Source organism: Leptodactylus fuscus, chromosome 1, assembly GCF_031893055.1.
Source record: "Leptodactylus fuscus isolate aLepFus1 chromosome 1, aLepFus1.hap2, whole genome shotgun sequence".
Classification (NCBI taxonomy): Eukaryota; Metazoa; Chordata; class Amphibia; order Anura; family Leptodactylidae; genus Leptodactylus; species Leptodactylus fuscus.
The window spans coordinates 171732163-171876341 of NC_134265.1; the positions used below are offsets into that span (position 1 = coordinate 171732163).

Here is a 144179-nt window from a genome sequence, read left to right on the forward strand (position 1 = left end):
ACATCAGAGCTGAAGTCCTTCAAGCCTATTGGCAGTCAGGGAATGGTTTGGCCACTGGAGGAGATGAGTGTTTTCAAGACAGTCCTGTGTTTGCACCTCTCCACATGCCACTGATACCAATGCAGACATGTTACAGAAGTGTGCCAAAACAATTATGTAGACTGCAATATAATGCAATGTCAGACCCCTGATGATAAGTACAATATAAGAAACATGTAGGGTCTTCCTAATCTTTTATGGTCCATAGATGGGGGTGTCATTTTCATCTACATAGTGTAGGACTGGCAGTTAGTCTGACAGATTGCCTGATCTGACATACTGTATGTGCACCTTTGAACTTCTTATCCTTTAACAGTAATGTCCCTACTGTAAATTCCGTGTCAGTGATTCCATTTTTTAGTTTCAAAGATATTTAACGAAATACAATATAACAACAGATAGATAAAATATCAAGACAAGTAAGAAAGGCAATAAGATAACAAAGTAGGCAGCAAATACCATAAAAATATCAAACATCAAATGGTAGCATACAAGTATAACAATGTGAAAGGCACATAAGGTGATAACAAAAACTTAAAAATTCAACCAGAACAAAGGAGGAAAAAGGAGAAAAGAAGTGCTACAATGGGCTTAAACAGCTAGAGAGCCAATTAAGAATCCGCCAGTGGGGGATGGGGGGAGTTAGGGCTCAATCCAGCCATAGGACTAGAGTTGGAAACAGTACAGGAGACCCGGGACGCGAGACCTGTCAAGCCATACCACTCAAACCTTATCAAATATCAGGCTGATATCTAAAATATTGGAGTTAATCTTCTAATGAAGCATAATAAGGGTAACCTGTTGTACAACCTTGGATCAATTCTATCGGTAGGAATTATTCATATCAACAATTGCAGAGAAATGCAGACTTTGAGAGTGGGCACATTACTGGACTGAGTGAAACAGGATGGTGACTTCTTAGAATTGCCTGCCATCTAGGTTATTCTGACCGAGCGGTTAGGAAGTGTTGGGAGTACATGAGAGCAGACACACTTGGTGAACAAGCTTCAGATGACAGTTCAGACAGACCACCATTAGAGGGGATTCTTTTATCCACTGGCAAGCATGAGCAATTGCTACATTTTCCTTGTCCATCATCCAGATAGAGGTGGCACCTTCATTACACACCTCTGTCTCTTTACAGAGACAGCAGACCAATTCCAGTTTCTTAGGAGAAAGAAATGTGGTGACATAGCGCTTATTACTAGGGATGAGCGAGTAGTATTCGATCGAGTAGGTATTCAATTGAATACTACGGTATTCGAAATATTCGTACTCAATCGAATACTACTAGCTATTCGCAGTAAATATTCGATTCAGAACCAGCGTTGATTGGCCGAATGCTATACAGTGCATTATAGCACTTGGCATATATAGCATTCGGCAAATCAACGCTGGTTCTGCAGCAGGCTCGTCCTTGCTAGTTGGGAGAGCTGGCAGCTTGCTGTTACGATGGAGCTGACTTTTTTTTTTCATAGGAATGCATTGACGAGCGTTGATTGGCCAGTGTACAGCATTCGGCCAATCAACGCTGGTTCTGCCGGAGGCTCGTCTGTGAGGAGGCAGAGTCTCAGATCGGACCACAGCAGTCTCCATTGTGGTCCGATATTAGACTCCGCCTCCTCACAGACATGCTTCCAGCAGAACCTGTGTTGATTGGCCGAATGCTGTACACTGGCCAATCAACGCTAGTCAATGCATTCCTATGAGGAAAAAGTCAGCTCCCTCGTAACAGCAAGCTGCCAGCTCTCCCAACTAGCAAGGACGAGCCTGCTGCAGAACCAGCGCTAATTTGCCGCAGGCTCTTCTTTGCTAGTCGGGAGAGCTGGCAGCTTGCGGTTACGAGGGAGCTGACTTTTTATCAGCGCAACTGCAGGCACTGTGCAGTTAAAGCGCACAGACCCCATAGACTATAATGGGGTCCGTGCGCTTTAACTGCACAGCACTCCTCCTAAACACTCTCCTCCTGCTACTCGTGGACTTGGTGACTCTCCATTAGTCGAATAGTGGTTTCTCCTAAAACAAGCATTTTTTCCGATAGACTATAATGGGATTCAATATTCGATCGAGTAGTTGAATATTGAGGCTCTGCTGGAAACGAATATCGAATCTCGAATATTTCACTGTTCGTTCCTCTCTAGTCATTACGTGTCCTTCCATTGACAACCAGTTACCATCACCTTCACTTGCAGTGGGGTAATGGACAAGAAACCTGGACTGCTATGGATTGGAACTCAATCAGCTTTAGTGAGAAATGCAGGAACTGAATGCCTTCTGGCAATGTTTGGATTCGAGTTTGGGGGCCTCATAGTGAGATTTTCAATCAGTGCCCCAACTGCTTGTACAATGATCTCGAGAGCGACGCATACAACAATTGGTCACCTATAGCAGTAATACAAAGGGCACAGTGATACAGTTAGTGATACAAGGGACACAGTTAAGCAACATGTACAGGACATCTTGCAGTCAAATGTGTTGCCTCTTTTCCAACCGGCTTTTTTCAGCAGGATAATACTTTTCCTACACACCCCAAAGGTTTAGCAAGGTCTCCACCAGATTGCAATACTTCTTTTGGCCTGCTGGTTTCCAGATTTATTTTCAATCAAGCATTTATGGAACAAGCTAGGACACGTAGCTTTGAAAACATATGAGTGCAGGATTTATAGACCCAGCTGCTGTCAGGAATCTCATCTCTGCCACTATTACCTTAAGGATCAGTTCACATGGAGTTTTTTGGCGAGAATTTTGACGCTGAATCTGCCTGATTTTGAAGCGGATTCAGCGTCAAAATCCTCACCAAAAAAAAAACTCAGTGTGAACTGACCCTAAGGTTACTGTGCTGACCAGAGAAACTTCAGCAATGCCAGAGTACTCTGGGCTTATCCAAATAGCATCTGAGGAGGCATATTTAAACTCGCTTCCTCCTCAGCCAGATGCCTCCAATTATTTTATCTTGTCTGGCTTTCATACCTGATTCTTTGTACTACACAGCGTCATTGGCTTGAAACCGGATAATGAGAGGAGCTGTGTAGATGGTGCATTTTGAATCCACAGCTACATTCACAATGGTGGTTAAAACACCCCCATTCTTGGAGTTGGTGGGGGACTCAGCGGTCAAACCACAATGAACAGCAATTTATCCCCTATCTTAAATACAGTACCTTAATGGCCTGGTTGCAGGAGACAAAACTATGCTGCTCACCAAAATTGTCTGCCCTGGAATATCTTTTATTACTCACCCACCCATTTCTCATTCTTTCCTTCTGTCCCAGGTACCACACTAGGACCTATATAGAGTCTTCATGTACTTAGGCCTCCCCCCTTTCTCTTCTAGTTCAGTTTTCTGTATTTTTCATGTTGGACATTATAGTTGATATACAGTACTCTACGACACCCTGCTTAGTCAGGACTTTATCCCATATCTCCTGCTCTTTGTTAGCATTTACTATCTTGGGGGTTCTCCCCTCTTTTCTATGTTTATACTTTAACCGCGGCCTACACTAACTGCAGAGTGTGACCTCTAGCCTGACATAGGTGCAATGACGTAAGTAATCAGTTCCTGTAGTCAGAAGGACAATGCCAGCTGCTCCTCATGGGTAAGTATAATACTATGTATTTGTGTTTCGGGGGGGGGGGGGGGGGGTAGGTGCATTCTGAAGAGCATAGAATACTGTGGGGGGGAGCACATAATACTGTGTGGGTGTACTGAGGAGCATTTAATACAGTGTGTGGGGGCGTACTGAGGAGCATTTAACACAGTGTGGGGAGGGACGTACTGAGGAGCACATAATACTGTGTGTGTGGGGTGTACTGAGGTGCATATAATGCAGTATGGGGGGGTACTGAGGGGCATATAACACTGTAGGGGGGGCTACTGTGGAGCGTATAATCAAAATTTTTTGAACATATAATTTTTGCCCTCCAATGTCTGAGAGACAGTGGACTGGCCCCCTGTTTAAAAAGTTTGAGGACCCCTGATTTAAGGTGTGTGACATGTAAAACCCAATTATAATTGATATTTTGGATTGCGGTGAGACTCCCTTTAAGACCAGGGATACATACAGATTTTCTGTAATACTGCCGATTAATTTTAACTACTGAATGAGAGCTGCAACCCATAAAATTACAAGCAACTCAATGTATTCATTTGGACTACAAGAAAATCATAAACCAGATAATCTGATTTAAATGTTCTAATTTTGCAAGATGATCTGAACCTTTACAGAGCAGAAACAATTGCTTGTTGCATGCGATAGCTGTTGTGAAATAATAATACATTTTATTTATATAGCGCCAACGTATTCCGCAGCCCTGTACAATTTGTAGGGTTCAAATCCAGACAAATGATACATTACAAAGAAAGTCATTTCACACAATAGGACTGAGGGCCCTGCTCACAAGAGCTTACAATCTATGAGGTAGAAGGGTGACACAAGAGGTAGCAGGGGCGGCATTGCTTATACAGTGGTCAGAGACTTTTGTAATAGAGGTTACTGTCATTACACAAACATAAAACTTTGAGCTGTCACCAGTCATGTCCTTTAACATGTGGATGGAGCTTGGACATATGAAGTTAGCCTGAAATGGCATCATATCATGAGGGCTAATGTGGGGGCTGGAACAAAGGAGGGTTAAATTTTGGGGATTCTAATGACGGTACGGAAGGTTTTACATTAGGAATTGTGATAGGCCTGTCTGAAAAGATGTGTCTTTAGTTTGTGTTTGAAACTGTAGAAATTGGGAGTTAATCTAATTGTCCGGGGTAGAGCATTCCAGAGAAGTGGTGCAACTCGGGAGAAGTCTTGTATACGAGCGTGGGAGGTTCTGATAATAGAGGACGTAAGTGTTATGTCATTGAGTGATTGGAGAGTACGGGTTGGGCGGTAGACAGAGATGAGGGAGGAAATGTATGGAGGTGCGGCATTATGGAGAGCCTTGTGGATGAGGGTGATAACTTTATATTTTATTCTATAACTAGTAGGAGTACCTGCGGCTTCGCTCGCGTAAAATATGTTAAATTATTGGTTATGCTAAAGTAAAATTTTCAGTGTCACAGGGAAATTGACATTTTCAGAGCGCTACAGTAAATCTTTTTTTTCCCACTTAAAATTTTTATTATTTTGGCATTTTCCTAATTTGTCGTAACATTGATGTGAACAACTTTTTCTTTAATTTCAACATTTTTATTGATTTTACATATTCAATATATATTGTGTAGTATAAACTCTTACAACAATTTTTTTAACTATTTTATCAAAAATTAAAATTTCTGCCCCTTACACAAACATATAAAACAATTACACTCAATTAACAACATAGTGCAACCCTTCCCCCCTCCTTCCAGTGTAATCTATAAGTAGTTCACAGACCAAAGAGTAAAATTAGTTTCCAGTTACACAACTATTTATTGTAGTTGCTTTTTGGTAAACAATGTTTCTTGTTTTACCTTCAGGTGCATACCGTATATGAAAACATTTTTGAGGTTACCCACTCAAGAGCAAGCAACGTACAACTGTCCATGTGAAAAATGCGGGCTCTCCAAATTAATGCCGGCTACTTTGAGTGATAGACCTTGTGCTTTATTTAGGATAAGTTCACACAGGGTTTTTTTGGACCAAAACCTGAGGTGGTCCAAATACGGGTAGCTGCACTGCACGAGCATCCAGTCACGCACTCTGCTCCGGATTAGGCCCAAATGAATGAGCCTAGTTGGGAGGGAGTGTCTTCAGGTGGATGCCGCGAGGTGAAATGGCCTGAAGATTGAACATCTCGCTTCTTTTTCCAGAAGCTGGAACAAAATGGGAGCCGTCATTTTTGAAAAACCCCATGTGAACTTACCCTTAGGCCAGGGCCTCACGGAACGGAAATGTCGCAAATTGCCCGTGTTTTACAGTACTTGCAAAGTGGATGAGATTCATGCGAATCCCATCCCCACTTTGCAGAAAAAAATCGTATCGTGGATACGCTGCAATTTCCAAAACTGTTGCGGTTTTGAAAATCGCAGCATGTCAATTATATCTACGGAAACGCCGGTGGCTTCCCCGTAGACATAATTGTAACAGAAAGTCTGCGGAGGAAAACCCTGTGAACTTTCTGTTCTAAGCATTGCGGGAAAAACCGTGATGCATTCACGCCGCAGTTGTTCCCGCAGTGCTTTAGTGCTGCGTTTCCAGCCCGTGCTTTAAAGTGATAGCGAATGCAAGACAGATTGGGAACTGCAAACGCTTAAAATTGAAGGGCATGTCGCTTGGAAGCAACACCTGACACTGATAAGAGATATAATAGGAGGAATAGTAAATACAGAGCAGCCCTCTCAAAGTATTAGGGTCCGTTTACACGGAAGAAAATGACGCTGTATTTGGAGCTGAATTTTCAAAGCTGAAAAAAGCCTCCCATTGATTTCAATGGGTTTGGCTAGCTTTTTTTTTCCACTTGTGTAATTTTCCGCTAGCTGAAAATTCAGCGCCATTTTCCTTTTTTGCCCCTGATTTTGACGCTGAATCCGCATCAGAATCCACGTGGAAAAAACGCCTCCCCATAGAGTTCTATGGGTTCCACTCGCTTTATTTTGTGAGGTGGAGGTGACATGAGCGTGCAAGTGATTCGATATGGGGAGTGAAGGAAAGGTCTGCGTCAAACATGACCCCGAGGCAGCGGGCATGCTGCCTAGGAGTTATAGTAAGGCCTGAGACTGCAATGGATAGATCAGGGACAGATCTATTAGATGGTGGAAACAGCAACATATCACATTGAAACCAATAGGAAAAAATGCAGCTCTTTCATTTCAATGGGGAGCGCTCATATGCCGGCTCCCATTGAAATGAATGGAATCTGCTTTGTACGCGCTGATTCTGAACGTGTTTTACGTTCAGAATCAGCTCAGCGTATACTTAGTGTGAATGCACCCTTAGAGAGATTTAGTTTCAGATAGAGCGAAGACATGATATTTGAGACAGCACAAAGACAGTCACTGGTGTTCTGTATTAGTGCAGGGGTGACGTCACGGGAAGATGTGTATAATTGGGTGTCATCACCATAAAGATGGTACTGGAAGCCAAAACTGGTGATGGTTTGTCCAATGGGGGCTGTGTAGAAAGAACAGAGAAGGGTGCCTAGAAACTGGACTGACGTATTGACAACGCGGAATTAGATAGAATAAAAGGACTGAATATATTTTATGGCAAATGCCAGTCAACTTTCCTCCATTGTTGATAAATTTAATTTGTTACTTAACAGATATTATCAGAACCTCCCACGCTCGTATACAAGACTTCTCCCGAGCTGCACCACTTCTCTGGAATGCTCTACCCCGGACAATCAGATTAAGGGTGCATTCACACTGAGTAAACGCTAGCTTATTCTGAACGTAAAACACGTTCAGAATAAGCGGCGTCTAAAGCAGCTCCATTCATTTCTATGGGAGCGGGGATACGAGCGCTCCCCATAGAAATGAATGGGCTGCTTCTTTCACTCCGTGCAGTCCCATTGAAGTGAATGGGGAGTGCCGGCGTGTACGCTCCGGCATGAGCAGAGCTTGCCGTATACGCCGGCACTCCCCATTCACTTCAATGGGACTGCACGGAGTGAAAGAAGCAGCCCATTCATTTCTATGGGGAGCGCTCGTATCCCCGCTCCCATAGAAATGAATGGAGCTGCTTTAGACGCCGCTTATTCTGAACGTGTTTTACGTTCAGAATAAGCTAGCGTTTACTCAGTGTGAATGTACCCTAACTCCCAATTTCTACAGTTTCAAACGCAAACTAAAGACACATCTTTTCAGACAGGCATATCACAATTTCTAACATAAACCCTTCAGTACTATAATTAGAACCCCCAAAATTTAACCATCCTCTGTTCCCGCTCCCACATTTCCCCACGATATGAGGTCATCTCATGCTGACTTTATAGGTCCAAGCTCCATCCACATGTTAAAGGACACGACTGGTGACGGCTCATACAGGTTTATGTTTGTGTAATGACAGTAACCTCTATTACAAAAGTGTCTGACCACTGTATAAGCAATGCCACCCCTGCTACCTCTTGTGTCACCCCCCCTCTACCTCATAGATTGTAAGCTCTTGAGAGCAGGGCCCTCAGTCCCATTGTGTGAAATGACTTTCTTTGTAATGTATCTTTCTGTCTCTATTTGAACCCCACAAATTGTACAGCGCTGCGGAATATGTTGGCGCTATATAAATAAAAAATAATATTATTATTATTATTATTAACAGATTCCTTTAAGCCCGGATCACAAGGGAACAGACTGCAAAATTTCCTGCCAAAATAACACTGTTTAAGCCTAGCCTTCTAAGCCTTTGTATAAACTAGTGCTCAAAAAGGTGGTCATGTGTATGTCAACCACAGGCAACAGAGGCCCTCAAGTGAAAATGTGGTAAAGTACCAAACTCCTGGTAAACCGGTACCCAATGTACCAAACAATGGTTCAAAACGGAGACAATCTGACAACGTCCATATGTGGTATCAAATTTACTGCTTTTTTTTTTTGTAATCATACCAATCTAAAGATAAAACAGTAACACATTATTAACAATCAAATAATTTTGAAAAGAAAAAAAAAACATTCAGAAATCTATTTTTAATTTAGGCAATATTAACCTTTTAATAACGCAGTGAGAACTTTGGAAATATCACAGTATGAAAATTCAGTAGCGCAACCTACAAACTGCTAACAACAGTAAAAAACTAAATTCAGATTATTCTGAAATGTGTCATATAAAAGTGTTTAAGGAACATCAAAGATATATTTATAAAATGTATCTATTTTAGAAGTTAATTTTGAATTTTTCTCTATACTTTCTGAATATTTAAGTTATACAGAAAAGTTATTGCTTGTGAAGGTGACCAAATACTAGAACAAAAAAATAATATTATATAATATAATATTTGGCATGTCTGTTTAGAACAGAAGTAAGGGTACAGTATATTCAAATATAGCAGATCTATTACAGAAATTTCTAAGACTGTCCCATTCATCTCATTGTGGCTGCAATTTCCAAAGGTGTAAAAAAGTGAATTTAAAAGTGTACCACTTGTGTAACTTTTTAGCTGTCAGAAGTTTTGATCATTAATGGGTCCATGTGACAAGACCTCCATTGGTCACTAAACGGATAGTCAGAATCCCTGAGCATCTTTGCCGCTGATCAGCTTGGCTCTCCTCAGCGTGCTGACTGCACAGACTTACAGGAAGTCTATGGGGCAGATATCTTTGCAGCTCTCAGAACCAATCACAACCAATCACAGCAAAATTTGGATTTCTCAAGAGCAGAATATAAAATTAAATCTGCCCTGTGATTGCTTGTTATGTGGCCTAAAGCAGAGTTAGGGTGAGTTCACACTGAGTATACGCCAGCTTAGTCTGAACGTAAAACACGTTCAGAATCAGCGGCGTATAAAGCAGTTCCCATTCATTTCTATGGGAGCCGGCATACGAGCGCTCCCCATAGAAATGAATGGGCTGCTTTTTTCACTACGAGCACTCCCATTGAAGTGAATGGGAAGTACTCGCGTGTACGGCTAGCCCTGCTCATGCTCATGGGGAGCGCTCGTATACCGGCTCCCATAGAAATGAATGGGAACTGCTTTATACGCCGCTGATTCTGAACGTGTTTTACGTTCAGAATAAGCTGGCGTATACTCCGTGTGAACTCACCCTTATTCAGGAATCCTCCCACAATGAACTGAAATACTTGTAACTTGTCTTCCCAGCTACAGAAACCGGTCCGAGGCTGATCCCTATTACCCCTTAGGTAATGTTCAGCTGTCCACCACTTCTGCACCTTTCTTTTTAGCAATTTGGGGGGGGGATTGCACTTGTGGCCCCCAATGATAAAAACTCCTGACATGCCAACATCATATGTCAAAGTTGCAGACTATTCAAGTAACATCAGAAAAATACAGTAAAATTGCACTGTGCATAAGACTTTTAACCTTATATTAACATTTATCACACTATTTCAAGGATCGGTCATAGTTTATGTACGGAAATAACTATGGCAGCAAATACATGCTAAACTGTTTAGATCATAGGTTCAGTCACTCTTTTTAGTATTTCTCTTCCTAGTAGATTCACCGGGTGCTGAACTGCTTTCACCATCTTCTTCTTTAGAAGGATTTTCTTTCATCTTGGGTTCTTCTTTTTCATTTGCTGTAACTTTTTCCTTAGTTACTTTTGGGGCTTGTTGCAATCCAAAGAGCAAGTGACCAATGAACTCTTCAGCTGGTTGGAATGGAGAGGCAGAGGACCGTGTCAGCATCATTCTTACCTAGAAGAACAACACATGGTGAGTGAGCAAGACCATCCAGCACATCTGGAGTTTAGACAATTTACAGAAGTTTTTTTTTTTTTTTTTTAAACTAAGTATCTTCTTGAGGTGGGCCCCATGTTGCGAAAATGCAGCGTTTTACATTACCTGCAAAGTGGATGGGATTCCTGGTAATCCCATCCACACATTGCAGAAAAAAAACACATTTTGAGCCATTCTTTCACAAATGTTTGCTTTCTACCGAGTTAAAGCACAATACCCACTTTGCATTTACTGTAAAACGCCGCAACTTTTCCCACAGAGTTTCTGCCGCAAGCAAATCGTGGCGTTTCCGTCCCGTGGGGCCCCGGCATAAAGCACACGGCCACTGGTCCCTGGAGCAGTGGTAACATGTTCTTTGGAATGACAAAAATCACAATTTCCTATTTGGCAGTCTGATGGACTATCTGGGTGTGGGTGAATGCCAGGAGAATGTTATCTGCCTGACTGCATTACGGCAACTGTAAAGTACAGTGTAGGAGGCATAATGCTGTGGATTTAATTTTTCAGGGATTGGACCAGGTCCTTAGCGCTATGAGAAGGGAAATCTTAATGCTTCAGCATACCAAGACACTTTGGATAACTTCCAATTTTTATGAAACAGTTTGGAGATAGCCCTTTCCTTTTCCAGAATGACTTTGTCCCAGTGCACATAGCAAGGCCCATAAAAGCATATTTGGAAGTTTGTTGAGTAAGGGAGCCTTCATACAGAGTTTACGCTCCACTCATTCTGAACGTAAACGCGTAAAAAACAAATCCCATTGACTTCAATGGGTGCCGGCATAAGTGCGCTCCCCGTTGAAATCAATGGGAGGCTTTTTTACCTATTGCTTTCAATTTGATACGTGCGTATGCCGGCACCCATTCAAGTCAATGGGATCTGTTTTTTATGCCGCTCACTCTGAACGAGTTTTACGTTCAGAATGAGCGAGCGTAAACTCCGTGTGAAGGCTCCCTAATGCTGTAGTCAGAGTTCTGACCTCAACCTCATCACATGCAATTGACAAAGAAAAATTACATAGAAAAAAAGTCAACAACGTTAACCACGGACCCAGAACAGTTTCGGCATTTGTGTTCCAACTTTCTTCCCCCCCCCCCTTTCCCTTCATATTTTCCTTTTCCACCTCCCAAAATACTAAACTTTTTATCATTTCCGGTTTATATAGCTATGTGAGGACTTATTGTTTACGTGACGAGTTGTACTTTTATTTGCCACCACTTTGGGGTAACTTTTTTTTTATTATTAGCTTTTAGAAACAGTTGTGAGGTTATCAGTGTGGAAAAACCTACAATTGTATTATTTTGGTCTTTTGTTTTTATGGCATTCACTCTGCATTAATCATTTTGTACCTACTGGATTTGGGATCTCAAGTTTTGTTGTTATTCAACACACTCCTCTGGTTCCAACAAAAGGGAACAAAAAAGTTTATTCACAATTGGTGATGGTAACACTATACATATTTCTTGTGCTAGATGACCTTTACTTTACTGCTTTGCACACTATAGATTTCCTCTTCAACTTTGCAATTCATGTTCAAAGCAGCTTGAGGAAAAGTCATCCCACAAGAATGGTATTTTATTGATTCATATCTGCTAATTTATTCATGGATATAGAGAACTGCAAGAAAATGGCATTTCCAAGCTAACAGTAGCAGAACCTTACCTTTGTAATAATAAGAAACATGGTAAAGATGAGCATGAGGTGGGGTCTTTCAATAGGCAGTACCTCAATTTGTTGCAGGGTGAACAAAATTGATCCTACTAAACTAATTTTCACAGGGCTGTGGGAAAAAAAAAATTATAATATTATATATATATATATATATATATATATATATATATATATATATATATATATATATACATACATACATACACACATACACACACACACAAAACTTAGGGAGCGTTCACACTACCGTCGGTGTCCGACAGCTAGTGTCTGCTGCTAATGTCCGTTCAAAATCTTGTGCGGACTTTAGCATCGGACACTAGCTGTGTCCGTGACATCTTGCATTGATTTAAATGGACACCGGGTGCGTTCTTTTACTGTCCATGGGTGTCCTTAACTGTCCGTTCCCAAAGATGTCCGACTTTTCAAGCGGACAGCAAAACTCGACAGTTTTTGCCGCATAGAGCATAAAACGCTCACCGGCGCTCATGGACGGACATTTTTCAAATGCATTCAAATGAATGGGTTTGAAACATGACTGCAGGTTTCCGTCTCCTGCCCAGTTTTGTGCAGGAAACGGAAACCTGCAGATCGGAGACCCGGGGCGCAGATGTGAACGAGCCCTTACTTATTTTTTTTCAGCGAACATGCAGCAAAATTTGAATTCTGCATGACTCGGACTCGGCATGACAGGTTTCCATCTTCTGCATGCAAATTGAAATTGAAAGCGGAGACCCGAACGGTGGTGTGAACCTAGCGTAAATTAAATAAAATAAAGCCTTCTTTGTTAATAGCTTTTTCTGCATGTGGAATAACACAGGAAAGTCAGTCAATACAGAGTCCTGCCCCTGACTCTCAGCGAGAAGCAGCTTTTCCATCCACTACTGGTGAGTGAAGAAAGCAGGGTTATCCGGGACTTTCTTTAAGAGTACTGGCAGCATGTAAACAGTTTAGCATCTTCCATATTAATTCAAGGTGCTCTCAGAATACCATAGTAGACCTGACATAGCCAGTATAATATATCCTACCAATTAATGAGACAATATTGAAAAGAATTTGCTATGCTTGTGAATTAACTAGTGGTATTGCTATCTCAGCCATACATGCGGTTTTAGATTTACAAGATGGTGAAAACAATCACGTACTAGGACATCTTTAGAAGCTCGTTGCTTTCAGGTTTCCATACACCCCTTACAAGTTGTTCAAAATTAGAGATCAGGCCACCACCAGCAGCTGAAAAACACAATAGATTAGTTAGCCAACTCCAAATTGAAGTCATATAACAAAAATTATTTTATGAATATTTAGTAGGATTTAAAAAAACAAAACAAAAACATAAGTGTCCAATTTCATACTGCTAGATAGCTCTATAAAGGTAGTCTGAGTACGTCAATGATTCGCTTATGCAACTCATTGTTTAGAGAGTTGCAACCCTGTCTGGGAAAGTCGACAAAAATGGGTTCTCATACGCTCTCTGTAAAGCCTGCTGGAGAGCGCAAACAGACAGCCACAGCTTGAATATTATTATATATTAATATTCAACCTATGTTTTGGTTTTTTTTAAAAAAGAAATCTAGTCTGGTTCTGAATTAAAACATATGCAAAACGCACTTTGCTAAATTATTACCTTTTGCCCAGCCATTGGCAACCATGACTAGCAAAGCATCTTTAAAGCGGCTTTGTGCTTGTGTGACTCCAGCCAAAATCTTCCAAGTTCTGGTCACTTCCTTCATTGCTGCAGCAATTACACGTAGGGGTAGGAAACTAAAGCATCTGTACAACATATCTAAAGGAGAGTAGTAGACCATGTACCTAAATAGCATAGAAAAGAAAAAATCTATAAAATTATAAAAATACAAATAAATGTAAAATATAGAAAATTAGTAATCACGGGAACGAAATCCAGCCCAAACTTATGTATTGCTCTGCATCAAATTATTTAATGTCAGATGCAATAATTTTACATCTGTACCAAATAGACCTCATTTAGTTATAATGGGGTCTGTTCAGAATAAGTGGAATACACAAGCTTGGCTTCTGGTTTTGGCAGGCACTTGGTTGACAGTCTAGGCGGGCCTCCCTTCAGTTATGGTAAGAGGCCCAATAAGTTTTGCAATTCATAAAGAACATCATATCTGCTCTAAGAGGACAATGTGCTCTGTTGAGTTTTCTCATTTCAGGCTTTTATATTGGACATTTGTTACACAGCAGTAAAGTATGCAAAATCACTGACTGCTGTGTAACAAGGGTGAGGTACTACAAGTCCCAGGGAAGAAGAGATGTGCAGTAAACTGATTAAATATGGCAAATTATCAGGATTAAAACTTTCACTGCTTAGCTATCAAATAATGTAATGTTTTCACTTACATACTAGCTGTTACAGAAGCACTATATACCACTTGAAGACAGCAGCCATAGAGGAGTCAGAGGTCAATGAGGGGAAACTTTAGGACACAGGGGTTTGCAGACAGACAAAAGAAAGTTTAGCAAGGGTCTTGTTGATAAAACTGATGTTTTTTTCATTTCTCAGAAGAGCAGTGGCCCCCTTGAGGTCAATGTGCCTCAGCAACTGCTGTGTGCTGATGCCTGCCCTAAATACACTATATGGAAAAAAGTATTGGGACACAGCCCTTAATCATTGAATGTAGTTATTTCATTCAGTCACATAGTTACAGGTATATAAAATCCAGCCCCTAGCCATGCAATCTACCTTTATGAACATTTGTGAAAAATGGGTTATTCTAAAGCGATCACTGAATTCTACTGTGTTACTGTAATAAGGTGCTGCTGCTGTAACAAGTCATCTCATAAAATTTCTTCACTCGTAGATATTCAGTCAATTGTGAGTGGCATTAAAAAAAGTAGTGGTGTTTAGAATCCACAACAACTCAGACAAAATAAAGACACAGAGCACAGCCGCCAAGTGCTGAGGCACATAGGGGCATATTTATCAATAGAAAGCAGACCTGGACTAGATCACTAGAGCAGGTGATCTTTTTGGTTGGTTCAATGTTAGGCTCATTTCAATACATGACACAACTTAGCTGGACTAAGTTGTTGAAAAATATTAGGAATTTGCAGTTTCAATACTTAGCTGAAGTTTTGCTCAAACCCAGATCACACTGCACACTACTAATCCCACCAGTTATTTTATGTTGCCTGTTATACCACCTATATGCCACTAGATGGCGAAGAATGTAAAAGAATGTGTATCAGGTCCCTTGTAACAAATGTGACTGTGGTGTCTTCTGTCTTTATCATACACAAGTCTGAGATATTAAAGTTCCCACAAAAATGCATTCTCTGTTTGGTCATGAGACAGCTGTGGATTAGAAAGTACACTAATAAATCAAATACACCCACCATTAAGATTAACTTTACTTCAATTTACAGCATGTGAGGTGATTAGATGTAAATGTTGCTTATGCAAGAAGAAGACTTCACATTGGGAATCCCTATGAGAAGAATGCTCTGAACTACTAGAAAAACTTGGTTGCTCACATTCTTATGGTTGTTATTTTGACACATACAGTAACACTGTCGCAGACCAACTACACCAATTTATGGCAACAGTGTTCTGTAATATAGCAGTGGACCTTTTCAATAATGTATGCTGCCCAACTGCAAAATTGTTCCGACCGCTGGTGGCATGAGGGGGAACTTATACAATACACACACTAATTATATATATATATATATATATATATATATATATATATATATACACATATATACAGAAAAGTATTATATACATATATATATACATACATACATACATATATATATATATATATATATATATATATATATATATTTTACACATACCTTTTTAATCTCACTTATTAGCAGTGTCACCACTTACCAAACAATAGTTGCATAAATAATGTTAGTGCTGTTAGAAAGGATTGCTGCAGGAGGCTCAGCTAGCAATAATGAAGACAATATGCCACCTCCAAAGCAGCACAGCATGGCGCTGAACCAGCAAGCCACAGGACTCCGAGACGCCACATCAATAGCACCTAAAACAACAAGAAAATTGTAGCATACATAAGTTAATATTTCAAGTGGTAAAAATTAAAAGGGCTGTACAGTTTCAGAAATAATTTGAATAATAAAAAGTTGTACAATTTTCCAATATACTTTATGCACCAATTCCTTAAAGGGGCTCTATCAGCAAAATTATGTTGTATGAGTTCCATATATGCCTGAATAGCCTTTAGAAAGGCTGTTCAGGAACCGCTAATCTTATTTTCACACACCCCCACCCCACCCCCGTTTTAAAATAATACCCTAAAGATAAATATGCAAATTATACTGATCGTGCACGGTGGGCGGTCGTGCACTTTCCGACATCATCTGCTGTCACGCCTTCCTCTTCTTATTTCTTCCAGCGATGCCCTCCTGTACTGGCTCTTCCCCGCCTTGATCTTCTGTTCTTCCAGCGGGTTTGGTTCAAATCCCTTCGGAGTGCTACTTTGCATGCTCCGGGGCCATTTTTTGTAGTAGTTCTAAGTTCCCCTTAGAACTACGCATGCGCAGTACGCTTGCAAACCTCTTCATTCGGGAAGAACAGAAGATCAAGGCGTGGAAGAGCGAGGACAGCAGGACGTCGCTGGAAGAAGAAAGAAGAGGAAGGCGTAACAGCAAGATGACGTTGGACAGTGCACGACTGCCCACCATGCAAGGTAATATTTGCATATTCGTTTTTAGGGTATTATTTTAAAACGGGGGGGGGAATAAGATTAGCGGTGCCTGAATAGCCTTTTTAAAGGCTATTCAGGCATATGTGGGTTTCATACAGCATAATTTTGCTGATAGAGCCCCTTTAAGATTTTCTAGATTTCTGCTTGCTGTTATTTATTGGATAAAAATAATTATATGGCCATGTGATGGACACAGAGGTGCACTGCTTGTTACAGTCACAGTTCATTATCAGGCAGATGTCTGTGTGTCCATCACATGAACATGGACTGAATTATAGTCACTGGAAGTGAAGTAAACAATTAATCCCAATATACTAATAATGTAAGGCATGTCATCACATGACCACTGCTGCTATTCAATGCACTTGGTGCGGATTAGGCCTGGCTCACATCTGCGTTCGGGAAGGACCGGGAGGGGGTCACCAAGCGGACTCCCTGAACAGAATACCGAACGCAGATGTGAACCAGGCCTTACTCCAGGTATGCAGTGTATGCAGGTTGAAGCCCCACATTGCAGAAACACAGCTTTTTTTTGTTGCAGATTTTGTTACGGTTTTTTGAGCCAAAACCAAGAATGGCTACAAAAGTAATGGGAAATATAACGGGAGTTCTTATACCTGTCCCTTCTGCTCAATCCACTCCTGGCTTTGGAACACAACAAAATCTGCAACAAAAAAAGAGATGCATTTCCGCAACGTGGGGCCTTAGCCTAACTGTTGAGGCTAGTAAGCAGACTATCAGGTACTGAACACATACAGGTTTTTTTTCTTTTTTCATTTTAATACATTCCCTGCTCTTGTACATTTTCACTGCACATGAATTACGTGGGAGAAATCTAAACATCTCAAGCAATTTTGCATATGCAAATCTATGAGTGATGCCGTCAATCCCATCATTACATCTGCAGTTGAGAGAGTACATTTAATTCATGTAAATTCCAGCATACAGAGATCTAGCGTGAGATTCACACTAGAGTTTCAGTCTCCTCTGCTTGAAATTGGCAGAGAGAAAAGTCCTGCAATTAAAAAAAAATAATGCTAAGATATAGCAGAGATATGGTAGATAATAATAATAAATTTGGATGGTATGATTGTCTGAAAAACAGAATATTTCACATTTTGAAAATTGCAAATTTTTCCACATTTCATAAAGAGATACATTTCAGTTTTCAAAAGGACCTGGTCTCTAAGGAGTTTTTAGGCCAAGTCCTTGAAGTGTTACTATTGTCTCTATTAAAACTAATTTCAGAGCTGGGTAGTCTGAAAAGAAACTTTCCATTAATCCAGACCCAATTGGCAAGAAAACGGATTTATTTTACTACATATACTCGAGTATAAGCTGACCCGAATATAAGCCGAGGCCCCTAATTTTACCACAAAAAACTGGGAAAACTTATTGACTCGAGTATAAGCCGAGGGGGGAAATGCAGCAGCTACTGGAAAATTTCAAAAATTAAAATGGTCGGAGTTTTTGGGTGCAGTAGATGCTGGGGAAGGGGAGGGGGTGTTTAGGTTGTATGTCTGCCCCTTCCCCCACTTGGAATTCAGTCTGGCTGAATGTAGGGTATCTGCAGTGCTCCTATTAACCCCTTCCCGATGGAACAGGAGCACTGCAGATACCCTATATTCAGTAGACTGGGCACTTTCAGACACAGGGATACCTAATGTGAATGTGTTTCACAGTCATTTTCTACTTTTATATGTATTCTATGGAAAGGAGGGATTTAGAACTTTTATTTTTTTAAAGCTTTTTTTTTGCACTAAAAAGCAAAGTAGAAGTCTGTGTGCGTAACTTCAATGTAACCCCTATTTTCATGATACATATACAGTACATAGGTGCACTTTTACACACTCACCCTGCGTAAATACCATTATACTACTGGAGGTGGCGCTGCTGCACATAAGTACCGGTATATGATTAAACTACATGTTTGCCATTTATTTTTACTTTAGCAGTTCATTTGGTTGACAAGTCACATGACTTAGGAAGCAGAAATAAGTAACTACATGCTAAAGGCTGTACTCTAGATTTATTTAGCCCCCCAAGTATCTTCTCTTTATTTAACTCACTATACTTTTTTTTTTGTTTGTTTCATAGTTACTTGCGATTACATATTGATAGGTTATTGCCAGCATCTGTTAACCATGTACAGTAAAGCTGTCAAGGAAAAAATATTTTCATAGGAAGGGAGTAAGGCTGCTCCTTATTATTCTAAATATAAGTCTGTGATGGGATGAACAGGTGCTTACATTCATATCACCCACATTCCTTTCACATTAGTGTGTATTCCAGTTAACTGAAATCCTTGGAGAGATTACTAGACATGCACTCCTTGTTCTAAACTGGAAATGAAAGTGGTCACAAGATACATGTTTAAGATTTACTGAATCTCTTTATGGTCAAGTGGTTGCGGACAAGTAAATTATTTTATTTAGCTCATATCAGTTGCATCAGTATCTGGTTTTTGTCCCTCAAATCATTACAACTTATACAAAAATCATAGCCAGTTATCAGTTTTACTAACACCCACCAACAACACACAATCAGTTTTCACTAAAAGGGCACAGAAAAATGTAATAGTAACTCCCCCTCCTCTAAAATCAGGCTGTCACCAGGACTGGCCCAAGTAAAAACAGTACAAGGGAGGATAGGGAGAGTTGTTAGTGTTGGCCCTGTGTGCCAAAGATGCAGCACATGTTGATGCATAAGAAGCCGCTCTAACATACAGCTAATGTGGAGACCGTTCCAGAGACAGAGACCCTGTGCTAGCAAGTGTTACTTGAACATTGATGACAGACACCAAGAAGTGAAGAACAAAATGGCTGCTGATGAAATCTAATTCAAATGAGTCAAACATTATCGGTTTCCAATGCAATGTAGTATAGGCCTCAACAGGTACTGTTAGGGTAAGTTCACACGGAGGAATTTGGCGTGTAATTTGGCGCGTCATTTTACGCGCATCAAATGACGTCCCCATTGACTTTCATGTAATTGACGTTGCGTAGGCTTAGACGCGCGTATCGAGCGCGCGTGAATAAATACACGTGTGTTTTCTACGCGTGTACTATTCTGCGCGCGTATTATAACGCGTGTATTTTTCACGACGCGTAAAAATACGGCGAAGTTCTATGAGGTTTAACGTGCCGTTAACGGACGCGTTTGGAGCCGCGTATACGGGTGTGTAAACGTAGCGTGTATATTAAAATACGCGCGTAATTATACGGAACGCGTAAAACCGCCCATATTCATGGTCACAGCCCACAAGGGCTGGGCCGTGGGTGGACCCCAAACCCAGCAGCCATTTTAAATAACTACTGCATCATCAGCATCCACACTCCATTTCACTCTGTGCATGGAGCAGGGAGCCAGGAGACATTCTCCATGTAAGTATTGCCTACATATCTTTTTAAACCCTCTGAAAACTTCATTTTAATCACTATTTCTTACTTGTTAGCCAAATCCCCTTAATATTTTTTTTCAAACTTCATTTTTAGCCAGCCAAAAACACAGCCAGATTGGTGAAATACCAACATACAGCCAGACGGCCTACAACCTGCCAGACACATATCACTCTGATCTAATCTGCACCACCTACAAAACAAATGTAAGTATATTTTTTTTCCTTCATTTCATGTCTGTTTTTTTCTGTGTTTCGGATTAAAGATAAAGTTGTGCTTTAATGGAAATGTGTATGTATAACGTATGTCTCTTTTGGGGACACACATGCTGTGTTTTATTGACCCTTAATACACTCTTTATATACAGATAGCATAGCAGCTCACCCCAACATTGTCCGCCATTTTAAAACATCTTTCATTTTGTCTTGTCCTTTACACACAGCAGAATATCTTACACATTTCTACATAATAGCAGATACTGTGCCAGCCACTAAGCTGCCAAGCTGCCAGCAACCCAGTGGGTAACTTGAGGAGGACCCAAAAAAAAATACGAAATGTAAGTATGAAGTAAGCTGAGTTTAACCTTTTTCTGGGGGGTTTCTGTAGAATTTCTATTCAAATACAAGGTTTCTAGGATTGCCTTAAAAGCTAGCAGCCTGGATCCGGATCACTAGCATATGTGTTTTTATGGAGCACAGATACCATACTGTGTTTTTGGTGTAACACATGCTTTTATACATACATAGCATAGCATAGCATCTCATACTAATCTAATCGTGGCAACCATGATTATTTTGTACTTCTTTAATTTTGATCTTACAGATGTAATAATTTTTATTTTTTTTTTCCATTTAGCCAAATCATGTCCGGACGTGGCAAAACCCCCACACCCAAAAAAAGTGATCCCAAATATCACCGGATGGACATTAATGTTCCCCGCCTCATAGAATTAGTAAGTGCATGCTACAGATGCTGCCCAAAATATCATAATAATAGTATTTTTAAAAGCTGCATGTTTTTATGTCAGATAATGTTTTTATGTGAAAAATTCAAAGTTCGTGGATAAAGTAGTTTAAACTTAGGCCGCACCATCCATTTTTTTTGTTTCCTGTAGCAAATTCTCACATGTGGGCCATATTTATTGTAGTTAACATTGACTGTTTTTTGGACAAGGAGCCCCACAAACAACACTACAAAAAACTTTCAATTCTGCTGTCTACTTTTGGGATATTGATATCTCTGTAATCTTTCCCTTCTAAACCATGCAGGTTCATTTGAAGCCCAATCTGTGGGCAAAAGGCGATGCCCTATATGCAGATCGTCATGCACGTGAGGCCAGTTGGATCTCCATATGTCAGGAATTATTGCACCCTCACTGGGCAACCTTTGGGCGCAGCCAAAAAATTCAAAGTGGTGAGTGTTTTGTATTTCCTTACTTCCAAATTATTTTGGAATGGGTTTTTGCTTTTGATGGCTTTTGGATACAACTAGTTGTGGGCACATTTGTAATTTTTAGTGTATTTTTGCCTACAGAAAATGATGTTCGCACACAGTGGAAGAGTGTGCGGGACCGCTTCATACGGGACATCCGGCAGGCGGAACGGAGTGGGGCGTCACCTTCCAAGCGCAAGAAAATTGCCTACCACAATGAGCTGCAGTTCCTGATCACCGGCATGGGAGAAAAGTCGTAAGTAGCCATTTTATGTCACCCCAAAACAAAACAAAAAAAACATTTGATTGTCATTTCTTTGCCACTTTTTTTTTTTTTAAAACATTCACAGATCTTCTGGCAGTTTCACCGACAGAGTGGAACTCTCCCCTGCACCAGTACCACAGGAGCTGCAGCCCAGAGAGGACCCCCACCCCGAAAGTCCGCCTGCCGGTTGCTCGCATGAACCGGTGAGGGGCCAGAGCGACTACGAGTCCTCCTTCCAGGTGTGTTCTGCACCATCCTCACCAGCTTCTTCCCGGCCTGAACTATCTTCAGAGGATGAACAGCAAGCTGAGGAGACGGTGCCACTCACCCGGAGGAGGCAACTTGGACGTCGGGCCCCTCAACGCTGCACACCTTCCACCCAGGAGCAGACTGGAAGGACCCCCCGGATAGAGGACAGACAGCTGGATGTGGAGCGGGAAGCAGTGTCCTTTATTCGGAGGGTGAACAGCCAGGACCACGCCAACTATTTTGGTAATGATGTGGCAGCTATCTGCCGCCAGTTGCCACATGACAGACAGCAGGATTTTAAGGCGTATGTCCATGCTGTGGCGGCAGACTTTCAGTCTGCTCCTGAGCTGCCAGAAGTGGGATATCTCATATCCCAGTTCCGGCAGCTGTGTCGCCGTGGCTCTGCCACTTTTCCTCCTGCACAATTCTCCCCACACTCAGGATCCTCCGCAACACACCCCATAGTTCCAAGCCCCAATCCCACATTCCATGTTTTGGCAGCTCCAGATGTTGAGGACACTCACGTCCCCGGACCATTCCTCACTTCCCTTTTAAACCCAGATGATTACCCCTCTTCGTCCTAAATGCTGCCACCCCCTTCTCCTGTTATGAATAAATAAACTTGTTTTGCTTTAATTTATCTTTCACTTGCAAGTACCAAGTGTTTTTTTTTTGGGGGGGGGGGTGAGTTTCGGATTCTTGATTTGTTATTTTGGGGTGGGGGGAATGTTTATTATTATTATTTGTATGAATAAAAATGTTTTTTTACCACTATTTCACTTAGTGTTGTGTATTCTTTCCACAAATACATTACTTGAGTAGTAAAATTTTTGTTTAAAAAAAAAAAACATTTCGGGATGAGGTTTCAGGGCTTTGGTTAAAGGAACTTCGATATACTTAAGAAAAGCAGAGAGTGTGCAAAATTGCACACTCTCTCTACTTGACCTAAGTATATGGAAGTACCTGTGTGCCAATCCCTGACACATCATCTTTCTATATAGTTCTGAAAAACAGACAGTGTGCACAATTGCACACACTCTCCACTTTCAGAATGTAAAGGGCCGGGTGACCATCTATTTATGGGCAGTTGCATAGGTACGCCCAGCCAGCCTGTGAGGAACATAATTCTTCCCCGCAGCACCTATAGAACTGGACAGTATTAAGTCAGGGGGCAAGAACGCCTACCTCCCTGTTGTCAAAGTCCATACACCTGACCAAGGACAACAACGAGGGTGCGTTCCTACACCCTGCTAACTCTGTCCAGTGCTATACATGTGGCAGAGAATCCAAAGCACAGTCATTAAAACACTTTGAAGAATGACATTCAGGAAAAATAAGAACTGCTAAACCAGGTTTAACAATAGGTGTTCTTCCAGGGCGATTCAGTGTCACATATTCTGCACCATGGTCTTTTTTTTGCCAGTTGGAACACACTCCCAGTATCAAAATGGATAATGCTGGAATATGGAAAGGTAACATTCAGACCTTGGCACACACACAAAAAACACGGACACAAAATATTTTTGAGATAATTTTTTTTGGTTTTTTTGGGGTTGTGGTTTTTGAAAACACCAAAATAAGGTACAGTAAAGGCTTCATTTTTGCTTTTAACAAAATATCTAGGCATCTGCCAAAGTTGACACACAAATGGCAACACTAAATACAAATCAAAGACACCACGATGAGGAAGGTCTTCAGTCCGGGTCAGGCTGGTCATCACTGAGGCGATTAAACTGCCAAGGCACGGCACCTTCGGGACTCATGAAGTAGTCCGTGAAGGTATGTCGCACCTGTACAGCTGCGTTGGCTGGCCGACCTGAGAGCCTAGATGGGACTAGTGGGTAACCCAAAGCTGCCTGTGGCTCCACTACAATGTTGGGGCTGTCACACTCCAATACAAAGTTGTGAAGCACACAGGCAGCTTTGATCACCAGCTCCACAGTATCGGGAGCCAACTGCAGTGCACAGGTGAACACCCTCCACTTACTAGTCATGATCCCGAAGGCGCATCTCAGAGGTCGGACTGGGCATCACTATGGGTTGCAAGTGCTGCCATATCAGATGGCATGTGCTCCTCACAATTCCGGATATGGTGGATTTACCAACCCGGAATTGGAGGTGCAGGGATGCAAAACTCTCCCCTGTTGCAAGAAACCTAGAAAAAAAAAAAAAAAATTAGTTCACACTATATGAACAGCAAGGTCATTGACATTACCAAAAGTTTGTTAACTATACATAACATTTGTATACACTAGTGTGAACTATATAAGGGCACATTTGTTTAAAGGGTATGGGAAATACACAGACACATTCCGAAAACTCGTTTGTAAGTATATAGGGCTACTATTTTAAGACAAGGTAGTGAAATGGGTAATGACATTTTCTAATCTAACATTGAGTGAATTGTTTGGCAGATAATGTTTTGTGGACAGAATTTGTGTGTGAAAATAAAAATGTTCGAATCTTCAAAATTCTACATGTGTATTTCATACATACCGCAACGTGATGACCAGCCTTTCCGTGGGACTGATGGCCTTCCTCATGGTGGTGTCTTGACGGTGGAGATGGTCTGCTAACATCCCAAGGAGCCGGTCAAAGGCCTCTGGAGTCATCCTCAGGAATTTAGCAAATTTGTCAGGAAATCTATTTCGAGATTTTGCAGGAAAAAAACAATTAAAAAATAACCTGAGCCACTTGCAACTACACACAGTGAAAGTGCCATATTTAATGGACCCCTGCACACAATGTTAAGTAACAGTGTCCCCGATATAACTATTACACTACACTATAATGCATTGCCAAAACTTTGTGCCCAACTTTGTAAATAGTTTAGACAAATCCGAAACCTCCCCAAAAAATACACTTACAGCCTCAACTCCTGGTACAGCATGGCAAAGCTTCCACTGGATGGCCGCTTTATATTTAAGGGGTGTACCCAATATTTGCGCCTTAGCTTGGCCATAGGGGGCTCATGATGTTGCTGGTCACCCTCTTCCTCCTATGAAAACAAAAAGTTTCATTAAAAACCGAAAGTCTTAGAACATCATTTACACAATCCAAAACATAACAATATATGACATAAATTACCTGCTGGGGAAGGTGACGTCTGCGAACCATATTGACAGCCACTGCCAGCAGCACTGGCATGTCTTCACTGCGTACTGGTATCAGTGACTCTTGCATGTTTTGCTGCCTGTTTTGAGTCATTTTTCTGCCTTCAGTTAACTGAACTAATGCCGTTTACAGAGCACAAACAAACTCTCCTGTCCATCTTGACAGGTGTATGGTGATTAAATAATGGGTTGTCCTTATTGGCCATGCCCAGTGGGCTGCCTTTAGTTTTTAATGAGTTCAAGGTGATTTTACGCCTGACGATACGCCTCCGTAAACGCGGGTTGAAGACGCGCCAGAAAACGTAACGTAAACGCCAAACGTCAAAAACACACACCAAATCACGCGCGTCATTTTTTCCACGCGCGTAAAATGACGCGCCAAATTACACGCCAAATTCCTCCGTGTGAACTTACCCTTAGAAGATGGAAGTGGCAGCACCTCGCCAGTTCAATACATTAAACCAATACAGGGAACGTTTTTGTCTGATACAACAACTGAAACCGTTGTCAGTAGTAGGTGCCATGACTAGTTAGTGGTGTTATCTATAGTTTAGTTATCTTCTTGCACATAATTATTAGGTAGAAATTTGCACTTTTCATCTTTTTCCAATGTCCTTGAGTTTTTTTTCCCAAAAACAGATTGTGAGCTTAGTGGGAGAAAATCTGACTTCCCATGACCTATCAAGTGCAATAGGTTAAAGAAAAATGACACTTTGCACTTAATATGACAGTTTTGGCCTAAATTAACTGCATCAAGCATGGCAGGTACAAACAAACTCAGCACTACTGAACTGCAGCAATAAAAAGTCATGTCAAACATCTATACAAAACGATTTTGAGATTTGGACCCTATGAGGTTATTACTCTCATGACAAATTCAATATAATTTCGCCAGAAACTGGCATAGATTAGTGCAAATCTACACTAGTTCCTAGCCTGCACACAGTCACTGAAGACCAGGGTGTAGTAAGGGTTAATAAATATATAATAACTTCAATTTGGATTGCAAGTTGATTCAAGTAGAGGCAAAGTGGATATTTCCTTAGAAATGCCCATGAGGCATTAAAGGGGTTCTATCAGCAAAGTCATGCTGATAGAGCCCCACATATGCGTGAATAGCCTTTAAAAAGGCTATTCAGGCACCGTAAAAGTTATATTAAACTATCCCCCCCCCCCGTTTTAAAATAAAACCCTAAAAAAGAATGTGATCTACTTACGCATCGTGCACCCTGGGCGCTTACATTGATCTAAAAAAATGGCCTGGGCGCATGCACAGTAGCCGTAGTAGAAGTCGCATGCTACTGCGCAGGCGCCCAGGCCATTTTTTATATCAATGTCAGCTCGCGAGCGCCGGAGGAGGACGGGACCCGAGGACATCGCAGGAAGAGGAGGCGTGGATGAAGAAGACGGTGCACCCTGAATGCCCGCCCAGCTTGCACGATGCATGATTTTGCCGATAGAGCCCCTTTAACAAGAGTTTCTCTTATATGGCTTTTGTGATATAGACCTGGCAATGATGGCAGATTGTCATTCATTCAGTTTAGTACTGTATTAAGCTTTTATATGGTTGGTAGGGGGTTATTCTCTACTATACATCTATACATACAAACATAGATGTCCAAGGCACCATGCACACGACCATCTTGTCAGGTTGTGATTAAAGTGCCCATGGATGATATTTGTGTGCCACCCATGCTTCCACGGCCCCATTCTTCTAGGTTAGTGAGCATGGGCTGCAAAACAGACAGAAATAGGACCTGTCCTGAGTTTTGCTCACGGCCGCAATCACAGGACCATGAACATACATGGGTTGAGGTATTTAACCATGGTTCTCTATGTTACAATTTATCATGGTACGACTATCACTATGTACTTATGGCGATTTATAGGTATTACCTTTGGTGTACATTCCTCTCCCTGTTTGCAACCACTACTGTGTACACTTGTATGTTCCATCTGGCCTTGTATCATGTGGTACCTCCATTTACTATATCATTGTGTCTTTATATGCGTTATCCTATGTATTTATCAATAAAATGTCATGGTTTTATTTAGTATTCATGTTTTTATTGTTTAGGTATATGCCCCCGTGCCTGGTGAATTAGTGCTGATAATCTCGGTACTAATATCATTGCACTGTCAGAGGGACTGGACTTGCAGCTCAGCATACTGTTGACAGTACAAGTCTATAGAAGTCTAATGACCCATTGTCAATTAAGGGAACTGCAAAAAGCACAAAGGGGAATTTACTAAAACTAGCCTCTCAACAGGCTTGACCTGGCAACTGCTCAAAAATCCCAAGTTTTAAATGTCACAATTGTGGCACTTGTCCTGACAAAGTAGCCTTAGCCTATAAGAATGATTATGAAGAACATAGGTATTTACTAAAAGATATCAAGAGCGGTGACAGGTCCCATTAAAACCCAACTGTTCATAAAGTTATCTCTATGGAATGTGTGTGCATTACGTACATAGAGCGCAAAGTCCACTAGAGACAAGGGTGAGCTTGTGTGTAGTTAAAGCAACATTCAACATTTCACAGTTGAATGATGTGAATAGAACAACTAGCTGCACTTTTTTTGCCATTTATTGATATTGTTTTTTCAGTTTACTATTATTTTGGTATTTTGTACATAATGCTAAAATAGGAGCTTTTGCGAGATAAGAAACCAATTTAAAGATAAGGTCTAGCTGTTACTTTTACAACACAGAACACAAGTCAACACCTGTGTAAGTAAAAGAAACATAGCAACTGAATGTTAGAAGCAATGACATGTACCTGTTTGTGTTCCATGTGAATGTCCCCTAATGCAGTTAGGGTGCGATCACATATGTATAGCCCGATTATCAGTTTCAGAGGAAAAATGGTGCTAGAACAGATCCTATAGTTTTCTATGGGATAGGTTCTGGCAGCATATGACGTCACATCTGGGCCTTAAAAAAAAAAAAAAAAAACTGATACAACTAATATATTTCAATGCACACAAATAAAATTCAAGAGGAAAAAAATAAGATAAAAAAAAAAAATGTTTTCACCACAGAACGTGACGAAAATCTACAGATGAGGAATAGGTACCCGTAGCACCCACAGAAAATCTGATATTCATGTTTTATAGCATAAATGGTCTGCTGACAAGGTTTATCCCAGAATGACTCACCAGTACAAGGGATTGATCACATACATTAGTAATATATGGTTTACGCTATGTTCATATTTGTGTTCTGACATCCATTCTCCTGACTATATTTTTAGGGTTATATACGCACACATATTATATATATATATATATTATACACACAATTTGCATCTCCATCGTGTACCTCTCTAATATGTTTAGAGATGGGGGTTGGTTCTTCACGTGTGATGTCACTGATATGTTCACGGATTCTCCTGCGGAACTCCCTCGTTGTTTTACCAACGTATTGGAGTCCGCAGGAGCATGATGCTAGATATACCACCCCCGTAGTTTTACAGTTAATAAAACTCTGTATGTGGTATATGGTTCGTGTTTTAGTAGATCTAACATTTTTTCCTTTTTGAATAAATTGGCACGCCTTACAAGTACTACTTTGACTATATCGGTTGATGGACATACTTTACTTTATTTTATTTTTAATATCTATGGTGAGCAGTTTGTTCTCCACGTTGAGTTATCTATTTGGCCTATGTATTTCTGGTGGGTGTATAGATTTCCCCTCAGTTAACTCTGTACATTACATCATGCGGTATATGCACACTTTAGGGTGGTGTTTCATCCATCATTGTATAAAGTCTTGTGGTATATGTTTTTTCCTTTTATTAAAAGTTTTGTCTGGCGTATCTGAATTGTTGGGATTTGCTTCCTGAGTGGGTTTTATTTACCTGTGTCTTCCCATTTGTTCATGTAGCTCCGTCAATATTCACCACGATGTGGGGTCTGGATGTTACATTATACGCGTCTTGCGTTGCTTAGCTGCGGTCCGGCCGGCGTATCATAGGGGCGGGGCGTGGTTCACGTCGGAGGTGTGGTACCAGTGACGTACTCAGCTCCACCTCCATTGACGTCGATTGTCTGGGAGGAGACTTGGGTTTATAAGCCCAGCTCCGGGAAGCGCTCGCTGCGGTCAGAAACTATGACCGACCGAGCAGTTAAAACAAAAAAGCTCGTAATAGCGCTGTATCTACAGCACGTTCTAAAAACTGTATGTTTGTGAGCCTCTGATGATGCTGGCACTGTGATTTAGTCAGCTGAAACGCGTCAGGAACTACATATATCTCGCTCTTATTTTAACAAGTTTGTGTGTGTGTCTAAGTATGTGAGTTCCAGCTTGTGTCTATTAGCCTACATCCCAATGCCCGAGAATAGCCCAAATGGAGATTAGCAATATCACTCCCCTCCCTAGCTATTAGCTGCATGCAATTGTGAATACATGGTGGTGTGTTTGTCAGAGAACTGTTACTCTATGTGCTAGGTTGTTACTTAGTGGCAATTTATACACAATTAATACGCAGCTATAGTGGAATATTGGGTGGCAGTGACTATGAATGGGTGGGATGCGAATAGAACACCAAACTATTGAGAGTGTTTTGCCCTTGTATCTATATAGGGGGAACCCTCTTTTGGTGTCTAAAATAGCACAACGGCCACATGACCACATACTACATGAGGAACGTTTAATTGTGTTATTTTGTTACATTGAGACTTTTAACTATTACCAATAAAAGTTATATTTTAGTGTGCATAAAAATTCCCCATAAAACTTTTTCCTGTTGAAAAAAAAAATGATGGTCCAACTAAACACAAACTGGATGGAATAGCATGCTGCTGCAAGATGCTGTGATGCTGGTTCAGTATGCCTTCAATTTTGAATAAATCCCCAACGGTGTCACCAGCAAAGCACCCCCACACCAACACACCTCCTCCTTGCTTCACGGTGGGAACCAGGCATGTAGAGTCCGTCCGTTCACCTTTTCTGCGTCGCACAAAGACACGGTGGTTGAAACCAAAGATCTTAAATTTGGACTCATCAGACCAAAGCACAGATTTGCACTGGTCTAATGTCCATTCCTTGTGTTCTTTAGCCCAAACAAGTCTCTTCTGCTTGTTGCCTGTCCTTAGCAGTGGTTTTCTAGCAGCTATTTTACCATGAAGGCCTGCTGCACAAAGTCTCCTCTTAACAGCTGTTGTAGAGATGTGTCTGCTGCTAGAACTCTGTGTGGCATTGACCTGCTCTCTAATCTGAGCTGCTGTTAACCTGCGATTTCTGAGTCTGGTGATTCGGATGAACTTATCCTCCGCAGCAGAGGTGACTCTTGGTCTTCCTTTCCTGGGGCGGTCCTCATGTGAGCCAGTTTATTTGTAGCGCTTGATGGTTTTTGCAACTGCTCTTGGGGACACTTTCAAAGTTTTCCCAATTCTTTGGACTGACTGACCTTCATTTCTTAAAGTAATGATGGCCACTCGTTTTTCTTAGCTGTTTTTTTCTTGCCATAATACAAATTTTAACAGTCTATTCAGTAGGACTATCAGCTGTGTATCCACCTGACTTCTGCACAACACAACTGATGGTCCCAGCCCCATGAGGCAAGAAATCTCACTTATTAAACCTGACAGGGCACACCTGTGAAGTGAAAACCATTTCCGGTGACTACCTCTTGAAGCTCATCAAGAGAATGCCAAGAGTGTGCAAAGCAGGAATCAAATCAAAAGGTGGCTACTTTGAAGAACCTAGAATATAAAACAGATTTTCAGTTGTTTCACACTTATTTGTTAAGTATATAATTCCACACGTGTTAATTCATAGTTTTGATACCTTCAGTGTGAATCTACAATTTTCATAGTCATGAAAATACAGAAAACTCTTTGAATGAGAAGGTGTGTCCAAACTTTTGGTCTGTACTGTATATATACCGTATATACTCGAGTATAAGCCGAGTTTTTCAGCTCAGTTTTTGGGCTGAAAAAGTCTGCCTCGGCTTATATTCGGGTCATTACGGTAATACCGTAGTTACAGACCCGGCATACAGACATGGGGGTTGGTGCCGGGTCGCAGCATCTCCACACTCCTGGCAGAAGTACCGGGACCTTCTAGCAGAAATACCGTAAGTACTTGTGTAGTTTGCGATGAACAGCATCGCCATGGCGATGCTGCGGGCCCGGCACCCGCCCCAGTGTCTGGATGCCGGGTCTGTGCTGCGTAGTCTGTAGCTATAACGGCGACCGCTCTGCTCCAGAGCGGTCGCCATTAGAATCGGCACCTCCACTGTAACTCTTACAGTGGTAGTGGCGGAGTTACAGTGAGATGCCGCCATGCCCCTGGAGAGAGCGGACGCGACCGCTCTCTCAAATGCGGCCCTGAAGCGCTGGGGTGATCCCCGGCTGCCAGCAGGAGCGTGTACCTTGGCCGCTGGAGCTGAAGGAGAGATCCCCGGCAGGAGCACGTACCTGAAGACCTCAGCATGCAAAAGAAAAGCTGGCCGTCGGCAGAAGCGCTGAGGGGAAATCCAGGCAGCCGAGTCTGCCGGGGATTCCCCTCAGCGCTTTTGCCGGTAGCCAGCCACAGTTCCCCTTCAGGTCCAGCGGCAGAGGTCTTCCTTCAGGTCCACGCTCCTGCCTGTGTCCGGGGATTCCCCTCAGCTCCTCTGTAAAAGCTCCCCAGCTGCAGTGCTTTTCTTGAAATGACGATTTTTGCAATGTATTGCAATGCATTAGCATTGTAATGCATTGCATTAGTGATCAGACCCCCTGGGGTTCAAGACCCCTAGGGGGTCTAATTAATGCAAAAAAATATATATATAAGTATAAAAAATTCAAATCACCCCCCTTTCCCTAGAACACATATAAAACTAATACTGTGAAATATATACACATTAAGTAGCCCTGTGTCCAAAAACGCCCGCTCTACCAATCTATAAAAATATTTTTCGTGTACGGTAAAAGCTGTAGCTGGAAAACAAAGTTGTCTAACTGCTGGGAAGGGGTTAATAGGAGCACTGCAGATACCCTATATTCAGCCAAGCTGAATTCTAAGTGGGGGAAAAAAAAACAGTCCTCCAGCTCAGGGAAGGGGCAGACAGACAACCAAAACACCCCCTCCCCTTCCCCAGCACCCAGCAACTACTGCACCCAAAAACTCTGACCATTTTAATTTTTGAAATTTTCCAGTAGCTGCTGCATTTCCCCCCTAGGCTTATATTCGAGTCAATAAGTTTTCCCAGTTTTTTGTGGTAAAATTAGGGGGGGGTCGGCTTATATTCAAGTATATACGGTATATATATATATATATATATATATATATATATATAGTATATATTAGTCAGGGTCTGAGGTTGCTAGGTGGGGTGGCATAGACACACAAGTCCAGATTGTTAGTCCAAAAGGTAGAGTTTTATTTTTACTCCACAAGAAACAGTGCAGCAAGAAAAAAAAGCAATACAAAATAAATACCTGCCCAGTTAGGCTCTAGCTAAACACATAAATAGGTTACCTAACCTATAATAGCAGATTCACTAGCAAAATTGAAGGGTACAAGACACAGCTCCCACAGTGCGACCTTCCAGCTAGCCCTGCAGCCCAGCTCTGTCCAAAGTCTTGCTGCTGGAGCTGACCTTTTAAATGTCCCTGAAGAGGTCAATCCACAACAGCTGACACGCTGCAGAAACATCCACAATGTGTGGACTAGAGGGGGTGTAGAATGAGAGGTCCCACTGCCAATCCTACCTGCCATTCCTAAAAAATCCAGCCCAATACTGAGCATGTAACAAAATGCTCAGCAGACAAAAGCTGTCTGCTGAGAACAAGTCATTCCTGGATTTTCTCTCATCTTGCCCACCTGAGCAGTCTGGGCGAGATGTACACTCCCTCCATTATTTTGCCGGTCATCGGCTTACTATATAATTATATATATATATATATATATATATATATATATATATATTCCCGCCGAGGCCCTTTAAATACAATATTAGGGGACATTCACACTACCATTGTCAATTGTCTGTTGCTCTCATCCATCATTGGATCAGAGGAACAGATTTTTACAACAATAGTGCTCAACACAGACAGAGTCCCTGGTCTGGCTCTGTTCCCACTGACACTAATGTAAACAACATGGCAGGTACTTTCTTCCCTCAAGTTTATTTACATTTGTAACGGAAGAAAGAGTCCTGAAAGCTTCCTTTGTGTATTTTGTTTTTTTGAGAACTAATGTAGATGGATACCTATGATGGATAAGAACAACAGCCATTAATAATGATAGTGTGAACCTACCCTAACTTAGGGAAAATTCAGCTGCATGTTCACTCATACTAGATGTTGCTCTTTTTGGACCTTAATCCCTTTTCATGGCTGTGTGTCGAGAGACCAACTTTTCTGAAAGCATGATGTGTAGAATTTCCACATCTTGGCAGCCTTCGGCCAGCATAATCATTTCCAGTACACAGATCTATTTCTGTCAGGTGACAGTGTTAGCAGAGTCATTTTCAAACAGAAGCTATTTAAGTAGACCATATGGAACCACTTCATTTTGGAAAGCTGCATGCTAAACTCTAGAATTGAGATGAAAGATGATGCTCCCTGCTGCATACTGCTAAACAGGAGACCAAGCACAATCCTGAGGGTTATTTCACACGGGGGTTTTTTGGTCAGGATTTTGAGGCAGTACCCGCCTCAAAATCCTGACCAAAAAGACGGTCAGTTCTTTTTTCCGGGAGCCGTTTGTTCCAGCTCCCAGAAAAAGAAGCAACAAGCTCATTCTTTCAGGCGGATTCGCCTCGTGACATCCGCCTGAAGACACTCCCTCCCAACTAGACCCATTCATTTAGGTCTAGTCGGGAGGCACGGGCAGTTCTATATACTGCTGGAAAGCCGACAGTGTGCTGAATACAGCGCACTGTTGGCTTTCCCGATCTGTGCCCCGGGTAAAGCGCTATCGGTCCCAGTACCATAGCGCTTTACAGTCAGAAGGGCGTTCCTGACAGTCTGTCAGGAACGTCCTTCTCCACAGCAGCGCCTATCGCACTGCACAGTGTGAGCGGGGAGGAACGTCCTCTCCCTCTGCTCACAGTGCTCGTCCATAGACTAGTATTATCAGGAGGGGAGAAGGCGTTCCTCCCCGCTCACACAGTACAACGCGATAGGCGCTGCTGTGGAGAAGGACGTTCCTGACAGACTGTCAGAAACGCCCTTCTGACTGTAAAGCGCTACAGTACCGGGGCACAGATCGGGAAAACCGATAGTGCGCTGAATTCAGCGCACTGTCGGCTTTCCAGCAGTATATGGAACTGCCTGTGCCCAATCTGATGAAAGGTGTTCTTTAAAGTCTATCATTGGCTCTAGTGATTTTAAACTAAGCATATATTTGCATAGCTTTTAGAAAGGCTATTCCACACATACCTTTTGTTTGTTAATCCCCTCAGTTGTACTTGAATTAGCTTTTATTGATATGCTAATTAACCAGCATGGAGCACCAGAAGTCTCAGTGAGCACTGTCTGATGTGTGCAAACAGAGGGAGGTGAGAGCAGAGGGCGCTAAACGAAAATATTAGTAAAATAAAATCAAATGTGTAAATTTCCCCTCCATTTGTCTTAATTCCTATTAAGCACTTATAGGGTTGAAATACTAGGTATATGTTGTTTTGGCTTATTTAAGGGGTGCAGTTTTGGAAATGGGGTGATTTATGGGGGGTTTAAATACAAGGGTATTTCAAAACCCCTTCATAACTGGATTAGTCCCTTAAAAAATGGGTTTTAGAAATTTCTTGAAAATTTTGAATATTGTTGTTTCACTTGTAAACCTTATAATGTCCATAAAAAAATAAAAGAGTGACTAAAGTTTGATGCTGACTAGAGTTGAGCGAGTACTGTTCGGATCAGCCGATCCGAACAGCACGCACGCATTGAAATCAGTGCACGCAGTCGGCACGCGGGGGGGTTAAGCGGCCGGCTGCCGTCAAACCGGAAGCACCAGGTGCTTCCATTCATTTCAATGCGAGCGTGCTGTTCGGATTGGCTGATCCGAACAGTACTCGCTCAACTCTAATGCCGACATAAAACAGAGATCTGGGACATGAGATTTATGATATAATTTTGGCGGTCTGACTATCTGTATGCAATGCACATCATTTCAAACTTTATAAAATATTTTTCAAAATTTCCACCAAATTTCCTATTTTTTCATAATTAAATACAAAACATATCAACCAAAATTTACCACTAACATGAAGTATAATGTGTTACGAAAAAACAATCTCAAAATCACTTTGGAAGTTAAAGCATTCCAAAGTTATTGCCACATAAAGTGACACGTCAGTTTTGAATCGAGATTGGTCAGGAAGTCAAAAAGTGCCATTGGCGGGAAGGGGTTAAACAGAGACAGGGCTACCAGACCACACCAGTGAAGAGTAAAAAAAATAGGCCCTTTCCAGGATTCATTTTAAAGCAGTTTAACAAACTCCTACCTCTTCATAAATCAGGTTCATTCCTGTGCACCAGAATAGAGAATGAAGTCAGTTAGAAACTGGTGTAGATTTCCAGTAAAACACATACAAGAAAACTTTAGTCACTTATAACAAATATGTTGGAGATGCCTCGGGCCGCTCTAACCATTTTTGAAGAAAGTGGCAAGTGAGGGATAGAATCCGGAACAAGTCACATCTTTGGCACAAAAGGGGATCTTGTGCCAAAGATGCAACATATTTCCACCCCTCTATGCCAGAAAACTGGAATAGAAAGGTTGAATAAATTCCTCCCCACAGCAAAACCTGAGGATGTTTATATTTGGGCGCTTGTAGTTTATGTTTTTCTCAAGATGAAAACTGATTTTAATAATAAAAAATAGATTTAACAAAAAAATAATAATTATCCACTTCTCAGTACAGTACAGCCAGTCTGGGCAAGCTGCCAGTTGTAGTATTATACAGTAGGTGGCAAGCCAGAAGATGGAGACAGTAATATTAGTGTGTAATACCATCACTGCATTGTAGATATCACTTCTCCAAAAAGAGAACCTGTTAACTCTGTTATGCAACAGTCTCATATTATTACTGCTAAAAGGAAGAATTTGAGTCTTGGACTACCACACAGGAGAACAGGGTGATCCCCCCCCCCATGGGCCCCTGAGCCATGGTGGGGGCCCAGCTTACCCTGGCATAATACAGTACACTCATTGTACAGCAGATACTCATCGTACAGCATCTCAACCAGGCTATGCACCAGTATAATTATTTAAGAACTTATTGAAGAAAAAAAAATATATATATATATTATTAATGCATTAGGCAGCTGAGGTAACAGATAGGAGCAGAGTGAGGCCAACCAGTAGTCTTCCTCCATGAGCCCCATCAATCACCCTGCAAGGTCCCCAATTACCAATCATCTTGCAGAATCTGGTTGCTAACAACCTCAAGACAAGAGGCAATCAAGAGACGACTGACAGGACCCAGGACAGAAACAGTCCGATGCTAGAGTGCGACAGCAAGCTAATACTGAAAATATATTTAGGTTTGTGACATTTTAAGATGACATTTCTGAGGTGGGATATTTGTTTTCTACATGTGTATAAATGCCATGAAATTCATGTATTTTTTTTCTAGTCATATTTTAACATGTCTTTTTCAGGTATTCATTCTACTATAGAGAAAACTGTCTGAAAAATAGCCAAAATTGAATGTTTTAGGCTAAGGCCATACATTGCAGAACCACAGCTTTTTTTGTTGCAATCTTGTTGCATTTTTGAGCAAAGTGCATCGAAAAAAAGTTAGAAGCAGAAGTGTGTGTATGTGTATATATATATATATATATATATATATATATATATATATATATATATATACACACACACACACACATATTGTGGGGAAGGTAGTTCAGTAGAGGCAGTAGTGTTGACCCAACCCGTCAGACAGGGAGGACATAAAATATGCAGGAAACAGGTTTATTTAGAAAAAAAAACAGGAAAATAAATAAACCCTGACTTCAGGCACAAAATGAGCAAAATAAAATACAGCCTTAACTTCAGGCAAAAACAAAACACAATCCTGCGACTAAGGTAGGGTTTACACTTCCGTTTGACTCCGTTCAGGTATCCATTTGAAAAAAAAACAAAAACGGACACCTATCATAACGGACACAAATGGACAGTAGCTGTTGGCTATCAGTTACTGTCCGTTAGAAGTCCGTTGCCTATAGACCTCAATATTAAAAAAATAACGGACACTTACTGTCCATTTTTACAAACGAACAGAAAAGTCCTGCATGTAGGATTTTTTTGTTCGCTTGAAAAAACGGACATGGGTGTAAGCGGACACAAGACACAATCCCATTGAAATGAATTGAAATTTCGGATGGACCAGCTAGTGTCCGTTACTAAAATCTTGAACAGACGATAGCCACGGACACTGCTGACGGATTCCAACAGTAGTGTGAACGCACCCTAACTAAACAAAACTGATAACTTAACTATACATGTGGTTTACTAACAGCCAACGAACAAACTAACAGGCATGATATTGTCTCACCGGTCTCAGTGTAACAGGACAGTCCCATATGCCTCCTCCACCTCCCTAAATCTGCCCTGAAGTGCAGGATCTGCAACCTTTTCTTGGCCCAGTAATGAGCCAAGGACTCATACCTGGGGCTGAGGTCTACTGAAGACCCGCACTGGACCAAACACAAGTTAAAAATCTGGAGGAGATATAGTGTGATTTCAGCGCTCTGCCTGCCACCTTCTCACAAATTTTAATTATATTATAATATATCATTATTATATACAATCTGGCTCACGGACTCCCTAGATGCCGTGATCACAGCATCCAGAGCATCTCCTGACTCAGGGGGCTGATCCCAGATCTTGGCTGTGTAACACAGCCGAGAGCAGGATGTAATGCCGCATGTAAAGCTTCTGACCCCGTGGCAATAAAGTGCCATACTATTACTGAGCTGAGGGTTAACTATATGCTCAGATCAACGTAATAGTATGGCACAGAGCAGGAAGGGGTTAAAATATTATGTGTAAAACAACCCTCACTTGTAAATGCAAAGGACTTATTGCTTCTGACAGAAAAGAATAAAGAACAGCTGCAAAAGCACCAGAAAACTACTTATCCGTGCAGTAATACCAGTTTTTCCATAATTGCACGGGAAATAAAGACATGTTGGGGCAAATAACCAATATCTTCTCAATGTTAGCCTGTGCAAAGTGAAAGAAGACAGCCGTAAAACACAACAGATTTTCCAAACTGTCTAAGGACACTCATTGTAAAAAAACAGCTTTTTTGTTAGAGATTTCGCAGTGAATTTTTGTGTCATGGTCAGGAGAGGAATGTGCAGAAGATAGAAATAAAAGAGCTTCTTCTACATTTCCAATTCCTTTTGTAGCCATTCTTGGCTTTGTCAAATGCTAAAAAAATCTGTAACATTAAAAAAAAAAAAAAAAATAAATCAGGCTTACTACACTGTCTCAAAAGAAAAAAAATATTTCAGCACTTGAAAAATGTAATAATTTAATAAAACATAACTTTTAATGGAAAAATATACAAAAAATACCAAAAAAAGAAAAACCACAAGAACCAAAAAGGTAATAGAAAGTGCCACTGCCATGAGGAAGGGGCTTCGGCCCCCAAACGCGTAGGCAACCAGCTACCAGTCATGTGTTGTGTCACTTGTCATTACATGTTGTAAGTGTGTCTTTATATTACTTTTTTGGTTCTTGTGGGTTTTTTTGTTTTTTTTTTTGTATATTTTTCCATTATTCGAGTACTGAAATAATTTTTTTCTTTTGCAATAGTTCATTTGACCTAGACCAGGAGGTTTATTATTTTCGTGCACCGTGTTTTTTGTACATTTTTTGATTCTCAGTATTTTTGGCTGTGAGGCATTTTTTTTTTCTTCCTTTTTACTACACTGTCCACCAATAAGTACGGTATTTGGACACCTGTGGTAGAATAGAAAAACAACATTTCTTCATATCCAATAGTAGGTAGACCCCAGCAGATGCTTCCTTATGGATGGGATTGATGGACACAATACTCCCAGATGCCTGGTGAAACTCCTGGTGTATGTGAGCCATCGGTTGGGTGCGGTTTCTCTGGCCAGCACTCTTCGGTCTCTATTTCCCAGTTTTGGAGGTCTGCTGACTCGGTGCACATTCCAACAATCACCGTTCACCTTCCACTTCGTAATCACATAGGCCACTGTCGATTTTGGGTAATTCAGTTTTCTTGCTATTGTGCGCTTTGTTCCACTGTCGACAAGAAAATGGCGCTCGGGCATGTGCAGTAGAGCTCAGAAGGGAGTGTTACTGTGCATGCCCGAGATTTCAAAGCGCAGGATTGAGACTACAGACAAAGGAAGCAATTACACCTACGGAGGAGGAGGGCATCTTGGAGCACAAGCAAAGGAGGGGTCATTACAAAGGTAGGACGCAGGGGGTGCACAATGGCTTGGGGAATCCCAGGGTGTACAGAGAGGTTCATTTGCTTATCGGTTTTACCAATATGTGAAGAAGAAAAAAAAAAAAAAACGGGGGGGGTCTTTTCAAAATCTACTAGTAGCACCTGAATAGCCTGCACTCTACACTTGGTGGCATCTTGCATGTGACTAATGCCAATGCACTAATGCCAATGCTGTTTCCTATTTAACGGTGGAAGGCGTGACGTACATCATGACCAAAGATATAATTTGCATGAGTGTCCAAATACTTATTGGTAGACAGTGTATTAGACGGTCTAACCTAACATTACTCCATTGATTAGCTGACTGACAGAATTTTAGCACAAGGACAGAAAAACTAAGAGAGTGATTAAAATTCTGATGTAGTTTGTGCCAAATAAACTTTTGTACATGCTTTACATGAATTCATTAACAGCTCTATGCAAGTATTCTGGTGTAGATGTGTGAACATTTGTCACATCTTTGGGGCAAGACTCTCGTGTCAAAGCCTACAATCGGTGCCTTGATCACCACTTTCCATGAAATTGGGCAGAGAAGGGCAGATTGGGGACACCTTGGCCCTCACATTTTTATTATAACCCATGCTAGTTCTCAATTTACATAGATTCCCATTCTGACGCATAGGCATGCGCCAGATTTATTATCGTAAATCAGGCTTGCTATGCACCTATTAGGGGCTTTATTAAAGAGGACCTTTCATGTTCTTAGATGTGCAGATTTCAGTGCACTGTCCACTTTTCCAGTATGCCCCCGGGTGCCAGAGATATCAGTGCCATTACTTGCAGAACAGATATCTCTCCCGTCAGAAAGGTGGGCTGTGAAGAATATCCCCTCCCTCCATCCATCCATCCCCCCATTCATCTGAGCCTAAACAGCAGCAGTAACCCTCACAGATAGACTCTGGCAGAAAATAAAGAGGAATATATGTAATATCGCTCATCTCCAGAGACACGGAAGGTCCTCCATCTATGTGTTTGGCTTGTCTGCCACATTGTCTGGCAGTTTTGCATATTAAGCTTTTCCACAAGCTCCAGCCACCTGCCAGACAGAACCTGTTCATAACCCCCTCACACATAGAAAGCAACTTGTAACATGTACGTCAGATTTTTCCTTTAATACAAATTATGCAAGAATTCTGGTGCATTCGTATTTATCTGACTCCTATTCATCACGTCCCCTCCCTCTACCCCAGTGTTCAGTGTCACCTAGTCCTCAGTGTATAGGTGTAAATATACCCCAGTGTTCAGTGTCACCTAGTCCTCAGTGTATAAGTGTAAATATACCCCAGTGTTCAGTGTCACCTAGTCCTCAGTGTACAGGTGTAAGTATACCCCAGTGTTCAGTGTCACCTAGTCCTCAGTGTACAGGTGTAAGTATACCCCAGTGTTCAGTGTCACCTAGTCCTCAGTGTATAGGTGTAAGTATACCCCAGTGTTCAGTGTCACCTAGTCCTCAGTGTACAGGTGTAAGTATACCCCAGTCTTCAGTGTCACCTAGTCCTCAGTGTATAAGTGTAAATATACCCCAGTGTTCAGTGTCACCTAGTCCTCAGTGTATAGGTGTAAGTACACCCCAATGTTCAGTGTCACCTAGTCCTCAGTGTATAAGTGTAAGTATACCCCAATGTTCAGTGTCACCTAGTCCTCAGTGTATAGGTGTAAGTACACCCCAATGTTCAGTGTCACCTAGTCCTCAGTGTATAAGTGTAAGTATACCCCAATGTTCAGTGTCACCTAGTCCTCAGTGTATAGGTGTAAGTATACCCCAGTGTTCAGTGTCACCTAGTCCTCAGTGTATAGGTGTAAGTACACCCCAATGTTCAGTGTCACCTAGTCCTCAGTGTATAGGTGTAAGTACACCCCAGTGTTCAGCGTCACCTAGTCCTCAGTGTATAGGTGTAAGTACACCCCAATGTTCAGTGTCACCTAGTCCTCAGTGTATAGGTGTAAGTACACCCCAATGTTCAGTGTCACCTAGTCCTCAGTGTATAGGTGTAAGTACACCCCAGTGTTCAGTGTCACCTAGTCCTCAGTGTATAAGTGTAAGTATACCCCAATGTTCAGTGTCACCTAGTCCTCAGTGTATAGGTGTAAGTATACCCCAATGTTCAGTGTCACCTAGTCCTCAGTGTATAAGTGTAAGTATACCCCAATGTTCAGTGTCACCTAGTCCTCAGTGTATAGGTGTAAGTATACTCCAGTATTCAGTGTCACCTGATCCTCAGTGTATAGGTGTAAATATACCCCAGTGTTCAGTGTCACCTAGTCCTCAGTGTATAGGTGTAAGTATACTCCAGTATTCAGTGTCACCTAGTCCTCAGTGTATAGGTGTAAGTACACCCCAGTGTTCAGCGTCACCTAGTCCTCAGTGTATAGGTGTAAGTACACCCCAATGTTCAGTGTCACCTAGTCCTCAGTGTATAGGTGTAAGTACACCCCAATGTTCAGTGTCACCTAGTCCTCAGTGTATAGGTGTAAGTACACCCCAGTGTTCAGTGTCACCTAGTCCTCAGTGTATAAGTGTAAGTATACCCCAATGTTCAGTGTCACCTAGTCCTCAGTGTATAGGTGTAAGTATACCCCAATGTTCAGTGTCACCTAGTCCTCAGTGTATAAGTGTAAGTATACCCCAATGTTCAGTGTCACCTAGTCCTCAGTGTATAGGTGTAAGTATACTCCAGTATTCAGTGTCACCTGATCCTCAGTGTATAGGTGTAAATATACCCCAGTGTTCAGTGTCACCTAGTCCTCAGTGTATAGGTGTAAGTATACTCCAGTATTCAGTGTCACCTAGTCCTCAGTGTATAGGTGTAAATATACCCCAGTGTTCAGTGTCACCTAGTCCTCAGTGTATAGGTGTAAGTATACTCCAGTATTCAGTGTCACCTAGTCCTCATTGTACAGGTGTAAATATACCCCAGTGTTCAGTGTCACCTAGTCCTCAGTGTATAGGTGTAAGTATACTCCAGTATTCAGTGTCACCTAGTCCTCAGTGTATAGGTGTAAGTACACCCCAGTGTTCAGCGTCACCTAGTCCTCAGTGTATAGGTGTAAGTACACCCCAATGTTCAGTGTCACCTAGTCCTCAGTGTATAGGTGTAAGTACACCCCAATGTTCAGTGTCACCTAGTCCTCAGTGTATAGGTGTAAGTACACCCCAGTGTTCAGTGTCACCTAGTCCTCAGTGTATAAGTGTAAGTATACCCCAATGTTCAGTGTCACCTAGTCCTCAGTGTATAGGTGTAAGTATACCCCAATGTTCAGTGTCACCTAGTCCTCAGTGTATAAGTGTAAGTATACCCCAATGTTCAGTGTCACCTAGTCCTCAGTGTATAGGTGTAAGTATACTCCAGTATTCAGTGTCACCTGATCCTCAGTGTATAGGTGTAAATATACCCCAGTGTTCAGTGTCACCTAGTCCTCAGTGTATAGGTGTAAGTATACTCCAGTATTCAGTGTCACCTAGTCCTCAGTGTATAGGTGTAAATATACCCCAGTGTTCAGTGTCACCTAGTCCTCAGTGTATAGGTGTAAGTATACTCCAGTATTCAGTGTCACCTAGTCCTCATTGTACAGGTGTAAGTATACCCCAGTGTTCAGTGTCACCTAGTCCTCAGTGTATAAGTGTAAGTATACCCCAATGTTCAGTGTCACCTAGTCCTCAGTGTATAGGTGTAAGTACACCCCAATGTTCAGTGTCACCTAGTCCTCAGTGTATAAGTGTAAGTATACCCCAATGTTCAGTGTCACCTAGTCCTCAGTGTACAGGTGTAAGTATACCCCAGTGTTCAGTGTCACCTAGTCCTCAGTGTATAGGTGTAAGTATACTCCAGTATTCAGTGTCACCTGATCCTCAGTGTATAGGTGTAAATATACCCCAGTGTTCAGTGTCACCTAGTCCTCAGTGTATAGGTGTAAGTATACTCCAGTATTCAGTGTCACCTAGTCCTCATTGTACAGGTGTAAATATACCCCAGTGTTCAGCGTCACCTAGTCCTCAGTGTATAGGTGTAAGTATACTCCAGTATTCAGTGTCACCTAGTCCTCATTGTACAGGTGTAAATATACCCCAGTGTTCAGTGTCACCTAGTCCTCAGTGTATAGGTGTAAGTATACTCCAGTATTCAGTGTCACCTAGTCCTCAGTGTATAGGTGTAAGTATACTCCAGTATTCAGTGTCACCTAGTCCTCATTGTACAGGTGTAAATATACCCCAGTGTTCAGCGTCACCTAGTCCTCAGTGTATAGGTGTAAGTATACTCCAGTATTCAGTGTCACCTAGTCCTCATTGTACAGGTGTAAATATACCCCAGTGTTCAGTGTCACCTAGTCCTCAGTGTATAGGTGTAAGTATACTCCAGTATTCAGTGTCACCTAGTCCTCAGTATGGGTCCTGTACACACTTCTACTCCAGCATAGTAAGTATACACTAGGGCTTCTGTATTTCACTGTATACTACAACAGGACATGGTAGCCTTCTCAGCAAGCCACATAAACCAGAGCCCACAAAACTTAGAACAGCAGCTCTCCACTCACCTGCCTGCTCCCGGGCTGACATGACTGACACCAAGTAATGGGCGCCATCAAAATATGGAAACATAGAGAGGCGAGAGAAGTGCACGGCCGCCTCACTGATCAGCTCCATAGTGACAGCTTACTGCTCAGCCTGCTAGTCGGTCGTGACTAGAGTGGAGTTGCTCCTGGTAGGTATGATGTCAAAGGAAGGGGCGTGGCCTCTCAGAGGAGGGCGGAGTTTCGGCCATCACTGCTCTGTGCTGTATAGAGGAAGCCGGAGCAGAGCATATGGAGCTGGAGAAGAGAAAGCAGAGGGGATTGTAGCGTGGTAATGGAGGATGGAAGGGGAGAGACAGGTTTGTTTTACATGAGACTGCATGTTGGATGAGGCTGAGGGGAGAAAGTGATGTAGTTACATGGGACTGCACGTTCGATGAGGCTGAGGGGAGAGAGTGATGTAGTTGCATGGGGCTGCATGTTGGATGAGGCTGAGGGGAGAGAGTAATGCAGTTACATGGGACTGCACGTTGGATGAGGCTGAGGGGAGAGAGTGATGTAGTTGCATGGGACTGCATGCTTGATGAGGCTGAGGGGAGAGAGTGATGTAGTTACATGGGACTGCATGTTGGATGAGGCTGAGGGGAGAGAGTAATGCAGTTACATGGGACTGCACGTTGGATGAGGCTGAGGGGAGAGAGTGATGTAGTTGCATGGGACTGCATGCTGGATGAGGCTGAGGGGAGAGAGTGATGTAGTTACATGGGACTGCATGTTGGATGAGGCTGAGGGGAGAGAGTGATGTAGTTACATGGGACTGCATGTTGGGTGAGGCTGAGGGGAGAGAGTGATGTAGTTACATAGGACTGCACGTTAGATTAGGCTGAGGGGGAAGAGAGTGATGTAGTTACATGGGACTGCACGTTCGATGAGGCTGAGGTAAGGAGTGATGTAGTTACATGGGACTGCGTGTTGGATGAGGCTGAGGGAAGGATTGATGTAGTTACTTGGGACTGCACGTTAGATTAGGCTGAGGGGAGAGAGTGATGTAGTTACATGGGACTGCACGTTGGATGAGGCTGAGGGGAGAGAGTGATGTAGTGATATAGGACTGCATGTTCGACGAGGCTGAGGAAAGCAAGTGATGTAGTTACATGGGACTGCACGTTGGATGAGGCTGAGGGGGGAGTGATGTAGTTACATGGGACTGCACGTTGGATGAGGCTGAGGGGGGAGTGATGTAGTTACATGGGACTGCACGTTGGATGAGGCTGAGGGGGGAGTGATGTAGTTACATGGGACTGCATGTTGGATGAGGCTGAGGGGGGAGTGATGTAGTTACATGGGGCTGCATGTTGGATGAGGCTGAGGGAAGGAGTGATGTTACATGGGACTGCACGTTGGATGAGGCTGGGGGGGTGAGTTATGTAGTTACATGGAACTGCACGTTGGATGAGGCTGAGGGGAGAGAGTGATGTAGTGACATAGGACTGCATGTTCGACGAGGCTGAGGGAAGCAAGTGATGTAGTTACATGGGACTGCACGTTGGATGAGGGGGGAGTGATGTAGTTACATGGGATTGCACGTTGGATGAGGCTGAGGGGGGAGTGATGTAGTTACATGGGGCTGCATGTTGGATGAGGCTGAGGGGGGAGTGATGTAGTTACATGGGACTGCACGTTGGATGAGACTGGGGGGGTGAGTTATGTAGTTACACGGGACTGCACATTGGATGAGGCTGAGGGGGGAGTGAGTTAGTTACATGGGGCTGCACGTTGGGTAACGCTGGGGGGGGTGAGTTATGTAGTTACACGGGACTGCATGTTGGATGAGGCTGAAAAGAGAGTGATGTTTTATATGGGACTGTATCCCGGAGGGTCTGGGGGATTGGATTGATGTTTAGGGTGGTATAGGAGTCGTTGGCATGGAGACAGGGTTCTTTGGGTGTTTCTGGCATTACTGGGGGAGCAGGAGATCTTTGGGGGTACTGCTGCATCTAAGGGGGAGGGCAGTGGCGTGCACAGTATAGCAAGCCCAGCAGTGCTCCCCCCCACAGTATTTCATGCCCAGCAGTGTTTCCCCCCACAGTATAGCAAGCCCAGCAGTGCTCCCCCATACAGTATAACATGCCCATGCTGCGACCTGTGTCCTTGTTTGGAGGTCCCTGGGGTGCGTTTACTTTATGGAGGTCTTCCCATAATTAATATTTTTGTACTATGATAATTCTATGTTGTATTTGCACTCTAAAAATTATGGATATTGTATATATCCTTATATGTATGCAATGAGAATGTCATTTACTTACTAATATATAGTATTATCTCAATTGGACCTCCATTTTTTTGTATGGTTGTACCACCTCATTATCTCTTTTCTTATATATGTTTTAACATGTATTTAAATAAAGTCTGATATATTTTTGTTAAACATGTTTTGTGGCATTGCGCTTTTTTAGCATAGTGTTTCAAGATAGAAAGAAGGTAGTATGACTATAGCCTGATATAAATGGTGTCTCTTTGTATTAATATTCCCCCAATATTGTAAACAATATCAGGGGATATTGGGGGAATATTAATAAACAACGTTGTTTCCTTCAAGCACTAACCCTCAACTTGGGAAGGTTGATCATATGCACTTAAGAAAGAGCAGTATGCTCGAAACGCGTTGTGCAAAATAAAGTCTTTTCACTGTACCTGGGCGAGCGCGGTTTTCCTTTCATCTTCCACAAGGAGGACGGTCCCTCTTTTGCTTCATAGACACAATCTAGGACAGGGTCAGACACAGCCCAAGAATAGGTCTAGACACGGCCCAATACAGGACTAGATACAGTCCAAGACAGGACTAGATACAGCCCAAGACAGGACAAGGTCAGACACAGCCCAAGACCAGGACTAGATACAGTCCAAGGACAGGACTAGACTCAATCCAGGACAAGGTCAGACACAGCCCAAGACCAGGACTAGATACAATCCAATACAGGACTAGACCCGATCCAGGACAGGGTCAGACACAGCCCAAGAATAGGTCTAGACACAGCCCAAGACCAGGCTACACACAGCCCAATACAGGACTAGATACAGCCCAAAGACAGGAATAGACACAATCCAGGACAAGGCCAGACACAATCCAGGACAAGGCCAGACACAACCCAAGACCAGGACTGAACACAATCCAAGACAGGCGAGGACTTCAGCGAAGACTAGGACCAGATCAGGACAACCAAGAACTTCCATCATATTAAACCTCAAAGAGAACACAAAACAAAACAGCACCGAGCAAAAACCGATGATAGTGTAGTAATTTTTAAAATATGGTTGTTACAAAAAAAGTATAAAAAGTAATAATATCTATTTAGACCCGATGGCCTCTCACCTGTTCAGGTTGTGAAACTGACGTGCACAACCACGTGTAAGGGAACATTCACACAGAGTAACGCCGAGCGTGTATCACAGCCGTACACGCCAGCGTTACGGCAGGCTGCCGAACACTTCCCTTTAACTTCAATGGGAGCGCTCATAATGGGTTCAGTCTGTAAAGAAAGAATAAATAATTGAGTTATCAGCTGCTATAATGTACACATTTTTTTTGGACACCCTGTATATGCGCGCGCATACACACTCACCGGCCACTTTATTAGATACACCATGCTAGTAACGGGTTGGACCCCCTTTTGCCTTCAGAACTGCCTCAATTCTTCGTGGCATAGATACAACAAGGTGCTGGAAGCATTCCTCAGAGATTTTGGTCCATATTGACATGATGGCATCACACAGTTGCCGCAGATTTGTCGGCTGCACATCCATGATGCGAATCTCCCGTTCCACCACATCCCAAAGATGCTCTATTGGATTGAGATCTGGTGACTGTGGAGGCCATTGGAGTACAGTGAACTCATTGTCATGTTCAAGAAACCAGTCTGAGATGATTCCAGCTTTATGACATGGCGCATTATCCTGCTGAAAGTAGCCATCAGATGTTGGGTACATTGTGGTCTTAAAGGGATGGACATGGTCAGCAACAATACTCAGGTAGGCTTTGGCGTTGCAACGATGCTCAATTGGTACCAAGGGGCCCAAAGAGTGCCAAGAAAATATTCCCCACACCATGACACCACCACCAGCCTGAACCGTTGATGCAAGGCAGGATGGATCCATGCTTTCATGTTGTTGACGCCAAATTCTGACCCTACCATCCGAATGTCGCAGCAGAAATCGAGACTCATCAGACCAGGCAACGTTTTTCCAATCTTCAATTGTCCAATTTCGATGAGCTTGTGCAAATTGTAGCCTCAGTTTCCTGTTCTTAGCTGAAAGGAGTGGCACCCGGTGTGGTCTTCTGCTGCTGTAGCCCATCTGCCTCAAAGTTGGACGTACTGTGCGTTCAGAGATGCTCTTCTGGCTACCTTGGTTGTAACGGGTGGCTATTTGAGTCACTGTTGCCTTTCTATCAGCTCGAACCAGTCTGGCCATTCTCCTCTGACCTCTGGCATCAACAACGCATTTCCGCCCACAGAACTGCCGCTCACTGGATGTTTTTTCTTTTTCGGACCATTCTCTGTAAACCCTAGAGATGGTTGTGCGTGAAAATCCCAGTAGATCAGTTTCTGAAATACTCAGACCAGCCCTTCTGGCACCAACAACCATGCCACGTTCAAAGGCACTCAAATCACCTTTCTTCCCCATACTGATGCTCGGTTTGAACTGCAGGAGATTGTCTTGACCATGTCTACATGCCTAAATGCACTGAGTTGCCGCCATGTGATTGGCTGATTAGAAATTAAGTGTTAACGAGCAGTTGGACAGGTGTACCTAATAAAGTGGCCGGTGAGTGTATATACGAGCGCATATATATGCGAGACCCTGTATATGTGCACGTATATATATGGGACACCCGCGCCCATGTGCGCACGCGTTTTTTTTGGACACCCTGTATTTGCGAGCGCATATATATCTCAGACTGAATCTGGCTCTGACTTCTCATACCGATTCTGGCTCTGACCTCTCATACTGATTCTGGCTCTGACCTCTCAGACTGATTCTGGCTCTGACCTCTCAGACTGATTCTGGCTCTGATCTCTCATACTGCTTCTAGCTCTAACGTCTCATACTAATTCTAGCTCTGACGTCTCATACTAATTCTTGCTCTGACATCTCAGACTGCTTCTAGCTCTGACTTCTCATACTAATTCTTGCTCTGACCTCTCATACTGATTCTGGCTCTGACCTCTCATATTGATTCTGACTCTGACCTCTCAGAATGATTCTGGCTCTGACCTCTCAGTCTGATTCCGGCTCTGACTTCTCAGTTTGATTCCGGCTCTGACTTCTCAGACTGATTCTGGCACTGATCTCTCATACCGATTCTTGCTCTGTCCTCTCATACTGATTCCGGCTCTGACCTCCTAGTGTGATTCCGGCTCTGACCTCTCATACTGATTCCGACTCTGACCTCTCATACTGATTCCGACTCTGACCTCTCATACTGATTCCGGCTCTGACCTCTCATACTGATTCCGGCTCTGACCTCTCATACTGATTCCGACTCTGACCTCTCATACTGATTCCGACTCTGACCTCTCATACTGATTCCGACTCTGACCTCTAATACTGATTCCGGCTCTGACCTCTCATACCGGTTCTGGCTCTGACCTCTCAGACCGATTCTGGCTCTGACCTCTCATACTAATTCTGGATCTGACGTCTCAGTCTGATTCTGGCTCTGACCTCTCAGACTGATTCTGGCTCTGACCTCTCAGACTGATTCTGGCTCTGACCTCTCATACTGATTCTGGCTCTGACCTCTCAGACTGATTCTGGCTCTGACGTCTAATACTACTCAGACTGATTCTGGCTCTGTACTCTCAGACCGATTCTGGCTCTGACCTCTCAGACCGATTCTGGCTCTGACCTCTCATACCGATTCCGGCTCTGACATCTCAGTCTGATTCCGGGCTCTGACCTCTCATACTGATTCCGGCTCTGACCTCTCATATTGCTTCTGACTCTGACCTCTCATACCGATTCTGGCTCTGACCTCTCAGACAGATTCCGGCTCTGACCTCTCAGACCGATTCTGGCTCTGACCTCTCATAACGATTCCGGCTCTGACCTCTCAGTCTGATTCCGGGCTCTGACCTCTCATACTGATTCCGGCTCTGACCTCTCAGTCTGACTCTGGCTCTGACCTCTCAGTCTGATTCCGGGCTCTGAACTCTCATACCGATTCTGGCTCTGACCTCTCATACCGCTTCTGGCTCTGACCTCTCATACCGATTCTGGCTCTGACCTCTCATACCGATTCCGACTCTGACCTCTCATACCGATTCCGACTCTGACCTCTCATACTGATTCCGGCTCTGACCTCTCATACTGATTCCGGCACTGATCTCTCATACTGATTCTTGCTCTGTCCTCTCATACTGATTCCGGCTCTGACCTTTCATACTGCTTCTGGCTCTGTCCTCTCAATCTGATTCTGGCTCTGACCTCTCATACTGATTCTGGCTCTGACCTTTCATACTGATTCCGGCTCTGACCTCTCAGTCTGATTCTGGCTCTGACCTCTCAGTCTGATTCTGGTTCTGACCTCTCAGACTGATTCTGGCTCTGTCATCTCATACTGATTCTGGCTCTGACCTCTAAAACTAATTATTGCTCTGACCTCTCAAACTAATTATGGCTCTGACCTCTCAGACTGATTCTGGCTCTGACCTCTCATACTGATTCTGGCTCTGACCTTTCATACTGATTCTGGCTCTGACCTCTCATACTGATTCTGGCTCTGACCTCTCATACTGATTCTGGCTCTGACCTTTAATACTGATTCCGGCTCTGACCTCTCATACTGATTCTAGCTCTGACCTCTCATACTGATTCTGGTTCTGACCTCTCAGACTGATTCTGGCTCTGTCCTCTCATACTGATTCTGGCTCATACCTCTCAAACTAATTATGGCTCTGACCTCTCATACTGATTCTGGCTCTGACCTCTCATACTGATTCTGGCTCTGACCTCTCATACTGATTCTGGCTCTGACCTCTCATACTGATTCTGGCTCTAACCTCTCATACTAATTATGGCTCTGACCTCTCAGACTGATTCTGGCTCTGACCTCTCAGACTGATTCTGGCTCTGACGTCTAATACTACTCAGACTGATTCTGGCTCTGTACTCTCAGACCGATTCTGGCTCTGACCTCTCAGACAGATTCCGGCTCTGACCTCTCAGACCGATTCTGGCTCTGACCTCTCATACCGATTCCGGCTCTGACCTCTCAGTCTGATTCCGGCTCTGACCTCTCAGTCTGATTCCGGGCTCAGACCTCTCATACTGATTCCGGCTCTGACCTCTCATATTGCTTCTGACTCTGACCTCTCATACCGATTCTGGCTCTGACCTCTCAGACTGATTCCGGCTCTGACCTCTCAGTCTGATTCTGGCTCTGACCTCTCAGTCTGATTCCGGGCTCTGACCTCTCATACCGATTCTGGCTCTGACCTCTCATACCGCTTCTGGCTCTGACCTCTCATACCGATTCTGGCTTTGACCTCTCATACCGATTCCGACTCTGACCTCTCATACCGATTCCGGCTCTGACCTCTCATACTGATTCCGGCTCTGACCTCTCATACTGATTCCGGCACTGATCTCTCATACTGATTCTTGCTCTGTCCTCTCATACTGATTCCGGCTCTGACCTTTCATACTGCTTCTGGTTCTGTCCTCTCAATCTGATTCTGGCTCTGACCTCTCATACTGATTCTGGCTCTGACCTTTCATACTGATTCCGGCTCTGACCTCTCAGTCTGATTCTGGCTCTGACCTCTCAGTCTGATTCTGGTTCTGACCTCTCAGACTGATTCTGGCTCTGTCATCTCATACTGATTCTGGCTCTGACCTCTAAAACTAATTATGGCTCTGACCTCTCAAACTAATTATGGCTCTGACCTCTCAGACTGATTCTGGCTCTGACCTCTCATACTGATTCTGGCTCTGACCTTTCATACTGATTCTGGCTCTGACCTCTCATACTGATTCTGGCTCTGACCTTTCATACTGATTCCGGCTCTGACCTCTCATACTGATTCTAGCTCTGACCTCTCATACTGATTCTGGTTCTGACCTCTCAGACTGATTCTGGCTCTGTCCTCTCATACTGATTCTGGCTCATACCTCTCAAACTAATTATGGCTCTGACCTCTCAGACTGATTCTTGCTCTGACCTCTCATACTGATTCTGGCTCTGACCTCTCATACTGATTCTGGCTCTAACCTCTCATACTAATTCTGGCTCTGACCTCTCAGACTGATTCTGGCTCTGACCTCTCAGACTGATTCTGGCTCTGACCTCTCAGACTGATTCTTGCTCTGACCTCTCATACTGATTCTTGCTCTGACCTCTCATACTGATTATGGCTCTGACCTCTCAGACTGATTCTGGCTCTGACCTCTCAGTCTGATTCTGGCTCTGACCTCTCATACTGATTCTGGCTCTGACATCTCATAGTGCTTCTGGCTCTGACCTCTCAGACTGATTCTGGCTCTGACCTCTCAGACTGATTCCGGCTCTGACCTCTCAGACTGATTCCGGCTCTGACCTCTCAGACTGATTCTGGCTCTGACCTCTCAGACTGATTCTGGCTCTGAACTCTCAGACCGATTCTGGCTCTGACCTCTCAGTCTGATTCTGGCTCTGACCTCTCAGACTGATTCTGGCTCTGACATCTCAGACTGATTCTGGCTCTGACCTCTCAGACTGATTCTGGCTCTGACGTCTAATACTACTCAGACTGATTCTGGCTCTGTACTCTCAGACCGATTCTGGCTCTGACCTCTCAGACTGATTCTGGCTCTAACCTCTCAGACCGATTCTGGCTCTGACCTCTCATACCGATTCCGGCTCTGACCTCTCAGTCTGATTCCGGCTCTGACCTCTCAGTCTGATTCCGGGCTCTGACCTCTCATACTGATTCCGGCTCTGACCTCTCATATTACTTCTGACTCTGACCTCTCATACCGATTCTGGCTCTGACCTCTCAGACTGATTCTGGCTCTGACATCGCATAAATATGCGCTCATGCGGGTGTCCCGTATATATATGTGCTCATGTATGTATATATATATATATATATATATATATATATATATATACATATAGATAGATAGATAGAGATATATATATATATATATATACAGGGTGCTCGCATATATATACTGCGTGTCCCGAAAAAATGCGGGCGCACATGTGCGCGGGTGTCGCATATATATGCATATGCTCTCGCATATATATGGGACAGCTGCGCACATGTGCGCGCGCATTTTTTTGGGACACCCTTTATATATATGCATATATTTATATATATATATATATATATATATATAAATAAATATGCGCGGGTGTCCCATATATATGCGCTCGACCTGGCTCTGACCTCTCAGACTGATTCTGGCTCTGACCTCTCAGACTGATTCTGGCTCTGACCTCTCAGACTGATTCTGGCTCTGACCTCTCAGACTGATTCTGGCTCTGATGTCTCATGCTGCTTCTGGCTCTGACCTTTCAGACTGATTCCGGCTCTGACCTCTCATACTGATTCCGGCTCTGACCTCTCATACTGATTCCGGCTCTGACCTCTCATACTGATTCCGGCTCTGACCTCTCATACTGATTCTGGCACTGACCTCTCATACTGATTCTTGCTCTGTCCTCTCATACTGATTCCGGCTCTGACCTCCTAGTGTGATTCCGGCTCTGACCTCTCATACTGATTCCGGCTCTGACCTCTCATACTGATTCCGGCTCTGATCTCTCATACTGATTCCGACTCTGACCTCTCATACTAATTCCGACTCTGACCTCTCATACTGATTCCGACTCTGACCTCTCATACTGATTCCGACTCTGACCTCTCATACTGATTCCGACTCTGACCTCTCATACTGATTCCGACTCTGACCTCTAATACTGATTCTGCCTCTGACCTCTCATACCGGTTCTGGCTCTGACCTCTCAGACCGATTCTGGCTCTGACCTCTCATACTGATTCTGGCTCTGAATTCTCATACTGATTCTTGCTCTGTCCTCTCATACTGATTCCGGCTCTGACCTTTCATACTGCTTCCGATTCTGTCCTCTCATACTGATTCTGGCTCTGACCTCTCAGACTGATTCTGGCTCTAACCTCTCATACTGATTCTGGCTCTGACCTCTCATACTGATTCCGGCTCTGACCTCTCAGTCTGATTCTGGATCTGACGTCTCAGTCTGATTCTGGCTCTGACCTCTCAGACTTATTCTGGCTCTGACCTCTCATACTGATTCTGGCTCTGAATTCTCATACTGATTCTTGCTCTGTCCTCTCATACTGATTCCGGCTCTGACCTTTCATACTGCTTCTGATTCTGTCCTCTCATACTGATTCTGGCTCTGACCTCTCAGACTGATTCTGGCTCTGACCTCTCATACTGATTCTGGTTCTGACCTCTCATACTGATTCCGGCTCTGACCTCTCAGTCTGATTCTGGCTCTGACCTCTCAGTCTGATTCCGGGCTCTGACCTCTCATACCGATTCTGGCTCTGACCTCTCATACTGATTCTGGCTCTGACCTCTCATACTGATTCCGGCTCTGACCTCTCAGTCTGATTCTGGCTCTGACCTCTCAGTCTGATTCCGGGCTCTGACCTCTCATACCGATTCCGGCTCTGACCTCTCATACCGATTCCGGCTCTGATCTCTCATACTGATTCTTGCTCTGTCCTCTCATACTGATTCCGGCTCTGACCTCTCATACTGATTCCGGCTCTGACCTCTCATACTGATTCCGGCTCTGACCTCTCAGTCTGATTCCGGCTCTGACCTCTCAGTCTGATTCCGGTTCTGACCTCTCAGACTGATTCTGGCTCTGTCATCTCATACTGATTCTGGCTCTGACCTCTAAAACTAATTCTGGCTCTGACCTCTCAGACTGATTCTGGCTCTGACCTCTCAGTCTGATTCCGGCTCTGACCTCAGTCCGATTCCGGCTCTGACCTCTCATACTGATTCCGGCTCTGACCTCTCAGACTGATTCTGGCTCTGACTTCTCAGACTGATTCTGGCTCTAACCTCTCAGACTGATTCTGGCTCTGAACTCTCATACTGATTCTGGCTCTGACCTCTCATACTGATTCTGGCACTGATCTCTCATACTGATTCTTGCTCTGTCCTTTCATACTGATTCCGGCTCTGACCTCCTAGTGTGATTCCGGCTCTGTCCTCTCATACTGATTCCGACTCTGACCTCTCATACTGATTCCGACTCTGACCTCTCATACTGATTCCGGCTCTGACCTCTCATACTGATTCCGGCTCTGACCACTCATACTGATTCCGACTCTGACCTCTCATACTGATTCCGACTCTGACCTCTAATACTGATTCCGGCTCTGACCTCTCATACCGGTTCTGGCTCTGACCTCTCAGACCGATTCTGGCTCTGACCTCTCATACTAATTCTGGATCTGACGTCTCAGTCTGATTCTGGCTCTGACCTCTCAGACTGATTCTTGCTCTGACCTCTCATACTGATTCTTGCTCTGACCTCTCATACTGATTCTGGCTCTGACCTCTCAGACTGATTCTGGCTCTGACCTCTCAGTCTGATTCTGGCACTGATCTCTCATACTGATTCTTGCTCTGTCCTCTCATACTGATTCCGGCTCTGACCTTTCATACTGCTTCTGGTTCTGTCCTCTCAATCTGATTCTGGCTCTGACCTCTCATACTGATTCTGGCTCTGACCTTTCATACTGATTCCGGCTCTGACCTCTCAGTCTGATTCCGGGCTCTGACCTCTCATACTGATTCCGGCTCTGACGTCTCATATTGCTTCTGACTCTGACCTCTCATACCGATTCTGGCTCTGACCTCTCAGACTGATTCCGGCTCTGACCTCTCAGTCTGATTCTGGCTCTGACCTCTCAGTCTGATTCCGGTTCTGACCTCTCATACCGATTCTGGCTCTGACCTCTCATACCGCTTCTGGCTCTGACCTCTCATACCGATTCTGGCTCTGACCTCTCATACCGATTCCGACTCTGACCTCTCATACCGATTCCGACTCTGATCTCTCATACTGATTCCGACTCTGACCTCTCATACTGATTCCGGCTCTGACCTCTCATACTGATTCCGGCTCTGACCACTCATACTGATTCCGACTCTGACCTCTCATACTGATTCCGACTCTGACCTCTAATACTGATTCCGGCTCTGACCTCTCATACCGGTTCTGGCTCTGACCTCTCAGACCGATTCTGGCTCTGACCTCTCATACTAATTCTGGATCTGACGTCTCAGTCTGATTCTGGCTCTGACCTCTCAGACTGATTCTTGCTCTGACCTCTCATACTGATTCTTGCTCTGACCTCTCATACTGATTCTGGCTCTGACCTCTCAGACTGATTCTGGCTCTGACCTCTCAGTCTGATTCTGGCACTGATCTCTCATACTGATTCTTGCTCTATCGTCTCATACTGATTCCGGCTCTGACCTTTCATACTGCTTCTGGTTCTGTCCTCTCAATCTGATTCTGGCTCTGACCTCTCATACTGATTCTGGCTCTGACCTTTCATACTGATTCCGGCTCTGACCTCTCAGTCTGATTCCGGGCTCTGACCTCTCATACTGATTCCGGCTCTGACGTCTCATATTGCTTCTGACTCTGACCTCTCATACCGATTCTGGCTCTGACCTCTCAGACTGATTCTGGCTCTGATCTCTCAGTCTGATTCTGGCTCTGACCTCTCAGTCTGATTCCGGTTCTGACCTCTCATACCGATTCTGGCTCTGACCTCTCATACCGCTTCTGGCTCTGACCTCTCATACCGATTCTGGCTCTGACCTCTCATACCGATTCCGACTCTGACCTCTCATACCGATTCCGACTCTGACCTCTCATACTGATTCCGGCTCTGACCTCTCATACTGATTCCGGCACTGATCTCTCATACTGATTCTTGCTCTGTCCTCTCATACTAATTCCGGCTCTGACCTTTCATACTGCTTCTGGTTCTGTCCTCTCAATCTGATTCTGGCTCTGACCTCTCATACTGATTCTGGCTCTGACCTTTCATACTGATTCCGGCTCTGACCTCTCAGTCTGATTCTGGCTCTGACCTCTCAGTCTGATTCTGGTTCTGACCTCTCAGACTGATTCTGGCTCTGTCATCTCATACTGATTCTGGCTCTGACCTCTAAAACTAATTATGGCTCTGACATCTCAAACTAATTATGGCTCTGACCTCTCAGACTGATTCTGGCTCTGACCTCTCAGACTGATTCTGGCTCTGACCTTTCATACTGATTCTGGCTCTGACCTCTCATACTGATTCTGGCTCTGACCTCTCATACTGATTCTGGCTCTAACCTTTCATACTGATTCCGGCTCTGACCTCTCATACTGATTCTAGCTCTGACCTCTCATACTGATTCTGGTTCTGACCTCTCAGACTGATTCTGGCTCTGTCCTCTCATACTGATTCTGGCTCATACCTCTCAAACTAATTATGGCTCTGACCTCTCAGACTGATTCTTGCTCTGACCTCTCATACTGATTCTGGCTCTGACCTCTCATACTGATTCTGGCTCTAACCTCTCATACTAATTCTGGCTCTGACCTCTCAGACTGATTCTGGCTCTGACCTCTCAGACTGATTCTTGCTCTGACCTCTCATACTGATTCTGGCTCTGACCTCTCAGACTAATTCTGGCTCTGACCTCTCAGTCTGATTCTGGCTCTGACCTCTCATACTGATTCTGGCTCTGACATCTCATAGTGCTTCTGGCTCTGACCTCTCAGACTGATTCCGGCTCTGACATCTCAGACTGATTCCGGCTCTGACCTCTCAGTATGATTCCGGCTCTGACCTCTCAGTCTGATTCCGGCTCTGACCTCTCAGTCTGATTCCGGCTCTGACCTCTCAGTCTGATTCTGGCTCTGACCTCTCAGACTGATTCTGGCTCTGACGTCTAATACTACTTCTGGCTCTGACTTCTCAGACCGATTCTGGCTCTGAACTCTCAGACCGATTCTGGCTCTGACCTCTCAGTCTGATTCTGGCTCTGACCTCTCATACTGATTCTGGCTCTGACCTCTCAGACTGATTCTGGCTCTGACCTCTCAGACTGATTCTGGCTCTGACCTCTCAGACTGATTCTGGCTCTGACGTCTAATACTACTCAGACTGATTCTGGCTCTGTACTCTCAGACCGATTCTGGCTCTGACCTCTCAGACCGATTCCGGCTCTGACCTCTCAGACAGATTCTGGCTCTGACCTCTCATACCGATTCCGGCTCTGACCTCTCAGTCTGATTCCGGCTCTGACCTCTCAGTCTGATTCCGGGCTCTGACCTCTCATACTGATTCCGGCTCTGACCTCTCATATTGCTTCTGACTCTGACCTCTCATACCGATTCTGGCTCTGACCTCTCAGACTGATTCTGGCTCTGACATCGCATAAATATGCGCTCATGCGGGTGTCCCATATATATATGTGCTCATGTATGTACATATATATATATATATATATATATATATATATATATATATAGATAGATTGATAGATAGATATATCTATATATATATATATATATATATATATATACAGGGTGCTCGCATATATATACTGCGTGTCCCGAAAAAATGCGGGCGCACATGTGCGCGGGTGTCGCATGTATATGCATATGCGCTCGCATATATATGGGACAGCTGCGCACATGTGCGCGCGCATTTTTTTGGGACATCCTCTATATATATGCATATATTTATATATATATATATATATATATATATATATAAATATGCGCGGGTGTCCCATATATATGCGCTCGACCTGGCTCTGACCTCTCAGACTGATTCTGGCTCTGACCTCTCATACTGATTCCGGCTCTGACCTCTCATATTGCTTCTGACTCAGACCTCTCATACCGATTCTGGCTCTGACCTCTCAGACTGATTCTGGCTCTGATGTCTCGTGCTGCTTCTGGCGCTGACCTTTCAGACTGATTCCGGCTCTGACCTCTCATACTGATTCCGGCTCTGACCTCTCATACTGATTCCGGCTCTGACCTCTCATACTGATTCCGGCTCTGACCTCTCATACTGATTCTGGCACTGACCTCTCATACTGATTCTTGCTCTGTCCTCTCATACTGATTCCGGCTCTGACCTCCTAGTGTGATTCCGGCTCTGACCTCTCATACTGATTCCGGCTCTGACCTCTCATACTGATTCCGGCTCTGATCTCTCATACTGATTCCGACTCTGACCTCTCATACTGATTCCGACTCTGACATCTCATACTGATTCCGGCTCTGACCTCTCATACTGATTCCGGCTCTGACCTCTCATACTGATTCCGGCTCTGACCTCTCATACTGATTCCGGCTCTGATCTCTCATACTGATTCCGACTCTGACCTCTCATACTGATTCCGACTCTGACCTCTCATACTGATTCCGACTCTGACCTCTCATACTGATTCCGACTCTGACCTCTAATACTGATTCTGGCTCTGACCTCTCATACCGGTTCTGGCTCTGACCTCTCAGACTGATTCCGGCTCTGACCTCTCATACTGATTCCGGCTCTGATCTCTCATACTGATTCCGACTCTGACCTCTCATACTGATTCCGACTCTGACATCTCATACTGATTCCGACTCTGACCTCTCATACTGATTCCGGCTCTGACCTCTCATACTGATTCCGGCTCTGACTTCTCATACTGATTCCGGCTCTGATCTCTCATACTGATTCCGACTCTGACCTCTCATACTGATTCCGACTCTGACCTCTCATACTGATTCCGACTCTGACCTCTCATACTGATTCCGACTCTGACCTCTAATACTGATTCTGGCTCTGACCTCTCATACCGGTTCTGGCTCTGACCTCTCAGACTGATTCTGGCTCTGACCTCTCAGACTGATTCTGGCTCTGACCTCTCAGACTGATTCTGGCTCTGACCTCTCAGACTGATTCTGGCTCTGATGTCTCGTGCTGCTTCTGGCTCTGACCTTTCAGACTGATTCCGGCTCTGACCTCTCATACTGATTCCGGCTCTGACCTCTCATACTGATTCCGGCTCTGACCTCTCATACTGATTCCGGCTCTGACCTCTCATACTGATTCTGGCACTGACCTCTCATACTGATTCTTGCTCTGTCCTCTCATACTGATTCCGGCTCTGACCTCTCATACTGATTCCGGCTCTGATCTCTCATACTGATTCCGACTCTGACCTCTCATACTGATTCCGACTCTGACCTCTCATACTGATTCCGACTCTGACCTCTCATACTGATTCCGACTCTGACCTCTCATACTGATTCCGGCTCTGACCTCTCATACTGATTCCGGCTCTGACCTCTCATACTGATTCCGGCTCTGACCTCTCATACTGATTCCGACTCTGACCTCTCATACTGATTCCGACTCTGACCTCTCATACTGATTTCGACTCTGACCTCTAATACTGATTCTGGCTCTGACCTCTCATACCGTTTCTGGCTCTGACCTCTCAGACTGATTCTGGCTCTGACCTCTCAGACTGATTCTGGCTCTGACCTCTCAGACTGATTCTGGCTCTGACCTCTCAGACTGATTCTAGCTCTGACCTCTCAGACTGATTCTGGCTCTGATGTCTCGTGCTGCTTCTGGCTCTGACCTTTCAGACTGATTCCGGCTCTGACCTCTCATACTGATTCCGGCTCTGACCTCTCATACTGATTCCGGCTCTGACCTCTCATACTGATTCCGGCTCTGACCTCTCATACTGATTCTGGCACTGACCTCTCATACTGATTCTTGCTCTGTCCTCTCATACTGATTCCGGCTCTGACCTCCTAGTGTGATTCCGGCTCTGACCTCTCATACTGATTCCGGCTCTGACCTCTCATACTGATTCCGGCTCTGATCTCTCATACTGATTCCGACTCTGACCTCTCATACTGATTCCGACTCTGACCTCTCATACTGATTCCGACTCTGACCTCTCATAATGATTCCGGCTCTGACCTCTCATACTGATTCAGGCTCTGATCTCTCATACTGATTCCGACTCTGACCTCTCATACTGATTCCGACTCTGACCTCTCATACTGATTCCGACTCTGACCTCTGATACTGATTCCAACTCTGACCTCTAATACTGATTCTGGCTCTGACCTCTCAGACCAATTCTGGCTCTGACCTCTCATACTAATTCTGGATCTGACGTCTCAGTCTGATTCTGGCTCTGACCTCTCAGACTGATTCTGGCTCTGACCTCTCAGACTGATTCTGGCTCTGACCTCTCATACTGATTCTGGCTCTGAATTCTCAGACTGATTCTGGCTCTGACCTCTCAGACTGATTCTGGCTCTGACCTCTCATACTGATTCTGGCTCTGACCTCTCATTCTGATTCTTACTCTGTCCTCTCATACTGATTCCGGCTCTGACCTTTCATACTGCTTCTGATTCTGTCCTCTCATACTGATTCTGGCTCTGACCTCTCAGACTGATTCTGGCTCTAACCTCTCATACTGATTCCGGCTCTGACCTCTCATACTGATTCCGGCTCTGACCTCTCAGTCTGATTCTGGCTCTGACCTCTCAGTCTGATTCCGGGCTCTGACCTCTCATACCGATTCTGGCTCTGACCTCTCATACCGCTTCTGGCTCTGACCTCTCATACCGATTCCAACTCTGACCTCTCATACCGATTCCGACTCTGACCTCTCATACCGATTCCGGCTCTGACCTCTCATACCGATTCCGGCACTGATCTCTCATACTGATTCTTGCTCTGTCCTCTCATACTGATTCTGGCTCTGACCTCTCATACTGATTCCGGCTCTGACCTCTCATACTGATTCCGGCTCTGACCTCTCAGTCTGATTCCGGCTCTGACCTCTCAGTCTGATTCCGGCTCTGACCTCTCGGTCTGATTCCGGTTCTGACCTCTCAGACTGATTCTGGCTCTGTCATCTCATACTGATTCTGGCTCTGACCTCTCAGACTGATTCTGGCTCTGTCATCTCATACTGATTCTGGCTCTGACCTCTAAAACTAATTCTGGCTCAGACCTCTCAGACTGATTCTGGCTCTGACTTCTCAGACTGATTCTGGCTCTGACCTCTCAGTCTGATTCCGGCTCTGACCTCAGTCTGATTCCGGCTCTGACCTCTCATACTGATTCCGGCTCTGACCTCTCAGACTGATTCTGGCTCTGACTTCTCAGACTGATTCTGGCTCTAACCTCTCAGACTGATTCTGGCTCTGACCTCTCATACTGATTCTGGCTCTGACCTCTCATACTGATTCTGGCACTGATCTCTCATACTGATTCTTGCTCTGTCCTCTCATACTGATTCCGGCTCTGACCTCCTAGTGTGATTCCGGCTCTGACCTCTCATACTGATTCCGGCTCTGACCTCTCATACTGATTCCGGCTCTGATCTCTCATACTGATTCCGACTCTGACCTCTCATACTGATACCGACTCTGACCTCTCATACTGATCTTGGCTCTGACCTCTCATACTGATTCCGGCTCTGACCACTCATACTGATTCCGACTCTGACCTCTCATACTGATTCAGACTCTGACCTCTCATACTGATTCCGACTCTGACCTCTAATACTGATTCCGGCTCTGACCTCTCAGACCGATTCTGGCTCTGACCTCTCATACTAATTCTGGATCTGACGTCTCAGTCTGATTCTGGCTCTGACCTCTCAGACTGATTCTGGCTCTGACCTCTCAGACTGATTCTGGCTCTGACCTCTCATACTGATTCTGGCTCTGAATTCTCAGACTGATTCTGGCTCTGACCACTCAGACTGATTCTGGCTCTGACCTCTCATACTGATTCTGGCTCTGACCTCTCATACTGATTCTTACTCTGTCCTCTCATACTGATTCCGGCTCTGACCTTTCATACTGCTTCTGTTTCTGTCCTCTCATACTGATTCTGGCTCTGTCCTCTCATACGGATTCCGGCTCTGACCTTTCATACTGCTTCTGGTTCTGTCCTCTCATACTGATTCTAGCTCTGACCTCTCATACTGATTCTGGTTCTGACCTCTCAGACTGATTCTGGCTCTGTCCTCTCAGTCTGATTCCGGCTCTGACCTCAGTCTGATTCCGGCTCTGACCTCTCATACTGATTCCGGCTCTGACCTCTCAGACTGATTCTGGCTCTGACTTCTCAGACTGATTCTGGCTCTAACCTCTCAGACTGATTCTGGCTCTGACCTCTCATACTGATTCTGGCTCTGACCTCTCATACTGATTCTGGCACTGATCTCTCATACTGATTCCGGCTCTGACCTCTCATACTGATTCCGGCTCTGACCTTTCATACTGATTCCGGCTCTGACCTCTCATACTGATTCCGACTCTGACCTCTCATACTGATACCGACTCTGACCTCTCATACTGATTCCGGCTCTGACCTCTCATACTGATTCCGGCTCTGACCACTCATACTGATTCCGACTCTGACCTCTCATACTGATTCCGACTCTGACCTCTCATACTGATTCCGACTCTGACCTCTAATACTTATTCCGGCTCTGACCTCTCATACCGGTTCTGGCTCTGACCTCTCAGACCGATTCTGGCTCTGACCTCCCATACTAATTCTGGATCTGACGTCTCAGTCTGATTCTGGCTCTGACCTCTCAGACTGATTCTGGCTCTGACCTCTCAGACTGATTCTGGCTCTGACCTCTCATACTGATTCTGGCTCTGAATTCTCAGACTGATTCTGGCTCTGACCTCTCAGACTGATTCTGGCTCTGACCTCTCATACTGATTCTGGCTCTGACCTCTCATACTGATTCTTACTCTGTCCTCTCATACTGATTCCGGCTCTGACCTTTTATACTGCTTCTGGTTCTGTCCTCTCATACTGATTCTGGCTCTGTCCTCTCATACTGATTCCGGCTCTGACCTTTCATACTGCTTCTGGTTCTGTCCTCTCATACTGATTCTGGCTCTAACCTCTCATACTGATTCTGGCTCTGACCTCTCAGACTGATTCTGGCTCTTACCTCTCAGTCTGATTCCGGCTCTGACCTCTCAGTCTGATTCCGGCTCTGACCTCTCAGTCTGATTCCGGCTCTGACCTCTCAGTCTGATTCCGGCTCTGACCTCTCAGACTGATTCTGGCTCTGACCTCTCAGACTGATTCTGGCTCTGACCTCTCAGATTGATTCTGGCTCTGACCTCTCAGATTGATTCTGGCTCTGACCTCTCAGTCTGATTCCGGCTCTGACCTCAGTCTGATTCCGGCTCTGACCTCTCATACTGATTCCGGCTCTGACCTCTCAGACTGATTCTGGCTCTGACTTCTCAGACTGATTCTGGCTCTAACCTCTCAGACTGATTCTGGCTCTGACCTCTCATACTGATTCTGGCTCTGACCTCTTATACTGATTCTGGCACTGATCTCTCTTACTGATTCTTGCTCTGTCCTCTCATACTGATTCCGGCTCTGACCTCCTAGTGTGATTCCGGCTCTGACCTCTCATACTGATTCCGGCTCTGATCTCTCAGTCTGATTCCGACTCTGACCTCTAATACTGATTCTGGCTCTGACCTCTCATACCGGTTCTGGCTCTGACCTCTCAGACTGATTCTGGCTCTGACCTCTCATACTAATTCTGGATCTGACGTCTCAGTCTGATTCTGGCTCTGACCTCTCAGACTGATTCTGGCTCTGACCTCTCATACTGATTCTGGCTCTGAATTCTCATACTGATTCTGGCTCTGACCTCTCATACCGATTCTGGCTCTGACCTCTCATACCGATTCCGGCTCTGACCTCTCAGTCTGATTCCGGCTCTGACCTCTCAGTCTGATTCTGGCTCTGACCTCTCAGACTGATTCTGGCTCTGACCTCTCATACTGATTCTGGCACTGATCTCTCATACTGATTCTTGCTCTGTCCTCTCATACTGATTCCGGCTCTGACCTCCTAGTGTGATTCCGGCTCTGACCTCTCATACTGATTCCGGCTCTGACCTCTCATACTGATTCCGGCTCTGACCTCTCATACTGATTCCGGCTCTGATCTCTCATACTGATTCCGGCTCTGACCTCTAATACTGATTCCGGCTCTGACCTCTCATACCGGTTCTGGCTCTGACCTCTCAGACCGATTCTGGCTCTGACCTCTCATACTAATTCTGGATCTGACGTCTCAGTCTGATTCTGGCTCTGACCTCTCAGACTGATTCTGGCTCTGACCTCTCAGACTGATTCTGGCTCTGACCTCTCATACTGATTCTGGCTCTGAATTCTCATACTGATTCTGGCTCTGACCTCTCATACCGATTCCGGCTCTGACCTCTCAGTCTGATTCCGGCTCTGACCTCTCAGTCTGATTCCGGCTCTGACCTCTCAGTCTGATTCCGGGCTCTGACCTCTCATACCGCTTCTGGCTCTGACCTCTCATACCGATTCCGACTCTGACCTCTCATACCGATTCCGACTCTGACCTCTCATACCGATTCCGACTCTGACCTCTCATACCGATTCCGGCTCTGACCTCTCATACCGATTCCGGCACTGATCTCTCATACTGATTCTTGCTCTGTCCTCTCATACTGATTCCGGCTCTGACCTCTCATACTGATTCCGGCTCTGACCTCTCATACTGATTCCGGCTCTGACCTCTCAGTCTGATTCCGGTTCTGACCTCTCAGACTGATTCTGGATCTGTCATCTCATACTGATTCTGGCTCTGACCTCTAAAACTAATTCTGGCTCTGACCTCTCAGACTGATTCTGGCTCTGACCTCTCAGACTGATTCTGGCTCTGACCTCTCAGACTGATTCTGGCTCTGACCTCTCAGACTGATTGTGGCTCTGACCTCTCAGACTGATTCTGGCTCTGACCTCTCAGACTGATTCTGGCTCTGACGTCTCATGCTGCTTCTGGCTCTGACCTTTCAGACCGATTCCGGCTCTGACCTCTCATACTGATTCCGGCTCTGACCTCTCAGACCGATTCCGGCTCTGACCTCTCATACTAATTCTGGATCTGACGTCTCAGTCTGATTCTGGCACTAATCTCTCATACTGATTCTTGCTCTGTCCTCTCATACTGATTCCGGCTCTGACCTTTCATACTGCTTCTGGTTCTGTCCTCTCAATCTGATTCTGGCTCTGACCTCTCATACTGATTCTGGCTCCGACCTTTCATACTGATTCCGGCTCTGACCTCTCAGTCTGATTCCGGCTCTGACCACTCAGTCTGATTCTGGTTCTGACCTCTCAGACTGATTCTGGCTCTATCATCTCATACTGATTCTGGCTCTGACCTCTCAAACTAATTATGGCTCTGACCTCTCAGACTGATTCTGGCTCTTACCTCTCATACTGATTCTGGCTTTGACCTCTCAGACTAATTCTGGCTCTGACCTCTCAGACTGATTCCGGCTCTGACGTCTCATGCTGCTTCTGGCTCTGACCTTTCAGACTGATTCCGGCTCTGACCTCTCATACTGATTCCGGCTCTGACCTCTCATACTGATTCCGGCTCTGACCTCTCATACTGATTCCGGCTCTGACCTCTCATACTGATTCCGACTCTGACCTCTCATACTGATTCCGGCTCTGACCTCTCATACTGATTCCGGCTCTGATCTCTCAGTCTGATTCCGGCTCTGACCACTCAGTCTGATTCTGGTTCTGACCTCTCAGACTGATTCTGGCTCTGTCATCTCATACTGATTCTGGCTCTGACCTCTAAAACTAATTATGGCTCTGACCTCTCAGACTGATTCTTGCTCTGACCTCTCATACTGATACTTGCTCTGACCTCTCATACTGATTCTGGCTCTGACCTCTCAGTCTGATTCTGGCACTGATCTCTCATACTGATTCTTGCTCTGTCCTCTCATACTCATTCCGGCTCTGACCTTTCATACTGCTTCTGGTTCTGTCCTCTCAATCTGATTCTGGCTCTGACCTCTCATACTGATTCTGGCTCTGACCTTTCATACTGATTCCGGCTCTGACCTCTCAGTCTGATTCCGGCTCTGACCACTCAGTCTGATTCTGGTTCTGACCTCTCAGACTGATTCTGGCTCTGTCATCTCATACTGATTCTGGCTCTGACCTCTAAAACTAATTATGGCTCTGACCTCTCAAACTAATTATGGCTCTGACCTCTCAGACTGATTCTGGCTCTGATCTCTCATACTGATTCTGGCTCTGACCTCTCAGACTGATTCGGGCTCTGACCTCTCAGACTGATTCTGGCTCTGACCTCTCAGACTGATTCCGGCTCTGACCTCTCATACTGATTCCGGCTCTGACCTCTCATACTGATTCCGGCTCTGACCTCTCATACTGATTCCGGCTCTGACCTCTCATACTGATTCCGGCTCTGACCTCTCATACTAATTCCGGCTCTGACCTCTCATACTGATTCTGGCTCTGACCTCTCATACTGATTCCGGCTCTGACCTCTCATACTGATTGCGGCTCTGACCTCTCATACTGATTCCGGCTCTGACCTCTCATACTGATTCCGGCTCTGACCTCTCATACTGATTCCGGCACTGATCTCTCATACTGATTCCGGCTCTGACCTCTCAGTCCGATTCCGGGCTCTGACCTCTCATACCGATTCTGGCTCTGACCTCTCATACCGCTTCTGGCTCTGACCTCTCATACCGCTTCTGGATCTGTCCTCTCATACCGCTTCTGGCTCTGACCTCTCAGACCGCTTCTGGCTCTGACCTCTCAGACCGCTTCTGGCTCTGACCTCTCATACCGCTTCTGGCTTTGACCTCTCAGACCGCTTCTGGCTCTGACCTCTCAGACCGATTCCGGCTCTGACCTCTCAGACCGATTCCGGCTCTGACCTCTCAGACCGATTCCGGCTCTGACCTCTCAGACCGATTCCGGCTCTGACCTCTCAGACCGATTCCGACTCTGACCTCTCAGACCGATTCCGGCTCTGACCTCTCATACCGATTCCGACTCTGACCTCCCATACCGATTCCGACTCTGACCTCCCATACCGATTCCGACTCTGACCTCTCATACCAATTCCGGATCTGACCTCTCAGTCTGATTCTGGCTCTGACCTCTCAGACTGATTCTGGCTCTGACCTCTCATACTGATTCTGGTTCTGAATTCTCAGACTGATTCTGGCTCTGACCTCTCAGACTGCTTCTGGCTCTGACCTCTCACACCGATTCTGACTCTGACCTCTCATACCGATTCTGGTTCTGACCTCTCATACCGATTCTGGCCCTGACCTCTCATACCGATTCTGGCCCTGACCTCTCAGACTGATTCTGGCTCTGACCTCTCAGACTGATTCCGGCTCTGACCTCTCAATCTGATTCCGGCTCTGACCTCTCAGTCTGATTCCGGCTCTGACCTCTCAGTCTGATTCCGGCTCTGACCTCTCAGTCTGATTCCGGCTCTGACCTCTCAGACTGATTCTGGCTCTGACCTCCTAGTGTGATTCTGGCTCTGACCTCTCAGACTGATTCTGGCAATGACCTCTCATTCTGATTCTGGCTCTGACCTCTCATACTGATTCTGGCTCTGACCTCTCATACTGATTCTGGCTCTGACCTCTCAGTCTGATTCTGGCTCTGAACTCTCATACTGATTCTGGCTCTGACTTCTCAGACTGATTCTGGCTCTGAACTCTCAGACCGATTCTGGCTCTGACCTCTCAGTCTGATTCTGGCTCTAACCTCTCATACTGATTCTGGCTCTCACCTCTCAGACTGATTCTGGCTCTGACACCTCAGACTGATTCTGGCTCTGACACCTCAGACTGATTCTGGCTCTAACCTCAGACTGATTCTGGCTCTGCTCTCTCAGACTGATTCTGGCTCTGACCTCTCATACTTCTTCTGGGCCTGTCCTCTTAGAATGATTCTGGCTCTGGCTTCTTAGACTGATTCTGGCTCTGACCTCTCATACTGATTTCAATTCTGACCATTCATACTGCTTCTGGCTCTGACGTTTCATACTGATTTTGGCTCTGACCTTTTTTACTGCTTCTGGCTCTGACCTCTCATACTGATTCTGGCTTTGACCTCTCATACTGATTCTGGCTCTGACCTCTCAGACTGATTCTGGCTCTGACATCTCATACTGCTTCTGGCTCTGACCTCTCAGACTGATTCCGGCTCTGACCTCTCAGACTGATTCCGGCTCTGACCTCTCAGACTGATTCTGGCTCTGACCTCTCAGTCTGATTCTGGCTCTGACCTCTCAGTCTGATTCTGGCTCTGACCTCTCAGACTGATTCTGGCTCTGACGTCTAATACTACTTCTGGCTCTGACTTCTCAGACTGATTCTGGCTCTGAACTCTCAGACCGATTCTGGCTCTGACCTCTCAGTCTGATTCCGGCTCTGACCTCTCAGACTGATTCTGGCTCTGACCTCTCAGACTGATTCTGGCTCTGACGTCTAATACTACTTCTGGCTCTGACTTCTCAGACTGATTCTGGCTCTGAACTCTCAGACCGATTCTGGCTCTGACCTCTCAGTCTGATTCCGGCTCTGACCTCTCATACTGATTCTGGCTCTGACCTCTCAGATTGATTCTGGCTCTGACCTCTCAGACTGATTCTGGCTCTGACCTCTCAGTCTGATTCCGGCTCTGACCTCTCATACTGATTCTGGCTCTGACCTCTCAGACTGATTCTGGCTCTGACCTCTCAGACTGATTCTTGCTCTGACGTCTAATACTACTCAGACTGATTCTGGCTCTGACCTCTCAGACCGATTCTGGCTCTGATCTCTCAGACCGATTCCGGGCTCTGACCTCTCATACTGATTCCGGCTCTGACCTCTCATATCGCATCTGGCTCTGACCTCTCATACCGACTCTGGCTCTGACCTCTCAGACTGATTCTGGCTCTGATCTTTCATACTGATTCTTGCTCTGACCTCTCATACTGATTCAGGCTCTGACATCGCATAAATATGCGCTCATGCTGGTGTCCCATATATATATGTGCTCATGTATTTATGTATGTATGTGTATATATATATATATATATATATATATATATATATATATATATATATACACATATATAGATAGATCTATATATATATATATATATATATATATATATATATATATGGTGCTCGCATATATATATACTAAAAAAATGCGCGCGCACATGTGCGCGGGTGTTACATATATACGCATATGCGCTCGCATATATATGGGACACCTGCACACATGTGCGCGCGCATTTTTTTTGGACACCCTCTATATATATGCATATATTTATATATATATATATATATAAATATGCGCGGGTGTCCCACATATATGCGCTCGCATATATATGCGCTCGCATATATATGCGCTCGCATATATATGCGCTCGCATATATATGCGCTCGCATATATATGCGCTCGCATATATATGCGCTCGCATATATATGCGCTCGCATATATATGCGCTCGCATATATATGCGCTCGCATATATATGCGCTCGCATATATATGCGCTCGCATATATATGCGCTCGCATATATATGCGCTCGCATATATATGCGCTCGCATATATATGCGCTCGCATATATATGCGCTCGCATATATATGCGCTCGCATATATATGCGCTCGCATATATATGCGCTCGCATATATATGCGCTCAACCTGGCTCTGACCTCTCAGACGGATACTGGCTCTGACCTCTCAGACTGATTCTGACTCTGACCTCTCAGACTGATTCTGGCTCTGACCTCTCAGACTGATTCTTGTTTTGACCTCTCATACTGATTCTGGCTCTGACCTCTCAGACCGATTCTGGCTCTGACCTCTCAGACCGATTCCGGCTCTGACCTCTCAGACCGATTCCGGCTCTGACCTCTCAGACCGATTCCGGCTCTGACCTCTCAGACCGATTCCGGCTCTGACCTCTCAGACCGATTCCGACTCTGACCTCTCAGACCGATTCCGGCTCTGACCTCTCATACCGATTCCGACTCTGACCTCCCATACCGATTCCGACTCTGACCTCTCATACCAATTCCGGATCTGACCTCTCAGTCTGATTCTGGCTCTGACCTCTCAGACTGATTCTGGCTCTGACCTCTCATACTGATTCTGGTTCTGAATTCTCAGACTGATTCTGGCTCTGACCTCTCAGACTGCTTCTGGCTCTGACCTCTCACACCGATTCTGACTCTGACCTCTCATACCGATTCTGGTTCTGACCTCTCATACCGATTCTGGCCCTGACCTCTCATACCGATTCTGGCCCTGACCTCTCATACCGATTCTGGCCCTGACCTCTCAGACCGATTCTGGCTCTTACATCTCATACTGCTTCTGGCTCTGACCTCTCAGTCTGATTCCGGCTCTGACCTCTCAGTCTGATTCCGGCTCTGACCTCTCAGACTGATTCTGGCTCTGACCTCCTAGTGTGATTCTGGCTCTGACCTCTCAGACTGATTCTGGCAATGACCTCTCATTCTGATTCTGGCTCTGACCTCTCATACTGATTCTGGCTCTGACCCCTCATACTGATTCTGGCTCTGACCTCTCAGTCTGATTCTGGCTCTGAACTCTCATACTGATTCTGGCTCTGACCTCTCAGACTGATTCTGGCTCTGACGTCTAATACTACTTCTGACTCTGACTTCTCAGACTGATTCTGGCTCTGAACTCTCAGATCGATTCTGGCTCTGACCTCTCAGTCTGATTCTGGCTCTAACCTCTCATACTGATTCTGGCTCTCACCTCTCAGACTGATTCTGGCTCTGACACCTCAGACTGATTCTGGCTCTGACACCTCAGACTGATTCTGGCTCTAACCTCAGACTGATTCTGGCTCTGCTCTCTCAGACTGATTCTGGCTCTGACCTCTCATACTTCTTCTGGGCCTGTCCTCTTAGAATGATTCTGGCTCTGGCTTCTTAGACTGATTCTGGCTCTGACCTCTCATACTGATTTCAATTCTGACCATTCATACTGCTTCTGGCTCTGACGTTTCATACTGATTTTGGCTCTGACCTTTTTTACTGCTTCTGGCTTTGACCTCTCATACTGATTCTGGCTCTGACCTCTCAGACTGATTCTGGCTCTGACATCTCATACTGCTTCTGGCTCTGACCTCTCAGACTGATTCCGGCTCTGACCTCTCAGTCTGATTCCGGCTCTGACCTCTCAGACTGATTCCGGCTCTGACCTCTCAGACTGATTCTGACTCTGACCTCTCAGTCTGATTCTGGCTCTGACCTCTCAGTCTGATTCTGGCTCTGACCTCTCAGACTGATTCTGGCTCTGACGTCTAATACTACTTCTGGCTCTGACTTCTCAGACTGATTCTGGCTCTGAACTCTCAGACCGATTCTGGCTCTGACCTCTCAGTCTGATTCCGGCTCTGACCTCTCAGACTGATTCTGGCTCTGACCTCTCAGACTGATTCTGGCTCTGACGTCTAATACTACTTCTGGCTCTGACTTCTCAGACTGATTCTGGCTCTGAACTCTCAGACCGATTCTGGCTCTGACCTCTCAGTCTGATTCCGGCTCTGACCTCTCATACTGATTCTGGCTCTGACCTCTCAGACTGATTCTGGCTCTGACCTCTCAGACTGATTCTGGCTCTGACGTCTAATACTACTTCTGGCTCTGACTTCTCAGACTGATTCTGGCTCTGAACTCTCAGACCGATTCTGGCTCTGACCTCTCAGTCTGATTCCGGCTCTGACCTCTCATACTGATTCTGGCTCTGACCTCTCAGATTGATTCTGGCTCTGACCTCTCAGACTGATTCTGGCTCTGACCTCTCAGACTGATTCCTGCTCTGACCTCTCATACTGATTCTGGCTCTGACCTCTCAGACTGATTCTGGCTCTGACCTCTCAGACTGATTCTTGCTCTGACGTCTAATACTACTCAGACTGATTCTGGCTCTGACCTCTCAGACCGATTCTGGCTCTGATCTCTCAGACCGATTCCACCTCTGACCTCTCATACCGATTCCGGCTCTGACCTCTCAGTCTGATTCCGGCTCTGACCTCTCAGTCTGATTCCGGGCTCTGACCTCTCATGCTGATTCCGGCTCTGACCTCTCAGACCGATTCTGGCTCTGACCTCTCATACTGATTCCGGGCTCTGACCTCTCATACTGATTCCGGCTCTGACCTCTCATATCGCATCTGGCTCTGACCTCTCATACCGACTCTGGCTCTGACCTCTCAGACTGATTCTGGCTCTGATCTTTCATACTGATTCTTGCTCTGACCTCTCATACTGATTCTGGCTCTGACATCGCATAAATATGCGCTCATGCTGGTGTCCCATATATATATGTGCTCATGTATTTATGTATGTATGTGTATATATATATATATATATATATATATATATATATATATATATATATATATATACACATATATAGATAGATAGATCTATATATATATATATATATATATATATATATATATATATATACACATGGTGCTCGCATATATATACTAAAAAAATGCGCGCGCACATGTGCGCGGGTGTTGCATATATACGCATATGCGCTCGCATATATATGGGACACCTGCACACATGTGCGCGCGCATTTTTTTTGGACACCCTCTATATATATGCATATATTTATATATATATATATATAAATATGCGCGGGTGTCCCACATATATGCGCTCGCATATATATGCGCTCGCATATATATGCGCTCGCATATATATGCGCTCGCATATATATGCGCTCGCATATATATGCGCTCGCATATATATGCGCTCGCATATATATGCGCTCGCATATATATGCGCTCGCATATATATGCGCTCGCATATATATGCGCTCGCATATATATGCGCTCGCATATATATGCGCTCGCATATATATGCGCTCGCATATATATGCGCTCGCATATATATGCGCTCGCATATATATGCGCTCGCATATATATGCGCTCAACCTGGCTCTGACCTCTCAGACGGATACTGGCTCTGACCTCTCAGACTGATTCTGACTCTGACCTCTCAGACTGATTCTGGCTCTGACCTCTCAGACTGATTCTTGTTTTGACCTCTCATACTGATTCTGGCTCTGACCTCTCAGACTGATTCTGGCTCTGACCTCTCAGTCTGATTCTGGCTCTGACCTCTCATACTGATTCTGGCTCTGACATCTCATAGTGCTTCTGGCTCTGACCTCTCAGACTGATTCTGGCTCTTACCTCTCAGACTGATTCCGGCTCTGACCTCTCAGACTGATTCCGGCTCTGACCTCTCAGACTGATTCCGGCTCTGACCTCTCAGTCTGATTCCGGCTCTGACCTCTCAGTCTGATTCCGGCTCTGACCTCTCAGTCTGATTCCGACTCTGACCTCTCAGTCTGATTCCGGGCTCTGACCTCTCATACTGCTTCTGGCTCTGACCTCTCAGACTGATTCTGGCTCTTACCTCTCAGTCTGATTCCGGCTCTGACCACTCAGTCTGATTCTGGTTCTGACCTCTCAGACTGATTCTGGCTCTATCATCTCATACTGATTCTGGCTCTGATCTCTCAAACTAATTATGGCTCTGACCTCTCAGACTGATTCTGGCTCTGACTTCTCATACTGATTCCGGCTCTGACCTCTCATACTGATTCCGGCTCTGACCTCTCATACTGATTCCGACTCTGACCTCTCATACTGATTCCGGCTCTGACCTCTCATACTGATTCCGGCTCTGATCTCTCAGTCTGATTCCGGCTCTGACCACTCAGTCTGATTCCGGCTCTGACCTCTCAGACTGATTCCGACTCTGTCATCTCATACTGATTCCGGCTCTGACCTCTCAGACTGATTCGGGCTCTGACCTCTCATACTGATTCTGGCTCTGACCTCTCAGACTGATTCGGGCTCTGACCTCTCAGACTGATTCGGGCTCTGACCTCTCAGACTGATTCGGGCTCTGACCTCTCAGACTGATTCCGGCTCTGACCTCTCATACTGATTCCGGCTCTGACCTCTCATACTGATTCCGGCTCTGACCTCTCATACTGATTCCGGCTCTGACCTCTCATACCGATTCCGGCTCTGACCTCTCATACCGATTCCGGCTCTGACCTCTCATACCGATTCCGGCTCTGACCTCTCATACCGATTCCGGCTCTGACCTCTCATACCGATTCCGGCTCTGACCTCTCATACCGATTCCGGCTCTGACCTCTCATACCGATTGCGGCTCTGACCTCTCATACCGATTCCGGCTCTGACCTCTCATACCGATTCCGGCTCTGACCTCTCATACCGATTCCGGCACTGATCTCTCATACCGATTCCGGCTCTGACCTCTCAGTCCGATTCCGGGCTCTGACCTCTCATACCGATTCTGGCCCTGACCTCTCAGACCTATTCTGGCTCTTACATCTCATACTGCTTCTGGCTCTGACCTCTCAGTCTGATTCCGGCTCTGACCTCTCAGTCTGATTCCGGCTCTGACCTCTCAGTCTGATTCCGGCTCTGACCTCTCAGTCTGATTCCGGCTCTGACCTCTCAGTCTGATTCCGGCTCTGACCTCTCAGTCTGATTCCGGCTTTTACCTCTCAGTCTGATTCCGGCTCTGACCTCTCAGACTGATTCTGGCTCTGACCTCCTAGTGTGATTCTGGCTCTGAGCTCTCAGACTGATTCTGGCAATGACCTCTCATTCTGATTCTGGCTCTGACCTCTCATACTGATTCTGGCTCTGACCTCTCAGTCTGATTCTGGCTCTGAACTCTCATACTGATTCTGGCTCTGACCTCTCAGACTGATTCTGGCTCTGACGTCTAATACTACTTCTGGCTCTGACTTCTCAGACTGATTCTGGCTCTGAACTCTCAGACCGATTCTGGCTCTGACCTCTCAGTCTGATTCTGGCTCTAACCTCTCATACTGATTCTGGCTCTCACCTCTCAGACTGATTCTGGCTCTGACACCTCAGACTGATTCTGGCTCTGACACCTCAGACTGATTCTGGCTCTAACCTCAGACTGATTCTGGCTCTGCTCTCTCAGACTGATTCTGGCTCTGAACTCTCATACTTCTTCTGGGACTGTCCTCTTAGAATGATTCTGGCTCTGGCTTCTTAGACTGATTCTGGCTCTGACCTCTCATACTGATTCCAATTCTGACCATTCATACTGCTTCTGGCTCTGACGTTTCATACTGATTTTGGCTCTGACCTTTTTTACTGCTTCTGGCTCTGACCTCTCATACTGATTCTGGCTTTGACCTCTCATACTGATTCTGGCTCTGACCTCTCAGACTGATTCTGGCTCTGACCTCTCAGACTGATTCTGGCTCTGACATCTCATAGTGCTTCTGGCTCTGACCTCTCAGACTGATTCTGGCTCTGACCTCTCAGACCGATTCCGGCTCTGACCTCTCAGACTGATTCCGGCTCTGACCTCTCAGACTGATTCTGGCTCTGACCTCTCAGACTGATTCTGGCTCTGACCTCTCAGTCTGATTCTGGCTCTGACCTCTCAGTCTGATTCTGGCTCTGACGTCTAATACTACTTCTGGCTCTGACTTCTCAGACTGATTCTGGCTCTGAACTCTCAGACCGATTCTGGCTCTGACCTCTCAGTCTGATTCCGGCTCTGACCTCTCATACTGATTCTGGCTCTGACCTCTCAGACTGATTCTGGCTCTAACCTCAGACTGATTCTGGCTCTGCTCTCTCAGACTGATTCTGGCTCTGACCTCTCATACTTCTTCTGGGACTGTCCTCTTAGAATGATTCTGGCTCTGGCTTCTTAGACTGATTCTGGCTCTGACCTCTCATACTGATTCCAATTCTGACCATTCATACTGCTTCTGGCTCTGACGTTTCATACTGATTTTGGCTCTGACCTTTTTTACTGCTTCTGGCTCTGACCTCTCATACTGATTCTGGCTTTGACCTCTCATACTGATTCTGGCTCTGACCTCTCAGACTGATTCTGGCTCTGACCTCTCAGACTGATTCTGGCTCTGACATCTCATAGTGCTTCTGGCTCTGACCTCTCAGACTGATTCTGGCTCTGACCTCTCAGACCGATTCCGGCTCTGACCTCTCAGACTGATTCCGGCTCTGACCTCTCAGACTGATTCCGGCTCTGACCTCTCAGTCTGATTCTGGCTCTGACCTCTCAGTCTGATTCTGGCTCTGACGTCTAATACTACTTCTGGCTCTGACTTCTCAGACTGATTCTGGCTCTGAACTCTCAGACCGATTCTGGCTCTGACCTCTCAGTCTGATTCCGGCTCTGACCTCTCATACTGATTCTGGCTCTGACCTCTCAGACTGATTCTGGCTCTGACCTCTCAGACTGATTCTGGCTCTGACCTCTCAGACTGATTCTGGCTCTGACGTCTAATACTACTTCTGGCTCTGACTTCTCAGACTGATTCTGGCTCTGAACTCTCAGACCGATTCTGGCTCTGACCTCTCAGTCTGATTCTGGCTCTGACCTCTCAGTCTGATTCTGGCTCTGACCTCTCAGATTGATTCTGGCTCTGACCTCTCAGACTGATTCTGGCTCTGACCTCTCAGACTGATTCCGGCTCTGACCTCTCATACTGATTCTGGCTCTGACCTCTCAGACTGATTCTGGCTCTGACCTCTCAGATTGATTCTTGCTCTGACGTCTAATACTACTCAGACTGATTCTGGCTCTGACCTCTCAGACCGATTCTGGCTCTGATCTCTCAGACAGATTCCACCTCTGACCTCTCATACCGATTCCGGCTCTGACCTCTCAGTCTGATTCCGGCTCTGACCTCTCAGTCTGATTCCGGGCTCTGACCTCTCATGCTGATTCCGGCTCTGACCTCTCATACCGATTCTGGCTCTGACCTCTCATACTGATTCCGGGCTCTGACCTCTCATACTGATTCCGGCTCTGACCTCTCATATCGCATCTGGCTCTGACCTCTCATACCGATTCTGGCTCTGACCTCTCAGACTGATTCTGGCTCTGATCTTTCATACTGATTCTTGCTCTGACCTCTCATACTGATTCTGGCTCTGACATCGCATAAATATGCGCTCATGCGGGTGTCCCATATATATATGTGCTCATGTATTTATGTATGTATATATATATATATATATATATATATATATACACATATATAGATATATATATATATATATATATATATATATATATATATATATATGGTGCTCGCATATATATATTCTAAAAAAATGCGCGCGCACATGTGCGCGGGTGTTGCATATATACGCATATGCGCTCGCATATATATGGGACACCTGTACACATGTGCGCGTGCATTTTTTTTGGACACCCTCTATATATATGCATATATTTATATATATATATATATATATATATATAAATATGCGCGGGTGTCCCACATATATGCGCTCGCATATATATGCGCTCGCATATATATGCGCTCGCATATATATGCGCTCGCATATATATGCGCTCGCATATATATGCGCTCGCATATATATGCGCTCGCATATATATGCGCTCGCATATATATGCGCTCGCATATATATGCGCTCGCATATATATGCGCTCAACCTGGCTCTGACCTCTCAGACGGATACTGGCTCTGACCTCTCAGACTGATTCTGGCTCTGACCTCTCAGACTGATTCTGGCTCTGACCTCTCAGACTGATTCTGGCTCTGACCTCTCAGACTGATTCTGGCTCTGACCTCTCAGACTGATTCTGGCTCTGACCTCTCAGACTGATTCTGGCTCTGACGTCTCATGCTGCTTCTGGCTCTGACCTTTCAGACTGATTCCGGCTCTGACCTCTCATACTGATTCCGTCTCTGACCTCTCATACTGATTCCAGCTCTGACCTCTCATACTGATTCCGACTCTGACCTCTCATACTGATTCCGGCTCTGACCTCTCATACTGATTCTGGCACTGATCTCTCATACTGATTCTTGTTCTGTCCTCTCATACTGATTCCGGCTCTGACCTTTCATACTGCTTCTGGTTCTGTCCTCTCATACTGATTCTGGCTCTGACCTCTCATACTGATTCTGGCACTGATCTCTCATACTGATTCTTGTTCTGTCCTCTCATACTGATTCCGGCTCTGACCTTTCATACTGCTTCTGGTTCTGTCCTCTCATACTGATTCTGGCTCTGACCTCTCAGACTGATTCTGGCTCTGACCTCTCAGACTGATTCCGGCACTGACCTCTCATACTGATTCTTGCTCTGTCCTCTCATACTGATTCCGGCTCTGACCTTTCATACTGCTTCTGGCTCTGACCTCTCAGACTGATTCTGGCTCTGACCTCTCAGTCTGATTCCGGCTCTGACCTCTCAGTCTGATTCCGGCTCTGACCTCTCAGACCGATTCCGGCTCTGACCTCTCAGACCGATTCCGGCTCTGACCTCTCAGACCGATTCCGGCTCTGACCTCTCAGACTGATTCTGGCTCTGACCTCTCAGACTGATTCTGGCTCTGACCTCCTAATGTGATTCTGGCTCTGACCTCTCAGACTGATTCTGGCAATGACCTCTCATTCTGATTCTGGCTCTGACCTCTCATACTGATTCTGGCTCTGATCTCTCATACTAATTCTGGCTCTGACCTCTCAGTCTGATTCTGGCTCTGACCTCTCAGACTGATTCTGGCTCTGACCTCTCAGACTGATTCTGGCTCTGAACTCTCATACTGATTCTGGCTCTGACCTCTCAGACTGATTCCGGCTCTGACCTCTCAGTCTGAATCCGGCTCTGACCTCTCAGTCTGAATCCGGCTCTGACCTCTCAGTCTGAATCCGGCTCTGACCTCTCAGTCTGAATCCGGCTCTGACCTCTCAGTCTGATTCCGGCTTTGACCTCTCCTACTGATTCCGGCTCTGACCTCTCAGACTGATTCCGGGTCTGACCTCTCAGACTGATTCCGGCTCTAACCTCAGACTGATTCTGGCTCTGCTCTCTCAGACTGATTCTGGCTCTGACCTCTCATACTGCTTCTGGGCCTGTCCTCTCAGAATGATTCTGGCTCTGACTTCTTAGACTGATTCTGGCTCTGACCTCTCATACTGATTCCGATTCTGACCATTCATACTACTTATGGCTCTGACCTCTCAGACTGATTTTGGCTCTGACCTTTTTTTTTACTGCTTCTGGCTCTGACCTCTCATACTGATTCTGGCTTTGACCTCTCATACTGATTCTGGCTCTGACCTCTCATACTGATTCCGGCTCTGACCTCTCATATTGATTCTGGCTCTGATCTCTCATACTAATTCTGGCTCTGACCTCTCATACTGATTCTGGCACTGATCTCTCATACTGATTCTTGTTCTGTCCTCTCATACTGATTCCGGCTCTGACCTTTCATACTGCTTCTGGTTCTGTCCTCTCATACTGATTCTGGCTCTGACCTCTCAGACTGATTCTGGCTCTGACCTCTCAGACTGATTCCGGCACTGACCTCTCATACTGATTCTTGCTCTGTCCTCTCATACTGATTCCGGCTCTGACCTTTCATACTGCTTCTGGCTCTGACCTCTCAGACTGATTCTGGCTCTGACCTCTCAGTCTGATTCCGGCTCTGACCTCTCAGTCTGATTCCGGCTCTGACCTCTCAGACTGATTCCGGCTCTGACCTCTCAGACCGATTCCGGCTCTGACCTCTCAGACCGATTCCGGCTCTGACCTCTCAGACTGATTCTGGCTCTGACCTCTCAGACTGATTCTGGCTCTGACCTCCTAATGTGATTCTGGCTCTGACCTCTCAGACTGATTCTGGCAATGACCTCTCATTCTGATTCTGGCTCTGACCTCTCATACTGATTCTGGCTCTGATCTCTCATACTAATTCTGGCTCTGACCTCTCAGTCTGATTCTGGCTCTGACCTCTCAGACTGATTCTGGCTCTGACCTCTCAGACTGATTCTGGCTCTGAACTCTCATACTGATTCTGGCTCTGACCTCTCAGACTGATTCCGGCTCTGACCTCTCAGTCTGAATCCGGCTCTGACCTCTCAGTCTGAATCCGGCTCTGACCTCTCAGTCTGAATCCGGCTCTGACCTCTCAGTCTGAATCCGGCTCTGACCTCTCAGTCTGATTCCGGCTTTGACCTCTCCTACTGATTCCGGCTCTGACCTCTCAGACTGATTCCGGGTCTGACCTCTCAGACTGATTCCGGCTCTAACCTCAGACTGATTCTGGCTCTGCTCTCTCAGACTGATTCTGGCTCTGACCTCTCATACTGCTTCTGGGCCTGTCCTCTCAGAATGATTCTGGCTCTGACTTCTTAGACTGATTCTGGCTCTGACCTCTCATACTGATTCCGATTCTGACCATTCATACTACTTATGGCTCTGACCTCTCAGACTGATTTTGGCTCTGACCTTTTTTTTTACTGCTTCTGGCTCTGACCTCTCATACTGATTCTGGCTTTGACCTCTCATACTGATTCTGGCTCTGACCTCTCATACTGATTCCGGCTCTGACCTCTCATATTGATTCTGGCTCTGATCTCTCATACTAATTCTGGCTCTGACCTCTCAGACTGATTCTGGCTCTGACCTCTCATACTGATTCTGGCTCTGACCTCTCAGTCTGATTCTGGCTCTGACCTCTCATACTGATTCTGGCTCTGACCTCTCAGACTGATTCTGGCTCTGACGTCTAATACTACTTCTGGCTCTGACCTCTCATACTGAATCTGGCTCTGACCTCTCAGACTGATTCTGGCTCTGACCTCTCAGTCTGATTCTGGCTCTGACCTCTCATACTGATTCTGGCTCTGACCTCTCAGACTGATTCTGGCTCTGACATCTCATAGTGCTTCTGGCTCTGACCTCTCAGACTGATTCTGGCTCTGACCTCTCAGACCGATTCCGGCTCTGAACTCTCAGACCGATTCCGGCTCTGACCTCTCAGTCTGATTCCGGCTCTGACCTCTCAGTCTGATTCCGGCTCTGACCTCTCAGTCTGATTCTGGCTCTGACCTCTCAGTCTGATTCTGGCTCTGACCTCTCAGTCTGATTCTGGCTCTGACCTCTCAGACTGATTCTGGCTCTGACGTCTAATACTACTTCTGGCTCTGACTTCTCAGACCGATTCTGGCTCTGAACTCTCAGACCGATTCTGGCTCTGACCTCTCAGTCTGATTCTGGCTCTGACCTCTCATACTGATTCTGGCTCTGACCTCTCAGACTGATTCTGGCTCTGACCTCTCAGACTGATTCTGGCTCTGACGTCTAATACTACTCAGACTGATTCTGGCTCTGTACTCTCAGACCGATTCTGGCTCTGACCTCTCAGACCGATTCCGGCTCTGACCTCTCATACCGATTCCGGCTCTGACCTCTCAGTCTGATTCCGGGCTCTGACCTCTCATATTGCTTCTGGCTCTGACCTCTCATACCGATTCTGGCTCTGACATCGCATAAATATGCGCTCATGCGGGTGTCCCATATATATGTGCTCATGTATGTATGTATGTATATATTATATACATATATATAGATAGATAGATATATCTATATATATACAGGGTGCTCGCATATATATACTGGGTGTCCCAAAAAAATGCGCGCGCACATGTGCGCGGGTGTCGCATATATATGCATATGCGCTCGCATATATATGGGACACCTGCGCACATGTGCGCGCATTTTTTTGGGACACCCTCTATATATATGCATATATTTATATATATAAATATGCGCGGGTGTCCCATATATATGCGCGGGTGTTCCATATATAGGCGTTCGCATATATATGCGTTCGCATATATATGCGCTCGACCTGGCTCTGACCTCTCAGACTGATTCTGGCTCTGACGTCTCATACTGCTTCTGGCTCTGACCTTTCAAACTGATTCCGGCTCTGACCTCTCATACTGATTCCGGCTCTGACCTCTCATACTGATTCCGGCTCTGATCTCTCATACTGATTCCGGCTCTGATCTCTCATACTGATTCCGACTCTGACCTCTCATACTGATTCCGGCTCTGACCTCTCATACTGATTCCAGCTCTGATCTCTCATACTGATTCCGACTCTGACCTTTCATACTGATTCCGGCTCTGACCTCTCATACCGATTCTGGCTCTGACCTCTCATACTGATTCCGGCTCTGACCTCTCATACTGATCCCGGCTCTGACCTCTCATACTGATTCTGGCACTGACCTCTCATAATGATTCTTGCTCTGTCCTCTCATACTGATTCCGGCTCTGACCTTTCATACTGCTTCTGGTTCTGTCCTCTCATACTGATTCTGGCTCTGACCTCTCAGTCTGATTCCGGCTCTGACCTCTCAGTCTGATTCCGGCTCTGACCTCTCAGTCTGATTCCGGCTCTGACCTCTCAGACTGATTCTGGCTCTGACCTCCTAGTGTGATTCCGGCTCTGACCTCTCATACTGATTCCGGCTCTGATCTCTCATACTGATTCCGACTCTGACCTCTCATACTGATTCCGACTCTGACCTCTCATACTGCTTCTGGTTCTGTCCTCTCATACTGATTCTGGCTCTGACCTCTCAGACTGATTCTGGCTCTGACCTCTCATACTGATTCCGGCTCTGACCTCTCAGTCTGATTCCGGCTCTGACCTCTCAGAGTGATTCCGGCTCTGACCTCTCAGTCTGATTCTGGCTCTGACCTCCTAGTGTGATTCTGGCTCTGACCTCCTAGTGTGATTCTGGCAATGACCTCTCATTCTGATTCTGGCTCTGACCTCTCATACTGATTCTGGCTCTGACCTCTCATACTGATTCTGGCTCTGACCTCTCATACTGATTCTGGCTCTGACCTCTCATACTAATTCTGGCTCTGACCTCTCAGACTGATTCTGGCTCCGACCTCTCATACTGATTCTTGCTCTGACATCGCATACATATGCGCTCATGCGGGTGTCCCATATATATATGTGCTCATGTATGTGTATATATATATACATACATACATATTGTAAGGGGTTCAGCTCACACGGTTGGGAACGGCAATGACACCATGCAGACAGGTAGTAAAATAAATAAGTCCAGTGTTTTATTTGAGCATTCGGCATAAAACACTGCGCCAGCAAAAAAACAAAACAACAAACAAAACCTAAGCCTTGTCCGGCTCTACCTATACAGCAGGTTACCTCTCTGACCTACAGCAGGTTGAGTCACCATATGAGCCAGTCAAAGTTCACAAGGTACCTGTTTTCCTCACACACTCCTCGTGTGTACCAGGGCTCCTAACTGAGCTTCCTTCCCCAGTAAAATAGCTCTAAGGAAGCCTCACCTGTGACTGCCCCGGACTCAGGGCAAAACCCGTGGTGGAGTAAGTGTGGACTGGAAGGCTCCCACTACCAACCTGCCCTCCAGTCCAGAAAAGCCAGCCCATAATGTGGAACAAGAGTTCCAGCAGACTATGCTCTGCTCGAACATGATTACCCTGGCTTTCCTTTATCTCGCCTGGCTGAGGAAACCAGGAGAGATATACACTCCATCCACCACCTTACCGTACACTTTACCACATATCCCCCCCCCCCCTCTTCTCCAGACCAGAGGTCTGGGCATTTCTACTGAACAGACAGCAGACCCTGGACAATGCATGCGCATTTCCTTGCAATTTCCCTGGTCTATGTTCCAGTTTGAAACAGAAGTTTTGTAAGGAGAGAAACCATCTGGTCACCCTGGCATTTCTCTCCTTTTTTTGCTTCATCCAGGCCAGTGGAGCGTGATCTGTCATCAACACAAACTTTCTACCCAGCAGATAATATTTTAGGGACTCTAGGGCCCACTTGATGGCCAGACAATCTCTCTCCACTATGGCATAATTTTTCTCCGCTGGGGTCAGTTTCCTACTCAGGTACATCACTGGGTGTTCTTCCCCATTTACTACCTGTGACAGGACGGCTCCCAACCCTGTATCAGATGCATCAGTCTGAACCAGAAACTGTTTTCTGAAATCTGGGGAGATTAGCACTGGCTGTTCACACAGAGTGGACTTTAGACTTTGTAAAGCCTTCTCAGCCTCTGGGGTCCATTTTACCATGACTGACTTACCGCCCTTTGTTAAGTCCGTCAATGGTGATGCAATGGAGGCAAAATTGGGCACAAACCGGCGGTAGTATCCGGTAATGCCCAGGAAGGCCTTGACCTGTTTTTTCGTTAGCGGTCTAGGCCAATTCTGTATCGCCTCAATTTTATTTATCTGGGGCTTAACCAATCCCTTACCAATAATGTAGCCCAGGTATTTTGCTTCCTCCAGACCCACTGCACACTTCTCAGGGTTTATGGTCAGGCCTGCATCACTGATGGAGTCTAGGACGGCCTGTACCTTACAGAGGTGACTTTTCCAATCAGGCGAAAAAATTACCACATCGTCCAGGTAGGCAGCAGCATAATCACGATGTGGTCTCAAGATCAGATCCATAAGCCTCTGAAATGTCGCAGGGGCCCCATGTAACCCAAATGGCATCACTACATATTGGAACAGGCCTTCAGGAGTGGAGAATGCAGTCTTTTCTTTTGCCGCATCAGATAATGGTATCTGCCAATAACCCTTTGTAAGGTCAAGTGTTGTGATGTACCTGGCACTCCCCAGCCTCTCAATCAGTTCATCCACTCGGGGCATGGGGTACGCATCAAATTTCGAAACCTCATTTAATTTCCTGAAGTCATTACAGAACCTCCATGTCCCATTGGGCTTTGGGATTAGTACAATGGGGCTTGACCATTCGCTGCTTGACTCCTCAATGACTCCCAGTTCAAGCATGCGCTTGACCCCAGAGGATACCGCCACTCTGCGGGCTTCTGGTATCCTGTACGGCTTCAGGCTCACTTTAGTATTGGGCTCAGTTTTAATATGATGTTTTATCAGGTGCGTTCGGCCGGGTAGGTTAGAAAACTTGCCCCTGTTGCGCTGCAGGAACTCCTTTACCTCCTGTTTCTGGTGTCCTGACAGGGCCTCTCCTATTCTTACTGGGGGAATTGGCTGTAACCCTTCTTTAACCACAGTCGGGGCGGCTACCAAAGCCTCTCTATCCTTCCACGGCTTGATGAGGTTTATGTGGTAAATCTGGAAGGGTTTTCTCCTGCCTGGCTGATGCACCTTGTAATTCACCTCACTCACCTTTTCTACAATCTCATAGGGACCCTGCCACCTTGCCAGAAACTTACTCTCAACGGTGGGAACTAGAACTAGGACCCGGTCCCCTGGATTAAAGGTCCTCACCCGGGCAGACCTGTTGTAAATTCTGCTCTGGGCCTCCTGAGCTTTTTGCATATGCTCTCTGACAATGGGCATCACCGTCTCTATTCGGTCCTGCATCTGGGCCACATGTTTAACAATACTTTTATATGGGGTGGCCTCAGTCTCCCAGGTCTCTTTGGCAATATCTAGCAAACCCCTTGGATGCCGGCCATAAACTAACTCAAAGGGGGAAAACCCTGTAGATGCTTGGGGTACCTCCCTGATGGAGAACATAAGATAGGGTAACAGACAGTCCCAGTCCCGGCCATCCCTTTCCACTACCTTTTTCAACATGTGCTTGAGGGTTTTATTGAACCTCTCCACTAATCCATCAGTTTGGGGGTGGTACACTGAGGTACGGATATGCGCGATTTTAAACAATTTGCATAGTTCTTTCATAACTTTTGACATAAAGGGGGTACCCTGGTCAGTAAGTATTTCTTTGGGAATACCTGTGCGAGAAAACATGTAAAACAACTCCCGAGCTATATTTTTGGAGGCCATGTTTCTTAAGGGAACTGCCTCCGGGTACCTGGTGGCATAGTCTAACACAACCAGAATGTATTGATGTCCCCTAGCGGATTTGACTAGAGGCCCCACCAGGTCCATTGCAATTCTTTCAAATGGTACCTCAATGATAGGAAGTGACACCAACGGGCTACGGTAGTGGGGTGTGGGGGCACTTAATTGGCACGTGGGGCATGACTCACAGTACCTCCTCACCTCTTCATATAACCCAGGCCAAAAAAAACGTTGGAAGACTCTCTCTTGTGTTTTACTAGTCCCCAAATGACCACCCAACACATGATTATGTGCCATATCTAGCACCATGCGACGGTACAGTTTTGGCACCAAAAGCTGTTCCACAATTTCATTGTTACACTTGGTGACTCGATAAACCAGGTCCCTATTCATAGCAAAGTGTGGAAATTTCTGGTCAGCTTCGGGACCCTGTGGTACACCATTTATTACCGTAACATTGGCGCGTGCAGTACTCAAAGTGGGGTCTCTTGCTTGCTCAGTCCCAAAGTTACCCCGAGACACTCCTAAATCTAGCACCTGCGGCCCTGGTGGGGAAGTTTCTTCTTCCCCGGCTAACACTTGCAGGGGGAACCATTCATCATTGCACACCTCAGGTTCATTCACCTTTTTCCCCAAATTAGTTTTACTATTTCCAGGGGTCCCTGCACATGAACCATTATTGTCAGAGAAAGGAACAGATTCTGCTGGAGTTACTTCACTGGCAGCAGGAGCGTTACCTTTCTTCCATAACTCCCAAAACAATGGGAAATCATGGCCCAAAATTACCTCATACATGAGCCGTTTTACCACACCGACCTCATAGGTCACAGTCCCAGAGGGAGTTACCAGTGTAACTGAGGCCACAGGGTAAGCTATAATATCCCCATGGATGCATAACACTTTCACATGTTTGCCTGGTATATAGTCTCCAGTCACAAGGCTGGCTCTAACCAAAGTCACTGAGCTACCAGAGTCCAGCAGGGCTGTTGCCGAGCGGTCATTAACCCTTAACATGCATGCATGTGGCTCAGTCCTTGGCATGGCTGCACACACCGGTACAGCAAATAGCGACTGCCGCCTATTAGCGTCACACTCCATGAGCTCTGAAGTAAGAGGGCAATGGGCAGCCACATGTCCCCACTCATGACACCTCCAGCACTGGAGGGACCCAGGCCTTTTCAACAGGGAGTCCCTTCTAGGACCTGTGGGCCGCTTAGGTTCAAGCAGTCTTTTGCCCTCGCCCGAGGTCCAGAGCCCTGTTCCCTCTCGCAGTTTTCCACACTCCTCCCATTGTACCCCTCTTACCCACAGACGTCACGGGGCTGGCAGTCCTGAGAGGGATTGGTGCCGTGGGAGCATCATGGAGGAAGTCCTCGGTCGCTATATACCTTTCCACCAGGTTGACCAGTTGATCAGCAGTCTTGGGGTCCCCGTGTCCGACCCAGCGTTGTAGCTCTGCCGGCAGCGCCCTGAAGAAGTGATCGATGACCACCTTTTTCATGATTTGGGCGGGTGTGCAGGTCTCTGGTTCCAGCCATTTGCGTACCAGATGGATTAGGTCGTACATCTGGGACCTGGTGGGTTTGTCAATGGAGTAGGCCCAACTGTGAACTCTCCTAGCGCGGATAGCTGGTGTGACACCCAGGCGAGCAAGGATCTCCAACTTTAGTTTGGTATAGTCCCGGACATCCTGCTCCCTGAGGTCATAGTAGGCCTTTTGGGGTTCACCGGAGAGGAAGGGCGCAATCACATCTGCCCACTCTGCACTCGGCAGACCCTCTCTCTCTGCCACTCTCTCAAACACCGTGAGGTAGGCCTCGGCGTCATCATCAGATGTCATTTTCTGCAAGACCTGCTGTACAGCCCTCTTTACCTTGGCAGTCTCAGGCGGGATTACCTCCATTTGTCGGGCTTGAGTCATGCCAGACTCTCGGAGTGCAGCCATCTGCTCTATTAACAGGCGGTTTGTTTCCTGTTGCTGTTGCACCTGGACCTGTATCAGCTGCTTTAATACCTCTTCCATGGTATTGGACTGTCCTTGCAAAGTTGCAGCAGCTTTCACCCAGGACATCTACCTCTGGCTCCTTTAATGTCTGCCACACACAGTTGTCCAGACTTCTGTCCTGCCGTTGTGCCCCGCGTCCTCCACCAATTGTAAGGGGTTCAGCTCACACGGTTGGGAACGGCAATGACACCATGCAGACAGGTAGTAAAATAAATAAGTCCAGTGTTTTATTTGAGCATTCGGCATAAAACACTGTGCCAGCAAAAAAAAAAAAAACAACAAACAAAACCTAAGCCTTGTCCGGCTCTACCTATACAGCAGGTTACCTCTCTGACCTACAGCAGGTTGAGTCACCATATGAGCCAGTCAAAGTTCACAAGGTACCTGTTTTCCTCACACACTCCTTGCGTGTACCAGGGCTCCTAACTGAGCTTCCTTCCCCAGTAAAATAGCTCTAAGGAAGCCTCACCTGTGACTGCCCCGGACTCAGGGCAAAACCCGTGGTGGAGTAAGTGTGGACTGGAAGGCTCCCACTACCAACCTGCCCTCCAGTCCAGAAAAGCCAGCCCATAATGTGGAACAAGAGTTCCAGCAGACTATGCTCTGCTCGAACATGATTACCCTGGCTTTCCTTTATCTCGCCTGGCTGAGGAAACCAGGAGAGATATACACTCCATCCACCACCTTACCGTACACTTTACCACAATATATATATATATATATATATATATATATATATATATATATATACAGGGTGCTCGCATATATATATTGGGTGTCCCAAAAAAATGCGTGTGCGCGGGTGTCGCATATATATGCATATGCGCTCGCATATATATGGGCGCACGCATTTTTTTTCCGCCTCTGAAATGTAAGTTTGTATCTTGTTTTTGCTGTAATTCAGAGAATACGTGAGACTTTTGTGTTGAAATTAATTTGTATTTGAGCTGCTATACGGTGTTGTGAGAAACTTTACATAGTGACTTTGGGACAGAAGTATTTGAAGTTAACCCTTTCCCGCATCTTTTGATTTTCGTTTTTGACTCCCCTCCTTCTAAACTCCTTCATAACTTTTTTATTTCTCTGCTCCCAGAGTCATATGAGGTCTTAATTTTTCCTGGGACAAATTTTTCTTCATGATGCCACCATTATTTATTCTATATAATGTACTGGGAAGCAGGGAAAAAATTCTGAATGGGGTGGATTTGACGAAAAAATGCATTTCTGCGACTTTCTTACGGGCTTTGGTTTTACAGCGTTCACTGTGCAACCAAAATGACATGTCCCCTGTATTCTGTGTTTCGTTACGATGCTGGGGATACCAAATTTATATGGTTTTATTTACTTTTTGACCCTTTAAAAAAATCCAAAACTGTGTTAAATTTTTTTTTTTTAAAAAGTCGTCATATTCCGACAGCCGTAACTTTTTTATACGTCCGTGTACGGGGATGTATAGGGCGTCTTTTTTGGCGGGGTCGGGTGTACTTTGTAGTTCTACCATTTTCGGGAAATGTTATTGCTTTGATCACTTTTTATTCAAATTTTTATCAGAACCAAAACAGTGAAAAAACGGCGGTTTGGCACTTTTGACCGTTTACCGAACAGGAAAAATATTTGTATAGCTTTGTAGAGCGGGCGATTTCGGACGCGGGGATACCTAACATGTATTTGTTTCACAGTTTTTAACTACTTTTATATGTGTTCTAGGGAAAGGGGGGTGATTTGAATTTTGAATCCTTTTTATTTGTTTTTATATTTTTTTTAAACTTTTTTTTTTGCATTTATTAGACCTCCTAGGGGTATTGACATAGGTGGGCGGTGTCGCGGATTGTCAGAGCGGTGGGGGTCGGCAAACATCGCTGCTCCGGAGCGTTAAAGAGAGCCTCCTGGAGTATCATTAAGGGCAAAGTGGTAAAGTATATGTATATGTGATTGTGTGGGGTTAGGGGCGAGGCTGTAGAGGGCAATATGAATTGTGTGGCTTGCTATGGTCCAAAGTGTGTGAGATTGCAGAGATGGTGGTGTGAGTTTGGGTTTTGTGGGGGTCCTGGCACAAACGTATGTGCGCTATTGTGACGAAAAGTATCCTATTGCGCAATCGGGTGTATTAACTTTGTTTGTGGAAACTTTCAGCCAAATCAGTCGAGCGGGTTTTGCGTGATTAAGTAACAAACATCCAAACTCACAAACTTTCACAGGATGTATCTATGTCCAGGAATGTGTATTTCCTGTATTCTTATTGATAATCATATACATATACAATGTCTCTCTTGGCCAGTTATGGCTCCTTCCTATAGACACTCCACTCTAGCTGCTCCTGTAGTGAGGTGACTAGATTGGAGTTTCTGGCAGCAGCTCCTATTAGCAACTCCATTCTAGTCACCTCAGTACTGAACAGTCTACATTGGAGTTGATTCTAGTAGTTCCTGCCTCCAGTCACCTCACTAATGAATTGTCTAGATTGTAGTTGCTCCTGGTAGGTCCTCCCTACAGTAACTCCATTCTAGCCCGTTCACTAGTGAGGTGACTAGATTGGAGTTGCTGGAGGGAGGACCTACCCGGAGCAACTCCATTCTAGACGCAACCCTTCTAGTCACACAGCTGAGCTTTCATGGCATAACTGCTTCTACTGAAGGACCTTACGTGACGTCACGTCACCAGTCACGTGTGTGGGAGGAGTTAGTTTCAAAGCTGTCAGGCTAGAAGAGGAACTGTCCTCAGGTACAGTGCTAGCTGCAGGTTGTGTACAGCTCTACTGCGCATGTCACACACACAGCTCTGCATGTTGTATCTACACATAGTGTGTGCTTAGTTGTGTGCGAGCGTGGTGCTGAGCTCTCCGTATATAAGATGTAAAGCACAAGGTGTTCTGCTATGACTGTGTAACACGCACCTGGTACACATCTAGTGCTGGTTGTCTATGAAACCTGCCATCTACCCTGCCCAAAGTGAAAAGTCTAGCAGCACAACAAGGAATCAAAGTCAGAAACCGTAAAATAACTGTAAAAATATTCTACTGTATTTGTGGCAATAAATGTAAATAGATAAATAGCCAGTATGTATATAACTCCCAACTTCTACAGTTTCAAACGCAAACTAAAGACGCATCTTTTCAGACAAGCCTATCACAATTCCTAATGCACAAAATTGTCTGAACACTGTATAAGCAATGCTGCCCCTGCTACCTCTTGTGTCACCCCCTCTACCTCATAGATTGTAAGCTCTTTTGAGCAGGGCCCTCAGTCCCATTGTGTGAAATGACGTTCTTTGTTATGTATGTCTGTATCTGAACCCTATAAATTGTACAGTGCCGCGGAATATGTTGGCGCTATATAAATAAAATGTATTATTATTATAATATATATATATCCATCTCAATGATGCAACATAAATATAATCATTTGCTATACATATATATATATATATATATATATATATATATATATATATATATACAGTCCTATGAAAAAGTTTGGGCACCCCTATTAATCTTAATCATTTTTAGTTCTAAATATTTTGGTATTTGCAGCAGCCATTTCAGTTTGATATATCTAATAACTGATGGACACAGTAATATTTCAGGATTGAAATGAGGTTTATTGTACTAACACAAAATGTGCAATATGCATTAAACCAAAATTTGACCGGTGCAAAAGTATGGGCACCTCAACAGAAAAGTGACATTAATATTTAGTAGATCCTCCTTTTGCCTCTAGTCGCTTCCTGTAGCTTTCAATCAGTTCCTGGATCGTGGATGAAGGTATTTTGGACCATTCCTCTTTACAAAACAATTCAAGTTCAGTTAAGTTTGATGGTCGCCGAGCATGGACAGCCCGCTTCAAATCATCCCACAGATGTTCAATGATATTCAGGTCTGGGGACTGGGATGGCCATTCCAGAACATTGTAATTGTTCCTCTGCAAGAATTCCTGAGTCGATTTGGAGCGGTGTTTTGGATTATTGTCTTGCTGAAATATCCATCCCCGGCGTAACTTCAACTTCGTCACTGATTCTTGAACATTATTCTCAAGAATCTGCGGATACTGAGTGGAATCCATGCAACCCTCAACTTTAACAAGATTCCCGGTGCCGGCATTCGCCACACAGCCCCAAAGCATGATGAAACCTCCACCAAATTTTACAGTGGGTAGCAAGTGTTTTTCTTGGAATGCTGTTTTTTTTGGACGCCATGCATAACATCTTTTTGTATGACCAAACAACTCAATCTTTGTTTCATCAGTCCACAGGAGCTTCTTCCAAAATTAAGCTGGCTTGTCCAAATGTGCTTTTTCATACCTCAGGCAACTCTGTTTGTGGCGTACTTGCAGAAATGGCTTGTTTCTCATCACTCTCCCATACAGCTTCTCCTTGTGTAAAGTGCACTGTATTGTTGACCGCTGCACAGTGACACCATCTGGAGCAAGATGATGCTGCAGCTCTTTGGAGGTGGTCTGTGGATTGTCCTTGACTCTTCTCACCATTCTTCTTATCTGCCTTTCTGATATTTTTCTTGGCCTGCCACTTCTGGGCTTAACAAGACCTGTCCCTGTGGTCTTCCATTTCCTTACTATGTTCCTCACAGTGGAAACTGACAGGTTAAATCTCTGAGACAACTTTTTGTATCCTTCCCCTGAACAACTATGTTGAACAATCTTTGTTTTCAGATCATTTGAGAGCGGGCTGTCCATGCTCGGCGACCATCAAACCTAACTGAACTTGAATTGTTTTGTAGAAAGAAATGGTCCAAAATACCTTCATCCAGGATCCAGGAACTGATTAAAAGCTACAGGAAGCGACTAGAGGCTGTTATCTTTGCAAAAGGAGGATCTACTAAATATTAATGTCACTTTTCTGTTGAGGTGCCCATACTTTTGCACCGGTCAAATTTTAGTTTAATGCATATTGCACATTTTCTGTTAGTACAATAAACTTCATTTCAATCCTGAAATATTACTGTGTCCGTCAGTTATTAGATATATCAAACTGACATGGCTGCTGCAAACACCAAAATATTTAGAACTAAAAATGATTAAGATTAATAGGGGTGCCCAAACTTTTTCATAGGACTGTATATATATATATATATATATATATATATACAGTATATATATATATATATATATATATATATATATATATATACAGAATGTGAATAGATAAGTACCCGGTATAGATATATATATCAAATCAAATAGGCTTTATTGGCACGTCCAAATGGATATTTGGCATTGCCAAAGCTAGTAAAGTGTGGGGGGGAGGGAGTTGGAGTCGAGGGTGAGAGTATGGGGTAAGGGGGTGGGGGGGGGGCTGATTTGGGGTATAACAGTCCATGGAGTCTCAACTTCCTCCTAGTTGGTGACCGCTATATGGGGAGGTGGGGTGGGGCAGGAGGTTTGGGGTATAACAGTCCGTAGAGTCTCATCTTTCTCTTAGTTGGTGACCGCTATATGGGGAGGTGGGGTGGGGTGGGTGGTTTGGGGTATAACAGTCCGTGGAGTCTCATCTTCCTCTTGTTTGGTGACATCTAGACACGTATTGGGCAGCGATCTCTACAGTGGCCTCTTCTTCTCCCAGTAGGATGTAGAGTTTCCTCTTCTTGTCTGCAGATATGAAGTCTGGAATGTGGGCAGAGAGTCTTTGGTACGGTATATATATATATATATATATACCGGGTACTTCTCTATTTACATTCTGTGTCGATTGTGTTTCTGTACAGTGCTAACCATGTCTGTTTAGCTGTTATATGTCTTTATACAAATTTCTATGAATTTTTTGTAGAAATAAAGTATTATATTTGTAGAAATTAAGTTGCCTATTTTGCTGTTTCTCACTTTGTTGTGATGGTATCAGTTTTTGTACAGTCAGATGATACTCAAGTAACTTGGTGACTGATATCCTAGCAATATGTTATCACATGAAAAGTTGTGAATACCCTTTTAATTCAAATTATGGAGGACATAGTTCTAGCATTTTCTATTGAATAATAGCAGGACTAGATAGAATTGGAGGTTGTGTGCCCTCTGTGTTATAATAACTGTCTCCTGTGAGTGCAGCCTGTTCTGGTCATTGGTGCCACTAGAACACTTCAGAAACTTGGATTATAGCAGAGCTCCTGGCACATCTTTTCACTGCACTTTAGGTGTAGTATACAACATCCTTAAGATCAGCTTCAGGAGTGATATAAAGCAGACACGCCTGCTGCAATAAGTACCTGTAGTCGCCAAGTATTTAGAATGACTGTGTCTCAACTGTCCATCATGTACCTTGTTTTGTATTATACAGGCTTGCAAAGATTATTAGAAGGACACAACTGCATTTTTTAATTTGTTCAAAACCAGTAGAAAAAGTCAGTTTGGAGCAGTAAATTAAGTATAGCAGCACCCATTGAGCAGACACCCGGAATAATCTTTGGTGGCCTTAAGAGGACGTGCACACCTTGTACATTATAATGCATCACATCAAAAAAGGAAGCAAAACAAAATGTTCCTGATGTCATGTCCATGTTCAGGGTTTAGCTGCAGTTTTAAAGCCAAAACCATGCTTGGAGCGAGACTCTATAAAGGTAGTACTTAAAAAACTGCAACCAAATAATTGAACATATAAATAAAGCCTGAAATTTCATTTTCAGTAGGGACAAAGTGGAAACCACTGCTCACCATTTGGTCAGTGATTTTCATCAGTAATTGTATGCCAAAACTAGTGATGGGTTAAAAACACAGAAGAGGTACAAATATTTCTATTATACCTGATCTCTGTGTAGTCTTCTCTCCTAATTTTGACTCATAATTACGGATCAAAATTAGAGATGAGCGAACACTAAAATGTTCGAGGTTCGAAATTCGATTCGAACAGCCGCTCACTGTTCGAGTGTTCGAATGGGTTTCGAACCCCATTATAGTCTATGGGGAACATATACTCGTTAAGGGGGAAACCCAAATCCGTGTCTGGAGGGTCACCAAGTCCACTATGACACCCCAGGAAATGATACCAACACCCTGGAATGACACTGGGACAGCAGGGGAAGCATGTCTGGGGGCATAAAAGTCACTTTATTTCATGGAAATCCCTGTCAGTTTGCGATTTTCGCAAGCTAACTTTTCCCCATAGAAATGCATTGGCCAGTGCTGATTGGCCAGAATACGGAACTCGACCAATCAGCGCTGGCTCTGCTGGAGGAGGCGGAGTCTAAGATCGCTCCACACCAGTCTCCATTCAGGTCCGACCTTAGACTCCGCCTCCTCCGGCAGAGCCAGCGCTGATTGGCCGAAGGCTGGCCAATGCATTCCTATGCGAATGCAGAGACTTAGCAGTGCTGAGCCAGTTCTGCTCAACTACACATCTGATGCACACTCGGCACTGCTACATCAGATGTAGCAATCTGATGTAGCAGAGCCGAGGGTGCACTAGAACCCCTGTGCAAACTCAGTTCACGCTAATAGAATGCATTGGCCAGCGCTGATTGGCCAATGCATTCTATTAGCCCGATGAAGTAGAGCTGAATGTGTGTGCTAAGCACACACATTCAGCTCTACTTCATCGGGCTAATAGAATGCATTGGCCAGCGCTGATTGGCCAGAGTACGGAACTCGACCAATCAGCGCTGGCTCTGCTGGAGGAGGCGGAGTCTAAGATCGCTCCACACCAGTCTCTATTCTGGTCCAACCTTAGACTCCGCCTCCTCCAGCAGAGCCAGCGCTGATTGGCCGAATTCCGTACTCTGGCCAATCAGTGCTGGCCAATGAATTCTATTGGCGTGATGAAGCAGTGCTGAATGTGTGTGTTTAGCTCAACTACACCGGTGGAGTAGTTGAGCTAAGCACACAGATTCAGCTCTGCTTCAATCAGTGCTGGCCAATGTATTCTATTAGCTTGATGAAGCAGAGTGTGCACAAGGGTTCAAGCGCACCCTCGGCTCTGATGTAGCAGAGCCGAGAGTGCACTTGAACCCTTGTGCACCCTCGGCTCTGCTACATCAGAGCTGAGGGTGTGCTTGAACCCTTGTGCACACTCTGCTTCATCAAGCTAATAGAATACATTGGCCAGCGCTGATTGAAGCAGAGCTGAATCTGTGTGCTTAGCTCAACTACTCCACCGGTGTAGTTGAGCTAAACACACACATTCAGCACTGCTTCATCACGCCAATAGAATGCATTGGCCAGCACTGATTGGCCAGAGTAGGGAATTCGGCCAATCAGCGCTGGCTCTGCTGGAGGAGGCGGAGTCTAAGGTTGGACCAGAATGGAGACTGGTGTGGAGCGATCTTAGACTCCGCCTCCTCCAGCAGAGCCAGCGCTGATTGGTCGAGTTCCGTACTCTGGCCAATCAGCGCTGGCCAATGCATTCTATTAGCTCGATGAAGTAGAGCTGAATGTGTGTGCTTAGCACACACATTCAGCTCTACTTCATCGGGCTAATAGAATGCATTGGCCAATCAGCGCTGGCCAATGCATTCTATTAGCGTGAACTGAGTTTGCACAGGGGTTCTAGTGCACCCTCGGCTCTGCTACATCAGATTGCTACATCTGATGTAGCAGTGCCGAGTGTGCATCAGATGTGTAGTTGAGCAGAACTGGCTCAGCACTGCTAAGTCTCTGCATTCGCATAGGAATGCATTGGCCAGCCTTCGGCCAATCAGCGCTGGCTCTGCCGGAGGAGGCGGAGTCTAAGGTCGGACCTGAATGGAGACTGGTGTGGAGCGATCTTAGACTCCGCCTCCTCCAGCAGAGCCAGCGCTGATTGGCCAAAGTACGGAATTCGGCCAATCAGCGCTGGCCAATGCATCCCTATGGGAAAAAGTTTATCTCACAAAAATCACAATTACACACCCGATAGAGCCCCAAAAAGTTATTTTTAATAACATTCCCCCCTAAATAAAGGTTATCCCTAGCTATCCCTGCCTGTACAGCTATCCCTGTCTCATAGTCACAAAGTTCACATTCTCATATGACCCGGATTTGAAATCCACTATTCGTCTAAAATGGAGGTCACATGTTTTCAGCAGCCAATGACTTTTTCCAATTTTTTTCAATGCCCCCGGTGTCGTAGTTCCTGTCCCACCTCCCCTGCGCTGTTATTGGTGCAAAAAAGGCGCCAGGGAAGGTGGGAGGGGAATCGAATTTTGGCGCACTTTACCACGTGGTGTTCGATTCGATTCGAACATGGCAAACACCCTGATATCCGATCGAACATGTGTTCGATAGAACACTGTTCGCTCATCTCTAATCAAAATCACTGACCAAACACTACCATGTGACAGCAGCCTTAGGCCCCTTTGCAGACGACCGTAGTGTGGGTCAGTGTGTTCTCCATGTATTTCATGAATAGCACAATGACCCATTATTTTAAGGACCCGTACACATGACCGTGATTTTGCATTCCCGTGTGGGCCAACAGATCAGGCTCATCAGATAGAACAACTATACCTGTCCTATTTTGCCAGTGCTTCTGTGGCACCAATTCATTTAATGAAAGACCCCGTATGCAGCCTGTGCTTTTAATTCAAGGCCGGTCGGTTGCAGCACAATCGCTTGCAATCGGCCTAACACCTAGGTCTCAATGGCCTTAATGGAGGGAAGTTCCTTGAAACAACTATCTTACCTCTCTCATTTCAGTGGTGCATTCCTCTCAAGGTCTTTCAACTGGTCAAAATGTCTTTAACCATCACAGAACGCAGCCATTTTTAATTTTTGGCTTCTAATGGAGCCTCCAAAGTAGGTTTGGACAGATCATATAAAACTATAAATTAATCTGCTCACCTCCTTCTGCTCTGTAACTTGCTGCCTGCTTTTAGTATCAGATTGGTGGGGCCTGACATCTAGATTTCCCATGATGAACTGGAGTGGCTGCAGCACTTGGAGTGATTCACTGCTTACCAAGCACAGCATCTTACATTGTATAGCGTCAGTTGAATGGGACTGAGCTATACTATGTCATTGATGATTGTGACATTGCTTATCTGTGAAGCAACTGATCGGGGAGAGTAAAACCACCTTTAATTACCAACAGGGCAGCGGCAACGAGGCGATGTGAGGCGGTCACCTCAGGGGTCACTTTCAGAAGGGGTGGCAGTTTCACCATTTTATTTATTTATTTATTTATTTATTTACTTACTTTTTTTTTTTTTCTAAACTAGCCCAAGACAAGTCGCTCTGAAAACTGATCTGAGCAGCCCTGTCCTGGGCGAGCTTAGACCTCTGCATCTCAGCGTATGATAAGACGTCATCATGCCTCCAGCACTGAGATGCTGAGGTCTTATGTGTGGCCGAGCTAAGAAGAGGAGGCGGCAGCAGTGGTGTTGCAGGACTCCATCAAGGGATCGAAAGGTAGGTAAGTAAAGATACTTTTTTGTTCCTGTATAATAGGCCACTACCTGCTGGAGTATACCCAGCAGGTAGCGGCCTATTTCTCTACCTCCATGGGCCTGCTCATGGCTGCCCCCCACTTTTACTTCTGCTATAGGACGCAGAAGAGGGGAGCAGAAGCGGCGGTGAGCAGGCCTGGGCCTGCTATCCCCAATAACTACTACTATTATTATATTCGGGGGTCTTTCCAGACCCCCAAGTATAATAATCAAAGCCCCGAGGGAGGTGAGGAAACATAATAAACACTGTTACCTCTCCTGGATCCAATGTTACGTCACGTGGAATGGTGTTTGGTTTCTGCTGCGAGTGCTATGTCACTGCTGATAACCTCTGCTGATGCTCCTGATTTGACACTCTCACCAAGCTGTGCATTTACTGCATGGTGCCTTACATGTCTCCCTATCATGCAATGAATGGTTCGGAATGCAGTTAAAGTTACTTATTAAAATCAGATCTGCCAATATGACTTCTACTTCTTGGAGTAGTGCAATAACCCCTGTTTTCCACTTGGTGGCAGCAGAGGCATTACTATAAATACTTCCTATATTCCCAGTAGCAAACCAGAAAATGTTAAAGGGATGCTACCATTAAAACCTCTTTTTTTGTGGATAAGACGTCGGAATAGCCTTTAGAAAGGCTATTTGTCTCTTACCTTTAGATGTGATCTCTGCCGCACCGTTCCTTAGAAATACCGATTTTTACCGGTATGTAAATTTATTCTCTGGCAGTGATGGGGGCGGGCCCTAGCGCTGAAAATGCGATGAGGGCGTCCCCACTGCTGCTCGAGAACACGATCCTGCGACGCCTCTATCTTTGGCTGGATCCTCCCCTTCTCTGTCATCTACCTCCTGCGTCACCTCCGACGCCTGCGCAGTTGGCTCTGCCAGTGAGACACTAGTAGAGCCGAATGTGCATGCTGGTCGGCGGCCATTTTTGGGAGGCCGCTCTTGCTCTTGTAGTTCAATGCAGGAGAGGTTTTAATGGTAGAATCCCTCTAAATGCTGGCTGTTTGTTAGTTTGCTGTGCTATCTCTGCAATCATGTAGCTAAAGAATTGTGGGTGCAAAATTTTGTCCAGGGTCCCCACAACCTCTACAGCGAATTCGTGATAGTGATGGTAATGGGTCCTGCAGAGGTATCTCAGATACTTGAAACGCATACAACTTTAGTACCCACAACTGCAGTTATCATGAATATGGTGAATGGGAAGCACTGCGCCTGGTATGTAAACAATACTGGAAATAAGAGATCAGTGGTGGTCTTATATCCGAGGCCCCTGCTAATCAACTGTTTGAAGATACCATACCTCCCAACTTTTGAAAGAGGGACAAAATGTGTGGCGCTTAGCGTGCTGCTGCAAATTTAGCTCCGCCCGCTTTTATGTTGACTCCTACCATTCTCATTCATTTTTCATATGCCCCCACACAGTATAATTCTCCTACAGTCACCCATACATTATATACCCCCCACATTCTAATGTTCCCTTCCAACTGCCCCACAATATTAAGTCCCTCTCCTGGTGCCCCAGTTTAAACATGAAACTTGGGCAGCTGGAGGGGGACATTAAATGGGGGGCAACTAGAGGGGGACATTAAACTCGGGCAGCTAGAAGCAGACATTAAACCGTAGGTATAGCTGGAGGGGGACATTACACTGGGTGCAACTAGAGGCAGACAGATCCCCCTCCAGCAACTTCCATGGTTTAATGCCACTTCAGTTGTCCCCAGTTTAATGTCTCCCAGTTTAAGTGCCCCCTTCATCTTCCCCATTTCATGTCCCCTCCTCCATCTCTGCCCCGGTTTCATCTCCCCCCCTCCATTTCTCCCTCAGTTTCATATCCCCTTTCATCTGCCCCCAGTTTCATGTCCCCCCTCCATCTCTGCCCCCAGTATAATGACAAACACAGACAGACAGACACACTCACACTCTCTCTCTCTCCATCCTGCATCTCACAACCCCCCCTCCCTTCTCAGTACCTTACACGCATCTCTACATCTCTTCACTGCACGGACACTGACACGCCCAGCTAGTCACGTGACCGTGTGATGTCACACAAGGTCCTTGAACCATAGTGAAGCGTTCCTCCAATCACCAGAGCCTTTTATCTGTTATAAGAGCAAGTGGTGACTAGAGGAATGATTGTTCAGTAAAACATTAAAGGGACATGTAGGGAGCTGTGCGGGACCACGGGACAGGGGCCACGGGACACTTGGGAAGTATGAGATACTGTGGTTCTTTTGCAGGCGCCAAAACTCTTTTGCTATTTACATTGCACAGTACCTGTTCATTGTGAAACACCAACCTTTGGTAGCCTGAAAATGGCCAGTCACAAAGGGTCATGTGATACTGCAGCTCCCACCACCACATCCTGTATAATGCACTTCGTCTGCATCAGTCTCCTGTCATTCCAGGACTATTGTCCAGCCAGGAACCTGCAGAGGTGCAGTGTATGTCATTGTAAGGCTCCAGCACTCAGCAGTTAATAGTACATGGCTCCGAGGAACACCCGGTTACTGCAGCGTCCTATTACTGTGCAAGGCAGGAAGAGGTTAATTGCTGGCTGGAATTATGAGGGGAGCATCTGCAAATAAATTATGGGGAATGGAGGAAACTGATAATTGTGAAGTGTTTAGTGCTATGAGGGGAACATCATACAGGAAAAGCTGCTATTTGTGGATTATATTATGAGAGCAGAGGTGAATCTGGCAGTAAGTGGCTAATGTGACAGTATGTAGTCCTGGTATATCAGTCAGCGGGTGACATGACAGTCTTTAGTCCTAGTACAGCTGTCCTATTTGATAATTTTATATGTATATAAGATACAGATTATAGGCCTTGTCACTTGTGCACCTGATTTTTAAAAGGGACAAGCAACTAGTTTGGCTATGCAAAAAAATTCACATACACATGAAACAACCCCTTTAAGACCAGATGCTGTGGAAAAGACTGCGACGGAAATGCATCTTATTTTTTTCTGCAGCATTTTTCATTCTCAGAGTTATCCTTTGTAGACCCTCGGCACCTATTATACGTATATGGAAAATGCCAGGGTTTCTTTAGGTATAATTGACATTCCACGGTTCTCAAATGCGCTTGCATTTTTGCTTTTTTACTGCAGATTTGTTTGCTGCAATGTGTGGATGGGATTAGCCAGAATCCCATCCCGAATTTCGGGTGCTGTCCCGGTCGATGGGAGGTATGTCCTGGTATTAACTAATCTGCGTCTGGACGATGTAGGCGAGTTAAATACTGTACAGTGGTGAAGCAGGAGCTTAACTCATCCTCAGGGCCCCAGCACTTGCTCAGGTTTGCCTAGTGTTGACACTGACCTGGACTGGGTTTTCAAGGTTATGCCTTGATATAAAGTAATGATTAAAACAGAATAGTTTAGGATGTTTATGTCCAACACTTCTGTTATTTTAACATTTTAGCTTGAATAATTGGTAATGCACTGGTTTTCAATATGGTTTATAAAAGCCATACGGAATCCAGCACAAAAAGCAATGACAACGGCATTTCATATATAAAATGCAGACAGACCTAAAACCATAAGGGTAAGGGGGCGTTCACACTACCGTCTGTGTCCGACAGGTAGTGTCCGCTCAAAATCTGGCACAGACAGATTCTTGTGCACTCCGTGCCCTTCCTTCACTGTCCGCATGTAAAGATGTCCGACTTTTCAAGCGGACAGAAAAACCCTACATGTCGGGTTTTTCTGTCCACTTGAGAAGTCGGACATCTTTACATGCGGACAGTTAAGGAAGGGCACGGAGTGCAAAAGAACGCACCCGATGCCCATTTAAATGACAGGTGTCACGGACACAGCTAGTGTCCGCTCCTACTGTCCGTGCCAGATTTTGGGCGGACACTAGGAGCGGACACTAGAGTTGAGCGAGTACTGTTCGGATCAGCCGATCCGAACAGCACGCACGCATTGAAATCAATGCACGCAGCCGGCACGCGGCGGGTTAAGCGGCCGGCTGCCGTCAAACCGGAAGCAGCAGGTGCTTCCATTCATTTCAATGCGCGCGTGCTGTTCGGATCGCTGATCCGAACAGTACTCGCTCAACTCTAGACACTACCTGTCGGACACAGATGGTAGTGTGAACGCTCCCTAAGACCCACATTGTGAAAACATTGTTTGGTTTGTTTTGGTTTTTTTTGGGGGGGGGATATTTATAGATTTGCAGATATTGCTGCATCATTTTGTTTTGAGCCAAAGCCAATTGTGGATTGAGCAGAAGGTAGAAGTATAAAGGTAAGTTCACACAGAGTTTTTTGGTCAGGATTTTGAGGCCGTATCCGCCTCAAAATCCTGACCAAAAAGACAGCTCCCATTGAAATCAATGGGAGCCGCTCAAGATTTTTTTCCGGGAGCCCTTTCTTCTGGCTCCAGGAAAAAAGATGCAAGGTGCTCATTCTTCAGGCCAAGTCACCTCGCTATTCGGCCTGAAGACATTCCCTCCTCCGGACTAGTCCCATTCATAATCCGTAGCGGGTTTTGGACCGGAAACTACGTGTGAATTTACCCTAAGGACTTCCTATATATTTCCCATTCCTTTTGTAGCCACTCTTGGCTTTAGCTCAAAAAGCTGCAGCAAAATCGGGAACCTGTGGCTAAGGCCCCATGTCGCAAGCTGCAGCCAGAAAATGCTGCGGGAAAGACAACAGTGAAAACATTTTTTTTTTCTCAGCACTTTTCACAGAAAGTCCACATAGTTTTCCTCTGGGGACTTTCTGCTCCTACTGACATGCTACGATTTACAAAAACGCTTGTGTTTTTGGAATCACAGCATTTCTGCTGAGGATTTTTTTCTGCAATGGACGGGATTAGCCAGAATCTCATTCACTTTGCAGGTAATGTAAAACGCAGCTTGGGGCACTAGCCTAAAGGTGTAACTAACAATGTAACCCTTCAAGGATGTTGCCAACTATGAATTTCAATAAATAACTTGTATGTGCCAAAATGGTAACATTGCAAAATGCAACTCATGCAAGAAACAATCACTCCAATTAAAAGTCCAAGGTCATAATGAACTCTTTGGGCCCGTTCACACGGGCACAGAGGGGCGGATTATAGCGCGGAATCCACATCATAATCCGCCCCCTCACAATGGTGGTCTATGGAGACCACTAGCGTTCATTTTTCCGCTAGCAGAAAAAAGAAGCACAAAACAAGAGTCCACAGCTCAATGCATCTTCTCTCATTGTACTCACTTACGGTTCTGTGTGCCCGAAAAAAACTTCCTCCGGTTAAGGTACACGATACAGAATCACAATAAAAAACTTTTTCAGCACAACAGAACCGATGTCTTATTTCCTTATTTTCTTTAAAAAATAACTTGGCGATGAGTAAGGGACAGGCGTCCCGAAATGCATAGGCTAGCTCCTAATGCCGTACACACATATGCCGTAAGTTTTTTTTCTGTGTCTGTGTTTACCACTTATTTTTGTTTTGTGTCTGTTGCTATACCAAAGGCATTTTGGATGTTTTAATATTTGGAAATAAAAGTTATTTCTTAAAGAAAATAAGGAAATAAGACATCGGTTCTGTTGTGCTGAGAAAAAAGAAGCGCCATGACCATTATTGAGGTGGATTCCGCCGCAGGAAGTCAATAGAAGAAAAATCGCTTCAAAAAACTCTCCAAAAAACGCCTCAAGGTCCAAATTACGCCACATGGTATTCACATGTGAACTAAGCCTTTATTTTCCATTAAAATTTATCCTGTTTTAGGCCACAGCCCGACACCGCGGAAACGCAGTGTTGCTACAGCAAAAAACGTTACATATTACAGTACCTGCAAAGTGGATGCTGCAATTTCAATAACTGTTGCATTTTTGTAAATTGAAGCACGTCAATTATACCTATGGAAACACTGGCGAAAAAAATGCTGTGGAAAAGACCGTGAAGGAAACGCATTGCATTTTTTTCCACAGCATTTTTTGGTTGCGACTTGCTATGTAGGGGCTTTAGCCTAAAAGTTACACAGTGCAGAGTTAGACTAGACAGTCTTAAAATGCCAGATTTATCACAGCATCTGCTCCTGGAAGATAAGGGTCTGTCACGCAACTGAATTTACAGCTAATTTCACCTCAAAATCAGCTGCCAATTCCTGACAGAATCTACCTTCTATTTTTTCAGTGGGAGGTAGGGCAGGTTGAAATGTCCTGCTCCATTTTTGCAGTGGATTGTGCAGCTGATTCAGTGGCAGAATCCGCAGTGCGAGGCTCATTGTCATCAGCCCCATTGTCTCTGGGGCAAATCACGCAAGCAAAGTTGGGAAAACTGAAACTCTGATAATATTTCTAATTTTATAAAACTATTAAACTTTTAATATAACCCGTTTTACATAAAGCAGTTTCAATTTCTAAAACATTTATCATGCCCTTTTTACGCATATGTCCATATTTTACTGACAGGCCATGACATCAAGATACTTATATATATAGTAGCTGATGGAACGATAGTTTGCCATAGTTCCATATTTTTTAACAATAAGTCCTAATATACAAGTGGTTGGTGCAGTTGAGTCTACGCACATTCCCATATACCTGAATTAGTGATGGTGAAAAAGTTTTTTTACAACTTTATCAACATTGGGCACTAAGGACATATTGTATCTTAAAAGGATGTCATCCTTGATCAAGTCTTTCTCTGGGATCGTCATGTTTCTTTTGTTCTTACAGTGAAATAGAATAGCGTCTTGACTGGAAACATCTGTAGAATCTCCTTCAGCCTTTCTAATTGCGTGGATTAATGTTTGCATGACTTTTCGTGGATTTATAATCATTTTTCGCGGCTTGATAGACATGCTATCACTAGGTTCTCTGTAAGGATATTGAAGAATATTAATCCCAGGTATATGATCCCATAAATTGGATCCAGTTGCATTAACGGATGACGGAAAAGCGTGGTTTTCAAAACGAAAGACACTTGTATTTGGATATCGTTTTTGGAGACTCTCCATTAAAGATGTCCAGTCCCAATGTTTTACTGGAAGAATAATCTCATCAATGTCATTTAGCAGAAGAAACTTAGTTTTATACATATTTCTGTAAACGCAATCGTTCAAAGACGCAATTTGTCCATAGTAGCCAATGTCACTGTCAAGTCCCTGAACATATTTCCATTTTCTCGAAGTTCTCAGAAATTTGTCTATTGGCCAAGGGATTACATCTACGACACCTTCTTGAATGTAGTGTCTCAAAACCTTGTCCACATTGTCATGGCAGCTGTTGTTGTAGATGGTGACTTTAGAAGCTCCTAGTAACTTATACATTTCAATAGTCTGAATCACTTGCAAAACATTGTTATATTGTCCATAAAAAGCAGAGATGCATACAGTAAAATTGGCAGGAAATGTCCCTATAGGATTTTTTGTGATCTTAAATACTGGAACTTTTCTTACATCTTTTGAGCTGTTTTCCTGGACAGACATGGAGACATAATCACATTCACTTGGGATTTCACATAGGAGATTTGCTGTCTCATAAGGGAATCCGAAGTTGTCCCTAACAATATCGATTTTGGCTTTAACTCTTAAATATTCATTTTGCTTACAGTGGAACAAGCAGTAAATGTTTTTTACTGTTTTATGGACTATGGCAAGTAGTCTTATTACATTGGATTCTCTGGGATCATGATATAGAGAGATTATTAAGGTTTTGTTGTCCTCTAATACTGTAAAGGGGCCAGTCGCAATATCAGGAACAGAGTTTATTGAAGAATCCTGAGGTTGTAGTAGATAAAACAGGAAGATGAAAATCAACACAAATAAATTGCATGAAAAGAATGTACGCTTTAACGAGAAGGACATGTTTTCATCGTGGGAACATTCTGTGAAAAGAAAAAAATACTGTAAGTATAAAGAAATAAAAGTACATTAAACATATCTTATACTTTACAGGTAGTATGTCACCAGAAGCCAATACATTAACCTAGTCCTTCAGATAGATGGGTTAGGGTTAAAGTGTTTAATTTTTCACACTGACCCCCAAAACATTCATAAAAGCTAATTAAAACATTAATACTAGAGTATAAGCCGAACTTTTAAGCACAGGTTTTGTGCTGAAAAAGCCCCCCTCGGCTTATACTCGAGTCAAGCAAAAAAAAGTTTTTTTTCTCTTTTGGAGGGGGGGGGGGGTGTCTATGATCAGCCGCAATAGTAATGTATAAAATCTCCCATAAAAAATAGTGAAAAAAAGAAGCTTTAAAAAAATGTAATAAAAAAATGAAATAAATAAAAGTTCTAAATCCCTCCTTTCCCTAGAATACATACAAAAGTGGAAAATGACTGTGAAACACATACACATTAGGTATCCCTGTGTCTGACAGTGCCCGGTCTACTGAATATAGGGCATCTGCAGTGCTCCTCTTCTGTCAGGAAGGGGTTAATAAGAGCACCACAGATACCCTATATTCAGCCAGGCTGAATTCCACATGGGGGGGGGGGGGGGAAACACACAGTCCTCAAGCTCAGGGAAGGGGCAGACAGACAACCAAAACACCCCCTTCCCCAGCAACTACTGCACCCAAAAGCCATTTCAATTTTTGAAATTTTCCAGTAGCTGCTGCATTTCCCCCCCTAGGCTTATACTCGAGTCAATAAGTTTTCCCAGTTTTTTGTGGTAAAATTAGGGGGGTCGGCTTATATTCGGGTCAGCTTATACTCGAGTATATACGGTACCTCAAAATAGTGCAAAATAGAAAGTTATTTCTAGTCCTTCATTAACCACAGGAAAAAAAATGGCTGCCAGAGGCATAGCTTGAAGCACCTATGCCCAAATGAAAAATGGGACCCCTAGCTACTACTAACTACTTTGTGGCACTTAGAATAGTGGCATGTTTTATATAGCAGATGGACCTTTGGAACCCCTCAGGGTCCAGCGCCAGGTAGAAACTGCTACCACTGCAAAAAAAAAAAAAAAAAGTCTCAGAAAACCCCATTAACTTTTATTAAACCAAACCAGATAATTCTAAAAAAAACAGTAATTGGTGCTGTGGTGCTGATTATAATTCTCACACTACAATACAGGAGCCAGTAATACAATAATATCTTGTCTGCATGAGTATGAGATGTCTGTGATACACCTGACCACTGTACTGAGCTGACGTTTGGTTCACACCTGTATTGGCGTTTCCGTTCTTTGAGTCCGTTTGGGAACCTGAAAAACAGAAACACAATCCGCTTAACAAGAGGTTACCAAGGGCCCCACAGACTATAATGTTTTTCAATGGGTGACAGAATCCCTGGACGGTCACACAAAGCAAGTGTAAACCTAGCCTGACTACATATGCACCACTAGCACAGACTGAGCTGAAAATATTAGGTACACAGCACTGTAGACATGTTTTGCCATAATTGCTATCTTCAGGGGTTTTGGGTCAATGGCCCTCTACCACTGCTGAACACAGCATATAACACCTCTGATTTGTAGGTCTGTAATAAGCTCACCAATCATGACAGCTACGTAAACTACATCACAGCCAACTAGATATTACCTTACAACCTGATCGAATATCTTGTTGGCCAATCCAAAGTCCAGGTGCACGTATGCGTTGTAAGGAGGAACTTACTCATCCTAAAGTCTCTTGCAGACGACCATATGCTAGGTCAGTCCATTCATTTCTGTGGGCCAATGCACAGGATCGTGAATTACACGGTCCTGTGTGCGGGTGACAATTAGGCATATGGCATATGGATCTTTTTCAACCTATATACAATTGAATACACTACCAAGACAAGATATTTAATGTTCAAACAGATAAACTTTATTGTTTTTTTGCAACTATTCACTCATTTTGAATTTAATGCCTGCAATATGTTCCAAAAAAACTGGGACAGGGTAACAAAAGACTGGGACAGGGGTATGTTTACCAATGTGTTACATCGCCTTTCCTTTGAACAACACTCAGTAAGCATATGTGAACTGAGGACACCAATTGCTGAAGCTTTGTAAGTGGAATTCTTTCCCATTCTTGCTTGATGAACAACTTTAGTTGCTAAACAGTCCAGGGCCTCCGTTGTTGTATTTTGCGCTAGATAACACAAGCCATTTTAGTATCCACACTCTTTAATTACAAAGCCACAGTGTATAACACATGCAGAATGGGGCTTGGCATTATCTTGCTGAAATAAGCAGGGACGTCCCTGAAAAAGACATGGCTTGGATGGCAGTATATGTTGCTCTAAACCTTTCTGTACCTTCCAGCATTAATGGTGCCTTCACAGATGTGCAAGTTACCCATGCCATGGGCACTAACACTCCTCCATACCATCCAAGATGCTAACTTTTGAACTTTGCACTGATAACAATCCAGACAGTCCTTTTCCTCTTTGACCTGGAGGACACGACGTCCATGATTTCCAAAAATGATTTGAAATGTGGACTGGTCAGATCACAGGACACTTTTCCACTTTGATCTCTCAGATGAGCTCGGGCCCAGAGAAGCCAACGCCATTGATGATCTATGGTTTTTGCTTTATATGATAGAGTTTTAACCTGCACTTGTAGATGTAGCAACAAACTGTGTTCACTGACTATGGTTTCCTGAAGTGTTCCTGAGCTTATGTGGTAATATCCATTACAGAATGATGTCGGTTTTTAATGCAGTGCCGCCTGAGGAATTGAAGATCACAGGCATTTAATGTTGGTTTTTGGTCTTGCTGCTTACTTGTAGAGATTTGTCCAGATTCCCTGAATATTTTCATTCTATTATGGACTGTAGATGATAAAATCCCTAAATTCCTTGCCATTGTACATTGAGAAACATTGTTCTTAAACTGTTGGACTATTTTCTCATGCAGTTCTCAAAGTGGTGAACCTCGCCCCATCCTTGCTTGTGAACGACCAATACTTTCGGGGCCGCTCCCTTTATAACCAATCATGACAATCACCTGTTTCCAATTAACCTGTTCACCTCTGAAAGCTCCAAACAAGGGGGGGGGGGGGGGGTTAGCATTCCTCAACTTTCCCAGTTTGTTGTTGCTCTTGTCCCAGGTTTTTTGTAACGTTGTGCAGGCATCAAATTCAAGACAAGTGAATATATGCAAAAAAAAAAAGTTTATCCATTTGAACATAAGATATCTTGTCTTTGTAGTGTATTTAATTGAATATAGGTTGAAAAGTATTTGTCAAATCATTGTATTCTGTTTTTATTGGTTTGACACAACAGACTGTTGTGTCATGTATTCTTCATTGTTTGGATTCTGGGTTTAGTGGTCCTTTAATAACTTGGATGTTTCCAGGCCCAGTGATAACAATTTATATTGTTTTTTTTTGTTTGTTTGTTTTTTATGTTAATGAGGTAAAGAGTTGTTCTCGCACTTTTGACACTTGTGTTTTTTTATATTTTTAAAAACAACTTTTTTCTCAGGGAATTATACCAGGATAAGAAAAACATGTCTACATTCTCCCAGAAACACCTGCACACATATCCATGAGTTTTGTCTGGTATTGCAGCACTTTAATCCTCTAAATCCCAATTCAGGAGGTCCCCTGATGCGATGACTTGGACAGGCTGCTCTGTCTCACTTTTCAAATGTATCATCTGACGTGTTACACTTCTAGGTTAGATGTTATTTCTGATCCCAGAAGTTTCACCCACATGTATGGGATAGTTCCAGGGTCCATACCAAATTGGAATAGCAAACATCTGTTGTACATATACATTTAACAAGGAGGAATATACAGAGGACCCAATCTAGTTGGTACAATTCCATTTGCTGGTGCTTAAGGAGGTAAAGTTTAAAGGGGTTTAAAGTATAGTAGTATAGCGCTATAGACACTACTGTGAAGAAGGGCGTTCCTGACTGACTGTCAGAAATGCCCTTCTGACACTGAAGAGCTATGGTACCGGCACCAATAGCTCTTCACCGGGGGAACAGAACATGAAAGCCAATAGTGCGCTGAATTCACCGCACTGTCGGCTTTCTAGCGCTGTATAAAATTGCATGTGCCCCAGGAGGTGAAAGGTCCTCTTTAAGTGTGCTATCGTAATTCATTTAGTAAAAGCTACATTTTAATAAAGCAATGTATATTCACCATTATAATTTATATAGAGCGTGCTGTGCACCGTTCATACCATTCCGAAGTAGCAGTAATTGACACAGAGACTTTGTTGGCTATTTTGTTGGTGGATCCACTCCTTCTCAGAAAGCAGCTTCTGTGTCACAAGGAACCAGAGGCCTATTCCATGAATGTGGTAGGAAACATGGTGTGTGGATACAGGAATGATGCCTGCTACTCATGTATGGAAGCTCCTGGTAACTGAAGTTACTGACCAAAGCTGTTCCTTATGTATGTTAATCACTTGTCTTGGGTACCTACAATCAAGATTAGTAACGCTTTGGTTCTGAAAAGGCATCTGGAGGTTTTTCTTCTTACTATACTACACCAGGTCTGCACAAAATTCCAGTCAGCGGGTTATCAGCTATCTTGGATATTTTGAAGTAGGTGGCAAGAACTGTAAAGAAGTCTCCCCTTGTTTTATGCACTTCATTGCCTCAGTAGGAAGGTGGTCTAAAAAATAGTTCTGAACAAAGGTGAAAATGAGCAATGACGTAAAGTGCAGATTGTGAAATAAAGATGATTGACAAATATTACACGTGAAAAAAAAGGAGAAATGAAGAAGAAGGTGTGTTCACATTCCAAAATAGCTTTAAGTCTATCAAGCAGGGCTGCACCTCTAATGAGGCAAGGTGAGGCAGCGGCCTCAGGCAGCACTTCTGAGGGAGCGGCAGCCGTGGCAACCAGCTTTTTTGTTTTTGTTTTCTAAACTAGCGCAGGAGAGGGGCTGCTCTTAAAATAACCAGAGCGCCACTCTCCTGCACTGGTTTAGACCTATGCGTATCAGCACAGGTGGCGGCATCATGCCTCCTCCGCTGATACGCAGATGTCTTACTGCCGGGCAAGTGAAGAGGGGCGGCAGCGGGAGCAGCAGCGAGGTTGTTAAGTTAAATGCTTTATTTTTTGTTTTATAATAGGCCTCTACCTGCTGGAGTATCCCCAGCAGGTAGCGGCCTATTTACCTACCTCCCTGGGCCTGCTCACTGCTGCCCCCGCTTCCCCTTCTAATATAGGCTGCAGAGGGCAGCAATGAGCAGGCCCGAGCCGAGGCAGCGATCCCACTACTGCTATTATTATACTAGGGGGTCTTTTTAGACCCCTGAGTATAATAATCAGAGCCCCAGGGGAGGTCAGAGAACATAATAAACAGTTTCTCACCTCTCCGGGATCCGATGTTAATCCTAGCAGGCTTCGGGCCTGTATGGTAATGTCCGAGATGTCACTTGGTCTGGGATATTACCATATAGGCCTGAAATCTGTGCTAGCTGGTAAAGAAAGGAGCTTCACACGATTATGTGCCAACCAAACAAATGTGTTTTATTGGTAGAGCGTGGTGGAGCAGACGTTTTCGGTCTCAACAGACCTTTTTCAAGCTCTACACAAAGAGAATTACAACAATTAATATACAACACCAACACACTTTCCACACAAAATATCCCAAATATATACATATAAACATTTATATACATAGAAGAACCATGTTGTAGTCATAATCCGGGTGATTTCAACAAGAGTAACTTTGAGAAATAAGTTTTAAACGCCCTAAGAATCTGAGGGACAGGCTAGTGAGAGCTGACCTAGGATCAGATATAAAAGAACCTCGCCAAACTTTTCTAAGTAGCCAACGTCATGGTACCTTTCCATGTCTCGGCTGTCATCAATGTTCTAATATACTAAAAGGCGATAAAATCTACCACCCTCACACAGGTCAGACTTTCCCCATTCATGATTTTTTCACCTGTAACTCCAATTTTGTAGTATACCTTATTAAATGTCCGTGCGGTCTCGCATACGTTGGGGAGACCACCCAACGTGTGCGAGACCGCATTAAACAACACAAATCCAACATCCGTTGTCGCAATTTACTTTTACCCATTCCATCACACTTCATTCAGGCAGGACACAGTATCTCCCAGCTCAGATTTCAAGTTCTCGAGCACGTGGAAAGTCCACGAAGAGGCAGTAACAGAATTACCCTCCTCAAAAAACGTGAGGCTCACTGGATCCATAAATTACAGACCATGGAGCCACGTGGTCTCAATAGGGAGTACGAAATTCATGCATATTTGTAAGCCGATGTTCTATCTACTTTGTAGTTAATTATATTATGCTCATTGATTGACATGTCATAATCCCATCTTGTTTACGTGTATGTATTTCATTCCACAGGCTCTCTAGGCCCACCTCTGACTGACCCTACTGGGCCCGCCCGCTACAACATTATTTCTCAAAGTTACTCTTGTTGAAATCACCCGGATTATGACTACAACATGGTTCTTCTATGTATATAAATGTTTATATGTATATATTTGGGATATTTTGTGTGGAAAGTGTGTTGGTGTTGTATATTAATTGTTGTAATTCTCTTTGTGTAGAGCTTGAAAAAGGTCTGTTGAGACCGAAAACGTTTGCTCCACCACGCTCTACCAATAAAACACATTTGTTTGGTTGGCACATAATCGTGTGAAGCTCCTTTCTTTACCATTTGATACGGGGTGGGACCCTAGCTTCGACACTGGGACAACGACTGTATCCCTGCAAAACTGAAATCTGTGCTAGCAGTACCATATAGGCCCGAAGCCTGTGCTAGTAGTAATAGCCTGTTACTGCTAGCACAGGCTTCGGGCCTGTATGATAATGCCCTAGACATCTGAGACATTGTCATACAGGCCCAAAGCCTGTGCTAGCAGTAACAGCCTGTTACTACTAGCACAGGCTTTGGGCCTGTATGGTACTGCTAGCGCAAGCCCGAAGACTGCTAGGATTAACATTGGCTCTTGGAGATGTGAGTAAAACTGTTTGTTATGTTCCATCACCTCCCATGGGTCTCTGATTATTATACTTGGGGGTCTGAAAAGACCCTTGAGTATAATAATATTTCATGGGTGGGCCTCTGTGGGGCATAATAGTTGGGTGGGCAATTGTGGGGCATAATAGAGGTTGCAGGGTCCAATGTGGCCCCTGTAACCTTTGTTTTGCCCCAATGTAAACCCACTCTTCAACCTATATTATGCACCTCAGTGTATTGAGCCACTGTGGGGCATAATATAGGCTTCAGGGGCCGCTGTGGAGAAGTGAGGAGTCAAAGATGTCGGTGTTGTAAACTTTACAGAGTCAAGTCAAAGCTGGAAGAAGTGGTCATGGCGGTCCAAATGGAAGAGATGGGAAATGTGGGAAGATGTCCTCCTGTAAGTATTACTGCACAAAATATTACTGCATTGGGGGGCCACATCGTGGCTCAGTGGTTAGCACTGCAGCACTGGAGTCCTGGTGTTCAAATCCCACCAAGGGCAAAAAACCATCTGCAAGGAGTTTGTATGTTCTCCCCGTGTTTGTATGGATTTCCATCCCATATTCCAAAGACATACTGATAGGAGAAAAATGTACACTGTGAGCTCTATGTGGGGCTCACAATCTACATTAAATTATATATATGTGTGTGTGTGTGTGTGTGTGTGTGTGTGTGTGTGTGTGTGTGTGTGTGTGTGTGTGTGTGTGTGTGTATTACTGCATCGTATTCACTGTTACCACTAGCACCCTGCCCCCTCCTCCACCCCACCCCCGCTGCATGAGGTGGATGATCGAAAGATGAACATCACCCTTCCTACCCCCAATATCCAGTCGGGAAGGGGGGGCATCTTTTGATCGTCTGCCTCAACAGCAGAGAGGCTAGGTTCACCACTACCAAGGAAATGTTAACCTTATTGATTCCACAGATGGAAGAAATACAATATTGTCATGTCACTCCAGCATCTTCATGCATAGTTTTTTTTTTAGTTTGAAAAACAACCAGTTTAGTTTACCGGTTTTGACCAGTGTTTTTAGTGGCACTATTTTGTTTTATAACACTAAGTGATTCAAGTACTATTGAAAAGTATATGGATGGGTAGAATTCTGGCTAATCTCATCCACACATGCAGAAGAGCTGCGTTTTTAAAAATCGTAGTATGTCAGTTGTACCTACGGAAATGCTGGAATATAGTCAGAAAGTTTCCCTCTGTGGACTTAATGTGAAAAACACCACAGAAAAAAAACAATGTTTTTCCACCTCAGTCTTTTCTGCATCGTTTGGTTGTGGCTCGCTGCTTGGGACCTTAGTCTTAAACAGTTAATATATGTGGTGTAAAGCATGTAAGGCCTGGTTCCCATTTGCGCATGGGTTCCCTCCCCCCCCGAATGGAATCCTAATCGGCATAAAAAAAGTGGTTGCCTGAGGAAACCCGTGAACTCCATATACTATAACGGGGTCTGTGTGGTTTCCACTTTGTTTCCGCATGAAAAATGTGGATAGAAAAGTGCTGCAAGGTCCTACGCATTTTTCATGCCGGAGAAGGGAACGGAATGACCCTAACACAGATGTGAACCGGGCCTAAGACAGTTTTTTTTGTGCAAATTTACACCCGAAATGTAGCTAAGGGCTCGTTCACATCTGCGTTGTAGGGTCCTTATTGCAGGTTTCCGTTTCCTGCATAAAACAGATGCAGGAGACGGAAGCCTGCAGGAGACTCTCACCCATTTATTTGAATGGGTGAGAAAGTTGTCCGGCCGTGCGCGGCAGTGAGCGTTTTGCGCTCTCCGCCGCGAAACCGGGTTTTATAATCCGGACACAGAGTCGGACATGCAGTACTCTGTGTCCGGATAAAAAAAATCCGGTTTCGCGGCGGAGAGCCTAAAACGCTCACCGCCGCGCACGGCCGGACCCGGTCTATGGTTTCCGTCTTCTGCCATGCAGAAGACGGAAACCATAGTACGGAGACCCTGAACGCAGGTGTGAACCCAGCGTCAGCTACAAGAAAATTTGCCACTCCAGTCTTTTGTGTAAACCAGTGCCACTCTTATCTGTAAGAGAAATATTATCGTTATGGGACACATTTGACAAACCTTGCACATGGAGATATGTGTGAATGCCAGGTGAACATAGTCTTAAACAACAGTTAAACAGTTAAACGTACATACAAAAAGGTACCCAAAAGCTAAATTAAGGAGATGTACATGTGACGTGATACTTTGTAAACTGTTCATTTCTTTCTGACCATTAAAAAAAAAAAAAAATTTAAAAAAATAAATACATTTCTAACCTTTATGCTGAACAGCACAAACATGGTATCATAAGGGAGACGTATCATACCCAAACAGTGTATACCCTCTATATGGTTCAGTACAGGACGTGCCTCAACACCAAATTGTACACAAGCAGAGAATGAGAACTGGGAAAAGAGCACTCACCATAACAAGGAGTGATGTAAAGTACAAAATTTATTAAATATGCAAAAATACAAGAAGGATAAATACTAATAGACAATGGGTCTGAAGCTGGGGTGAGGTTATCAAATGGGCAGGTAATGTATCAATATCGTAAAAGTATAAAAAACACTGCAAATATATCTGAATAAAGTTACACAGAGGAAAAGAACATACCAAATGTAATGAAGAACAATGGCGTGCCAAATATGTACAGGTGATAAGTAAAGTCTAAAATCAGCAGTGTGTAGTATTAAAAGCGTAGTATCAGCTATATTGCATAATCCATATACCCATGAATAAAACTTTAACACCAAAATGAGGTATAGAAATCATTCCCCTAGCATCAATATGGGTATGAAATATGAAGCATATGCACCATAAGTGGACATAGTCACAGCATGTGCTATAAGGTAATTAGACAACAATAAATAACATACCCATAATGTCGTAGTGCAGATGTAACCCAAGGTGTCAGTATAAGCCTCACTGCAGCAAACCTTCCCCTACGTGTGTTTTGGAGATTTAGTGCCTTCTTCCAGGGGGAGTGTCCAGGGTAAAGAGGGGCAGACATTTAAATCATAGCTCCACCAATCATGGAGGACTAGGAGGTCACATGGGGCAAACACTCCCTCCAATAGGTAGACAGCATCTGTTCATCCTACTGCATAATCACAGTAGACGCTGTATCTACCTATCGGAGGGAGTGTTTGCCCCCACGTGACCTCCTAGTCCTGCATGATTGGTGGAGCTATGATTTAAATGTTTGGCCCTCTTTACCCTGGACACTACCCCCGGAAGAAGGCACTAAATTGCCCGTGCGCACTTTAAGCAATACAACTGGGTTTCTGTCTTCTGCCCCGAGAAACTGGACAGGGGACGTAAACCCAGCAGTCAGCTTTCAAAGTCATTCAAGTGAATGGGTTTGAAAAGTGAGCACCCGTGAGCGTTTTGTACCTGTCTGTGTCCAGTTAAAAAAAAAAAAAAAAAAAAAAAAGTTTTGCCACGAAGTCCTGCATGTCCGACTTTGTGTCCAGTTAAAAACAACTGTTTTGCCGCGGACAGGTACAAAACTCTCACGAGCGCTCACTTTTCAAACCCATTCACTTGAATGGGGTTGAAAACTGCCAGATTTCCGTCCCCTGTCCAGTTTCTCGGGGCAGAAGATGGTAACCAGCTGGATTTCCTAAAGCGCACATGGGCGCAGGCGTGAACCTGCCCTTATATTGACACCTTGGGTTACATCTGCACTACGACATTATGAGTATGTTATTTATTGTGGTCTAATTACTTTATAGCACATGCTGTGACTATGTCCGCTTATGGTGCATATGCTTCATATTTCATACCCATATTGATGCTAGGGGAATGATTTCTATACCTCATTTTGGTGTTAAAGTTCTATTCACGGGTATATGGAATATGCAGTATAGCTGATACTACGCTTTTAATACTACACACTGCTGATTTTGTACTTCACTTATCACCTGTATATATTAGGTACGCCATTGTTCTTCATTACATTTGGTATGTTCTTTTCCTCTGTAACTTTATTCAGATATATTTGCAGTGTTGTTTATACTTTTACTATATTGATACATTACCTGCCCATTTGATAACCTCATCTCAGCTTCAGACCCATTGTCTATTAGTATTTATCCTTCTTGTATTTTTGCATATTTAATACATTTTGTATTTTACATTACTCCTTGTTATGGTGAGTGCTGTTTTCCCAGTTCTCATTCTCTGTCTAACCTGTAAGCTGTACTAACCCCATTTGAAAGAATTCCTTAAAAGGAATGCTATTTTGTAGAGATCGGTAATATTATAGCAATTTATTTCATAGTCATAGCTATCGTTAAAAATGGAAAACAGGAATGCTGCAGCAGAAGCAACTTTGGAGTTGTTAAAAAGATCAGTTAATATGTGTGTGCGTAATTTATGAAGGTATGGAATGGAGGTTTGGGAGTGCTTGTACCAAACCAGAAGCAATTTGCAATTGGTAGTAGACAAGGTAACATGGCTGGATTGACTGTCGGAATGTTGCACCCTGAGTACGTTCGATACATGTAGTCAACATCTGATCAAAATCAATCCAATGCCTAAATAGCAGGTATACATGGTGCATTCTTGCTCAAAAACATTAAAAAACACTCATTCTATGAAAAAAACATGTTTACATGTTTTTAGTGTAACAATACTCTAGATGCTTATAAATATCTGAAGCTGATAATGATAAAAGGTTAATTAATATTAGAAATACTCACCAGGCTCTGAAGAAGATTAAATTCTTCTGTCTGTGACTTCACATGTACAAAGACATATTAGAAGTAGTGGTGATCAATGTATAAAAGTTAATCAACAAAAGTAGAACAGAATTAAAAGACAAAGAGTTCCTCACAATAAGTCTGAAAGACTTACAAGTTTTCTATCCATGGAGTTTATGCATTGTAAAAGGAAAGTCCAGGAGCCAGAGTGATGGAGAAAGGATGGGAGGCGTCCAATGAAATTCAAGAGCCCTGCAGAACAGGTTGATGTTTGTGTGTAATACGTCACTGATTTGTTAGTCCAGAAATCTAGAAAATCCTGAAACTAGACAAGTTATTAGGTTTTAACTTCTTTCTGAAATGTGAGGCTGTGAATAATATAAATAAGGAAACTGACTGCTCCGTATCACCCCTATATAATCAGTGACATAGCAGGCTGTAAACACATTTACAACACTGTCGATGTATACGTTCTGAACTTTATCCCTTTAACTGCATAGTACATAGGTATATCATGATCATAAAATAATAATCTGCAAAAACAATCTGGACTGCTGAATTTAAACATGCCTAAGATATAGATAGATGCATATTAAGGTAAACGACAAAGGAAAGACTATGAGGGCAGATTAGATGCATCATCGTGTTCATGTGACATCATCCTTCAGGGGTGAATCATCCATCTTAGGTTAGGTTCACACCTGCGTCTGCTCTCTGCTAGGGGATTCCGTTCCCCATTCCACTTGACAAATGCAAGCAGCACTTTTCTTTTCACATTTTTCTCCCTTTTTGGGCAGAAACGCAACGAACTCCATTATAGTCCATGGGGTCATATAACGTAACTGCTTTTTTTAAGAGGATTAGGTTTCTGTCCAAAAGACATCTCTACAACATAAGAAAACACCAATTTTATAGATAACACATGGTAAGTGGGATCCCTTTTCAGATTCTGCATCAGGGTCCAAGAGCTTTAAGTTGTGCCTCTGTCTATAGGAGGGAAATGGTTAATCAGCCATACTTGGTCCAAGGTAGATAAAGGTTTTTACAGTACTGTGGATAAGATTATTGATCTTTCACAGGTTAGCATCAGCAGTTTAACCCCTTCCTGACATCTGCCGTACTAGTACAGCGGATGCCGTGTGTTTAACTATGGGGGCCGCCCAGGGGCTGAGCAGCCGCCATAGCCACCAGATGTCTACTGTTTTATACAATAGACACCCAGCGCTAATGCTGGGGGGCATTAAACCCTCCAGCGCTTCGGTCAAAGCTGACCGAACCACCATTTTCCTGGCGGCATGTGGGCTCTGACATTTTCCCTGTGATCACTGGCACCCGGAGTAAGCTCGAGGGCCGGCATCACATTGCTGTGACATCCAGGAGCCTTGTGAAGGCTCCCTGGCCTGAATTCTATTGTTTCTATTGCAGGCTACGCTAGGTATTTTCAATGCATTAGCATTGTAATGCATTTCATTAGTGATAAGACCCCTGGGGATCAAGACCCCTAGGGGGTCTAACAAATGCAAAAAAAAAAAAAAAGTTTTTAAAAAAAAAGCAAAAAATTTTTTTAAAAAATTACTAATATTAAAAGTTCAAATCACCTCCCTTTCCCTATAACGCATATAAAAGTACTGAAATACTGTGAAATACCTACACTTACAAAAACGCCCGCTATACAAATCTATTAAAAATATTATACCTGTACGGTAAATGTCAAAAGTGCCAAACCGCCATTTTTTCACTGTTTTGCCTCTGATAAAAATTTTATAAAAAGTGATCAAAGCAAAAGCAATTCCCGAAAATGGTATAACTAAAAAGTACACTCCACCCTGCAAAAAAAGATGCCCCATGCATCCCCGTACACAGACGTATAAAAAAGTTACGGGTGTCAGAATATGGCAACTTTTAGAAAAAAAAACAGTTTTGGATTTTTGTTAAGGGGTTAAAATGTAAATAAAACCATATAAATTAGGTATCCCTGGAATCGTACCAAAACAGAGAATACAAGGGACATGTCATTTTGGCTGCACAGTGAACACTGTAAAACTGAATCCTGTAAGAAAGTCACACAAATGCACATTTTCCTCAAATCTACCCCATTTTGAATTTTTTTCCAGCTTCCCAGTACATTGTACAGAATAATTAATGGAAGCATCATGAAGAAAAATTTGTCTCGCAAAGATTAAGACATCAAGAGTCAAAATGAAAAACAAAAATTGAAGTATGCCGTTGGTGTGAAGGGTTTAAAGAATGAAATGTTGACTAACTGGATACACAAAATATAGACCAGACTGACAAGACTGTAACAGAAGTCAGATCTTTTTTACTGGTTCCTTTAGATATGCACCTGTACTGTTTTGTTCTTTGATGCTAAATTACTTGTCTATTTGTGGACTGTTACATAAATTCCTTCAGTTGGAAGACGTGGATGTCTTAAGGCTATGATTCAACAGCACAAAATGTTTTTTGCTAGAAACGCTGGAAGCCTTAGGTTTAACAGAGAAATTAAATGTGCATTCATAATAGGAAAGACTGCCGTACATAGACTAAGATATCAGAGCATGCCCCAACTCAAGAGGTGAAAAGACTAGTCCAAAGAATGTTAGATGCTTCTATTATTAAAGAAAACTCGAGTGTCTGGGTATTTCTGATTCCACTGGTAGGAAAGAAATCAGAAGCTCTAGTGCTGTGTGTCTATGAAAGACTGAATTCTTCTTCCTACAGAGGTGAATACCCTTTGCCCTAAGTGGAGTAATTTTTGTATATTTCTCATTACTGGACCTTTCATGTGGATATTCAAAGGTTCCAGTTAAGAAAACAAAATAAAGGTGATAGCTTACGGGTTGTATGAATTCAACCATAATTATTGTTATTATTATTGTTTGATGAAAAATTGCTATTAACTCCATGGCAGTGCATATTATAAATGAGGTTTACATACTTAGTACAACAAATATATGAACCGTATTAGAAGACTGAACTGATACAGTGGGAAGGAGCCTGCAATAGCTTACTATCTACAAAGAAATATTCATTCATATCAATATTCATATGGCAGCAAAGTGGCAATAGGGTTATTCTGGATAGGTGGGTTTTCAGGTTGCCTTTGAAGGTTTTGATACTGGGAGGCAGTTTGGGACAGTCTGATGTACCGGGATAGTCTCTCCAGAGAATGGCAGATGCACAAGAACAATCTTGGACACGGTTGTATGAAGAGGACATAAGAGAGGAACGAAGAAGAAGGTCATGTGGAGATTTTGTGTGGAGAAGAGATTAAGTCAGAGAGCTATGCACAGGACTAGAGATGAAATACTATTCGATAGTAATAATAATATTCGATTGAATACCTCCCTTTGCATAGTTATTGGTGAACTCGGTCGAATACCACACAGGAAAAATTTGAATCCCCTCCCACCTTCCCTGGCGCTTTTTTTTTTTTACAACAATAACCTATGCAGGGAGGCATTCGATCGAATATACTCGCTCATCTCTACACAGGACATGTTACACTTTTAGACTGACACTTATGCCAAGTACTTTCCAGCATCTGATGGAAAAATGTTTGGGAGACTTCATCTATCATTATAATATGGGACACCCTTTATATGGCACTAAATGTGAGAAGCTTTCACTTACCCAAGTGGTTTTAAGATTATTTTTTCATGACACATTGCACTTTACATTAATGGCAAACATTTAAAATGTTTTCTTGTATTTAATTTGGACATTAGAAGGCTTACTCCTGTCCTACTCATTGCCCTTTTCAATTGCTGACCCGTGATTAGACGACCATTCTGAGAAGTGTGTAGATTTGGTGTTCGGAATGGAGTTAAAGTTAATTATTAATATGAGATCTGGCAATATGACTTTTCCTCATGTAAAGGAGTATTCGATGCGTTTAACCCCTTGGTGTTCGGCCGCTTACATGCATACCTATGGCGGCGAAGTATTCGATTGAATACTACTCGCTCATCTCTATAAAGGAGTGCAATGATCCCTGATTTCCACTGGGTGGCAGCAGAGGCATTAATATAAATACTTCCTACATTCCCAGAAAATGTTTATTTGCAGGACGCTGTATATTTGTTAGTTTGTTGTATATGGCAAAAAAAAAAAAAATTGTGGTGTTGAATTTTACCAAATGGAATTTTGACATTGTGTTTTGGGCTTTGTTTTTACAATGTTCACTGTGCGGTAAAAATAACCTGTAAGGATGTGGTCACTTATGATGCACACAAGCTGAAGGGAAACTGATGCCAGAACAGATCCCACCGTTTTCTGCCGCCAGATGGAAAAACGCAATCTGCAGTGTTTTTCATCCAACTTCCTTAAAATGCTTGCAGCACCGGATTCTTTCTGATCAATACCTCCATTCCTGATATCCTGATATTGCAGGGTAGTTCAACAGGAATGTCACCATTGCTCTCATCACACCAAATAATTATGCTTTCCAGTGCCCAGTTCCTCCCTGTCTCCCTGCTGAGTGACATGTGAATTTCCTGGCCCTGTCAGTCATATTACAAAGTTAGTGCTTTAGTGTGATGACAGAAGCGGTGAATCCTTGTTACGCAATGGCCATAAGTGTTGGCACCTCTGAAATTTTTCCAGAAAATTAAGTATTTCTCCTAGAAAATCATTTCAATTATACATGTTTTGTTATACACATGTGTCACAATACTAGTGTTACGGAATACGGAAGCGTCCAGTAGTCAAGTAAGGAGGCAGGGGAGGCTGAAGACAGCACACAGATTGCCCGTGGGGGGCTGCGGTAGCAGTCTGGGAGTAGATCTGTAAAGACCAGGTAGAAGTCCGTAGTATCTCAGGAGCTGAAGTAAAGCTACAGTGAGCTTCCAGTTAGTAAAGGGAAGTTCCAAAGAACTAAAGTAGATCTCCAGCAAGCAGATCTCCTGAGTGTACAGCTTGTATTCAGTTAACTAAACACAATACTAACACAACCATGAACCTATAACCATCAAATAGCTTCTTATATCTCTCAACTGGAATTTTAGACCCCAAAGGTCTATTATGACCTTATGGGGACACAATGTAAATAAATAAAAAAATAGAAAAAAAATGTAAATAAAATAATTTAAAAAATAATTAAACTAATACGCCAATAAAACGTCGTTATTAAAGTTTATAGCCCCACCCCCAACGACACCATACAAAATAAATCTAAAATGTGTCTGGTCCTGGACCACAAATTGGTCTGGTACTGAAGTGGTTAATCAAAGCAAATCCATCACTGCAAAATAAATTGTCTCTAAAGCCTGTATAGTGGGTCCCCAGCTTGGGTTAACCGAAGCAGGCACACTCTCCGCTTTTCCCCCTGAGTGATATCACAAACTGTGTAAGCTGATGAGTGTAGATAATGCAGTAATAACTGCATTTCCTGGTGCCTGAAGATGGTCACCAGTACTGAATATTAGCTGACACTGAACGCTAGGATCAGTGGAACTTATATAGTGCTTTCCTGACTAAGTCCTGCCCCCACCAATGACATCATGGCTCCAGCCAATCACATATGCACAAGACAAGCAGAGCTATAGTGTACCTATCTATAATTCATAGACCTACACCTATGCAACAGGAAAATTCAAATATTTCACAATGCACTGATGCAAATATTAAATATAACATTTATTTATTCTGTTAAAATATTGATCCCTTAATGGTAATCACATTTAGGATATGACACAATTGGTAGTCAAGCAATAGTGTAGGTAACATACCATATGGTGGAAACAGTTGACACTTCACCGATATAGAAGTAACCTAAACAAGTCTGTCAGAGAATAAATGTTACGGTCTTATCACATAAGTAAAATGATGGCATGTGTGGAAACACCATGATGTAAATATGAAGGGTCTCAAATTTCAGGGTCTGGAATGGGTCAACCTTACAGTCAAAGGGGGGAAACTGGGATCGACTTATATTACAACATGAAACTAGGTGGATCTTTCGCCTTCAATGCGTGAGACCACACTGGCTCAATGAATTCTTCATTTCTTTCATGTCATTTTTTTAGGTATCCCTTGAAGATTGTGTTTCATAACTTGCTGACTACTTGAGATCTGAGCAAGATTACAACTGTGCTACTCTAACTCCTCCTACTGGGAGGAATGACGTACATAATTATTTGGGGACCTCACTAGTACATTTTTTTCTATGATATATCTGGCGATCTTTTATATTCCTAAGAAATCTGCAAATAACTTCTGAATTAGAAACTTTCACCTTGAAACCATAGAATGGGGTAAATTGATGGGGCTAACTTCCTCTAAAGACTGCAATGCACACGTGTAAACTTGTGTATTACAGTCCTTTCGAACTGAACCAGGTATCAGTGCATCACCGGTTCAGTTCTCCTAGTGGGACAAGGGCGGGTTCACACCGGCGCCCAGTCTCCATTTTGCAGGTTTCCGTGTCCTGTCCGAGAAACTGGCCAGGAGACGGAAACCTGCAGTCAGTTTTCAAACCCGTTCATTTGAATGGGTTTGGAAAGTGTCCGGCCGTGAGCGCCTGTCAGCATTTTGCGCTCTCCACAGCTAAACCATTTTTTTTATTTTTTTTTTTAACTGGACACAATAAAAAACCATTTTCGCCGCAGAGAGCACAAAACACTCACAAGTGCTCACGGCCGGACACTGCTTGTCCTGAAAATGGAGATTGGGCATGGTGTGAACCCGCCCTAAATAATTAAAAAAAAAAAGTGAAAAAAAAATTGTGTGAATAAAATTAATTAATGAATAGTAGCCCAAAAATGAATTCTTTAAAAAAATTAAAAAAAAACACATTTATAAAAACAATACATATTTGGTATCACCATGTCCGTTACAACCTGTACAATAAAACTGAAACATTTAACCTACACCGGGAACGGCAGTTAAAAAAAATGCTGGAAATAATGATTTTTGCACATTTTGCCTTACAAAAAATGGTATAAAAAGTGATCAAAAAGTCATGCGTACCCCTAAACAGTTGCAATAAAAATCACAGATCATCCCACAATGCTTAAAAAAATAATATCAATGAGGTATCGCCGTAATTGTAATGACCACAGAATAAAGGTAACATACTACTTATCCTGTACGCTGTATGGCAAAAATTAAAAAGATAAAAAGCTATACCTGAATTGATGAGTTTTTTTTGTTTGTTTGTTTTTTAATCCACCAAGAAATAGTTAATAAGTTATTGGCACTTGTGAGAGAGTGAAGGGTGTTGTCTGGGAAGACAGGTATGTCCCAGTCAGGCAGCTAAAGGGTGTTTGGTAAAGATTCACACCAGGGAGGTCAGCTGACTAATCAGGCCCTAATAACAGTCTGAGTGTGAAGACTAGCAGGGTGGCACTACACTGACAGAGTTGAACTGTCAAAACCGGACCTCCAAAGCAGGTACCGTGCCACCCGTTGTTGTTGCCAAGGTGGAAGACTGGTAGCCAGTCTCCTGTATAGTCAGGGACAAGTTTCCTTACGTTTAAGTTAGTTTTTCAGCGAGAAGGATTTTGTTTTGTTTATCCTGTGGCTTTGCAAAGGCAGTGTATGCGTTACATGTGAATAAAGCCTGAACTTGTGTGCAATCCAGTGTCTGTGTCCCTGTTTCCTGCACAGCTACAAGCATCTACCTGAGCAATTCCCCACACACCCAACAAAAAACTAATATGGCTACGTCACCTGAAAAATAAAAAAAATATATATATAGCTTGTACAACATGAAGACAAAAACCTCTAAAATCACCAAATCATTAGGACATAACTGGATGCATTAGGAAGAGAACGTACAAGCTGTTCAATCATATTTCGGGGTACACCACATATTTAGACGACATTACAAAGGAAAAGACACCAGAAGTGGCCCCTAGAATGACCCACCCCCCTTTCCCCATTTACAACCGCCTGACTATATGTGCAGAGCTGATCAATGACCCAGCAGCTATTACATTTTCTTCTGAACTATTCCATGCAGTAAAGCAAACAATCTGCAATGGATATTGCTTCGCTTTATTTTAGCCTTTGTTGGGTGAATGGGAGATCTATAGCTTTCCTGGTACATGATGTGATATAAAAATGAGATGCGAAAGAAACCTTATCACATTTACAGGATACTCATGACATGTCCATTAACTGGATGCCATAAATAATATTACAAATTTGGAAAGATCGTAAGATCCATCAATATTTTAAACACTGTCCCAGATTACATGTTTAAGGCCAAGGCCCCGCCTAGCAAGCCAGCAGCCAAAATGCGCTGCAGAAAAGACCACGGAGGAAACATATTGCGGTTTTCTCTGCATCATTTTTCACAGAAAGTCTACAGAGTTTTTCTCTGCAGACTTTCTGCCCCTATTATACTTGTACGGAAAACGCCAACGTTTCTGTAGGTTTAAAGGAGATACTGTGACTTTCAAGACTGCAGAATTGGATAATTTGGGTTCACAGAATTTTAACGCTGAATAGTAAAAAAAATAAAGCAAAAAAAAAAAAAAAAAAAAAAAGTGCTTCATTGAGCAACCTCCATTACAATAAATGGAGATCAAAAGCTAATGCTGCTGAATGAAGAATTTCAGGAGATCCAAGCAGGGCTGCTTTAACCATACACTGGGTTTTGGACATTGTCCCGCCACCCCAGGCTGAGTGGTGATGTTCTGATTTCATCTCTGTTTCCAATACAAGCCAGAGATTTCATGGACAGGAGGAGAAATGTTTTGTGGAACAGGATTAGGTGATTATTACTTTTTTTATGTCTTCGATGTGGGGGATACTTTAAGGGGTGCATTATAATCTGTGAGGTTTTAGAGAGAAAGGCACTAAGGGGGTTCATACCATGTGAGGGCACTAAGGGGGCATTATAATATGTGGGGGCATTAAAGGACATTATAATGTGTAGGGAGAAATAAGGAGGATTCATTATCATGTATTACACAAAGAAGGACATGGGAAGAATATGCAAATCTGTCTCCCAAGATGTAAACAGGGAGACAGTGCCTCTGTTTTGCTGCCCTCTATAGCAAGCACCCTGAACATCATGCCCGACTTCCCAGAAGTCTTCACTGCATAATGCGAGGTTATAACCAAATCAATTTCTCAGGTACTGTAGCGAAGGCGGTCTCTCCCTAAGGATAGACGTTATCCCCATCACAGAGAAGGACACTAATACTCTGTGGCGAGAAAAAGGAAATGGGTGTAGCCAAAGGGGAAATGATTTGGAATGGGTGGCATTAGGGGCATGACATAACGCAACTAATATCTTAGTATCTTGGTCAAATTTGACCTACTTTGTGAGAGTTATGCCTATGTGGTGAGAGGTGGGCAGAAGTTGGGGGCTCCACTTATTACATTTTCTTTCTGTTCTGAGATCATGCTAAAATCATATGATCTGTGTTACATAGCTTTGCAAATTCCCTGTCCTCTTTGAGATTAATAATTAGTTCTGCAAATATCTACATATATTTTCCATTGTATGTTTTTCTTAGAATAAATCATGATGAACCTGATGAAGTTGTCTAGATTCTTTTTCCCATTTGGTTAATAAGTCAAGAGTGCAAACCCACATTATCAAAGAGAAGTCTTTACTCCTTTACGCTAAGGCCACACGGGCCAGAAACGCCGCGCTAAAGCACTGCGGTAACAACCGCGGCGTGAACGCATCACGGTTCTTCCCGCAACACTTTGAATAGAAAGTTCACGGAGTTTTCCTCCATGGACTTTCTATTACAATTATATCTATGGGAAAGCCACCAGCGTTTCTTTAGATATAATTGACATGCTGTGATTTTCAAAACCGCACCGGTTTTGGAAATCGCAGTGTGTCCGTGCTGCAATTTTTTCCGCAAAGTGAGCATTGGATTCACATGAGTACTGTAAAACGTCGCACAGCATTTCCGCCGTTAGCGAATCGTGGCATTTCCGGCCCGTGGGGCCCCAGCCTTACTCTGATATGCAGCTAACAACGTGCTTCTAATTTCAGGCTTTACTCATAAGGCAGTATGGCTCCCAATAATAACCGGATATGATAGTGTCCAGAATCTTGGTGTGTTTGCTAGAGCTCATTTATGTATACAATTTCACAGCTTAACCCCCCTTCCTGCTCCATGCCATACTAATACATTGTGCTGAGTGTGTAGTTAACACTCAGCGCTGTCACTGCATGGTGCTGCTATGTTACAGGCACAGGAGCTGCATTACTGCTTTCACTCGGCTGAATTAAATGGCCTTGGCCAGGGATTAACCCTTTGGGCTAGATCATTTCCTCCGCCACCCCTTGGATCCCCCAAAATAAGATTGTGGGGTCCAACAGGTTGCAATGGCAGCCAACAGGTTTTTAATGGCTAACAAAAAATTATGACAGATTGCAAGCTTTTGAGACTACTCTGGTCTCTACATCAGGCTGGTATAACACAATATCTGAAAGCAAGCACATTCCATCAATTGTGCATCAAACACTCTATTCCTGTATAAATGTGCTTGCCTTCAGATATTGTGTTATACCAGCCTGATGAAGGGACCTGAACAGTCTCAAAAGCTTGCAATCTGTCATCATTTTTGTTAGCCATTAAAAAAGGTATCACCTATTGAGGACTCTCAATCTTTACATTTCATGTCAGGTCTTTGTCAGATTTAAAAGGACAGTGAGCTATATAAAGGAGTTATACAAACTCTATAACCGCAAAATGGTAGGACATTTTTAATGAAGGTGCTTTAGTTTGCACTCATGAAGCAAATAAACATAACAGAAAAAGTACAAATATATTCACAGCCTTTAAATAGAGTGTCAAATGATATATAACGTGTGGAAATGGTTAATTCTATGGAAGAAATCTCATGTGTATTAGAAATGTATTGTTTATTTTTGATGGATTTAGATAACAAACCTGCTTTACTAGCTCTCATAGTTACATTTTATGAGCTGATAGAACTTTGGCCGTAATCTCTTTTGTTATGCAAAAGTCTGTAGAGTTTAAAAAAATAAAAGTTTCATTTCTGAAATATAAATAAGTAACAGAATATACGTACAAGCAGTGTAAAAGTGAGGCAAATTGTTAAACTCAAGGATTGTATGTTACCCCTTATTGCCTCTGAATAAACGCCGTATATACTTGTTTATATATTGGACATGTTGCCAAGTATTCTACCTACTCTTTCTCCGTGTATAAAGATTTCTTGATTTTTAATAAATATATTTCTTTTTTGATCAGGAGTAAGCCTTAAAGGAATCCCAAACAATCAATGGTAACATAGCGCCCACATTTGTATCAAAAAAGCTGATAGATTTCTCAGTTACTACTATATCATTAAACTCCTTTAACCAAGTTGCATTAAATATGCATATTACAGATCCCAAACTGTCTTTTATTAGTGCAAAAATAATGTATATTGGATAATGTTATGGAATACACTGAACTACATAATTTATTTTTGATATTTCTGGCACTGCTGATGAATTACATAGAAGATAATCTATTCTTGAATAGCTGGAATGGGTTTTCAAATAGCATGAAAAATACATTTTCCAGGTTTTGCTCCTTCCATATACCAATCTATTCCTCCCATTTATAAAAAAAAAACAAAACACAACAGACAATGATGAGGCCACTCTCCTCTGAATCCCTTTCTCTTTTTTTTATCTATACTTGCATTCAATACACAGTTGAAGTCACCAAATAAAAATAGTGGTATAGATTGCTTAGCCATTATAAATGTGTATAATTTAAACAAAACTTTTATCAAAAATAGAGGTGGACTATAATAGCCCCGCCATCACACTTTCAACATCATTTAGTATTCAGTGAAGAGATATAAAACAACCATACTTATCATTTGTGATTTAAGAACCACTTGTGTTGTATTTGTAACTAAAATACTAACCCCCTATGTTAAGTGTGTCTCCTGTACACATATCACTAATGCCTTCGATTTTTTCATTTGATGAAACATTGCTCTTTTTCTTTTATCACCTAACCCTCGAACATTCCATGATATTATTTTTAATTTTAATTCATTAATCTAAATAAAGTAAAAAGAATCCATTAGACCACCAAAGATTTTTAGTGGCAGCTATTGTGGTGAGGATAGCTCAATAGCAGCAATGGTGCGGACTCCACCAGCCAGAGACACATCTGGTGCAAACAGGTTTATTTAGAAAAACAGCAAAATAAATAAACCTCCACAACAGGCACAGAATAAGCTAAATAAAATACTAAAATACAGCCTTAACTCCTGCTCGTCCGAACTCTAACTAAACAGCAAAAACTAACTATACTTGTGGCTTACTATCAACCACACAAACAAAACAAAGTAGCACAGTATTGTCTCACCAGATGCTCAGTGGTTCAGGACAGACCCAGGCACCTTCTCTCACTCCCAGGATCTGCCCTGAAGTGTAGGCTCTGCAGCCTTTTATAGCCCAATAACAAGCCCAGGACCCACACCTGGACTGAGGCCTACTCAAGACCCACACTGGACCACAAATATGTCATAATCTTGAGGGAGATATACCGTGACTCCAGAACTCTTCCTGTCATCTTCTCACACAATATTCTAGAAGACTCTCAACATTTTCAGTTATGGGTACTCCCAGACCCCAAGAATCTGAATAAAAGTTATGTCAGAAGTCATTATCCATATTCAGAAAAAGGACATTATAATAATTCATTATCTGCGGGGCTCAGGAGGATTTCCTTCTGTGACAGGGGAGATGGAATCATCTGACTCAGTCAGTCTCAGAATTTCAGGAAACTAAAAGTAGTTTATTTTCATATGGGTTAAATTTACAAAATAAAAAGTCAAATGTGTCATCTTTAATTAATATTAATTAGGCCTGGTTCACATCCCCCCGAACGGAATCCCGAACGCATTAAGAAGTGTGGAGTTATGTGGAGAGAAAAGTACTTCAAGAACTACTGTCCGCTCCGAATACGTGGTTTAGGAAACACACGGACCCCTTTTTAGTCTATGTGGTCCGTGTGCTTTCATTGCTCACCGCTTTTTAATGCGTTTGGTATTTCATTCGGGGGGGGGGGGCCCAAGCGGACTCCACAAACGGAATACCGAACGCTGATATGAGCCAAGCCTAAATAATGTGTTTATTGTAAATATTTTCTGTAGTTGTCAAAACTTTGCCTAATAAAACATCTAAATGTCACTTTTCATCAAACAATGACCTGTAAACAAGTTCCAATGACATGATTTCTCTAACACTCTTCAATAGGACTGCTATAACTGTGTTAGGCTTAGGGCTTGTCCACATCTGCACCTGTATTCCATTCTTCAGGTTTCCTGTACAAAACGGAGCAGGAGACGGAAACCTGCTGGCAGGTTTCAAGCCCATTCATTTGAATGGCTTGAAAAGTGTCCGGCTGTGTGCGCGCCGGTGAGCGTTTTATGCGCTCCACGGTGAAACCGTTTCTTTTAAAACCGGACACAGAGTCAGACATGCAGTACTCTGTGTTGGGTTTTAAAAAAAAATGGTTTTGCGTGCAGAAGACGGAAACCTGAAAACGGAGTTCAGGCGCTGTTGTGAACCCAGTGTTAGTAGTGCACCCTACACCATATGAATTTTGTTATATCACAATACTAGCACAATCCTAACCAATGTGTTAAGGATAAAGCTGGAGCTGATATACAATACTACCAGTTTACCAGTATGCAGAAATGTAGTCCTGATAAGTCATAACCACATTTAATAAACTGAAGTGAAAGGACATTAAAGGATATTTTCAAGACTTTACTACAGATAACCTAGAAGGAGGATAGGTCAGCAATGCAACACAGAAGGGTGTCTACTAGGACTAGAGATGAGTGAGTAGTACGGTACTACGGTATTCGAAATACTCGTACTCGATCGAGTACCACTCGCTGTTCGAATGTAAAAGTTCGATGCAGAACCAGCATTGATTGGCCGAATGCTATACAGTCGGCCAATCAACGCTGGTTCTTCTCCTACCTTTAGAAGTCTTCTCCGTGCAGTTTCCCCGCGGCGTCTTCCGGCTCTTCATTCACTCTGCCAGGCATCAGGCCTGGGCAGAGCTGACTGCGCATGTCCGCTTGTAGTGCGGGCATGCGCAGTCAGCTCTGCCCTGGCCCGATGCCTGGCAGAGTGAATGAAGAGGCGGAAGAGCCAGAAGACGCTGCAAGGAGAAGACTGCACAGAGGATCCAGCCCGACCCTCACTCATGGACTTGGTAAGTATATTTTGATCGAACGTTGCCTACCCCTGAAACGAGCATTTTCCCCCCATAGACTATAATAGGGTTTGATATTCAATTTGAGTAGTCGAATATTGAGGGCAGGGGTGAACCGTGGGTTTCTGCCGCCTGAGGCAGATGTCAGAAAGCCCCCCCCCCCGAGGAGGAGGTGGGGCGAGTGGAAGGGGCGGGGCCGAGTGGAGGGGGCAGGGCCGAGCGAGCGTCTTTAGCAGGCAGAGAGCAGGCATGGACAGGACCTGCTCTCTGCCTGAGCTTGTCCTGGACTGGCTTAGGTCAGCAAAAATGCCGCCCTCCCCGGGGCCCTGGCATAATGCCGCCTGAAGCGGTCACTTCAGGTCGCCTCATGGGAGGTACAGCGCTGATTGAGGGGCTACTCGAAACGAATATCGAACCTCGGACATTTTACTGTTCGCTCACCTCCATCTAGGACCTTATAGCCATTATATGATTTAAGTGCTATAAGTCTTTTTATGGTTTGCCAGGTACAGCTCTGTGTTTTGTAGTGGTTGTGCCTGAATCCCCCCTTTTGTGCATTTCACTTTTTTCTTCTCGTTATTTTATAAAGAAAATTCACTAATCCAGAAAATGTGCAGACTATGTATATAATAATATGCTCCATCTACTGCTGGAGTCAGGGAGTAATGTCCGGAGTGGATAGGTTAGTACACAGCACAATAACAACAATTTAATAGATTATAAATATACAAAATTTACCATCAGCCTTAAGGTACTAAGGAGGAATATCAGATAAATGTACAAATATGTGAAGCACCAAAAAGAATATTCATTACAATTGACTGTTACTTGAAGGTTCAGTGATGAAAGCCAATGGAGAGAATGGACAGCTTAACTACTGACCTGCTGGGTGAAAGGTCAGCTGCAAGTCTTTTTTGGTCTTATACAATGTAGTAGGGATCTAAATCTAGGCACTGAAATGATATGCTTAAGGCCATTTCAGCAGGTGCTATGTGGATATGTTATGAAAAGTTACTACACATGACTTTTGTAGCTTAGTTTTCTGCATTATCGCATGATTATTGCAGACTTATCTATCTGATAAAGAATTGCATAGATTTTAGTTTTACCCTGTTGTTCATAAATCCAGAGAAGCAGTATAACAGATGCAGGCATTCTGCTGGATGTTGTTTTATTACTGGTGATTTACTGGCCTGTACTTTGTATTCATTCTGCTTTTACTGTAGTCACAGATTATACCTTGGCACTCATTTAATAGAACTAAAAAAACAACTAACCAGCAAGATATTGGGAAAATACTTAGCGAAAAATCGCTGCAGGAAAAAACGTGGCGGAAACGCATTGGGGTTTTTCCTGCAGCAGTTTCACAGAAAATCTTCCATTTTCCTTTTCAATTAATTATACATACTATACATATATGCTATACAGAAAATGCCAGTATGCTAATGTAATTGTCATGCTGTGATTTACACAAACGCAACAGTTTTTAAAATCACCGCATTTCTGATGCGGACATATTTGTGCAGTGTGTGAATGGTATTTGCCAGAATCCCATCCACTTTGCAGGTACTGTAAAATGCAGTGGTTTTTGCCATGAACATTTAAGCTATGTGGGGCCCCGGCCTAATGGCTTTTTCATACACGTTTACTAGGTGCCCATCCAGTTTTGTATTATTGTTCATCAGTGCATTAAAGGGAGTCTCTGAAGCATATTAAACCAGCAACACAGATCATGTTTGTCTGAATGTAATACCTTTTTACCCTTGAATATCCCTGCCTCCATTAGAACAATGGTGGCACTGTCTTGCACACTAGTTGCTAGGTGGTGCTATATGTTAGGTTGTGTTCTAGCACCATCTTTTGGAGCTGTAGAGAACCGATGTTGGCATGGGTGCAACTACCAGGGAAACAGACACAGCAGCTGTTATAGGGCCCAGCAACTTCTTTTGACGTTTTAGGGGTTTTAATGAGGGGCTTTACAAGTATGTTGATCTCCACAAAGTATATGCATTGAATAGCATATATTGCGGTCTCTGTGGAAGGATTTTAATATTGAACTTCCTTCTGATGTATACAGGGACACTTTCCTCCTATCTCAGGAAGCAAAATTGTTGCTATACAGTGAAGGAAATTATTTGAGCCTTTGCTGATTTTGTAAGTTTGCCCACTGACAAAGACATGAACAGTCTATAATTTTAATGGTGGGTTCATTTTAACAGTGAGAGGTAGAATATCAAAAATAAAATCCTGAAAATCACATTGTATAAATTTTATAAATGTATTTGCATTTTGCATAGAGAAATAAGTATTTGATCCCTCTGGCAAACAAGACTTCATACTTGGTGGCAAAACCTTTGTTGGCGCACACAGCAGTCAGACGTTTTTTGTAGTTGATGATGAGGTTTGGGCACATGTCAGGAGGAATTTTGGTCCACTTCTCTTTGCAGATCATCATCTTTTCTGGTGGAAATAGTAGACTTCAGTCAGGAGCCCACAAGGCCAATTGCAGCTCTTTCCCGGACACTGTCCCACACAGTGGGTGGTGAGGCAAATTGGAAAGAATATATGGAAAAAACGAGAAATGATAGAGCGCTAGTGATGAGCGAGTAATATTCGATCGAATACCTCGCCGACATAGGAATGCGTGTAATCGGCTAAACATCAAGGGGTTCGGGCGATTACACACATACCTATGCCGGCGAGGTAGTTGATCGAATACTACTTGCTCATCACTATAGAGCGCTAATGGCAGCAAAATCAACTAAGCAAAATAAACTTGAAAATAAAAATAACGATGTGGATGGTTAAGATGAATTGGTTCTGTTTATTGCTCCAAGGACATGAACAACAGCTTAAAATGGCTAAGCGTTTTGACACCAGGCGGGTGTCTTCTTCAGGCCACTAAAATATACAGTAACAGACAAATACTAGAATTAAAATCAGTAATCAAAATATGATAAGACTTAATAAATAAATACATACAGTCCTATGAAAAAGTTTGGGCACCCCTATTAATCTTAATCATTTTTAGTTCTAAATATTTTGGTATTTGCAACAGCCATTTCAGTTTGATATATCTAATAACTGATGGACACAGTAATATTTCAGGATTGAAATGAGGTTTATTGTACTAACAGAAAATGTGCAATATGCATTAAACCAAAATTTGACCGGTGCAAAAGTATGGGCACCTCAACAGAAAAGTGACATTAATATTTAGTAGATCCTCCTTTTGCAAAGATAACAGCCTCTAGTCGCTTCCTGTAGCTTTTAATCAGTTCCTGGATAAAGGTATTTTGGACAAACAATTCAAGTTCAGTTAAGTTAGATGGTTGCCGAGCATGGACAGCCCGCTTCAAATCATCCCACAGATGTTCAATGATATTCAGGTCTGGGGACTGGGATGGCCATTCCAGAACATTGTAATTGTTCCTCTGCATGAATGCCTGAGGATTTGGAGCGGTGTTTTGGATCATTGTCTTGCTGAAATATCCATCCCCGGCGTAACTTCAACTTCGTCACTGATTCTTGAACATTATTCTCAAGAATCTGCTGATACTGAGTGGAATCCATGCGACTCAACTTTAACAAGATTCCCGATGCCGGCATTGGCCACACAGCCCCAAAGCATGATGGAACCTCCACCAAATTTTACAGTGGGTAGCATGTGTTTTTCTTGGAATGCTGTTTCTTTGTGGACGCCATGCATAACGCCTTTTTTTTTTTTTTTTTTTTTTATAACCAAACAACTCAATTTTTGTTTCCAAAATGAAGCTGCCTTGTCCAAATGTGCTTTTTCATACCTCAGGCAACTCTATTTGTGGCGTACGTGCAGAAACGGCTTCTTTCTCATCACTCTCCCATACAGCTTCTATTTGTGCAAAGTGCACTGTATAGTTGACCGATGCACAGTGACACCATCTGCAGCAAGATGATGCTGCAGCTCTTTGGAGGTGGTCTGTGGATTGTCCTTGACTGTTCTCACCATTCTTCTTCTCTGCCTTTCTGATATTTTTCTTGGCCTGCCACTTCTGGGCTTAACAAGAACTGTCCCTGTGCTCTTCCATTTCCTTACTATGTTCCTCACAGTGGAAACTGACAGGTTAAATCTCTGAGACAACGTTTTGTATCCTTCCCCTGAACAACTATGTTGAACAATCTTTGTTTTCAGATCATTTGAGAGCGGGCTGTCCATGTTCGGCGACCATCAAACTTAACTGAACTTGAATTGTTTTGTAGAAAGAAATGGTCCAAAATACCTTCATCCAGGATCCAGGAACTGATTAAAAGCTACAGGAAGCGACTAGAGGCTGTTATCTTTGCAAAAGGAGGGTGTACTAAATATTAATGTCACTTTTCTGTTGAGGTGCCCATACTTTTGCACCGGTCAAATTTTGGTTTAATGCATATTGCGCATTTTCTGTTAGTACAATAAACCTCATTTCAATCCTGAAATATTACTGTGTCCATCAGTTATTAGATATATCAAACTGAAATGGCTGCTGCAAACACCAAAATATTTAGAACTAAAAATGATTAAGATTAATAGGGGTGCCCAAACTTTTTCATAGGACTGTACATACATAGACAAAACAGGGGTAATGATTAGAGATGAGCGAACAGTGTTCTATCGAACACATGTTCGATCGGATATCAGGGTGTTCGCCATGTTCGAATCGAACACCGCGTGGTAAAGTGCGCCAAAATTCGATTCCCCTCCCACCTTCCCTGGCGCCTTTTTTGCACCAATAACAGCGCAGGGGAGGTGGGACAGGAACTACGACACCGGGGGCATTGAAAAAAATTGGAAAAAGTCATTGGCTGTCGAAATCAGGTGACCTCCATTTTAGACGAATAGTGGATTTCAAATCCGGGTCATATGAGAATGTGAACTTTGTGACTATGAGACAGGGATAGCTGTACAGGCAGGGATAGCTAGGGATAACCTTTATTTAGGGGGGAATGTTATTAAAAATAACTTTTTGGGGCTCTATCGGGTGTGTAATTGTGATTTTTGTGAGATAAACTTTTTCCCATAGGGATGCATTGGCCAGCGCTGATTGGCCGAATTCCGTACTCTGGCCAATCAGCACTGGCTAATGCATTGTATTGGCGTGATGAAGCAGTGCTGAATGTGTGTGCTTAGCACACACATTCAGCTCTACTTCATCGGGCTAATAGAATGCATTGGCCAATCAGCGCTGGCCAATGCATTCTATTAGCTTGATGAAGCAGAGTGTGCACAAGGGTTCAAGCGCACCCTCGGCTCTGATGTAGCAGAGCCGAGGCTGCACAAGGGTTCAAGCACACCCTCGGCTCTGATGTAGCAGAGCCGAGGGTGCACTTGAACCCTTGTGCACCCTCGGCTCTGCTACATCAGAGCCGAGGGTGCGCTTGAACCCTTGTGCAGCCTCGGCTCTGCTACATCAGAGCCGAGGGTGCGCTTGAACCCTTGTGCACACTCTGCTTCATCAAGCTAATAGAATGCATTGGCCAGCGCTGATTGGCCAATGCATTCTATTAGCCCGATGAAGTAGAGCTGAATGTGTGTGCTAAGCACACACATTCAGCACTGCTTCATCACGCCAATACAATGCATTAGCCAGTGCTGATTGGCCAGAGTACGGAATTCGGCCAATCAGCGCTGGCTCTGCTGGAGGAGGCGGAGTCTAAGGTCGGACCTGAATGGAGACTGGTGTGGAGCGATCTTAGACTCCGCCTCCTCCAGCAGAGCCAGCGCTGATTGGTCGAGTTCCGTACTCTGGCCAATCAGCGCTGGCCAATGCATTCTATTAGCCCGATGAAGTAGAGCTGAATGTGTGTGCTTAGCACACACATTCAGCTCTACTTCATCGGGCTAATAGAATGCATTGGCCAATCAGCGCTGGCCAATGCATTCTATTAGCGTGAACTGAGTTTGCACAGGGGTTCTAGTGCACCCTCGGCTCTGCTACATCAGATTGCTACATCTGATGTAGCAGAGCCGAGTGTGCATCAGATGTGTAGTTGAGCAAAACTGACTCAGCACTGCTAAGTCTCTGCATTCGCATAGGAATGCATTGGCCAGCCTTCGGCCAATCAGCGCTGGCTCTGCCGGAGGCGGAGTCTAAGGTCGGACCTGAATGGAGACTGGTGTGGAGCGATCTTAGACTCCGCCTCCTCCAGCAGAGCCAGCGCTGATTGGTCGAGTTCCGTACTCTGACCAATCAGCACTGGCCAATGCATTTCTATGGGGAAAAGTTAGCTTGCGAAAATCGCAAACTGACAGGGATTTCCATGAAATAAAGTGACTTTTATGCCCCCAGACATGCTTCCCCTGCTGTCCCAGTGTCATTCCAGGGTGTTGGTATCATTTCCTGGGGTGTCATAGTGGACTTGGTGACCCTCCAGACACGAATTTGGGTTTCCCCCTTAACGAGTTTATGTTCCCCATAGACTATAATGGGGTTCGAAACCCATTCGAACACTCGAACAGTGAGCGGCTGTTCGAATCGAATTTCGAACCTCGAACATTTTAGTGTTCGCTCATCTCTAGTAATGATCATAATAAAAAGTCACCTAGCAGACATAAAATGCTTGTCTGATTTGTTTCTAAGGCTATTGCTGGACACCTCCTGCTGTAAGTAACTCTTCATCACCCATTAGCATTACTCTGAAGCCCTTACAGGAATCCACAACTAATATGCAAAGGAATGTGTTTATTGTCACCTATGACATGTTTTATGGGGCTATTCCTGTTTTATTGCATACTACACCTTTACCACCCTACTCAGCAACTTTAGGTCTGCGCATCACTATCTTACTAGGATGTTGGTCTAGTTTTTGGGATCCCCACCTCTCTATATGTCCAAAGTTTGTCCGGTGTTGAAATGCGTAGGCATTTTAAGCTGCTGTTCATGTCCTTGGATCAATAAACAGAACCAATTCATCTTAACCATTCACATTGTTATTTTTATTTTCAAGTTTATTATGGATTTTGCTGCCATTAGCGCTCTATCATTTCCCGATTTTTCCATATATCCTTTCATTAAGAGTTTGAGGCTGTCGTTTGGCAACCCAGAGCTTCAGCTCCCTCCATAAGTTTTCTATGGGATTAAGGTCCAGAGACTAGCTAGGCCACGCCATGATCTTCATGTGCTTCTTTTTGAGCCACACTTTTGTTGCCTTGGCTGTGTGTTTTGGGTCATTGTCCTGCTGGAAGACACAGCCATGACCCATTTTTAATGTCCTGAAGGAGAGAAGGAGGTTGTCACTCAGGATTTTACAGTACATGGCTCCATCCATTCTCTCATTGATGCGGTGAAGTAGTCCTGTGTGTTTAGCAGAGAAACACCCCCAAAACATAATGTTTCCACCTCCATGATTGGCAGTGGGGACGGTGTTTTATGGGTCATAGGCAACATTTCTCTTCTTCCTGGTGAGTTGAGTTAATGCCAAAGAGCTCAATTTTTATCTCATCTGATCACAACATCTTCTCCCAATCACTCTCAGAATCATTCAGACTGGTCTCATCGCTGTCCATCCGGATACCTTATTGATCCTGCCTTGAATGGAGACTGTCAGCCTATGTGTCTGCATGGACTGACAACCTCCTATGTACTGCAATACACATGTAATGCAGCATATATCTATTGAAGCAGTGATCAGAATAATGCTGCTTCAATCTCCTATGGGGACAAAGAAAAAAAAAAAAAAAAAGTAGTGGCCCTTACACAGTATTATATGATCCACAGTGGCCCTCACATAATATTATATGCTCCCAAGACCCCACCCTCACCCTAGAGCTGGTGCTATTATTATAGTCTGGGGTCTCCTCAGGCCCCAAAGTATAATAATCAGAGGCCCAGGGGAAGTGATTAAAAATCACAAACACTTATACCTTGCCTGACCTCTCCTGTGTATCCTCACTCCTCTTCTGCCTTGAAACGGAGTTCTTCAGGCCAGTGTTTGAGGTCCTGCTCCTCAGACATCACTGCTTGGGCCTGTAATTGGGCCTCAGCAGTCACCTGGGGCGCAATGATGTCATTACACCGGCGTGACCACTGGGACCCAATCACACAGCTCTTACCCTCTCCCTATGCCTCCTGCGGGCGGATGGCAGCTAATATCAGCGTAAGTTTATTGTTGCAACAAACTTTCCCTGATATGGCCATTACATGATCGAGATATGAACCTATGTGACTCATTATCACAAAGTGTGAGGAAATCCGGATTCAATGCGAATTGAATATTTCCTGAAATTCAGATCGAATTCTAGTTTGTCAGCTTCGATTCGCTCATCTCTAATTGAGACATTATTATTATTATAGCTGTGGACTATCAGGGTGTGATGCTCCTTAGTGTTTTTCTTTCTCCCTACAATTTTTATTCAGGGACCCTTGGTTATTTTAGAAAAAAAATTATTAAAAGTTAAATTAGATCTACATTTTTTTCCACTCTGGTCAGTGAACATAGAGTGATTACAAAGGCCATTCAGGCACGGCTAATCATATTTTAAACCCTGCTCCCGTTTTAAAATAAAACTATAAAAACATATATGTAAATCATACCTTAGCGTGCACGCTGGGCGGTCGTGCACGATGCCGCGTCATCTTCGGTCCCTCCTTCCTCTTCTGTCTTCTTCCAGCGATGTCTTCGTTTCCTGGCTCTTCTCCGCCTTTATCTTCTGTTTTTCCGGCAGGTTGTGTTCAAATCCCGAGCGTGCGCAGTAGCGCTCCCTACAGAGCACTACTGTGCACGCGCCGCCGCCATTTTTGTTGTAGTTTTAAGTATCCCTTAGAACTACGCGAGCATGCACAGTACGCTCCCGAATGTCTTCACATCCGGAAGAAAAGAAGATGAAGGTGGAGAAGAGCCAGGACAGGAGGACGTCGCTGGAAGAAGAAAGAAGAGGAAGGAAGGACCGAAAATGATGTCGGATCTTGGAGGACTGCCCAGCGTGCACGTTCAGGTATGATTTACATATATGTTTTTTTATAGTTTTATTTTAAAACGGGGGGGGGTTAAGAAAAGATTTGCGCTGCCTGAATAGCCTTTTTAAAGGCTAGTCACACATATGTGGTGCTCATACAGCATAATTTTGCTGATAGAGCCCCTTTAAGTATGTGAGGATGTAATGGGTAAGATCAGATATCTGGAGATTTTAATAAGTGAAGTTTCACCAGTCCGTGGTGATAATCCTTTCATGATATTTTGCACCGTAGGTGGTGAAATATTTCAAGTTATTGCAAATTTTGACGCAGCTTCCCACAGATTGTTGAATCTCTGACCATTTTTGCTTCTGAGAGACTCTCTAACATGCTTGTTTTATACACAGTCATGTGACATAGATAAAGCTTAACTCTGCAGCTGTTTTTCATTAGTAATACTTACGTTTCCAGTCACAACTTTTTTTTTTAGGCGTGTTACTACAATCAATTTCTAAATTAGTTTTTTTTTTTCAAATGAAACGGAACAATGTCTAACTTTCACTTTCTGATATGTGTTCTATGTTCTACTGTGAATAAAATATGGTTATATGAGATTTCCAAATCATTACATTTTTTTTTTCTTTACGTTGTACACAGCATCCCAACTTTTTTGGAAATGGGTATAGTACTCTATGTATACTTACATTCTACATTTATGGACTTTAGCATGGTTGAGAAAGACATATAGAAATATTATTTCTGAATGATTTTTAATAAAATAAATCATTTGTTACAATATAAAATAAACTCAAGGCAATAATGTATTTTCTTGTTTAAAATGACAAATATTTAATTCTACTTGCATATGTTTTGTTAGAAATAATACTTTTTTTCTGGAAATGTGACTTCTACTGTGCACATAATATAGTGAATACACAAGTAGCTTGTGAGAATCCACCCCATACTCAGTTTAGCCATCAATTACATGTAAACAAGTCATTACAGTATCATTACTGATGATTTCTAAATTGTGTTTCCTATACCAACTTTTAGAGCCATAGAGGAAACCACCGGGACTGAAACCATGATTTGCTGAGAATTAATTTTTGCTTTATCAGCGGACTGCAGAACCTCGGACTCTCTTATCAGCAAAGAGCAGATTACTTGCCTGATCTGCTCTCCAAGCTGAGTACAAATCAAAAGATGGGAGGCTTTTATTTAGCACATTGTGAATAAACCGCTCAATCTCCAGCCAGATAAATCAATTAATGTGATGCAGAGCCGTTTTCATTTTCCTTACATTTCCTTTATGTTTATGCAGCCACCCTTTACATTTCTCTGTAGATTGAGGTTGTAATAGCATCTATGAGTCCCTAGAAGAGGACTTTACGATTTTGCAGGTGCAGTCTTTCAATACAATATAGCAGGCCAGTCCATCTCATTCCTCCTCCCTTCCTTCCTTGCATTAGTATCTTTCCCCTTGTGTGGGACACTTTGTTTCCACCAACCTTTTCTTTTCAATGTACAACACTGCGACTAATCTGATTATGCAAATGTTTTACTTCATAAATCTAGACACGGGGCCCTTTGCAAAAGGAAAGACAAGAGCGTGGCTCAAGGGGCTGTATGGAGGGAAGAGGAAGGGGGGCAAAACAATAAGTTCAAGTTGGTTAAGAAAACATCTTCAATGTTCGTGAACATGGCACTTACTGAGAAGTCTGCACAGCTCTTGACTATCTGAAGTGTTAAAAACAGTTCCAAGCATGACACAGGATATGAGGTAGACTACCCTACAAACTACTGTATGTTGTCACTGCTATTCATCACACCACTTTCCTGTCATTATAAACAGACATTTTATTTTTATATTCATAATAAATACAATATATAACAAAAATCACAAACATTCGTGAGCATACACAATGCTTCAACCGTAAATACAGCGACAGGTATATATATAGCTATAGTCCAGATTAAGAAATGTATCGGCCGTAGTGTAAGATATCTTATCAAAGTGATTCTAAAGTATCATAAAGAGAATCTTGTGCACGACTCTCTTAATAACCAAAAACAGTGTCTTCCATACTGTTCACAGCTAATATTAACAAACATCATAACATCATTATGAGTGTCATCCTTTTGTCACCAGCCCACCCATCTCAAGAGAATCTGTATACGTCTCTCTAGAGATGTCAAGTACCACATTCCCTAAGTGTTACCCAATGTATCAGATTGTAAATTTGAAGGTGTCATGTAAAGTTACTTATGT

General features: G+C 43.8%; 2 protein-coding genes across 3 annotated transcripts; both read right to left on the minus strand.

Moving 5' to 3' along the window:
• Positions 1-8376: 8376 nt before the first annotated feature.
• On the minus strand, positions 8377-91526 carry TMEM38B (transmembrane protein 38B). Of its 2 annotated transcripts, XM_075280338.1 has the most exons (7): positions 91468-91526; positions 44157-44280; positions 15896-16052; positions 13661-13845; positions 13179-13266; positions 12020-12142; positions 8377-10317 (listed from the first exon to the last, which is right to left on the minus strand). In XM_075280338.1, the coding sequence occupies exons 2-7, from the start codon at positions 44263-44265 to the stop codon at positions 10089-10091; spliced, it is 891 nt and encodes a 296-aa protein (XP_075136439.1). In that variant the 5' UTR covers positions 44266-44280; positions 91468-91526; the 3' UTR covers positions 8377-10088. The 2 variants fall into 2 exon arrangements, with proteins under 2 accessions (XP_075136439.1, XP_075136438.1); XM_075280337.1 differs by lacking the exon at positions 91468-91526 and having other exon boundaries at positions 44157-44289.
• A 14278-nt stretch (positions 91527-105804) lies between these two features.
• Positions 105805-107064, minus strand: LOC142194565 (beta-1,4-galactosyltransferase galt-1-like). Its single transcript, XM_075263780.1, has one exon. It carries the CDS (start codon positions 107062-107064, stop codon positions 105805-105807), a length of 1260 nt encoding a protein of 419 aa, XP_075119881.1.
• Positions 107065-144179: the final 37115 nt, after the last annotated feature.

Bases quoted from the DNA above. Each gene is read 5' to 3' on its own strand.
- TMEM38B (XM_075280338.1), bottom strand. From the start codon at position 44,265: ATGGAGCTGATCAGTGAGGCGGCCGTGCACTTCTCTCGCCTCTCTATG. The intron at 13,846-15,895 runs GTAAGTGGTGAC...TATGCTATTTAG, and splicing joins ATTTATGCAACTATTGTTTG to GTACATGGTCTACTACTCTC. The intron at 13,267-13,660 runs GTAATAATTTAG...TGTGTTTTTCAG, and splicing joins TGCCAATGGCTGGGCAAAAG to CTGCTGGTGGTGGCCTGATC.
- LOC142194565 (XM_075263780.1), bottom strand. From the start codon at position 107,064: ATGTCCTTCTCGTTAAAGCGTACATTCTTTTCATGCAATTTATTTGTG.